The sequence below is a fragment of the Lissotriton helveticus genome, chromosome 5_1 (assembly GCF_964261635.1).
Source record: "Lissotriton helveticus chromosome 5_1, aLisHel1.1, whole genome shotgun sequence".
NCBI lineage: Eukaryota > Metazoa > Chordata > Amphibia > Caudata > Salamandridae > Lissotriton > Lissotriton helveticus.
This window is the reverse complement of record NC_136065.1, coordinates 1,080,341,125-1,080,485,303: the sequence shown is the minus strand read 5'-3', so window position 1 is coordinate 1,080,485,303 and position 144,179 is coordinate 1,080,341,125. Positions and strand designations below refer to the sequence as shown.

The window sequence follows — 144,179 nt, the reverse complement described above, 5'->3', positions numbered from 1 at the left end:
CTTGGGCTTCTTCAGAAGGGCGTTGATCTCGGCGTGCTTCCAGCTTTCCGGGAAAGTTGCTGTCTCGAAGGAACTGTTGATTGTTTTTCGTAGGTTGGGCGCGATGGTTGTGCTGGCTTTGTTGAAGACGTGGTGAGGGCAGGGGTAAGATGGGGATCCGGAGTGGATGGAGTTCATGATTTTGATGGTGTCTTCGTCGCTGACGTTGGACCAGGCGGTCAGGCGGCTGGTCCAATCGGGAGAGGTGTGGCGCCGCGGCCAGGGCGACTGACGCTGGAATCTGGGGACCACGGTTCGATCCCCGGCTCCGGCGGCAGGTTAGCCCAGCACCATGTGACTCTGGGCAATAGCTCGCTTAATCTTCCCGACGGCCCCCCAGCGCCTAGAGACCCTTATGGGTGATTGTGCGCTTTACAAATGTGGACTTTACTTTACTTTACTTTGGTGCGGGTGGTGGTCACAGGGGTGGTGGACTCGGTGGTGGGTGCGGGGGTGTGGGAGTTGAAGCTGTCGTGGATGTCGGTGATCTTGCGGTAAAAGAAGGCGGCCAGGGAGTCGCACAGGTCTTGTGATGGTGGGATGTCGTTGGTGTTGGAGCTGGGGTTGGAGAGTTCTTTCACGATGCTGAAGAGCTCTTTGGTGTTGTGTGCGTTGTTGTCTAAGCGGTCCTTGAAGGCGGTCCTCTTGGCGGTCCTGATGAGTTGGTGGTGTCTGCGGGTGGCGCTCTTGTGGGCTGTGTGGCTGTTTGGTGTTCGGTCGTGGAGCCATTTCTTCTCCAGCAACATCATTAATTCATAGGTTACTATACTCTACATTACAAAAAAAACTAATTATGAGAAATAATTTTCACACAAAATCTGCTTTTCCCCTTTGTGCTCTATTTGGAATGTTTGCACATGAATATGAGGTCAGTTAATGCTCGTAGAAGGTGCTGGGTGTGCACTGGTGTATGTAGTTCCTTTTATCTTTAACTAAACACGGAACTTTGGAACACAAAGACCTGCTTGCCTTTCCTTAGAGCTGTTACCACAGGGGCTTTAAGTTTGCCTTTGACTACAGATAAAGTTCAAACAATAATTTGTTCCAGTTACTTTCCTGTCTGCAAACTGGTGTTAATATCCCCGTATCCCAGCCCACCTGTGTGCAAAACCCCTCCAACACCTTGTTGGACAGTGACGTTTCAGATTACACGTAGCCATCTTCATTCAACAAAGACCCTCTTTGTTTGTGTAGGAAGTAATTATTTATATTTCTTCTGCTAAAAGACAATCCACATATTTTTACTAGAAATAAATATAAATAAATCGTAAATCATACGTTCTTATATAGCGCCTTTTCACCGTAAGGTCTCAAGGCGCTTGCTTTGGGAACCCGTCCTGGCCTTTCCCTGCGAGATTACCCCTACTGGGCATCCCCAAGGTGAAGACCAGTCATCCAACCGATTTAAATTGTACATTATATAACCTATTTCACTAAACTTGTACCTGCGTTGAGTTGATTGTGTATATTGAAGTAAAAGATCCAGCTTTCAAGTTTTCCATTTTTCTAATATACTTAGCCTACATGGTCTTCTGTTTTAACTTTGCTTTCTCACGTGTTGCACACTGGCCTGGACAGTTGTTATATTGTGCTATATCGATTTGTAGAGCACAGGTAAGCTAAGCTTCATGACACTAAAGCGGTAACAAAACTAGCCTGGAAAGAGAGAAATAGAAGGTGTTCGTTAAAAATCAGGCTTTGATGGATTTTTCAAATTTAATAAAGATATTGTCTAAGTGAACAGCAGTTGAAAGATTGGCAGGAAGAGCGGAGAAAGGTCTATGTCTGTACACAACTATTCTTGTGGCACAGATAGTTAGAACTGATTGGTACAACATAAGGATTTTTTTGCTGAAAAAGTGCACATTTGGAGGTTAGAAAGGTATATTAGTAGTAATGCAAGATTTTCTGTGCAATCATAAAGGCTTTGAAGACAACTGTAGATTGAATGGTAGTCTGAGCAGGGTTCTTAGGATGATGATATCCTGCCATATCTGGAGATGTTGAATATGTGGCAGGCACGCGCATTTTGCATGAGTTAAAGTTGACGGAGGAGTTTTTTCAGGGATGATAAATAAATGGTTTTAGTATAATCCAATCTACTTTGAATCAAGACTTGGCTACTGTTATGTACCAGTTGCGGTGGATGTAAGGTATAGTTTCTTCAGGGTCTTCATTTGGCCAAAGCACATACCAGACACTTTTGTCACTTGTGTTTCGAATGATAGATTGGTGTTGAGCTGGATTCTCAGATTAATTAGATTACAATGTGGAGTGGAGGAGATTGCATAAGTATTGGCCTGCAGGCTATGAGCTAGGAAGGAGATGCTTTGGTCATTAGCAGCACCCCCGTTTGGTAGGGCTTATCTTCGGGTCATTAGATGACATCGACTAGCATGTTAGAGTAAGAGACTTCGTTAAAGTTTTCATTTTGAGCAAGGTTCATATTTGCACTCAGGTTTGAGTGTCATTCACATACATATAGAAACTGACCCCTAGGTGTAGTATGAGGGTGAATGACCAAGCACTAGTGACAGGATTGACCCCTGTGGGACACCACAGTTTAATTCCTTAGGTGTGGAATAATATAATTGTAACTTAATGATCTGCTGATGGTCAAATAGAATCCGTTTGATGACTTGGCAGCCTAGTCCAAACCGCATTTCAACCATTTTTTTAAGGATACAATGACTGCTGTAAAAGTACCAGTATCCCAACACCCTCATTGTCAACTAGGCATGAAAATCATCCAAAAATAAAAGGATCATCATTTTGGTTCTGTGTCCTGTCCTGAATTTGGCTTGGCTGGTATCCAAAAGATTATGGTCTTAACAGCTCCGGCTATTTGTCAAAACGTTTGCAAAGGAATGGTAGAAGGGAACTTGGACGATAGTTATTGAGATCAGGGAACTGCAAAATAAGTTTATCTGAACTTAGCTGTCCATGAGACGATCGCATAACAACATGTAACAGCGGCACCAAGATTGATTCCATTGACTGGTTTGAAAGAGTTTAAATGAATAGCAGTTTGGATGTAGTGAGTGTTCATAGAAAGGCATAGATTTATTTTGCCTGGATGTTGTCACGTATTTGCTTCATCTTTTTGAACAAGAATTGAGCAAGATTATCGCATAGATGTTTGGATTGTTGTAAGTTCGATGAGGAAGCTGAAGGAGCTTGTAGCTCTTTGGACATGGGCAAAGCTTGAGAGATAGGCTCATAGAAGAGGCTTTTCTTGACTTCCCTATTTAACATTTATAGCCACACTAATATATTCTGCTCTTTTTATAGCATAGTCTCTACATCATTGTCTTTGTACTCTGTGCGTTTCCAATTTGAGACCTTTTATTTTTTTCAGAAAACTTAGAATTGTTGTTCTTTTAAGTTATATCTCAAAGGGACTGTTGAGATGTTGGCTCATTTGGTCTGCTGAGAAAAGCAAAAAGTGATTGCAGGAATGCTCTAATTAATTTTGACACTGGTCGTCACTTGGGCGTAAATGCAGTTCATGTTTTTTATTCACTGTGTTACTACTGTCGGGGTCAATATTATGCAAATCAGTCTTGGTTCGGTTCAGATAGGAAAAGTCTAGCCATTTCATGCCATATTTCCTCTCAACGGAAACACACACCACTCACGACTGGTGTCAGCCTTTTAGGCCTACTCAGTGTGCTGCAGATTACGTTTTAGGGCCCGGTGAGCTATGCTGCCCACATCTGGGCTTACCCATTGCACTTAAGGAGTTTCACTGAGAAGAGGTTAAAGGTGAAGGGTACACTGCTTTAATTAAATAAGGTCTATGGTAATTATTGTAGTAAGCATTGCAGGCTATCATTTTTTGCCTAGCGTTCTACGGACAAGGACCAACCACATCATATCAGCCTTGGTCCACCTATATAATAATAATAATCTTTATTCGGCAGTAGATACAGCCATAAAAGAAACAGTTTAAAAAAAGACACAGCACATCAAATCCATGTACTGACTGCCTACAACCATATATACAGGTTTACAAAGTATCCAACAAACAGCTAAAAACATTAAACAGATGCTCGGGGCCATAAGCAGAAATTGATAAACAAAGGTAGCGCATAAATAGTCCACATTAATCAACAGGCATTCGTTACATTTATAGCAGCATAACATTGTGCAAATACGCACAGGAATAACGGTCCTCCAATAGAAAACATTAAAAAAATGAGGAATAAGGCAATCGCGGATGAATATGGACTGGTGTATGCAGACGAAAAAGTCAATCTATAAAGCTACTGGCTGCCCGCGTAAATTCAACAAAATATGGGACACGTGGAAAGAGTCAGAGGCTATGGACTACTAAACCGAGATGTGGAGGGGAGTTGGACAAAAGCCACCTGACATGGCTCTAAATTATATGAAACAATCTGTCCCTGATAAAATGAACTTATCGGGGTGGCTGGGATGGTTGGAAGTTTGGTTTTGTACTACAGTATTATTTATGTTGACCTGATATAAACTTTTTTTAAATTCTTTAAAAAATAAAAAAAGGAAACATAGAAAAACACCGTCTTTTGCTCTTTTACACACGTTTTCTTCTAGGCTGAACTTTAAACCACTGACCATGCCTGTAAAATGCTGACCAGGTACAGCCTAGAAGCCTGGACTCGTTCACCTGGCCTAGCCAAACCTTTCCTCTCAGTGTGACTAATAGCGTATTTTCACTTTATAGAAATTTAAAATAGATGTACTTATTTTATCAGGGTTATTTTAAATGTTTGTATTGTTTTACTGATACCTGCACCAGTAAAGCTGCTTATTACAAAGTCGATTCAACAATGACATAGAACTTGTCAAGTCAATTGATAGCACTTCTTGTAATATAATGTCCTGTGGTGTGACCTATACAAAATAAAGGGGCCATGCACAATTATTTTCTGCTTGTGGTACCAAAAGTTAGAGAACCATCTATCAAAAAACAAGACTTTGGACTAGGAACTAGAAAGAGGTCCAGTGCCCGTGCTCCTTGGGTTAAAATAAATGCAAAACATGGGGTCGCTGTTCCTAGATAGGAGAGAAAAGAAGAGCAAAGGATGGTTGAACCAAGGTTAGACACATGTAGAGAGACAGTCAATAAGACTGTCACACATCCCGAGGTCATGCTTCATCATAGGGTGGTTGCTCCTCATCGGGCCGGCGCTGCAATGCCCTAAGGGTCCCCCGAAGGATCAGTTTTGGGGAAATCTTTTGTTTTGATTGCCTTATGATGACGTTCCATCAAGCTATTAGGGTACTTTATTACCCCTTTTAGTAGTATTAACCTTACAACATCTTTTATTCTGACAGTGGAGTCAATTTATTAAAAGTTTTGATGATATCCCTAATCAGTTTTAACTCACATCACACCACATTCGACACCAGCCCGCGTAGATTTTACTTGCACTCATCATAAGGCAATCAAAACAAAAGATCTCTGCAAAAGTGACCCTTCGGGGCACCTGTAGGGCATTGCAGCGCTGGCCCAACGAGGAGCAACCGCCCTATGATAAAGCATGACATCTCTCGGGATGTGTGAGGGCAACATGAAACAGTCTTGTTGACTGCCCCTCTACATGTGTCTAACCTTGGTTCAACCATCTTTTGCTCTCCTATCTAGGACCTGTGACCCAATTTGTTGCTTGTACCTGGCTGTAGCCTCCGATCTGAATTACACTTCAATTATAGAGTACATACTACTTTGTCGGCTTAGGTTTATGGTATGCAACATTTGACATACACTAATTTCAAGAACATTACAACATGCTAAATGTAAAAATGTTTCAGCACCTTCAATTTTAAACTCTGTTAGTTCATATTTTTAAGCTTGCTTGAAAATTTAAGGAAAACATGTACTTTGCTGCACTGGCGATGTGACTTATGGTTAAGCAGCAGTCTCATAACTTCCGTGCTTGGGTTCTAATCCTAGGAGTGACATTTCCTTCACCGTTGTTTGGCTGCATGCACCAAAACTTTTAATGCATACTTTCAAATGTGGTATGCATATTTACAACCTTCTCTAACTTTGTCTCATCCGGCCCTTCTCAACATTTTTGTGGTTTTAACAATGATAGACTACACTGTGCCAATTACATTCATTTGTGTAACTTTGCCTTTCGGTTTTTAGTACACAATTCAGATACTGCCTTTGTGTTTTCCATACAGTTTCCCTGCACTTTTTCTTCATTGGTTAGTGGCAAGGCTGATTTGCTGTTGTTTTTGGTGAAGTTGCTGTTGTGGGATGCTGACGTGTATTTTTCTTTGTTTGATGAACTTTGTTATTCAAATTGTTATTTTCCGTTCTCTGTTACCATTTCATATATTGGTGTCTTCCATTAGCATTTAAGGGGTGCTGCCTGCTCTTTTAATATATTTTTTCTAAGAACTGAATGTCTGTTTATCTATTTATCTATCGATTGATCGATCAATCGATCTTTCAAGCTATCTATCTAGCTGTCTATATGCTATCTCTATCACTCTATGTTCGTCTGTGTGCCTATTCATCCATCTACAACTAGCTACACCGTTTCATATGTAACAAGAATCTTAGAAATCATAACACTCTATAAATTTAAAATAGATTACATCTCATAACTTTTCGTATTAACTACAATCCACGTGTTTTCTAATTTTAACTGAATACAAAAAAAGACTAATCCAATTACACTCACTAACAAAACAATGCTAAGTTTGCGCAGTGCATTACATAACAAGTTACACTTTCTACTTGTTTGCACTATGTACAATGTCAGTTTTAATGTTTGCACGTTAAAAAATATAAACTACTTTTAATAAAAAAACAAATACTAATTCCTTCTTGTCGTTAAACCTTACACCACCATTCAATGTAATTTAAAAGGAAATGCACTTCCAAGGCCAGTCCTACTGGCCAATTCCTTCTGTGTCATTAAAACATTACATTACACTTCAGTTCAGTATATTAAAAAACACACACACACAACTGTTCAAGGTCGGACCTATTGGCCTTGCCAATGCACGACATTTTGATTTATATAATTAAATCTGTGGTTTTTAACCCAGGGTTCCGCGACACCTACTTAGTGGGTCCCCAACTGTTTAGAAATTAAATAATATTAGCAGATAAAGTACATATACATAGAAACCCCACATTTAAAGTTTTTAAACGCTCTGTAAATTAATTTGGACATGGGTATGAATATGTTTCTGAGCAAGGAGGAGAAACTTTAAACTTGCAACTGGAATCTGTCATTAGGGCCTCTTTTATTCCAGTGTTCTCCTGGGAGCCTTTGGCAGACATTGCAGCAGTTTCCTACATGGTTAGCTTCCCTTGTAGAATAGTATGTGAGGCAATCAAGACCCTATTTATGCCTGCAGTAAACAGAGAAAAATGATCCTCCTTCAACCTCTACAAGAAGGGAGAGTAAGGGCTGACCAAATACACCAAAAAACAAGCATTGATAAAGTCAATAGGTCTCGTCTATGTGAGATCTATTGCATTTGTTGGAGTGGACTGGAGCGGCATTGTGTGGTGTAAAGTGGAGTGACACTGTGTATCGTAGAGTGAGTGGCTTTGTGTGACATAGAGTGGAGTGGCTTTGTGTGACTCATGGAGTGGCATGTGAAGTGGCACTGTGTGGTACAAGAAGTGTCATTAAGTGGAGTGGCGAGGCATTGTATGCTGTGGTTTGAAGTGGCATTGTGTGGCACAGATTAAAGCGACATTGTGAGGGCGTGGAACTGTATGGCAGGGAGGGGAGCGGTGAGGAGTGGAGCGGTGAATGGAGTAGCATTGTATGGAATAAAGTGGTGTGGCATTGTGTTGCATGGAGTGGCATTGTGTCGCTTGGATTAGAGTGGAGTGGCATTGTGTGGCACAGATTAAAGTGGCATTATATGGCATGGAATGGCACTGTGTGGAGTGGAGTGCCATTGTGTGGTGTGCAGAGGTATTGTGTGGTGTGCAGCGATATTGTATTATGTGGTGTGGAGTGGCATTGTGAGTGAGGCATAGAGTGGAGTACCATTGTGTGGTGTTGAGTGGGATTATGTGGTGTGGAGTGGGATTGTGTGGTATTGAATGTTGCCTGAGTTGCGACTGAATTGTTCTATAGCACTTCAAATCCTCTTGTAATATAAATGCAATATTAATACAATATGTTACCAATTCTTTCGACCTATGATCTATTTAAACAATTGATGCCTTTTATCCGATACAGGAGCTTGTTAATATGTAAAGTGCTTCTGTCAAAACTTGATTATTTATAGATCAATGTGTTTTAGATTGGGAGGGGCTAGTGGGCGATGGAGCAACATATATCGTACCGGTTGGCGATAAGGGAGAGGGAGTCAAGTGGTGGCAGTGTTGTGGAGCTACAAATATTAAAAGCCTTTTCCAAACAGAAGTAGCAGACGTGCTCAGTACTCAATCCTGTTCGAGAATGGTGGTGAACATCAAGCATCTTGAGAAGAGGCGAACAGAGCAGACTGTCAGAAGAAAGATATTCTATAGTTGAACACTGGGGAGCTCTATGGTGACTCAGACACGTGGGGGGGCATGGAGAAGTGGTTGATGGGAAAGGTAAGAAGCACCACAGATAAAGGGGGGTGGAAGGGGAGAAGAAATATTACCTCAATCGCAGCATGAGCAGCGGACGGACATTAATTAAGATGAATCAATCGGTGCATGGTCTATGATCCACATGAAAAAAGGAAGTGACTCCCAGAATGTGCTGGCCAATTGGGAGGCAGCAAAAACGTGACATTGATGCTACAACTGGTAAACGATGGAAGGTTCAAGCCCTTTTTAGGTTTTGCCTGGCGAAAAGATGCGCTCTGCGCATCTTTTTCGCGCAGGCGAAATCCTGATGAGATCTGTAGTGTGGCTTTGGGTCGGCCCTCGTCATTCATTGGCTGGCTCCATAAATGGAGCCTAGCCATTGGACGAGGGGCCTGTCCGTCAATGCCGGACCAGATTCGGGGGCGTTCCCGAGATTCTTTGGCTTTTGCCGACGTCATGCTACGTCAGCCGAAAGCCGATTCTCGGGAACGCCCCCGAATCTGGTAAGGCACTAGTGGCACCCCGAGCGCTCTGCCGCCTCCTACTACGGTGCAAACGCTGCCTCCCTGATTGCCGCCGCTGCCCGGGGCCGAGAATAACAGGAGGACCTCGCCGGGGCCGCGGAGAGCAAGAACGAAGGAGCTGCCCTCCCATTGGCTGAGGCGGTCGAGCCCCCTCAGTGCCGCCGCGCTAGGAGTGGTTCTCGAGCCGCCGCGTCATCGCTGGAGCCGTGCTGCGATTGGCCGCAGCTTCGTTTCATTTCCGGCATTGACGGCTCCCGGAAGAAGCCTTGGAAACAGCAGCCCCGACACAGCCACAGGAGCGCTGGCCCCCGCCCTGCAGCAGCCGCCGAGCAACACGCATCACAGAAACTCTGCACTTGTGCAAAACCATGGAGCATCTGCACCACGGTTGACGTATGTGTGTGAAGAATGGATCAGACCTGGAAATAAAGGAACGCGCTTTGTTTACTTCACCTTTCAGATGTGCTGGCAGCGACTGAGTGGCAGCCTGCTTTGTTCTGCTTTATTATATTGGTAGCTAAAGCTGTGTAAATGTCATTTGCTCTTATTTGAGAGTTCTTAATGAACTAAGATCTTAAAATCGGACAGTGGTGGGACTTTATAGGAGTATAAAAAGTGTTATGAATGTTTAGAAATGGTCTCTCAATCCGCGATCTTATTTTTGGTGTAGTTGCAAACGTTTTATGTAATGTTGACCTGGGCAACACATGCCTGTTCCATATCAAGTTGCATAAGCAGCAAGTTAGTGCAAACGTGTTTGGCTTTTTATTTACATTGGAGCAAAGTTGAGCGCCGGAAGAAGCAGGATGGAGAGTTGGTGGGAGTATATATGCTCACCACGTCAGTATGACGTCTGCATCTGTGGTCTGCTGCTGTAGGAATGGGACAACTGGGGGAGGGGAGCCCTCTGCTATAGTATATACGGGGCCTTGGCACGTGTCATACGCAGGTCAGGACCTGGAAGAATTGATAGTGACTCCGCAGCACCACATGGGAGTGATATGACTTTCCGCTGCCGAGCGGGGCATCTGGAAGACATGTGCTGCGCACTAGATGACTATGCTCTATTTGTTGGGGGGGGGGGGGTCACGCAGGGTTAAGCGGGCACTAGAGCGTTGACATCATATGCACATTAGGAGGTAGTTCGGTTTTGGGGAATGCGGCGTCACACTGACTTTATAGCATGCTTTCGATCCAAGGCGTGTGTCGGGGTGGGGGGGGGGGGCGGGGGAGGGTTCTGGCTCTGTTTATGGCGGCGAGGAGCCCCGGGCCCCTCCCTGCAGCGCTCCGGATCTCACGGGGCAGCAGTGCAGTGGGTGTGCGCAGCTAAACCTGTTGCACCTGCGGCTGGGCGGGGCTGCTTCGGATCCTCACGAGCCTGACGTGTTTGCATTTCACGCTGCACTACCGCAGTGCGAGGCCTCCTGCGCGCCTGTCACTGACGCCCTCTAGGCCCCGGGACACGCGCTCTAACTTGTCACCTTTTCACAACTAGAATGAGTGTGACACTTCTGTTTGTGAGGCGTTGCAGACCCCCCTAGGCGCGTCTTGGAGCGGAGGGTTCCCGTGCTGAAAATGTTTCTAAAATTATGCATTTTAAACTGCACTTAAGCCTGAGGGAGCGCGCGCGCGTGTTTCTTTTTTTATTTTAATAACCCTCCAGACACTTGGGCTCCGCCTCCCTTGCTCTGTCACGCCACAGACATCTGCTGAAGCTAGGAGGATCCTTCTCCTATCTCGCCCCCAAGTCCTGGAACAACCTCCACTCCCCCCCGCCCCCCCCCCCCCCCCCCACGGCATCCTACTTGCAGGAAGAAAACCTTTTCTAACTATTCTATTCAGGACTCCCAGGAAAAATGATGCTTCCCTTTCTTTACTTGGAATATACAGCAGAATCATACTTTAAACTACCTAACCCACGAGCCCTCGCAGCTCCCGCTCGCCACCAGTCACTGGGAGTATAAAATGTCGATAGAACCGTAGTCCTTCCTCTTTCTTTGAGGAAAAAGCAACTTCAGTCCATAAAACCTTTATCCAGCAGAAATGTTAAATGAAACGACCACAGGACAGCTCCACAGGCCAGCCGGCAAAGAGGGACATCCTTCGCAGTGAGCAGGTTTAGTGGCAGCGGCACCTCAGACCACTTAAAGTCGCCTTGGCATCCGTACCTGAAAAGAAAACAGAAGCCATAATATCCCACCTCCGTGATCTTCACAAATACTGGGGGCAAAGCAAACCATAGCCACAGTAGAGCGTACCATTATCCAATCATAAAGACATATGTATCTACGTGTACCCTCAGATGACTGTATGACAACATACAACATCCCAGGGAGGGATAATCCTTGCCTCCGTGTCCTTAATAGAATTGAAAATTCTTCAAGCGCCAGCTAGACATTAATTCTAAGTCAGGAAATGGAGGCCTCAGGTTATGCTAGTTTAACACCACATAAGGTGCAACATCTAGAATTGGCTTATGATAGAAAACTTAAAAAATGGAATCAGAAGACCTATCCGCAGCGGCCATATTGTCCTCCAAATGAGAACCGTGGGAAAAAGCTTTAAGGCCATAGCCCCTCTAACTGAATGAGCTCCAAAAAGGCATACATCAATTACAGCCTCAGACAACAACCATTTACCCCAACGGATCACAGTACCTGTAGAGACTGGGCAGAAAGTTTTCTGCAAAGAAATCAACAATTGTCCTGTATCATCACTTCGTAATTGTTTGAGCAAAAGACCTTTGTTCCCAGGCTATTCTCTGATAAAACGTAACACAACGGCCACAACCCACGCATGGAATATTTAAGTTGTAGTTGACGATCCAACTGGATACCTCCGAATAGTTTACAAACCAGTAGATGCTCACCTATCGGTTTGTCAATCAGATGGGGATGGCCTGCCGAGATAGTTGAACGGAAATTGTTCACCATCCTATAAGCTAGACCGTGACTGGTAATATCTGATGGGAAATTTACAATCATATGGATTCCTGATCTCCGGGGATCCACACTTTGCTCACTACACCAACAAACCCATCTGCGCCAGGCTGCTACATATCGTCCGTGCATAGAGGGAGTCCAAGATTATGATAGGTAGCACAACACGTCCAGCAAAATTCCTGGCATTTGCCATTGTGGCCTGAATTTCTCCAACACATGAGGGATAACAGTACCCGTGTCACCAATGGTTGTGGAAGATCCGTCAGATCTGAGAAGATCCAGAAAGGAAGGATGGTGCACGGAAGGTGCACCGGAGCTGTACAAGACAGATACATGGCCACTGTAAACCATGACTGTGCAAAAGTACCCTCTGAATCCTGACTAATGCGGGAAATGCATGAAACTGACCCGTCTACCAAGACTGTAGAAAGGCATCCGAGCTGACTGCTTGCGGATCTGGTTTTCAACTGTCAAAGAGAGGCAGTTGCATGTTAAGATGTGAAGCAAAGTGGTCTACCGTGTAAGGGCTCCAGCGCAAATTCAGAAGTCAAAAGATCCTGGGGTGTAGCGCATCTTTTTCGCGCAGGCGAAAACCTGATGAGAACAGTAGTGTGGCTTTGGGTCGGCCCTCGTCATTCATTGGCTGGCTCCATAAATGGAGCCTAGCCATTGGACGAGGGGCCTGTCCGTCAATGCCGGACCAGATTCGGGGGCGTTCCCGAGATTCTTTGGCTTTTGCCGACGTCACGCGACGTCAGCCGAAAGCCGGGAACGCCCCCGAATCTGGTAAGGCACTAGTGGCACCCCGAGCGCTCTGCCGCCTCCTACTACGGTGCAAACGCTGCCTCCCTGATTGCCGCCGCTGCCCGGGGCCGAGAATAACATGAGGACCTCGCCGGGGCCGCGGAGAGCAAGAACGAAGGAGCTGCCCTCCCATTGGCTGAGGCGGTCGAGCCCCCTCAGTGCCGCCGCGCTAGGAGTGGTTCTCGAGTGGTTCTCGAGCCGCCGCGTCATCGCTGGAGCCGTGCTGCGATTGGCCGCAGCTTCGTTTCATTTCCGGCATTGACGGCTCCCGGAAGAAGCCTTGGAAACAGCAGCCCCGACACAGCCACAGGAGCGCTGGCCCCCCGCCCTGCAGCAGCCGCCGAGCAACACCGGCACCCGCAGGTAGGCGCCAGGCACTTTGCGGTAAATGTTAATTTCTTCCCAATTTGTAAAATGTTTTCGGCCCATAACTATACACCTGCATTCCATTACTTCAATGAAATAACTAAAATAAGTATCATCTCATTGCGTAGTGAGTCTACATTTTCCCATCCGTTTGTTGCTTTGCTTGCCTTCCTTAATTGACTCCGATTTTTCCAGCTGTGGAGCTTTGGGATCTCTAATGCTGCAATTCCTTGTACCTCGTTGGTGAGGATGACTAGAAAAGAATAGTCACTAAATCTTTCTAGTACCAATAAAGTTAATCTTTGCTTTCGTATTAAAGAAAAATTGCCTCAAGTGCTTTATGGAGATTGGCTGAGTGCTGTATAGAATTAATACGGCCTGTGTTGTGTTTCCAACATGGTACCACAAAATGGTACAACGTGACATTTTTTATTGTGTCAAATTGATAATAAAAGTAAATGTATATCATGGGGCGAGATATAACCTCTGGCCATTGGCACGGCTCGTATATAATGACGTATGAATAGTTCAGTATTATGCTCAACATCATTCCAATCTAGCTGAATCTCAGATTTTGTTTCCTTAGTTGAAGGCTCTGTTGTAGTGAGTAAACCAAGACTTGTCAAATTGAAGTCACCTTATTAGTAGTTGCATTTAATAAAAATAGTCTTAACACAGATCTTTATGCAATAGCCCTATTATGATTTACTTTATATTACACCAGAGTAATTAATGTACCATTTATCGCTCACCATCATGTCCATGATATCTTCTTCTCCTCACACATTTCTTGTAATTGTTTGATTTTTCACACCATACTTACCCCACCCCCCGTTCCTAGTAATATTTCTCTTTAATAAGGCATATGCTGGTGTTTAACTCTGTCATTCACCCCTGTGCCATGTTTCCGATTGGGTAGATGGCTCTGGAGTGGGTGACGGGTGACCCTGGTGAAAGATAACTGCACAGTGCAGCGGAGGAGCATGCCACATGTAACCTGCCCCTTTGTTTTCTCACCTTTTGGTACTTGCAGTTCATAAATCACAATCCGAACACAGCACCGTGCGCTATGAGCTGCACGCAAACAGCAAGGCATAGGTTTAGACAAGGGGAGGGCTCTCTGTGTGAGGGCGGGGGGCTCTGTGTGTGGGCGGGGGGCTCTGTGTGTGGGTGGGGGGCTCTGTGTGAGGGCGGGGGGCTCTGTGTGTGGGTGGGGGGCTCTGTGTGGGGGGGGGCTTTCAGTGTGTGGGGGAGGCTCTCGGTGTGTGCGGGCTCTGTGGGGGGAGGCTCGCAGTGTGTGTGGGAGGGCTCTCTGTAGGTGTTTGTGGGTGTCATTGGCGAAAGATAAAGCTAGTGGCATTGCAAATAACAATGCCATTTATTTATGTTAAAAAAAAAAAATAGCTTTGCCAATAGCTCAAACTTTAACAAAGGCAAAACCATTGCATTGAAAATGCTTGTTAGGTTTTGCCTGGCGAAAAGATGCGCTCTGCGCATCTTTTTCGCGCAGGCGAAATCCTGATGAGAACTGTAGTGTGGCTTTGGTTCGGCCCTCGTCATTCATTGGCTGGCTCCATAAATGGAGCCTAGCCATTGGACGAGGGGCCTGTCCGTCAATGCCGGACCAGATTCGGGGGCGTTCCCGACATTCTTTGGCTTTTGCCGACGTCACGCGACGTCAGCCGAAAGCCGGGAACGCCCCCGAATCTGGTCCGGCATTGCCGGGACCTGCCTTGCCATTGCCTGCCTTGCCGGTCTCCCGTGTTGTGAGGGAGACCGGAGATGCTGCCCGCAGCGAGAAGCCGGCCTGAAGGAAGCAGTCGTGTGCCTCCAGTTAGGGCCGCGCTGGGATTGGCCCAGCCGGCCGAGCCTCCGCCACGTCCTCCGGAGGAGGAAGCAGCCTGCGTCTCCTCCGTCGCTCGGCAAATAAGCCTTTTCTTGGAAGAGCAGTCTGAGTCTGCGCACGCAAGAGGAGAAAATGAGAGAGAGGTGTTGGATGGAAAGTAGGGTTTTAAACTGCTCCTTTGGTGTTTTTCTGTGCTCCCCCTCGGCTTCTCACTTCGCCACATAGGTGCACGTGGTGAGAAGGAATACCCGGACGGCCGTAATTAGACCCGTGGGCAAAGTACAGTGCTGCTTTCAAGTCCTTGCGCTGTAACTCCGCAGAGCTACAAAGCTTTGTCTTAACATTGTCAGTGATTTGTGTCCGAAGGTTGCTAGCTGACCTGCAGGTCCGCAGCGGGGGAGGCAAGATGGAAGACCAGGACGGCTGTAATCAGTGCTTTGTATTTGTGTGATAGCGCTTTTACCTACAGCCCCCACCCCCGGCGACATACCTCCGTCCTCCCCGCATCCAGAGCCCTCGCCCCGCTGCCTGGGTCCTCCGCGCTCTGAGCCTGCCGGTCACTCGTGGAGCAGGCTGCAGATGCGGCAGAGAGGTTAACTCTTGCCGTTCCGCGGCGCAGACAATGCTCCAGCCTGAAACAGCTGAGCTCTGGCCAAGGAGGGGCACCCCTCACTTACATGAACCCCAGCCCTGGCCGGCGCAGCATGTCTGAAACAAAGCGGAGAATACAAGCGCTTACTTTAGTACTCTCTGCAACTGCAGAAAAATGTAAATGTATTGTTTTCTGGTTCCCGTGAGTGAACAAAGGGAAACCCTGAGACTGTATGTCGTGCGCACGTAAAGAGAAACCAGGGTACGAGGGTCTGAGTGAGTGAAGCTGGGAGAGACACGGGGCGGTAAACGCGGAGTCGGCAGGGATAAAGTCGGAGGCCCTGTGGAGTTTGTACAACACAGTGGGCTAGTGCCTGTTTTACTGTGCCTGTACGGTACCTTTGTGGGAAGAGATTTCAACACTCAACAGATTTAAACGAGGTTTTGCTTTTAGATGTCCTGTTAGTGTCACTCTGTAAAAACTTTACTTTCTTTCAATGTCCGCCCCCCCCTCCCTCCACCCTCCCCCCCCCCCTCCCTCCATCCTCCCCCCCTCCCTCCACCCTCCCCCCATCCCCCACCCCCCACTGAATTAGGGCCCGAGTGGGCTTGTGGTGCCTTATTTGCTTCTATAGGTACGTGTCTGTCCTACAGGAGCGGGATGCAACAGAGCCACCATTAAAGTCAAGTAAACTGTGGGGGTTACTTGTTCGATATTAAACGTGTTCCTCCCGTGTTGTCCGAAATTCTGTGTTTGTCCTGTATTGTTCTATGTTATGTTTTGCAGAGCATTCTAAGCAGCGCATAACATTCAAGAACGCTTCTAAGTCAAGAGAACACCAAACCATTACTTACAGCATAATATGGGGTAATCTTTTTTAGCTGTCTTTTACGTCACCCCATGTTTGATAAAGTTAAAACAAAGCGGAGAATACAAGCGCTTACTTTAGTACTCTCTGCAACTGCAGGAAAATGTAAATGTATTGTTTTCTGGTTCCCGTGAGTGAACAAAGGGAAACCCTGAGACTTCGGTAAAATGCCCTAATCCGTGCCCTATGGAGCTGTTTGGCGACGGAGGAGCAGGGAAGGGGAAGAACTCGCCGCTGCAGCTAGTTACGTCTGAAGGAGGCTTGGCTTCTGCAAGGAAAGTTTGCCTCGCTGAGTTGGGTCTGACTTATGCAACAGGTGAAACATTTTTGTGTTCGAGTGTAAAGTGTTTTTACTGATGTGCCCACTCTGATGTTGTTAGCTTTTTTTTTAAAAATAAATATTTTTTCACAGATCTCAGAACGTAGACCGACAATAGCGTTCGTATCCCCCTGGGGAAGCCTTGGAGTGCTGAATGAGCCCAGAGCCTGCCGCTTCTCACAGATGCGCAGGGCAGTGGCGTAACGAAAATGTAGCCTCCCGTTCCTACAAAGTACATCCCCCCCCCGGCTCCTGACCCAGTCCTGAGCTCTAATGCTAGGGACGTGGTGGTGGTGGGGGGCAGGGGGCTCCGGAGCTCCGAGCTGCCCGTCCTGCGTTTCAGCTTTTGTTATGCCCCTGGCGCGTGAGCCCCCCCTCCCCCTCCTCTTTCAGGGCCCACAGCTGCCGCTTATGCGCAGGGCAGTGGCTGGTGGTGGGGGTCTGGTGGTGAGGAAGGGTCCAGACACGTGTGTTATGTGCTTTAACTCCCCATCCCTCAGCAGCAGGGGCACCCCTCACTTACATGAACCCCAGCCCTGGCCGGGCGCAACATGTCTGTGATTGTTGAACCTCGTTGAGAGACCTGTGACTGCTACAGCGCCACTGCTCCGATGAGGTCACTCACGGCGTCTTCTCCTAGAAGACCCCTCTGCGAGGGTGTGGGCGCTGAATTTTCTTTTTTCACGTGGGTTGTAAGATCATTTGAAAATACAGTCTGCAACAGGGGGGCTCTGCGGGCCCAGAGTACACACTACGAGGCCTTCCACCCGCCGAGCGGCTCTTCCTGCGTTTTTTGTGAACGTTGCTTGGTTTCTTTTCGGGGTCTGATGGCACATTTTAGGGGCTATCAGGTAAATATGTCATTTTAGGGACGGGTGAGGCCGGTCTTAGTTTATCTTCAGTCAGAACTGTGGGCAGGACAGTCAATGTGGTGAAGTTTCATTGATGTGGTTTGAAGGTCGCACGTGTAGGTCACTCATAGCTGCGTGGGCCGGTGCGCCTGCTGCAGAGACCTGGGACACCAACTTGCACGTGTGTTTGGAGCCGGCGAGCTGGTTGGAAAGGTGTGCGGACCAACATTTGATCCACAGATCAGTGATCTGCCTCGCCATGTGCTTCTCTGCCTCTCTTGTATTCTTTCCTTCACCTGTGTTGCTTCCTCCCTGTCTCCATGTTGCTTTGTCTCGTCGTTTTGTGTTCACTTGTGCTGCTTTGACTTGCCGTGTCCTTCTCTGCCCCTCCATTGCTCGTCTTTCCTTCACCCATGTTGCTACCCCCTGTCCGCATCCTTCATTTTCCTTCTCCGCCCGTATCCCCCGTTCTCTGTTTTGCTTCTGCTCTCAACCCTTGCATTTTTTTTGTAGTTACTGAGCCAACTCGGTGTGTAACAAAAAAAAAGCCTATGTAATTTGTAAGGGTGCGCTTGCAATTGTTATGGCACACATGTCTACCAAATGACACAGCTGTAGGCGTCAAAAGTTTTTTATTTTCAACTCTTTAACATAAGACTTGGGCATTTACATTTGCCCATTCATCCTGCAGGCCATATTGTAGGAATATGACAAGGCCCTAACATTTACATAGAACTCAAGAACTCATGATCATTTCTCTTATGTTAGTGATTTTATAAAGTGCAACATATACACCAGATGCCCGGACAATAGAAGAACTAACAAAATGTGCTGCTGCTTGAGAGAGAGAGCCCAAACCTCCTGATGACCAGGTGCCATGGGATTAAACGCATAGTTTTCATCATTGCTGGCCCCAAGGCAGACTTTGAGCATGAAGGGTATGCTTGTGTCTTGCTCTTGCTGAGACCTGTATACAGTAAGCAATTGCAAAGACACTTCTCCATAGGATGCAGACCCATTAATAGTTTGAGGAGGGCAATCACATGGAGCCTAAATTATAAAGCCCTGGTGGAGGCTAGTCATCCTTGGACTTGACTATCCAAACATCATATTGTTGTTAGCATCTCTTCTTAACGATACACACGAGGTAGACGTCATGTAAAGGGTGAGCTCCGGGTTCTTTTTAAGAAAGCATTTGATTCCTCTTTGTATTGCATTGGTCGTGGATAATACCTGCTGCATGTGCTTTCCTGTGGTTTCTCTTATTGCTGCTCTCCTGTTCAATATGTTCCAGCCTAACATCAAGTACCAAAGCCACTTTTTCCCAGGACAGTGGCACTCCCTGCAGCTTAAAAGTCCCAAATTCAACAGGCCAGATCAATGAAGAGGGAGCTTGGATGATTTATTAGGGCTGATGCTAATATATGCGAGATTAAGATATTTCTTTCTTATTTTCTACACAGTTTCTTCTTTCTTCTTTATTTCTATATCGCTTTAACTGCTGCTCTTCTCTTTGTCGTTATTCCAAAATACTTGACTGTGCCTCTTAAAAGTGTTCAAATCTTATGGATGCATCTCGTTACATATGGTACCCACAATCACTTCAAGTACGTATGTTGTGATCGGTAGTCTCTGTCACCTGCTATACATTCCACCATACAGTTTAAGATTCTTTTTTGTATTTGTATTCATCCATTTACACCCTTTTACGTTAAAATAGCTATAGCTTTACTGTATAGTTGCTATAAAAGCTTATAATATGGTATAGTGTGCACTTAAAAAAAATCACTCCACTGCAAACAAAAAAGCATGAATAAAAAACATTGCCATTTACAATGCCAGTAGCTCCAACTCCAACAAATGTGAGACCTATTGCAATGTAAATAACAATGCCATTTATTTATAAGTAAAAAAAAAAAAAGAAATGTCATGAGCAATGCCAATAGCTCTAACTTTTCCAAAGGCGAAACCATTGCATTGTAAATGCCATTTATTTATGTTAAAAAAAACATAAATAAAAATAATGTCAAGAGCAATGCCAATAGCTCTAACTTTAACAAAGGCAAAACCATTGCATTGTAAATGCTTGTTGTAAACCATGACTCTCGCAGCAGCAGTGCATGCTCTGTCGGCAGGTGAGACCGAACAACTGAAAAAGTCCTCGCCAGTGCATGTGGGTGGCGTTTAGGAGGATTTGTTTTTTATTATAGAGTGAGTGTTACCCATTAAGAAAGTTATTTTATCTGTAAAGTTTCCAATGTTATAAATAACCTTTTGTAGCAACCTCACTGCTACCCCCATCCCCTGAACAGAATATTGCTTAACGATTATGACTTGTAGATTGCATATCTTGGGCCAGTACAGCTATATCTTTCTGTGCCAGCATTTCCTGCCCCAGCTCACTTCATTCATTAAACTGCCCTGTATGTCAATCATTGCTGCATCTGCCTACCCACCCATCCTCACTCTAGCATCACCACCCACCAATCCGACAATCAGTAAATAATTCCAGTCACCATACAACACTCAGACGTGATATCTTTGTCATTGCTGCAACGACGTTCTATTTCGAACCAATGTTTGTTTTTCTCCTTGTCGTGCTAGTGACCGTTTATTTTCTACTCAATATTGTAACACTGCTTTTAAAAATAAAAAGTGTATTCATCTGTCCAGGAAAGTAGGGTTATGAAGGCCTGAGATTTAACACTTGGAGACCGGATCGACATTGGTACTCCGCGGACAAACGCACTCTTTTCTGTTTCTTTTATGGCTTTATCCTGGTGTTTGCATTTTTCTTGTTAATGAACTTCCATAATATAATAAATACATCTGCCCATTAGAAGTCGTCTGGTCCTGCTGCGCGTGCTCAAGCGATCCTCGTAAACTATGCTAATTACCTCCTGGTCATTACTGCAACAGATTGTCCTGTCAGCAGCGGAAAATTACCGTTTTACATTACAAGAAGCAGCGTGGGCCGAAGACATATAACAAGGGACTGTTTCCGGCGTCCTCTGTTCATGCGTCTTCACGTGGGGGATAAACGCGAGATAAAGTTATGCAAGGGTTTTACCCAGACACTCAGCGCTGAGAGGAGCAATGTGTTCACACTAAGTCAGAAGTACTTGTAGCAGTACACACACTACATCCGTAGAGGTAGAGACATAGAGTACAGATGGGATGGGTGGCAGCAGTAAAAGGCACATAACAGAAAAGAGCAGGAGTAAACAGGGTAATGGATAAGAAAGGAACAGAGAAGGCAAGGAAACCATAATGTGTACAACCAGGGAATGGGAATAATAACTGAACAATACATTGGTATACTACTAGGTTTGTACCAAGACACTCAGAATCTGCCCAAATGTAAAGAATCTATATGCATGTTATGCATACAAAGAAGCACTCTGCTACCCCCCTAGAAATGTGCAAGCAACGGTGTAACAAGCCCTATAAGTCCCTCTGGAAACCCAGTGGAAAGTTCAAAGACAATGTCAATATCGCACTTTACAATTAACTCACTTAAGACTACATACAACATAAGACAGTGTATGAGACAAAGAATGCCTTCTGGAAACCATGTATTTATACATATGAGAACAAGATGGATTCATAACATATAGGGCTCAGTAGCAACCACAAAACCTGAGGTTAATTGCTCATTGCCCACACTACTATCATGGGCAATTGCTGGAAAACATTTACCCTACTCTACAGGGCCCTCCATGATGATGTAGAGGGGACTTTCATATCCTCAGAGACAGATGGGCCCAGAGCAAGACACTAGTGATGAGGAAAGGGCTTCATTACTAAAGCTCCCCACTCGTGTCTCCAGAAATACTTGATTCCGAACCAACAATTTATTTTTCTACACAAATTTTACCTTAAACCCAGGAGGCTGGGCCTAATCCACCACCCTGCCAACACAGCATGCCCCAGATGCAATGCAGATGATTCAGGCTTCCATCACAGGCGCCTGGCCTGCTACAAGGTGATAGCTAGTTGGGTAACTGTACTATCCCACCCAGTGAGAGAACCACAGGTCATTCAAACCTATAAGGTCCCAGGATCTGCCTGCTTGGACACTTCCCCCACCCAGAGAAGGGCAAAATGGGAAATAGATTTACCAAACTAGCCCTCACTTTCGCAAAAAGATACATTGTCACAAGCTGGAAGTTCCCAAGAGACCCCTACAGACAGAAGTGGATGAGACTAGCAAAAAATTGGGCTCAAATCGAGCACTCCACCGAAATAACCACAAGAGGGTGGGCAAGCACAAACACACCCAGAGCTGGGAAAATACTTGACGTCTCTCCGGGAATTAGGGTGATCAACCGTCCGTAATTTAGATGTCACGTCCGTTGTCCGTGAGGATCCCTTTTACGGGCACCTTTGTCCGTAATTATGGCCATTACAGGGAGCAGCACTGCTCCCCGGTGAGAAGCCGTAGCCCCCTAATGGTCCTGCCTCGCACTACTCTGAGCACAAGAGCAGCCCCACAAATGCAAAAACAACAAATTATAGGTCGGGTATGCTCAGACATGACTCCCGTGCTCTCCATGCCACTGGAATCAAGCTATCCTGGCTGATGAAGGCTGATAGCCAGAAACCGGTCCTAGGATGCTTGATTCCGGTCCAGGGAAGACATGGCTTGGCAGTTCGGGCTGGACTGTTCCCATGAGGCACAGGATCAAGACTGATTTGCATATGGCCATGTCTGAACTGGGGTGGTGTGGTGAGCAAAATAACGATGGATCAAACCCAGATCTGTGACTCGGGCTGAATATTTTGACATTGTGCAACATTCCGTCCATCAATTCTTGTTTTTGCATTTGTCACCCCGAGTGGGACGGGTATGCTCAGACGTGAGTCCCGTGCTCTCCATGCCACTAGAATCAAGCTATCCTGGCTGATGAAGGCTGATAGCCAGAACCCGGTCCTAGGATGCTTGATTCCGGTCCAGGGAAGACATGGCTTGGCAGTTTGGTCTAGACAGTTCCCATGAGGCACAGGGTCAAGACTGATTTGCATATGGCTATGTCTGAACTGGGGTGGTGTGGTGAGCAAAATAACGATGGATTAAACCCAGATCTATGACTGGGGGTGAATGTTTTGCCACTGTGCAACATTCCCTCCATCAATTGTTGTTTTTGCATCAGTGTACAGCAGGGCATTCTGCTAGATGGTGTAGTGTCTTGCTGAACATATATACACACAGACACAGGGGGATAGGTCGCAGCGTCTTTATTCATGTCCTTCCTCGTCGTGGTCTAACGGCTAACTGCCGTCCCTAGCCCCAGCTCGTCCCTTTTCGCCCGCCCTCATCCACCCTCGGGCTGGTCCTAGTGCCCTACAGCTGTGGTCACTTGTGGACATCATTACATCTCCCCCCTCTGTAACAAATGAAAGAATAAAACAAAAACAAAATAACACAGCCAACAGTTTGCACCCCTTCTTTCCAGTCGTTACTGTCTCTACTTGTAGTTCTTCAATCAGGCGGGACAGTTTTGTGATGACCCGTCTAGGGCGCGATTGGAGATCAGCGCTGTCACGCTCGCCGGTGGTTTCTATCAGTGTCTGACTGTGGAATGGTAGCGTCTCTTGTTCTCTTTTCTCTACTCTTGGTTCGGTCAGTAGTTCCTTGACATTGGGGCGGCACTTCTTAAAGTACGTCCCGTTACCGGTAATTCGTCTCCCGTCAGCCTCCGCAGTGATCATAGTTCCGTTCTGTTGTATCACTCGGTATGGTGCTGGATGCTTTTGTGGATGTGCAAAGTTGTGCGAAGGGGAATTGGAAGTATTCGTCCATGATGACTAGGACATATTGGCCCGACTTGACTGGCCCAAAGAAGTCAATGACAATGTGTTGCCAGACACCCTCCGGTAGTGGAGACATTTTGTAGTGGTGCAGGGGGATCTGGACTGCTCACTAGTTGACATTGCAGGCAATCTTACTCATCTTCAGTTTCTGAGGTGACTGTAAAAAGCTCAGCTTGATGTCGGCAGTCTGTCTTCCTTTTGTGGCTCTTGTTCGATTGACGCTCGATCTCCTTCATGAAGGGGATGTTGTTCTGGTTCTCTTCCGAGCACCCGCATGTGATTTTACTTCTTGTTGTCTTGTCCGGTTGAGGGCAACACTGCGCTCCTGTGCAAAGCCATGTATGCCAGACAGTAAGGCGCTATCTAGGGAGACCATCTTAGCTTGGTTCGGGGACTCATTCGCTGCCTCTTGTTGTCTCACCCACTCGCGTTTGGGACTGGTGAACCCTTTGACCATCTGGGCATGTGCATGTTTCTCTCTCATCTGATGATGATCTGTCTCTGTCAACGCGTCTGGCTTTCCTTGCAGAGTGACTGGATAGTCCTTTCCCATCCGGTGGGTAATGTCCACTATAGCTCTTGTTCTTCTGTAGGCTATCTTGGTCAGCCTCGCTGACCCCATCAGTGGTGAAGGTATATTATTTATGTCTTGAAGTACCTGTGACTGACAGGACAGGTTGTCTTGTGGAGTGATTGGGTATTTAGAGACATTAGTGTGAGATACGTTGCTCTTGATGGGAAGAATGTCCTTTTGTTCTGTGGTGTGTTTAGGTTGTTGACGCCATGGCCGTCGTCGGGACCATGACTCGGTCGACTCGAGAGATCGAACAGACGTGCTTTCTAAATCGGAAGAGTCTTTTGCCGATTTCCTTTGATAACGTTCCTTTGAGTGTGTCTTGAATGGAGGATTTCTGAAACAAGTATGTCGTGACAAGCTGCTCCTAGAGTCGGAGTTCTCTTTGGGATATTTCTCAGGGTATCTTTCTCGAAGTGACTTAGGTGTCATCCTACTGGAGAGGTTGTTTGATAACCACATGTTTATTTCTTGTGTTTGATCCCTAGGTATTTTGTCTCTGCCTCTCTTGTGTGATGATAATGGCCTCCTTTCCGTTTCTTCATTGTCTCGGATGTCGTGGATGCATTTGTAATCCTCTTTCCGGTGTCGGAGTGGATCAGTCCGGCTTACGCAGTTTGCTTCTTCTTCCCGCTTGTTCTGTGCACTGACATCTGTGTTACGGGTGTGATCGTGTACCGATTTCCAGTGTTGACGTGACTGGTCCAGTCTGCTACAGTTTGCCTTTCTTGCACATCTGTTGGGCAGGCTGTCATCTGGTCCATTGGTGCGATCTGTCCCACTTGACACGTCATCTGCTTCACAGTCAGTTGCACCATGTGTTGAATGACTCCTTGAGGTTGAATAGCTCCTTGAGGTTGAATAATTCCTTGAGGTTGTCTCAGTGGAGCTGTCGCAATCCTGGATCATCTCAGTCTTTTGTGTTGTTGACTCAGAGTATTCTATGTCACTTTGTCTCTCCCATTGTCTTGACTCTGATCTGCCTTCACCCTCTCTGTTTCTGGTTTTGTTTGTTTCTGGGGCTTTATTCGCAGACATGAGAGATGTCTCTTTCCTGGTATCTTTGTGTCTTGCACTTAGGTGCACTTCTTTTGATATTTCTCTTGCTTTGACCCGCTCTCCAGCTTCGGCCTTCCTGATGATTTCCTTTAACGACCAATGTCCTCGAAGGATCTTGTGCTTTGTAGTAGAACTTGAGCAGCCTTCGATTACCCGGAGTCGAACTGCGTCCTCATTTGTAAATGTGTTGTAGTGGCAGCATTGTACCAGACTTTGCAACCGGGTGATGAAGTTTGGCAATGATTCTCTTGGTTCCTGCCGGGCTGTGTTGAAGGCGATGCGTTCATGATCCACATCTTCCTTTGCGTTGAAATGGGCGCGTAGCGTCTCTTGGAGTCTTTCATAGGTCTCTGTGTCCTTTTCAGAAAATGTTCTGATTAAGCGTCGGCCCTCATGATCCACCAGCTGGAGCAGTAGTATCAGACATTTTCCATCTCTTCGCTCACCGGTGGCGTCAAGAAAATCGTCCAGTGATTCCAGCCACCAGTTCCATTTAGGACCCAAACTCTGAATGTCAGTCTGTGTCACTAGGGGTGGCACTTCAATGTAGGGATTGGATCGTTGTGTTGCTTTTCCCACCGCCATGAGGGAGGAAGATTTTGATCTGCTACGGTCACAGGACTGTTTCCTTTGCTTCCCGTCTTCTTTGCTGACCCTCTTCGGCCGCGATCCTTGGTCTAGTCGTTTCCTTCCAGGTTGATAAGATCCGCAGCTATCTCGGTATGATTCTGGATCATTTATTTCCTCACCTTCTTTATTTTAATTATTTCTCTTCGCGTGGCGTTAAAGGTTTACTTGGGTACTTGCCTTTGCTTGTGCTTGTTGTGTTCCAGACCTGCATTTGCTTGTGTTTGTCGCATTCGAGATTTGCACTGTCTTGTGCTTGTTATGTTTCTTTATTGCTTGCTCGTCGTTATTTACCTTTGTCTTCATTTATGTCTTGTATTTGCTTGTGCTTGTTTTCTTGTACCCCTTGCATTTGCTCGTGCTCGTTTGTGTTGACTCTTGTATTCGCTTGTGCTTGTTTGCTATCTCCTTTGCACTCGCCAGTGCTTGTTTGTTGCTTTCGTTGCGCTTTCCAGTGTTCGTTTACACTATTTGTTGCACTCGCCAGTGCTTGTTTGTTACTTCTGTTGCATTTGTCAATGCTTGTTTGTTACTTCTGTTGCATTTACCAATGCTTGTTTGTTACTTCCGTTGCATTTACCAATGCTTGTTTGTTACATCTGTTGCATTTACCAATGCTTATTTGCTGTTTGCCTCCTCTGCCTGACTTAAAGATGGCCGCCGATGGTCCCTTGCAGGGGATTGGACACTGCTGCCTGACTTCAAGATGGCCGCGCGGGAATCTCGTTTCTGGCGAGATTTCGGACGTTTTTCTTTCTTTCTTCACCGGAGTCACATTTACTCAGCGTTTCCACTCACCGCTTGCAGTCAGGATCCACCGCTGGAGTAAACTGTCAGGTGGGGCAGCTTTCTTTTACTTTTGCCGCCGGGGTGGGCTCCCGGTGGGCACTTTGGATGGGACGCTCCAGCCTCTCCACGTGGGGCAAACTCCTCCGTTTCTTCCGCCGCCGGAGTGGGCTCCCGGTGGGCACTTTGGATGGGACGCTCCAGCCTCTCCACGTGGGGCGAGCTCCTCCGTTTCTTCCGCCGCCGGAGTGGGCTCCCGGTGGGCACTTTGGATGGGACGCTCCAGCCTCTCCACGTGGGGCGAGCTCCTCCGTTTCTTCCTCCGCCGGGGTGGGCTCCCGGTGGGCACTTTTGGTGACGCTCTCGAGCCCTCCACACGTCGGGCGAGCTTCGCTCCTTCCGCCGCCGGGGCGGGCTCCCGGTGGGCGCTTGTGCAGCACGCTCGAGCCCTCTACACGTGGGGCGAGCCCCGGGCGGGTCGATTACCGCCGGGTTGCTGGGGTGGACGCCTCTTCTATGGGGACGTGCACCGAGTTAGCCGCATCCCATACGTTCGTCGCCAGATGTAGTGTCTTGCTGAACATATATACACACAGACACAAGGGGATAGGTTGCAGCGTCTTTATTCATGTCCTTCCTCGTCGTGGTCTAACGGCTAACTGCCGTCCCTAGCCCCAGCTCTTCCCTTTTCGCCCGCCCTCGTCGACCCTCGGGCTGGTCCTAGTGCCCTACAGCTGTGGTCACTTGTGGACATCATTACAGATGGATAAAACGTAAAACGCCCATGCTGCAACGTGAGAATACAGTTTATATAAAGAAGCCTGTGAAACAAGTTAAAAAGAACGAGTTATAGTTCTTTCACTGTCGCATCATTTTAGAACGGACGCACTTTCAATATTATATTGAAAAAAACATGGTTGCTGCTTTTTTTTTTTTAAAGCAACTAAAAACCATTGACAAAGCCACAATTCCTGGCTTGTTGTTGGTGTAATGATACTTGCTGTATTATATATCTGGATGCAATGATAGAAACAACATAATACCAGTCTGGCTGAACACTATGCTCAGCACAGAATTTTAGCTTAGGTGTTTACAGCCACGCCCTTAATTACATTGAACACCCCCTTTGAAAATACCCCCCAGTTTTTTTTACCCCACTTAAAGCCCTGGAAACAACACCATGTCACAGTCAACTCACGTCCTGGCACTGTGCATCATGCATGACACATGGCTTCTAAGATTTCAGATTGCCTATGTGCAGGGGCCTTGTGAACCATCCCCCACCCCACCCGACCCCTTGCTTTAGGAACTACAGCAAGGTGAAGTTCTTGACGGGCCTCTTCTGTCTGCAACTCTGCAGACAGAGCTCAGCTCATAATGTGAAAAGGCGGGTGAGTAAATAAGTGAAGGAATGTGTGAATGGCAGGATGGATTAGTGAAAGGATGAATGGATGATTGAAAGGGTGAATGGATAGACAATGAAACGAGGGCTGGATAGATGAGTGAGTGAGTGGAAGGATGGATGAGAGAAAAGGTAAATAGATAGATGTATGGGTGGAATGGTAGATGGATGGGTAACAGGGTAGACGATGGGTGAGTGAATGGGTGGATGGATGAATGAGTGAAAGGATGGATGGATTGATGAATTGATAAGTGAAAAGGGTGAATGGATGGATGGATGAGTGAAAGGGTGGATGTAAGGATTGATAAGGGTGTAAAATGGGGTAGATGGACAAAAGGATGGATAGATGAGTGAAGATGTGAAAGGGTGGATGGATGAGAGAACGGATGGATGGATGAGTGTAAGGATGGATAAGTAATAGGGTCAATGGATGGATTCATGAATAGATGAGTATATGGGTGTGTGGAAGGATGGATGGATAAGTGAAAAGGGGATGGGCGATAAAGAGAGGATGAATGGCTGAAAGGGTGAATGAGTGGAAGGATAAGTGACTGGGTGGATGGATGAGTAAGTGAAAGGATGGCTGGATGGGTGAAAGGGTAAATAGCTGGATGGATGAATGAATAGATGGATGGGTAGAAAAGTGGATGGATGAGTGTACGGATGGATGGGGTGAAAGGGTGGATGATGAATAATGGATGGATGAGTGAAAGGGTGGGTGGAGGGATGGATGAGTGAAATGATGGATGGAAGGATACATGGTGGATATGTTTGCAAATTGTTGAATATGTTTTGATATAGATGGTCACACAGATGGAAGGACAGAAGGGTTACTCCTTGTAGCACCCATTATCTTAAGTAACATCTCCTATACATTGACTTTCACGTTTATATGAGTCATTGTCTCTATATAATGTGTGTGTGATGTAACACACTCCGTCACCCTGCCCTACATACTTGGGATGGGTAACACTATAAAAGAAATTAAATACACATGAGAGACGGTCTAGGTGAAGATGAGGGGTGCCATTGGAGAGTGGTAGCAAGGTTGGACTGGCCGGACCGGGCATCAGGTGTTTCCCTGGGAGGCTGAAAAGGGGGGGGGATTGTTACTGCAAAGTTCCTTGTATAGCCAGTAGTTTTCAATCAACAATAAAAGTGGCCTCACTTATATTCAGGTGTGGTTCACCATTGTCTGGTGACTAATACCTGCTGGAGCGAGATGCAAGTTTTGAATCGTCTAAGGTAGCAAGCTACGGGCATACTGAAAAACCGTGAAGTGCACGATTGTCTCAACCTAATATAAACTTATTTTAAGTGGTTGTTTATTTACTTACTTTTATACTATTGTGCGACCTCCTCTGACGTGTCTGTAAAACGTACCTTTTGTCCCGAAGTTTTGACCTCCTATCCTTAATTTTTGGCCTGAATTTTGACCCTTTGTCCTGAATTTTTACACTCACCGTCCTGAATTTGCACCCATGCCAGTTGGTCACCCTACCGGGAATCCACAGTTGCAAACACAAAATCCTACATTAATGTTACGCCGATTGCAGTAGTGTAGCGTCCCCATCAGGGGAAGCCCCATCTTGACAGGAGCACATCACATCACCACTCACCACACTTGGAACCTGACTCTTCCACCAGAACCCTCAGGGGCTTATTTACAAGCGCCTTACGTCGCCGGTGCGTCACGTTTTGTTTAGTACAATGGGGAGAATCTGAACAGTATCACTTTGCGTTGCTTGCGGGGGACCACTACTGCCACAACTGTTGGCGTGGCCCGCCCACTTTTTCCTTGAGGAAGAAAGAGAGTCTCTACATTTATGCTCTGACTCCAGATCATCCTCTCCCACCCCATGGACTCCACACGGAACCAATTACTCATGGGAGTGATCCCAACTGTTTTTGTTTCTCCTTAGATAATTGTGTCATGGAATATTTTAGTTAAAACGCAATAAAAAATATTAACAACGTATGAGAACAAAAGAGTACATAAAACACTATGGGCTAAGAGGAATACAAAGAGACCAAAGGTAACAGATTGCTCCGAAGAAATACATGCAGGTAAGGCAGAAGAAAAGGTATGCAAGCGTGAGACATGCAAGACAAAAGGGGCACAGCTGGAGACCAAAAGAGCAGGGCAAACACAAAGGAACTAACAAACTACAGCAAGCATGCAAAAGATTGGTATAAAGGGGAACCAGGCCTGACAAGCACACTGCTGATAACTGTAGCAAGCAGGAGACACTGACCGTAAGTTAAACTGGAGGCCGCCAGAGGGGCAGCTAAGGATAAGTATAGGATAGGATACGAATGAGAAACAAAGAATAAGCAAAGGGAACCATGGGCTCAGAAACAGAAAGAATCAGAACAGGAAGCAAATGGGCATGGCAGCAGGGACAGAAAGAACTAGGAAGCACAAAGGAGAGCAAGTGCCTCAAAGGCTGCTAAAGACAGAAAGGAAATCATAATACATTACCTGGCTAGGGGTATTCTGCAGCAAACTGCAGAACAGCAGGAAACATGCTCTGGTTACTGGTAGAAGCAGAGAAGGAATGGGCCAGTAAACAGGCAACGAGTTCTAGTAAACGCTTTCAAACACTACATGAACAGAGACCTTTGCGCATCACCAGATTATGCTCAGTTTGATGCAAGGTGCCATCACATAATTGTTCAGTGCAAGACTATTTACAGGCATGTGTAATATTTTCTCACAAGGACTGAGAGATAGAATATAGTGTTGAGCAGGTCCAGTACTTCTAAAGCATGCAGAAGGTTGCCAGGTTTTCAGGAATACTTGGCAGTGCATTCTGGGGTCTGTAGTGCCTGAAGAGAAGTGTCGATTTTACAGTTTGTCCAAAGCAAAGATTGAAGTCATGCAGCTAGAAGCCAGAGGGATTTGGATGAGTTCCGGCGATGGTTTCCAAGCTGTAGCCGCTCAATGTACAGCGCCACCTAGCGGCAGCTAGGCAGAATCTTAACAGCCCAGCGTGTTGCATCAAAGGGGTGTCACTTTAGCTCTCTGGGCCCTATATAGGGTCTCTGGTCTGTTCGTGATAAAAAGCCTAGATAATACTATTATGTGCTACAGAAAACTAAATATTTAACTAAAACCTCCACTTGTTTTGGCATGTCCTCAAACTGCATAGATCCTGAAGAAAGTTATAAAGAAATACGTCGGGTGGGTTAGCGAAGACAAAGGAGAATTGCAGTTGATGACATATAATTTCGCTGATCAGCTTTCTCTGTGCTTTTTCAAGTCAGCGCTGCAATATTTCCATCTGTTCTGCTGCAACTGAGAAATCACCCACCGTCTGCGTGACAAACGGCAGCCGCAGCCAAAACACAGGGCTGCACAGAGCGAGCTCAGCAGTACACTCCACAGTGAGTCCGGCTCATAATCCAATCAATCAGCGATACTGATGTTTAGTATTAATCTCTGCAGGCCCAGCATTAGACATTCATTATCTTTTTGGAAAGAGCAATCACAGTGGAGCCTTGCTTTTTTGTTACTCACCCCAGGGAATTATAGATTGCAGTAGAATTAGTGCCACCATTTATATTTACTGCTTCTTCAAAGCAGTAAGCCACAGAGCATACTGGTGTATGCATGGCACAGTGGTTCTGCTTTATGCAAATAAACGCTACCTATTGTAAACAGTCTTTAAGGAAAAAGGACCAACCGCAAACTCAAGACCTGATAATTCGGTGCCTGGAGACACTGGCCCTTTATCCAGTCTCTGTGCCGGCTCCTCCACTAAGGAGGAGGAGCGTCGCCTCACTGCTTTGCAGCAGTGAAATAAAGGAAACATACAATGATAATAACTCGAGGTTATTATCATTCTATGTTTTCCTGATTATGCAGCAGGTTTGCGGGCGGGGCTGCTCTGATGACAGGAGCAGGGGGAGGAGTGGTTTTGCCCACTCGAAGTGCGCATGACTGTTTGGCCGTCCGTCTCGGGCCAGCCAAACCGTCATGCGCACTTTGCATGTTCTGCACACAGGCTGTATTAAAGCCTGCGTGGCGAACATGCCCAGGCTCCCATTCCCTGGCTGAGCCCCGAATCATGGCACTCAGACCATCACAACGCTGCATTGCAACATTATGATTGGCTATTCAAAGACGCTTACTACCTGGAACAGGTCCTTGATGGAATTCGCCCCGCCCTGACCAGGAAGCTATTCTTGCAGAGGAGGTATGGTACCCTCCCTCTAAGAGCACTTACAAGTGTCTGGTCTCAGCCCCCCTGCAACAAGCAATGCCCTGCTTGTTCATGCCAGCTGGAAAACGACATACATGTCCTGTTCTTCTGGAATGCGTACCATGAATCCAGAAAGTATTGACTTATTCCCCTTCTTAAAAACTTAGGCTGCAGGCAATGTATCTCAGCCCTCAGAATACTCAAGACGGACTTATCTCCTCCAATTGTATTTGTGGTAGCTAAATTCCTGACTGCGATATGGCATAAGCGCACCCGCTACATTGCGAACTCTGATAACGAGCTGGCACAGGCACTTTAAAAGTCTATTGCACTGATAATCATATATTTGAATGGATTGCAACTAATTTTATTAAGTACGCTAATTGTGTCTTTCTTGCTCTTTAGCAGTCTAATTCTTATTTTGCACTAGCACTTTTATGTATATTGCCGATTGGAATGTTTTTAAGATTTTGTATTTTAATCATGTAGTATTGCGATGTTTTAAATATTCTGATGTACATCTTTAAGGGTCCGAGCGTCCGAAATAAAGATTGAAAATGAAATGATTGGCTATGGGGAGCTTGGGTGCTTCCTGTTCAGGCCCCAGGGAAGAGACGGTGGTTGAGAGATGCAGTGATCAGGTACGTTTTTTTCTTTTTTAAACCCCTTTACTTCTCCTGCCCCTTACCCCCGAACCGTGCCGGCTGCCACTGGCCAGCCTGCAGTGGCACAGTTTGCCCGCCTGATCCTTGCTGTAGTATGGGAGAAGTAGGCAAAGCTCTCTCTGTTTGGGCTGAAGCTTTCCACTCCTTCTAACTCGCTCCCCCCTTTGATGCTTTCCATCTACTGTGACCAGGTAAAAAACATCAGCAATATTCTCCCCAGAATTGGCGCAAACAACCCAGTATTGTGCAAGGAATGAGGAGTATCCCAAGGACCCTATATAAACATACTATGTCCTTAGGGTATTCCCCATGTCATGGAAATAAGTCATACCTTCCTGAATTTTGTGCAGCGATACTGTCTGGATTCATAGATTTTGGTCCTCCTGTATCCCCACACCACATTTGGACATACTCGTAATGAGGACCTTTGAACTGAAGGGTTGAAAGTTAGTCAATCAATGATCCTGACTGTAATAATGCATGAGTCCAAACTTTGGCATAACTTTTGCAAAAAATACCATCTTTCACTATACAAACGCCTAAGCTGTTAGTTTTAATTATGTTGATTATGTTTCATTCTAATTGGCTTTCAGGTGAAAACTGTGGCAAGCATATAAAAGAGGCCTCACGCAGGAAGATAACACCCCTCCTCTTAAAGACAAACGGCCACATGCATCAACCTATTTAGGAAGTGCAAACGGTGCGAATCGGTAAATTCGGCCGTTTGCTCTTCCTAAATACGTTTTTGGGATGCATGAAACAATCCCCCACATGCATCAAGCATTTTTGTAGTCGCAAACGGTGCGATTCCTTACAATCGGCCGTTTGCGAATGCAAAAGTGCTTTTTGGGATGCATGAAGCAATTTTAGAATTCGTAACATGTTTGCGAGTTCTAAAATCGCGGGTGCTTTTAAGAAGTCGCAGATGTGCGATTTCTTAAAAGCAATGCATCATTAAATTTAAAACTGTAAATTCGCAATTAGGGTGCCAAATTTACCGAGTGGTTGAACCACTCGGTAAATTTGGAAAAAGTGTTTAAAAAGCTGAAAATGTTTTTTTTTTCAACATTCATGTTTCACACACACATGTCCTTAGGACATGTGTGTGTGAAACATGATGCGAAAAATACATTTCAGGGGTGCATGGGGGGGTCCTTTGGACCCCCCCCTGCACCCATGAAATTTTCTAAGTGCCACTCGCAATTTGCATTGACTCCTATGGGCCTTTTGGCCCATAGGAATCAATGGGAATTGCGAAAATTAATTTAAGAATTCGGTATTTATTTGGGATTCGGTAAAAATTGCGATTTTTACCGAATCACAAATGAATACCGAAAATAATGATGCATAGCATTTTGCACTTCTTAATTTGCGATTCCTTATTTTTCGCAAATTAAGAAGTGCAAAATGTCACAATGATGCATGTGGGGGTTAGTTTCAAAATTCGCATTTTTTTGCATTTCCTAAAAATGCGAATGCATTTAAGGAATCGCAGTTGTGCGATTCCTTAAATGCAATGCATCAATTTTTTTAAAAATGCGAATTTTGAAATAGGAAGTGCAAATTAACACGAGGTTGACCCTCGTGTTAATTTGCGAAAATCTTTAAAAAAGCACAAAAATGCATTTTGGAAAGTGTCATGTTACAGACACACATGTCCTTAGGACATGTGTGTGTGAAACATGCACTTTAAAATACATTTCAGGGGTGCAGGGGGGGGTCCTTTGGACCCCCTCTGCACCCTTGCAATGCATCAACAAATTGCGATTTCCAAAAAAAAGAAATGCAAAACTGCATTGATTCCTATGGGCCTCTAGGCCCATAGGAATCAATGTAATGCCATTCCTTAATTGCGATTCGCAATTAAGGAATCGCAAATTCCGAAAATTAAGAAATCCTAAAAAAAATTAGGATTTCTTGATGCATAGGATTTTGCAATTCCTAAATTGCGATTCCTTAATTTTCGCAATTTAGGAAATGCAAAATCCTACAATGATGCATGTGGTCGTTTGTCTTTCTATTGCCAAAGGAAACCACAACATTGTTGGGATGTGCTTAATGGTTCCAATATGTTCCTGGAGCAGCAACAAGGAACACATTTGTTGTTTTGTTGTAGGCACTCTCTAGTGCTCTTCGTTTTTTCACTTCCCCTCTCCTGGGATTTAGAGGATGTATGGAGGATTTTCCAAGCTCCTGACCGAGGTCACAGAAAGCACTCAAACCTGAGAAGTAGTGATATCTTGTCCTTATTTCTATCCCATGGGTGATAACAGCTGGAGGCTCAGTATTGTAAAATTTGTGGATTGCTTGCTACCCTTGACATGGTCCCAAAATACATTCTGTAAGGTTGTGCAAACAACTACTTTGTCATACATGTTTGGAGTATCGTTGGTTAATGTATTGCCTATGTTTGATGTCATGTATGAGGGTTGGAGGTGGGCTGAAATCATGTTGTGGCAGTCATGTAGCAGCGTCTTCTGCATTAAAGTGAGATGCAAAACAATGTGAGACAGAATTACAGTTTGCACAAACACAACAGTGACTTTTATAACAAAGATGATGAAAAGGCCCTGTGATCATATACGCTCCAATTTTACACAGAAAGTAACAGTGTGGCCACAATACAAAAGGCTGCAAAAATATATTTTTATTTACCATGCAAACTGCAGCAGCTGTTACTAGTGTTCCATAACGCGCTAACATTTGGTCAAAGACAGCCGCACTCCAGCCAAAGTTTCAATTAGTTCCATTAACTTTTTTTTCAAGATCAGGTGACCAAGACTGGGACGCAGTTAAATACCTACATAGTTCAAACAGATTCAGGTGCCTTCACACAACAATTTCAATGCTATTTACAATTGTACACAAATTAATTATGTAGTCACATAGCTGACATGTTGATTAATACTGTATTACATAAGAAACCAAGCTTTATTTTGCAGACAATAAGGACTCTGTCCCCTCCAGTGTTACACTGTGGGAGGTATATAAGGTACAGGTCTCAGAACCTGATGTCGCAGAAGAAGAGGCGAGAGATCAGATCATTGGTGAACCTAGAGCCATGGATCCTTCATTTAGAAAGACAGTCCCTTTCCTCAACCGACCCTGAGATGCTTAGACAGCTCAAAACGCTACAAGCAGAATATCCGGATCTGGCCAGGAAAAACACCAGAAAGCACATGATGGCGACACTACATCGACTATATAAAGTTGTTGATAAAGCCGGGAAACCCCTTATATGGCTTAGTAAAAAAGAAATGGAAGTACGTTGGGTACAGACCATACTAGATGAGGAGGGAGTCCCCTACGGCTCTGCTTTATAGATCACCCAGGTATTATGAATCATTCTATGCAGCACATCTCTTTAACTCCTCCCATGCTCATGACGAGCTGAGCTCGTCATGAGCCACGGCGCTCCGGTGCTCATGACGAGCTCTGCTCGTCATGGCCCGTGGAACGCTCAGGTGCGGGGAGAATTCCCCTGCTGTGCTAAGCGTTCCACGGGAGCCAGTGCACCTGTGACAAGCTCAGCTCGTCATGAGCACAGAAGCGCCGTGGCTCATGACGAGCTGAGCTCGTCATGAGCATGGGGCGCTGTGTGCACCCCCTCCCCCCCAGCACAGCGGGGGAATTATCCCCGCAGCAAAGGGGTCAAAAAGCCTTCTGATATCGCCCATTGTCTGGCAGACATACCGACTCCAGTACTAGGGACAGAGGCTCAGGAGGCACTGGAAGCGGACCTCACCCTTAACGAGGTGCATGCTGCCACCTCTAAATTGCGGACTGGGAAAACACCGGCACAATTGGAATACCAGCCGAGTTCTATAAACGATATTCAGATCTCCTGGGGCCTCATTTAGTAAACCTCTAAGATAGATTAGGAACGTAAGCCCAAAGAGAGATGCGGGTGATCTTCCTCCTAATCCATAATGACCAGTCTGGCGTTATGCCAGGTGTAGCTTCTCGGTTGAACTTACGTCGCACACACAATTGGACGGCAGTGGTAAAAGACCAAGGGTCCCCCCACGTTTCCCTATTCCTAGACACAGAGAAAGCATTTGACATAGTCCACTGGCCATTTCTGGAACACACACTGATTGTTTGGATTTGGGTCCAAATTCAGGAACTGGGTGGCAGTCTTGTACTGTGACCCGGTTGCTGCTGTGAAGGAAAACAGGATACTTTCCTCAGAATTTGCGATTAGCAGAGGAAAGCTCCAGGGGTGCCCCCTGTCCCTCCTTCCTCTTTACCCTTACCGTGGAATATCTGGCCTGTAAGATACGTACTCACTCTGGTATCAAAAGCTTTCAAATCTCCCCCAATGACGCCGTAGAGGAATTGATTTCCTTCTACTCGGCTGACATTCTTCTATGCATGATGGAACCCGCAATCACATTCTCACTCACATTAGACACTAGAAGAATATGGGAGGCATTCAGGATATAAAATTAGCTCAGACAAATCCTTATTTTTCTCCCCGGGGTCCCACCAGGGACCTGCCACTGTTGCCAGGAAACTTAACAGTGGCACCTGACGGATTTAAGTTTCTAGGAATATTCATGACACCAATTAAAGAAATATACCACACTTGTAATATAGGGAAGGTCATATCTAATTTCCAGAAAAATTCTGAATGATGGAGGGCTCTCCCCCTCTCGCTGTTGGGTTGGGCTGCCCTATTTAACATGATTACCTTACCACAGTTGTTATATGCCATTCAAACACGTATCACTCACTCCCTAGGAACACATTCACCGGCCTTAACAGCGACATAAGAGCTTTACTATGGAAGGGCGGGCACCCAAGAATAGCCCTTTGGACCCTACAGTGTAATCAGTATGATGGTGGGATTGCCCTCCCCAATATTGATGCCTTTTATCGGGCAGCACATCTAATCCATAGACCCATGCATCACAAGATCACCCTACCTATAGGTTGGTAAGGGCTATCCTGGAGCCCCGTTCGCACCTACATTACTTGTATGGCGGGAAGGGTGCCAGGAGATTGCTTCCTGCAATGCAGTGACCCTCGAGGTCTGGGACAGATCATCGAGAACAATAAGCTGGGTCCATAAAATTACTAGAGAATCACCGCTGTAGAGGGATTTATGGTTTGAAGAAATAGGCAAATTGCGAGGGTTCGAGTCGTGGGCCTTGATTGGGATCTCGACTGTTGGAGATGTCTTGGAACAGGTAGAGTTCAAAACCCTAGCAACTTTTCACACAGAGTACAATCTACACCAGTCCCAATTTCTTAAATATGCCCAACTGAGACATGCATGGTTAGCGGAAGGACTAGTGGGCTCTGAGATTGTAGTCAGGTAGTATGCCCCTTGGGAAGGGAGGCTATTACAAGAGGAGCTGTGTCCCTCACATACAGAACATTGAACAATAACATGCCTGACAACTTGGTTCAAAAGCGAGGGAAATGGGACCGAGACATAAGAGAACTTGAGGACATTGATTGGGAGGCTGCCTTGATGCACTCCCGGGAGGTGACCATTAAATCCTGACTGCTCCTAATCCAGTATAACATTTTACACAGGGTTTATTATGACAGATGCTGGTTACAGACCATGGGAAGGACGACAGCCCCAACATGATTGCACTGCCATGAGGCTGGGGGTGATTTCTTTACACTATGGGGGTGCTCCTTTGTTCAGGTCTACTGGTTTGAGATCCTCACAGAACTTAGCATCCTCCTCGCGGAAGTATCCACTATCCAACAATGAAAGAGAGGAATGACCTTCTACATGGCTGCAGAAAGGGTTACTTTCAACAGATGGGGTTGTCCATGGAAATCCCGTTAGGTGTGAGGTCACTGGATAGATTACTATGGATTGGGCCTAATAGATAGGATAGAAGGACTCCCAGCAAGCACATATCCCCGCACGACTCACAAGGGATAGGGTCTATAGACATATGAATGAGCCATTATAGGTGTTATTTTTCTCCAACAGGTTTACCATTGCTTGAGGGACCATGTACAATGTGAAAGTCATCGATGTATTTGTTGTTACTGTTTGCAACACCTGATGGGCGTTATAATATATATATATATATATATTAAAAAAAATACTGTATTACATATGTAGAGCAGTGCATCATTATCTCAGCAGTAATAAGGTGGCCAATATTGGCAGACATAAAAATCACAAAAAAGCAATTAAAGGTATTTTGGATGCATGAAATGAAAGAACCTTTTAATAAAACAAGGGGACCCGAAAGTTGGCTGAGGACCACGGGTATCAAGCATATATTACAGACAACAAAGGTCCTTAGCACTTGAGAAATATAGGAAAATAATAAAATATAGGCCGTAATAGGTAGCTATATTACTCCTCTGTCCAACCGGACAAGGATTTTATTTTGTAGTAAATCACAGAATTTTTAGAGAATAGTCTAACATCCGTTAGTGGTAGGGCACAATCCTGTACCGTACTTAGGAGGGAATTACAGGGGGAAAGAAACATACAACATGTAATGATTACAGGCAAAGGCAGAGCAAAAATTGGCTACTTCCAAGTTAGTATTTCAATTTAGAAGTATCGCCAAAGTGCTAATCACAACAGCATTTATACACAGTGTTAAGTTGCGTAGACACTAGAAGAAGTCGACGTTTCGATCCCTTTGCTCTAGATAATCTGGGATCATCATCAGGACTGACAATATTTACATTTGCCTGGTATTTAACAATTTAAAACCGCCTGTTAGTGACAGAATTGAAAGGGAAAAAAAGGGGAAAAACAGGGAGAGAAAAGAACAACCAATGGCTGAGTTAGATTACTATAAACTTACTGACAATAATGCACGCAGTTATAGACAGTTTTTCGGAATCGGCATACATACTGTACATTCGGTGATTTTAATCAAGTTCATCGTGGGAGGGCCGTTTCGTGACATGCTGTTCAGATCGTGCCTAATTTTATAAACGTTCCACGTGCAGCGTAGGACACACATGCAAGAAGTGAGAGGCGTATTTCATAATCAGGGCAATTCCTCATCTAGATGGACTCGCTTCGGCAATCGGGGGTAGAGTGAATTTGACCGCGTGTGAGCCTACACAGTGAGAGGCATACGGATATCAGGTTTTTCAGTGAAGGATAGCGTATGGGTGCTGGCTTACCCGTGGAAACAGCGGATTGATCCTGGTTTATCACAGATATGACAATCTCCGGGCGGGTGCTGTGGGGGATAAGGGTCAAGAGTGAGCAGGGATGGTGGGCTATAGAGCACGTTTAGTGAGTGGGACTGGGCAGCGCGATCTACCTTTTTAAGGGGTGAAAGAGGTCTCACTTGGAGTTCAATGGAGGCACGTCCATGGTGTGCTGGGCAATTCCAGATCAACCGGTTCGTGTTTTCAGATTAATGCACTGCGCTCAATGGTCCCTGTTGAAAATTATATACAGTTAGGGAGGGGTTCAGAGTAAATTAGACTAGGTTGACCATAATTCTCGCAATGGCGATGTCGTCACTTACCGAGTTATGTTGGTAGAGACTGCAAGGGTCTGAAATTATCTCTACGTGGGAAATGTAATCCCTCGTGGTCTCTGCCGGATCGCAGCTACACGGTACTGGTCTGTTGTGCATTACTTAAGCGTAGATCTGGTCGGTCACGTGGAATAGGTTAATCAAGTGAGTAAGGAAATAGAGAAAGGGTCGATTAGAAGCTGACTCTGGCCGCCATCTTGGAGTGTGTGATGGTCTTTTTTGCCATGTAGAGTACATACCTTCAGGATATTAAGGTGTGCTATGCCCCGTAGCAACCGTTAGATTTGGGTAAGGGCTGAGCTAGGCGTGGGGGAGAGAATACTCGAGGTGAAAGGATTTGGTGACTGAGTGAGTACGCCATCTTGGAGTGGTGAAGAGGTGCCTCAAGGTGAACAGTGCAAGGGGTTACCAAGGTAACGAGATGCGGTGAAAATGATTAAAGTGCAAAAACGCGCAGTGTAAAGAAACGATATTAGAATTAAAAACATGTGAACAGTACATTTCCATATTACTTTTTGTTCCACAGTATTCAGTGTTTGGCAATTATAAAAAAAGACCGAATGATTGTTGAGCCCAATAATCTTTTGTTTTATATCAATGCAGTCCAATCCTCTGCTCTGTTGAGACCATTTCTTATGGTATAAAACTGGATTATTGTCTTTAATTCCTCCCGATTAAGGAGCTGGGCCATGTTTCCACCTCTCTGCGGCAACTTTAGAACTTTCAAGACCGTCCATTGTATGTCGTTCTCGTTGTGTCCAGCTTCAGAGTAGTGGTCCACCAGTGGGGCATTAGGCGTTTTACATCTGATGCGGCTCCTATGCTGGCAGATTCGTGTCTTCGCTCTTTGGGTTGTTTGTCCTACATGCAGTTTTGAACATGGACATTGAATGACGTAAATGACATTACTGGTATTACAGTTTGAGAAAGATCGCCTTTCAACCGTGGTGTTATTGTGGGTGAATTTCTTTCCCTCAACCGTGTACTCACATACATTACAACCCCCGCATTTGGCATGTCCTGTAATGGGCGGTAAGCCCCATGCAGATTCAATGGTCAGTGGTGTGTTGGGAGAGGGGAGGGCAGCACGTAGTAAGTGGTCTTTCAGGTTCTTACTTTTGCGAAACGCAAATATAGGTCTGCCATTATTTATATTGCCAGCATTTATTGTGGGCTAATGTTTGATGATGGATTTCCTTATTTTGTTAGAGTCCGGGGAAAACGTTGTTACACAGGCTATTCTTTCTTGGTGACTTTTACTTTTGGGTGATAGCAGAGTCTCACGGGGACAGTACCAAGCTCTTTTGGAGGCCACTTTGACTATCCTCCGAGGGTAGCCACGGTTTTTCAGTTTGTTAGAAAGGATTGATGCCTCTCTAAAATAGTCATCTTTTGAGGAACAATTGCGTCTAATTCTAAGAAATTGTGAATAGGGTAACGAGTCCCTAAGGGCCCTAGGATGATTGCTGGTGTAACTTAGGAGCGTGTTGCGCTCAGTGGGCTTCCTATAGAGTCGTGTTAGCAACTCCCCTTCCGAGTGATAGATTGTTAAGTCAAGAAACGCAATTGAGGATTTGTCATGCGATATTGTGAAAGAGAGGCCCAAGCAGTTGTTGTTCAGCCAGTGAAGGAGTTGATGTAATATCTCACTATCTTGATTCCAAATGAGGAAAATATCGTCAATGTACCTTCGCCAAAGTTTGATGCCCGCAAAGAAAGGGTGTAATGATTTCCAGGCAGGTTCCGCAGGAGCGTCAGGAATCCGAAGATTAATCCTCAGCCTTCCCCTACGGCCTTCCGACTCTATCAAACACTAGAGCAGTGGTTCCCAAACTTTTGACTCCTGAGGACCCCCACTGAATCACTACTGGAAGTCGGGGACCCCCAAGCAATTTTCAATAAAAAATTTTTTTAAAAGTAATTCGCAAAAAATACACAAACAAGTACGCACCAAACAAATACTTGCATTACTAAAGCTTTTATTATTTTATATTGAAAAATATGCAAAAATCAAAACATTTTAATGGGAAGGAGGGTGCTGCATCTCGGCTACTAACTTTTTAAAGTCCCAAACCTTCCGAAGATCCATGCATCCCCTGCCCCCCTGCTCAATGCCAGGAACAGCAGCCAAGCATCACGCATCAGACGTATCTCGCAAGTGAGAGATGCAGCCAGCCAAGTGTGTACAGTGTGTGTTAATTTGGTAATGCGAAGATCTGACCATCGCCACATTGGTTTTGCACTCTCTTCAGTGCTCTTTGGGCAAGATAATCCCCAACTTCATGCATATAAACTGACTGCCAATGTATTTGTCTTTAAAAAATGGGTGGCAGTGATTTCATATTGGGCACCCGAATGCGAGTGTAAATGCCAGTAGTTCTGAAGCGCCTTTGCGTCTTTTAAATGATTGTTATGCTGTGTTTGTCAGACTGGCCTGTAGGGAAACCCGCAGATAGAGAGACAGAACTGTGCTCATAGTTGTTGAATGTCACTCCTAATTACAGCGAAATTATGAAAATGTCACACATAAGCAATTTGAAACCTTGGCAGCTATGGCCAGTTCATATCTGGGCATCACAAGGGAGACTCCTCTGCTCCTATCACATTCCGCTCAGTGCAGTACAGGGGCATTGTTTTGCATTACGACGCTGCTGTGCTGTTTACCATTTTCTGAACAGCACCAACGTTTTGCAGATTGTTGATATGGGGTGCTCTGCTGTTATGAATTGGATTCATCTGGCCAGTTTGAGTTCGGTGAGTAAGAGGTATTACTCCTCCCGCCATCATGGGTCACATACACGCTCCCGGGTAAGTGGGGTGTGAGGGCTGTGAATATACCGTGAAGGGGCCACGGAACAGCGGCTGGAGAAACGCCTCATGAGTGCGGTATCGGACAGCGAGCAGCGTGGAAAGGGGTTTTGGTTTGCGGGTGGGGGGGTGTGGGACTGAGGCAGCTGGCAGAGCAGAAAATAAAAAAGTAATAAAGCCACTTTATTAACATTTTATATTTCACTTTTGCTGTGCCCGCACCAGGGAGGTGGCGACGCTCCTCTGCCCAGATGGAGTAGCCACCTTTGCTTCCTGCACAACACAATCCTTAGAAGCATTTGAGAAATAACGAGGAGAAATATAGATATCCCTCCTTGTTGCAGCATTTTGGCCCATCCCCAGGTTTACAAACCTTTGTAAATCTGGAAACACTCAAATCTCTTGGTGGATGCACAGAAAATGCCATGTATGGAAATGTAACATAACGCAGAGCAAGCAACTGTCTTGCATCACATTTCTTTACAAAGCCACGCATTTTCACCCAAATCAGACCTTGTGTGGCTTTGCAAATTTTAATGAAACCTTTGCATTGCCCTTGCGTGACCCAAGGACCACTCAGATACTTCATAAATATGGGCCTTATTGTGCAGGCTAAGCATTAAGGGGCAGATTTACAATAAGTGTCTGCTGGCTTTAGAGCGCTTGCTATAATGAGCTCTCAATGTAGACTTGATGCTTCTCACCGCGCTCGTGTATTTTCCTCATGATAAACCCACGTGTAAATGTTCAATAATGTTCATTAACACCGGGGACACTTGGGAGATGTCACGTTTTCCCACGTGTGGTGTGAGCATCTTGTTCCACAGGCTTGCTCTCAGTCCTATTACTGACTGTTGCACTTTTTAAAGGGAGAGAAAAGGTATGTAAAGCGCTCTGATACCTAGGGGTAAAGCTAGCGCTATATAACACTTTTAAAATTAAAATAAAATTAGGGCACAGGGAAGTCCCCACCACAACGTTTACAAAAGTGCTATTCTTAACCTCTGACTCTCAGCTGGATCAAACTGAGGAAGGCCTGAATGTGAAGAAAGTGGTTGTCAGTGGAAACTGCTACAGTGCATCAATCCTCAAGCCATGAAATCCTAGGCCTTCCTTATATTAATTTATAGTCAAGTGTGCAGCAGATGAAGAGACAAGAAGTAAAGGGGAAGGGTCATCAGTAAATAAGATTGTACCTGGAAATATCCCGTCACTACTGGGTATGGTTTAAGAAGCTTTTGCAGTCAGCGAAAGAAAAAGATTAAAATCAGTGAATCATTTTAACTTCAGTGCAGTTGTGACAAGCGCACTTATTTACACTTATAATTACTCATCTGGTATGCTGTAGTCCTGAGTGGATGCCTCACAGATTTTGGACTGCTTTCAAATATACACATGCAAACACGCACACACAAATCAAACACTTACATGCAGTTCCAGCCTTCAATGCTCTTCAATCTCGCCATGCAGCAGTTAGCAAAATGCCCTGGGCCTGATAACAAACAGAACAGGAAATGCACGCACTGCTGTGCGAGCTCGACGTTGGGTGATGGGCAGAGGTAAAGAACACAATTTAAGGGCAATCACCCTTCAGCTTGCACCTATAGCTGAAGGGTGATTGTCCAGATTTCACTGCAGTCTTGCCGCCCAGGCCCCAGGCGCCAGCAACATTAACACCTCTCCTGTACTGTGCGCCTGGGGGCCAGATTGTATTGCAGTCTTGCCGCCCAGGCGCCAAGTACATTCACACCTCATGAGCGTTTCGTTTTTATATGACCTTAGGCACTCAAGTCCTGCGGACCCCCTGGGAATGTGTCACGGACCCCTGGGGGTCCGCGGACCACACTTTGGGAAACGCTGCACTAGAGTATCGAGAGGCTCGCCAGGGGAAAACAGGGAGACAAAACAAGGAAAGGTTGGGGAAGATAAAAACGCTTGGCTGTAATCTTCTGCGTGAAGTTGTAACAACACTGTAAGGATCTGGTAGACGTGGGGCTGAAAGAAATATACAAGCTTTCTAACAACAGTTATCATACATATATAAATGTAACTTATTTTCTGCACATAATCTTAACATACCATGAATGTTTTAGGCTAAGCCACAGAACAGATGTGTAGTAGTTGTAGGGCTTGAGCTAGTACTGGAGTGACAACAAAACAATAGTGACTACTCTTCTATTGCCATGAGTATATGTAATAATGTCCTAAGATGCAAAGCTCTCACTTAGTATACTGTAGAAGGCTCCTAGATGCATGTCTTAATCACATGGACTGGACAATAATCCGACGCTAACACCACTGTCTTGCCTGGAAGCCTATGATACAAAACATATGTGTTGTGAAGAAAGACTCTTGAGGCAAGTAACGGTAGTAACTGTATTTATTCGCTGTCACCCAACTCTCCGGACTGACAAGTGAATCCAACATTCCAGGGATGTCTAGGGGGATAATACCATCCGGAGGGAAAGGTTAGGGGTGGGCGGAATGTACCACTGGGGATATAAAACCTGCTTAGATTAATACACATTTGAAGTTCATTATACTTACTTAGCTTACAACACATCTCCCTCCTATAAGAAGAGCAAATAAAGGTGGGGGGGGGGGGGGAAGAGAAGGCAGGGGGGAGGGGTGGAAGCACATTAAGTCCTGGTAACACCGGGGAAACCAGGCTACATAATGAAGAATGCAACTTATACAAAGAGGTTACACTAGTTCACTGCAAGCCTACTTTTAACAACATAGTTTCCTAATACAACATGAACCATCACATGGAATATACTTTCTACACGGAATATGACATTTAAGGAGTATTGATGTACATCCCGAAGAATTAGACCCTATGTATAGAATGTACACATTGCCCCCCTGTGGGTCTGCCTTAAATTTAATACATACCCTTATCATCCCCACCAAAGGGATGTTCTCACCGGCCTACCCTATAGCTGAGATATCCGGTTCCAGCATTTTGAGGCAGGAGATGTAAAATATGTCATTAGTGACACCCATGTTAAATAAGGATGCCGCGGCGCACGAAACAGCAAACACATCTATGGGAACCTTAATCACCATGATCGTACATTTAGGATCTTCAATAGGTCCAGGGTCTTTGGAATGCCCAAAAGGAGTTTGAGACGATTGGCAGACCCTAGCTCTCTTTTCACCCTGCACAACTTTAACTTGACTGATATCACTGTTTTTGCAAACACTGCCCAGGTGCCCCTTCTTAATACACTTGACACATGTGAAACTGTGGGCAGTGCAACGCACCTCATTCGTAAGATGGTTCTCTTGGCTCATAGCTTGACCAGCCATCTTAGAGAATCAGCTCCTAGCAGACTGCAACAATAATAACAATGTCCGGTAAGTGGCTACACAATACTTAATTGTAAAAGGGAGAAAAGGGCAAGATGGGTCCACAAAAGGGACACAGGTTGGAGCCCCAAAGGGAGCCTCAATGTGTGACAACTACAAATAAGCTAAGACATCTGAGATGCTAGGGAGGATGGGAGTCGCAACTCGGGCGGTGTTAACTAAATGTAGACATACAACATTACTCTGAGGACAAAAAGTACACATCTTGCTTTCTATAGATCACTGGATGAAGTGCCCCTGTAGTACGGATGTCACCAGTTGTGCCTTATAACTGAAAATTTGAACTGAGAAGTACTGAAGATCACTACCCCACACATACCAAAAGTGTCACCATATCTCTGAAAATGTACAAGGAAAAACTGAACAGCAAAATGAGTACTAGGTACTTACACTCCTAAAATAGTAGAACTAGAACCTCTACAGACACTGCAAGAATACCTAGTGTACCAAATTGTCACCCTCTTCACGTTCAACTGAAGTTTGGGACTGTTGTATGGTGTGTGTCGAACTAAACATTCACTGTTAACCACAAATGGAACTAGAAGTGCTGGGGTACTAGTCAACCCTGTATATGGGATGTCACACACTGCACCGTAAAACTGAAGGTAGGTACTTTGGAATGTGTACCCTGGAATACAACACTACTAATGGTAAAGGAGCACAGCTATAAGACCTAGGACGTAGAGCAGAGTACCTCTGACACCTGACGCTGATGGGGAGGTATCCCCAACGCCTGCGCAGCTTTGTTGAAAGTCACAAACGTCACTTGAAACGCACACAATGTCACGCTCAGCACGGTTCACGAAGAAATGTACCTGGATTACCTGACTATCACAACTCATAAAAAATAAAAGTGCACTTGTCACAATTGCACAGTAAAACGTAAGGCTGATTCACTCATTCCCCAGAATGACAAGAAAAACACCCCTCCAAGGTAGTAAAATGTAGGTAGGAACAACCACTCTTAGAAATACTGACTAAAATGTACTTTAGAGTGCTCACTGATACCATCTAGTTGTGAACAGACACCACTAACTTGAGAAACGTCCGATTTTCACCAGCTTACACTAGACCAGGGAGGAAAGAATAAAACCCCCCAAGAAATGGATGACGAAATGGATGAAGAACACAAATTAGAAATCGCCTAAGATAGTTACACACATTTCAAATAGCACAATTGCCAAGTTGGGACCATTTCGCACTTTAAATGGGCAGACGTAGATATGAAGATGAGGTAAGTTCCCAGTTTTTCTGAAGGTCTGCCCTTGGCAAGGTACTGGAAAGTTCAGTTGACTGTATGGTCTACTTGTTATTATAGATTGGCCGTTACCATAGTTGTCACTGTTGAAAATGCCACCTTGCAAAAAGATCTTGCCTGAAGGTGTGGAGGCTTTTGAAGTCTGTCCTCTTGGGATGAACGCACACAGTGTGGCTGAACTGCCCAGGGTGTGATTCTTCACAGTCTCACAGGTTACGAGGATCAATTATGTATGGAAGACAAGTGAGTCTAGAGGCAGTCTCGCTGGAATAAACAGTCCTTAATATCACTAAACACTGTATACGCGCTACAACTACGACATAGGCCCCAGGAAAATGTCGCAGGTCAAAAATTAATTAATTAACTACCAGGCAGTCTTGATTAGAATGGGCCGATACCATATTACCCAGAACAGTCTAAACGCAGACACCCCAGGCAGGACGCGTCACGCCGCAGTCTTACTTTGAATCTGCAGTCTTCAATGCCTCTTTCCTCACCGGGAAGATGTCGCAGGTCACCATTAACCGCTCTCCCTAATTCCGACTGGAGCTGGTCGATGCCTCAACCAAGGAATCACTGAAGATTACTGAGGAGGGTTGTAGAGCGGCAAATAGTGCGGCGGCCCTGAGGTGGCTGGCTCGTAGTAGGACTATACCCTTCCGTCACATGAAGAGCTTCCTGACAGGAATTTTCCTCACCGCGGCTGCGCAGCTCTAGCACCGCCGGAGATCAGAAGATAGTGTCTCAGGAGCGCACCCGCTCACCGCTGACAGGAATTCTCCTTCAGAACTCTGACGCGCTGCAGTGCAGACAAGGAAACTGACGAGGACCCTCTGAGGCGGTTGAAGGATGCCTCTCATCGGATAAAATAAACGCCAGGCTGCCCCTTCCCCTCCAGGTTGATTCCCTCGCTGCTGAGCAGATTTGAGGGCACTTTCAAGTAGCAGGTCTCGGAGCTTTGCAGGCCTTAGGCGGCACAAACCGAGGAAACTTCGGTGGACCAGTCGTACCTCAGCACAAATTTACGTTGGCAGAGTCCAGAAAGTAGGACGGCACCTCATAAAGGGTAGTGAATGTCCGTTCCCTTTCACTGCCACTTCCTCCCAACAATAAGTAGCAGCACTGGCTGTGCCTGTGCAGGAAGAAGCCGGATACAGGACTCACCAGCCAACTCCCACGATGTGTCAATGGGGCTGAAAAGTGTGAACCTCCACCAGTCCGTCGAACAGTAAACACCAACTGAACTCTTCACTTCAATTTCACCACGCACGTACTTCACTGCATCACTCCTGCACAGGTTGGAGAGAGCACTGAAAGGGGAGGTGACAGCTGGGCCCCCTGCGCCAGGTTCTTCCCGTCGTCGCCAGTGTTGTGAAGAAAGACTCTTGAGGCAAGTAACGGTAGTAACTGTATTTATTCGCTGTCACCCAACTCTCCGAACTGACAAGTGAATCCAACATTCCAGGGATGTCTAGGGGGATAATACCATCCGGAGGGAAAGGTTAGGGGTGGGCGGAATGTACCACTGGGGATATAAAACCTGCTTAGATTAATACACATTTGAAGTTCATTATACTTACTTAGCTTACAACAATATGTTTTTAGGATTCAATATATGTATATCACAATTAAAAAAACATGTATGCAGCGCACAGCGCTGTTACCGTGATTCTTGGTTGTGAAGTTGAAGGTCTGGACCCCACTCGAGTCCACGCAAGTATCCCCAAACACACCTTTGTGGCTGGCCAGGAATAAATGAAGTGAGGGGCTAGCCGAATACAGCCAAGTAAGAAAATACGGGAAATATAGTTGGGACACCACCGGATGGCGGGTGGGATGCACAGGAAACAAAAACCTAAATACCTAAAAAGGAACACACTTTGCCCGGCTGGACGGCGGAGACCAAGCCCGGCCTACCAGCGGAGCAAGGACGTGGAAGGGATAGCTGCCGGGAAATGCTGCCCGGCCGGACGGCGGAGAACAAGCCCGGCCGTCGGGCGGAGCAAGTAAGTAAAGGAAAGATTGCCGGGAAATGCTGCCCGGCCGTACGGCGGAGAACAAGCCCGGCCGTCGGGCGGAGCAAGTAAGTAAAGGAAAGATTGCCAGGAAATGCTGACCGGCCGGACGGCGGAGAACCGGCCCGGCCGTCGGGCGGAGCAAGGACTTGAAAAGGATCCAGGAACAGTGCACAAGTAATGGGACAAAAGGGGAGCAGAGAACGAAGGACGGAGGTCTTCCGACTTCTAACGAAAACCGGAAAGGCAAACAGGAAGTCAGGCACACCGGAACAAGACGGAACTGCAACACAACGGAGCTAGACGCAAGAACGTAAAGCGTCGCTCCAAGGGCTCTGGAAACATTTATAGTGGTTTCCCTTAAAGGGACAGTACGTCCGGAATCTCGGGGCATGACAAAGGGTTGGAGGGTGTGAGGATGGATCCTGTCTCTAGTTGGTCCATAAACAGAATTGCCAGATTGGGGGCAAAAATAGCCCCCATGGACGTCCCCTTAATTTGCTGGTAATACACATTGTCAAAGACAAAGAAGTTCCTAGTCAAGCATATTTCAAGTAACTGAAGTATGAATAGGGATGGAACCCTGTGGGGGCGAGGTCTTGAGTCTAGGACTTTTTGGCTGACAAGTAAAGCTGTTGTTTGTGGAATGTTCGTGTATAACGATTCCACGTCTATAGTGCATAGGGTATCATGTGAAGGGTCAAAAGGAAAATGTTCCACCAGGTTAATCATAGCCATGCTATCTCTTACATAGCAGGCAGTCTGGGGGATGAAATCTTTGATAAAGAAATCTACATACGCCCCCAGTGGTTCCAAGATTGATCCGCAGGCTGAAACAATTGGGCGGCCAGGTGGGTTGGTTAGGTTTTTATGTATTTTCGGCAGGGTATAAATTACTGGCATACGGGGGTTTTTTACATTGAGAAAGTTATATTCTTTTTTGCTTAGATACCCGACCACACATAATTTTGGCAATGGTTTCTTGAATTTGTTTGGTAGGATTACCTGGAAGTTTTTTGGTAGTGATCCGTGTTACTCAGTTGGCGTAACACCTCGGTTTTATAAGCCTCAATTTCCTGGATCCCAATCCCGCCACCCTTATCTGCGCTTTTTATTACCAAAGAATTGTTGGCTTTGAGGCTATCAATAGCATCTTTTTCTTGGCGCGAAATGTTATAAGGAATGAACATCTTAGTATGTTCTAGATTAGCGAGATCCTTGAGGACCAGTTTCTCGAATGTTAGGATCTCAGAGGGTATCATTCCTGCAGAAGGTGAGAATGTTGAGGGAGGTCGAAATGGTGTGTTGGAGTTGGGCGTGGGTGAAGGATGTAGTTGAAAAAAAGCTTTGAGACGGATAGACCTAAAGAATCTTAGGAGTTCCGTTTGCAATTCCATGTAATTTGGACGTATGGTGGGCACGAAAGACAGGCCTTTTTTAAGGAGTTCTACTTCCTGATCTAGAAGAGTATGCCTGGATAAGTTGAAGATAGGGATAACCTCCAACGGTGTCGTAGTGTTGACTACCATTGATAGAAATTGTTCCTTGTTTTCCGTTCTCCCGGTGGGTTCTGCCATCTTTGTGGTTTCTTTACTCACCCACGCTGAGGGGTACCGGGCTGGCCTCTGGCTAAAAAATTAGGATGAATCCCACCCTGTCTATTGGTAGTGCTGGCACCTTCTCCTGGATCTGAACTATCTGAGGAGTCAGAAGAGGTATCAGAGAATCCCACAAGGTTCTGACGACGGTTATAACGCCCCCAGGGTCTGCTGGTTTGTGGGTTCGCGTAAGTTCTATTAATATAGAAATCTTTTTGGAGATAGGGATAGGTGTTCTCGATGTTGTATAGCCTGATGTCTTTCTTTATTTTATTTGCTTTCCTATTTTGTTCTATTCTATAGAAGTCTGCTACTGTCTTTTCAGCTTGTTCCAGCAGTTTCTTACTATCACTGGAGGGATCAGAGTCCTGCAGCTGTTTCCTATGTCGGCAATTTTTACCTCTAGTGATTTTAGTGTTTCTGTGGCTATGTCAATCCCTAAGGCCAGCCAATGCCTGGAACAGGTGGTTCCTATGTAACTGAAATTGGCGATATACTTCGGATTGTCTGTGAAGATACCAGCGATATTTCTCACTTGGAGGCCTACCAGTATTACCTCAGCTTTCAGGTAATCAGTTGCATCAATATCATTAATTGGAGACGCACTTGTTTTTTTCTGAGTTTCTCAAGCTGATCGGGTAAGGAACTGCTTGCTGCGCTAGGTGCATCTGGGGTGTCAGAAAGAAGGGAAGGTCTTGAGCAGATTTGCTGGAAATAATCATCTGTGTACAGAGGTGCGTGCTTGGACATGTCAGAGAGTTAGAAAATGGGAATAGAGGGAAAATGGTAAGGGTACTAGGAAGGCCCACCCTCTAGAAGAGGGTTTGAAAAGGTTTGTGAAAAACCCTTGCAATCCAGAGATTGCGCTAAAGTCCTTTTAATAAAACAAGGGGACCCAAAAGTTGTCTGAGGACCACGGGTATCAAGCATATATTACAGACAACAAAGGTCCTTAGCACTTGAGAAATATAGGAAAATAATAAAATATAGGCCGTAATAGGTAGCTATATTACTCCTCTGTCCAGCCGGACAAGGATTTTATTTTGTAGTAAATCACAGAATTTTTAGAGAATAGTCTAACATCCGTTAGTGGTAGGGCAAAATCCTGTACCGTGCTTAGGAGGGAATTACAGGGGGAAAGAAACATACAATATGTAATGATTACAGGCAAAGGCAGAGCAAAAATTGGCTACTTCCAAGTTAGTATTTCAATTTAGAAGTATCGCCAAAGTGGTAATCACAACAGCATTTATACACAGTGTTAAGTTGCGTAGACACTAGAAGACGTCGACGTTTCGATCCCTTTGCTCTAGATAATCTGGGATCATCATCAGGACTGACAATATTTACATTTGCCTGGTATTTAACAATTTAAAACCGCCTGTTAGTGACAGAATTGAAAGGGGAAAAAAAGGGAAAAAACAGGGAGAGAAAAGAACAACCAATGGCTGAGTTAGATTACTATAAACTTACTGATAATAATGCACGCAGTTATAGACAGTTTTTCGGAATCGGCATACCATACTGTTCATTCTGTGATTTTAATCAAGTTCATCGTGGGAGGGCCTTTTCGTGACATGCTGTTCAGATCGTGCCTAATTTTATAAACGTTCCACATGTAGCGTAGGACACTCATGCAAGAAGTGAGAGGCGTATTTCATAATTAGGGCAATTCCTCATCTAGATGGACTCGCTTCGGCAATCGGGGGTAGAGTGAATTTGACCGCGTGTGAGCCTACACAGTGAGAGGCATAGGGATATCAGGTTTTTCAATGAAGGATAGCGTATGGGTGCTGGCTTACCCGTGGAAACAGCGGATTGATCCTGGTTTATCACGGATATGACAATCTCCGGGCGGGTGCTGTGGGGGATAAGGGTCAAGACAGAGCAGGGATGGTGGGCTATAGAGCACGTTTAGTGAGTAGGACTGACCGGCGCGATCTACCTTTTTAAGGGGTGAGAGAGGTCTCACTTGGAGTTCAATGGAGGCACGTCCATGTTGTGCTGGGCAATTCCAGATCAACCGGTTCGTGTTTTCATATTAATGCACTGCGCTCAATGGTCGCTGTTGAAAATTATATACAGTTAGTGTACAGTTACAGTAAGTGACCCTAGCAGTCTCTACCACCACAACTTGAAAAGTGACGACATCGCCATTGCGAGAATTATGGTCAACCTAGTCTAATTTACTCGGAACCCCTCCCTAACTATATATAACTTTCAACAACGACCATTGAGCGCAGTGCATTAATCTGAAAACACGAACCAGTTGATCTGGAATTGCCCAGCACACCATGGACGTGCCTCCATTGAACTCCAAGTGAGACCTCTCTCACCCCTTAAAAAGGTAGATCGCGCCGCCCAGTCTAACTCACTAAACGTGCTCTATAGCCCACCATCCGTGCTCACTCTTGACCCTTATCCCCCACAGCACCCGCCCGGAGATGGTCATATTCGTGATAAACCAGGATCAATCCGCTGTTTCCATGAGTAAGCCAGCACCCATACGCTATCCTTCACTGAAAAACCTGATATCCGTATGCCTCTCACTGTGTAGGCTCACACGCAGTCAAATTCAATCTACCCCCGATTGCCGAAGCGAGTCCATCTAGATGAGGAATTGCCCTGATTATGAAATACGCCTCTCACTTCTTGCATGAGTGTCCTACGCTGCACGTGGAACATTTATAAAATTAGGCACGATCTGAACAGCATGTAACGAAAAGGCGCTCCCACGATGAACTTGATTAAAATCACCGAATGTACAGTATAGTATGCCGATTCCGAAAAACTGTCTATAACTGCGTGCATTATTGTCAGTAAGTTTATAGTAATCTAACTCAGCCATTGGTTGTTCTTTTCTCTCCCTGTTTTTTCCCTTTTTTTCCCTTTCAATTCTGTCACTAACAGGCGGTTTTAAATTGTTAAATACCAGGCAAATGTAAATATTGTCAGTCCTGATGATGATGCCAGATTATCTAGAGCAAAGGGATCGAAACGTCGACTTCTTCTAGTGTCTACGCAACTTAACACTGTGTATAAATGCTGTTGTGATTAGCACTTTGGCGATACTTCTAAATTGAAATACTAACTTGGAAGTAGCCAATTTTTGCTCTGCCTTTGCCTGTAATCATTACATGTTCCATGTTTCTTTCCCCCTGTAATTCCCTCCTAAGTACGGTACAGGATTGTGCCCTACCACTAACGGATGTTAGACTATTCTCTAAAAATTCTGTGATTTACTACAAAATAAAATCCTTGTCCAGCTGGAAAGAGGAGTAATATAGCTACCTATTACGGCCTATATTTTATTATTTTCCTATATTTCTCAAGTGCTAAGGACCTTTGTTGTCTGTAATATATGCTTGATACCCGTGGTCCTCAGCCAACTTTCGGGTCCCCTTGTTTTATTAAAAGGACTTTAGAGCAATCGCTGGATTGCAAGGGTTTTTCACAAACCTTTTCAAACCCTCTTCTAGAGGGTGGGCCTTCCTAGTACCCTTACCATTTTCCCTCTATTCCCTTTTTCTAACTCTCTGACATGTCCAAGCACACACCTCTGTTCACAGATGATTATATCCAGCAAATCTGCTCAAGACCTTCCCTTCTTTCTGACACCCCTGATGCACCTAGCGCAGCAAGCAGTTCCTTACCTGATCAGCTTGAGAAACTCAGAAAAAAACAAGTGCGTCTCCAATTAATGATATTGATGCTAACTGATTACCTGAAAGCTGAGGTAATACCGGTAGGCCTCCAAGTGAGAAATATCCCTGGTGTCTTCACAGACAATCCGAAGTATATCGCCAATTTCAGTTACATAGGAACCACCTGTTCCAGGCATTGGCTGGTCTTAGGGATTGACATAGCCACAGAAACACTAAAATCACTAGAGGTAGAAATTGCCGACATAGAGAAACAGCTGCAGGACTCTGATCCCTCCAGTGATAGTAAGAAACTGCTGGAACAAGTTGAAAAGACAGTAGCAGACTTCTATAGAATAGAACAAAATAAGAAAGCAAATAAAATAAAGAAAGACATCAGGCTATACAACATCGAGAACACCTATCCCTATCTCCAAAAAGATTTCTATATTAATAGAACTTATGCGAACCCACAATCCAGCAGACCCTGGGGGCGTTATAACCGTCGTCAGAACCTTGCGGGATTCTCTGATACCTCTGCTGACTCCTCAAATAGTTCAGATCCAGGAGAAGGTGCCAGTACTACCAATAGAAGGGGTGGGATTCATCCTAATTTTTTAGCCAGAGGCCAGCCCGGTACCCCTCAGCGTGGGCGAGTAAAGAAACCACAAAGATGGCAGAGCCCACCGGGAGAACGGAAAACAAGGAACAATTTGTATCAATGGTAGTCAACACTATGACACCGTTGGAGATTATCCCTATCTTTAACTTATCCAGCCATACTCTTCTAGATCAGGAACTAGAACTCCTTAAAAAAGGCCTGTCTTTCGTGCCCACCATACGTCCAAATTACATGGAATTGCAAACGGAACTCCTAAGATTCTTTAGGTCTATGCGCCTCAAAGCTTTTTTTCAACTACATCCTTCACCCAAGCCCAACTCCAACACACCATTTCGACCTCCCTCTACATTCTCACCTTCTGCAGGAATGATACCCTCTGAGATCCTAACATTCGAGAAACTGGTCCTCATGGGTCTCGCTAATCTAGAACGTACTAAGATGTTCATTCCTTACAACATTTCGCGCCAAGAAAAAGATTCTATTGATAGCCTCAAAGCCAACAATTCTTTGGTAATAAAAAGCGCAGATAAGGGTGGCGAGATTGTGATCCAGGAAATTGAGGCTTATAAAACCGAGGTGTTACACCAACTGAGTAACACGGATCACTACCAAAAACTTCCAGGTAATCCTACCAAACAAATTCAAGAAACCATTGCCAAAATTACATCTGAAGCATGTATGGTCGGGTATCTAAGCAAAAAAGAATATAACTTTCTCAATGTAAAAACCCCCCGTATGCCAGTAATTTATACCCTGCCGAAAATACATAAAAACCTAACCAACCCACCTGGTCGCCCAATTGTTTCAGCCTGCGGATCAATCTTGGAACCACTGGGGGCGTATGTAGAGTTCTTTATCAAAGATTTCATCCCCCAGACTGCCTGCTATGTAAGAGATAGCATGGCTATGATTAACCTGGTGGAACATTTTCCTTTTGACCCTTCACATGATACCCTATGCACTATGGACGTGGAATCGTTATACACGAACATTCCACAAACAACAGCTTTACTTGTCATCCAAAAAGTCCTAGACTCAAGACCTCGCCCCCACAGGGTTCCATCCCCATTCATACGTCAGTTACTTGAAATATGCCTGACTAGGAACTTCTTTGTCTTTGACAATGTGTATTACCAGCAAATTAAGGGGACGTCCATGGGGGCTATTTTTGCCCCCAATCTGGCAATTCTGTTTATGGACCAACTAGAGACAGGATCCATCCTCACACCCTCCAACCCTTTATTTGCGGGCATCAAACTTTGGCGAAGGTACATTGACGATATTTTCCTCATTTGGAATCAAGATAGTGAGATATTACATCAACTCCTTCACTGGCTGAACAACTGCTTGGGCCTCTCTTTCACAATATCGCATGACAAATCCTCAATTGCGTTTCTTGACTTAACAATCTATCACTCGGAAGGGGAGTTGCTAACACGACTCTATAGGAAGCCCACTGAGCGCAACACGCTCCTAAGTTACACCAGCAATCATCCTAGGGCCCTTGGGGACTCGTTACCCTATTCACAATTTCTTAGAATTAGACGCAATTGTTCCTCAAAAGATGACTATTTTAGAGAGGCATCAATCCTTTCTAACAAACTGAAAAACCGTGGCTACCCTCGGAGAATAGTCAAAGTGGCCTCCAAAAGAGCTTGGTACTGTCCCTGTGAGACTCTGCTATCACCCAAAAGTAAAAGTCACCAAGAAAGAATAGCCTGTGTAACCGTTTTCCCCGGACTCTAACAAAATAAGGAAATCCATCATCAATCATTGGCCCACAATAAATGCTGGCAATATAAATATTGACAGACCTATATTTGCGTTTCCCAAAAGTAAGAACCTGAAAGACCACTTAGTACGTGCTGCCCTCCCCTCTCCCAACACACCACCGACCATTGAATCTGCATGCGGCTTACCGCTCATTACAGGACATGCCAAATGCGGGGGTTGTAATGTATGTGAGTACACGGTTGAGGGAAAGAAAATCACCCACAATAACACCACGGTTGAAATGCGATCTTTCTCAAACTGTAATACCAGTAATGTCATTTACGTCATTCAATGTCCATGTTCAAAATTGTATGTAGGACAAACAACCCAAAGAGCGAAGACAAGGATCTGCCAGCATAGGAGCTGCATCAGATGTAAAACGCCTAATGCCCCACTGGTGGACCACTACTCTGAAGCTGGACACAACGAGAACGACATACAATGGACGGTCTTGAAAGTTCTAAAGTTGCCGCAGAGAGGTGGAAACATGGCCCAGCTCCTTAATCGGGAGGAATTAAAGACAATAATCCAGTTTGATACCATAAGAAATGGTCTCAACAGAGCAGAGGATTGGACTGCATTGATATAAAACAAAAGTTTGTTGGGCTCAACAATCATTCGGCCTTTTTTTATAATTGCTAAACACCGAATACTGTGGAACAAAAAGTAATATGGAAATGTACTGTTCACATGTTTTTAATTCTAATATCGTTTTTTTACACTGCGCGTTTTTGCACTTTAATCATTTTCACCGCATCTCGTTACCTTGGTAACCCCTTGCACTGTTCACCTTGAGGTCCCACTTCACCACTCCAAGATGGCGTACTCACTCAGTCACCAAATCCTTTCACCTCGAGTATTCTCTCCCCCACGCCTAGCTCAGCCCTTACCCAAATCTAACGGTTGCTACGGGGCATAGCACACCTTAATATCCTGAAGGTATGTACTCTACATGGTAAAAAAGACCATCACACACTCCAAGATGGCGGCCAGAGTCAGCTTCTAATCAACCCGTTCTCTATTTCCTTACTCACGTGATTAACCTTTCCCACGTGACCGACCAGATCTACGCTTAAGTAATCCACAACAGACCAGTACGTGTAGCTGCGATCCGGCAGAGACCACGAGGGATTAAATTTCCCACGTAGAGATATTTGCAGACCCTTGCAGTCTCTACCACCATAACTCGGTAAGTGACGACATCGCCATTGCGAGAATTATGGTCAACCTAGTCTAATTTACTCTGAACCTCTCCCTAACTATATATATAATTTTCAACAGCGACCATTGAGCGCAGTGCATTAATCTGAAAACACGAACCGGTTGATCTGGAATTGCCCAGCACACCATGGACGTGCCTCCATTGAACTCCAAGTGAGACCTCTCTCACCCCTTAAAAAGGTAGATCGCGCCGCCCAGTCCCACTCACTAAACGTGCTCTATAGCCCACCATCCCTGCTCACTCTTGACCCTTATCCCCCACAGCACCCGCCCGGAGATTGTCATATCCGTGATAAACCAGGATCAATCCGCTGTTTCCACGGGTAAGCCAGCACCCATACGCTATCCTTCACTGAAAAACCTGATATCCATATGCCTCTCACTGTGTAGGCTCACACGCGGTCAAATTCACTCTACCCCCGATTGCCGAAGCAAGTCCATCTAGATGAGAAATTGCCCTGATTATGAAATACGCCTCTCACTTCTTGCATGAGTGTCCTACGCTGCACGTGGAACGTTTATAAAATTAGGCACAATCTGAACAGCATGTCACGAAAAGGCCCTCCCACGATGAACTTGATTAAAATCACCGAATGTACAGTATGGTACGCCGATTCCGAAAAACTGTCTGTAACTGCGTGCATTATTGTCAGTAAGTTTATAGTAATCTAAATCAGCCATTGGTTGTTCTTTTCTCTCCCTGTTTTTTCCCTTTCAATTCTGTCACTAACAGGCGGTTTTAAATTGTTAAATACCAGGCAAATGTAAATATTGTCACTCCTGATGATGATCCCAGATTATCTAGAGCAGTGGTTCCCAAACTTTGGACTCCTGAGGACCCCCATAGAGTCACCACTGGAAGCCGGGGACCCCCAAGTAATTTGTAGGATTTAAATTTGAAACATTAAAAAAGTAATTCGGAAAAAATTAACACACATATGCACACAAAACAAATTACTAATGATTTTAGTGGCATATTTACAAGGTCCTATCACCATGGGAACATCACTTTCTGGGGCGTTCCCGTGGCGATAAGTGCTTTGCCTTATTTACAAGGCAACGTTAAGCCACTTAACGTGGCTTAACGGTCCCTTGTAAATAAGACCCCCTTTGGGGAGAGGTGTGGCGCCGCGGCCAGGGCGACTGACGCTGGAATCTGGGGACCACGGTTCGATCCCCGGCTCCGGCGGCAGGTTTGCCCAGCACCATGTGACTCTGGGCAATAGCTCGCTTAATCTTCCCGACGGCCCCCAGCGCCTAGAGACCCTTACGGGTGATTGTGCGCTTTACAAATGTGGACTTTTTGACACAGTGCTTAGCGCGAAAGGGGTGGGCAGTGCGTGTTGTGGTGGGCGTTTCCCCTGCGACACCCATTGATTTTGACGCTGCCCCCTATTTACAAGAGCAGCGTAAATGGGAAGCAGCGCCAAAATTAAGGCCAGGTCTTAACTTGGCGAAACAATGAGAAATGCTTCATTTCTCCTCGTTTTTGTAAAACGTCTTGGATTGTTTATGTTCAGGAAGGCGACCCTTCCTGCACATAAAAAATCTTTTTTTTAAAAAAAGACATTTTGTAACTTCCATTTGTGATGCATTAAGCAGTACACATAGAAGTGACAAAATGACATTTCAAGATTGTCTATGTGCAGGAAGGGGGACCTTCCTGCACATAAACAATCTTCCCCTGTTAAATGTAGCGCCAGCGCAGGGGAAACGCAGGGCTGCACCATATTCTTGTAAATATGGTGCAGCCTTGCGTTTCTGAAGTAGTAGAGTGTGTTGTTAAGCCAACGAGGCTGGTCTGGAGAAGCACAAACTCAAGGAGTGCTGGTCTGGAGAAGCACAAACTCAGGATTCAGAACATAACACAGTGGTTAGTATTAACAATAAAAATGTATTTCCACCCAAAGGAACCTTTTTAGAAGCATCAGGATACTGAAAGACTGAACAAAAAAAAAACATGTCACTAATTTGTAACTTGCAGTTTGCAAGCAGCTGTTTGATGACAGTTTTTTGGTCACTGTGCTAGATTACGATTGTCACTTATGAATTGCACTGTAACAAAAGAATCTCTCTGACAAAAGCAGTAACCCACTGACCCATATATATCAAATACAGTTTTTTAAAATGCATGCTACACTTCTTTACAGTAGGCATATTAACCCTCTGTGTTACATTAGTTCAGTCACAGCTGCCACTGGACAAAACTCTCATGTCTTTCCAGCAGGGAAATTAATCACTGTTTTTATCTTGACACTTTTATTATTCTTTGAAAACTGCTAATTAAACAAGATACTTTCCAGATACTTTCCAGTGCTTTTAAAACTGCTGCCTGCGGACCCCCTGGGAATGTGTCAGGGACCCCTGGGGGTCCGCGGACCACAGTTTGGGAAACTCTGATCTAGAGCAAAGGGATCGAAACGTCAACTTCTTCTAGTGTCTACGCAACTTAACACTGTGTATAAATGCTGTTGTGATTAGCACTTTGGCGATACTTCTAAATTGAAATACTAACTTGGAAGTAGCCAATTTTTGCTCTGCCTTTGCCTGTAATCATTACATGTTGTATGTTTCTTTCCCCCTGTAATTCCCTCCAAAGTACGGTACAGGATTGTGCCCTACCACTAACGGATGTTAGACTATTCTCTAAAAATTCGGTGATTTACTACAAAATAAAATCCTTGTCCGGCTGGACAGAGGAGTAATATAGCTACCTATTACGGCCTATATTTTATTATTTTCCTATATTTCTCAAGTGCTAAGGACCTTTGTTGTCTGTAATATATGAAATGAAAGAACCAGCAATAAATACCAGTGACTCTTAAAAATAAAATTAGACGATTCATATTTTAATGGCTAGCCATGTGGTTATTGCTTTTCTGAATTCTAGGTGATTGATTGATGTCCTCATTATGGCTGATAAGGTGCACCGAGATCTTCCAGAGAATACAGTTTGATAAGTTAGTAAAAATACGTCCAATTGGGATTTAATGAGGACCATGTCAAAGTACACCCCATTCAGCAAGCTAGAAAATTGTATGTTTGTATCGTAAAAATGCTCTCACCAGTATAGGTTTTTGAGTGAAAAGAGTTTTGTAAATGAAAAGATGCTTAAAGGTGAGGCCATTTTGGGTGAGAAATTCCTCTTTTGTAGATTCTGAGTTTGGATTGTAGGAAGATCGGTCTTGTCTCGCTGATCACTGGGTGAGAAATTTGAAAGAGATTTTTCATTACGACTGGTAGCCAGTGCAAGGTACAGAGGGCAGGAGTAAAGTGGTGGTGTCAGCTCTGATTTAGAACTAGTCTGGCTGGAATATTCTTGGTTTGTTATAGTCTTGAATGTGGTGTTATGACCAAATGTAATCTCTGCCCCTTTTATGGCTGCATCCACGGTTAGCCTCACCCTGAAGATCATCACTGGCCTCAAGGTCATTTTTGGTCCTGTTAGCATTGCCCCCAAGTCCAGACTAGTTAGCTACATCCCCATTGGTGTCATGGTGGCCTGCTTCATTGCCCACCTTCATGATTTCAGCCATGTATTTACAGAGAGACAAACCTGATTCAAAATTACGCTTTAATTCCTGCAAAAACCTATAATCCCATGGGAACAGTGCCCAGCTTGGTTGTGGCTTTTATGGATAGCTATGCTTGCCTTTGAGATCTTTTCAAGTAGATGTGGGTTTTCTTGACTCCGTGTTTCTGACCCTCCATTGCAATAGTGAATCAACAGAATTTCAGCATCGCTTCTCCACTGAAGAGGCTTCTTAGGGTTTTTATCTACAAAAGCAGAACAATGAAGTTTAGCAAGAATGATCAGGTGGAGCACAAGTGTTTAAACCTTGACACTCAACAATGATTTAGCCAAGCATGGAAGCAATCTCCCTCCACTGACTACCAGACTGTGAAAATAATAGAATTGAGTTACTTACTTGTTATATTTTAGAAAAAGAACAATGGGGTTGACCAAGGTTCAGCACCTCTATTTCAAAGTGTATAGATTAGTACATTGTCCGTGCAAACACATCCGGAGTTCGCCGCACTTTCACTCCACTGAGAGCCAGATACAACAGTTCATAGGGAGAAGGATGCTGCACAAGAATGAAGTCAATGAGCTTCCAATATATTCCAAAAGTATATCCTTTATTATTTTTTCATTTTAAAATAGAGACGTCAGCCAACGCAAATATAAATATTTCAAAATCCGATAGCCAAAGTCACGACCAACAATCCTCCGTAAACACCTCCGTAATTACCAGGAGGCTAGATCCCAACAGCACAAATCAAACGGGATAGTAAGCAATCCAGAGGCCAAAGTAGCGGCCAATAATCCTTGATAAGTATCGACGGTCTCTTTTGCGGTCCCGCATCCGGACTCTCAAAGCAAGAGACCGTGACTTTGGCTATCGGATTTTGAAATAATGATATTTGGTAATCCAACCTCCTGATGAATACGGAGGACCAGGGCGGATTTCAATACGTATTCATATTTGCTTGAAAGCCTGTGGCACTTTCACTTTCACATCTTGCTTACGAATTAAGCCCTGATGAAGTTCCAATCGGAACGAAACGTGTTGGCTGCTGTCTCCATTTTAAAATGAAAAAATAATAAAGGATATACTTTTGGAATATATTGGAAGCTCATTGACTTCATTCTGGTGCACCATCCTTCTCCCTACTTACTTGTTACATGCTGTGTTGCATGACTACCAATGCCGTCAAGACTCTCAGTCCTCATACTGCAGGACTAATAATGAGTTCTTGATGCTATTCATTATTCAGTTCTACATAGTTACATAGGTGCAACGCTTAAACTGGTAATCATATGAAGTAATGTAAATTTTAGCTCAACAGGGAGGCTTGCAATGGCAATTTACAGTAGCGACTTGTGCTCACATACGGAACTGCCCAAGAAATTTACACTATTGCTATCAGAATGGTGACCTTACCCAGAAGTGATAGTCACACCCATGTCAACATGAAAATCAGGGAGAGGGTCAGAAATGGGCGTAGGCACAGTGTTTTCATGTGAATCAACTTTCGACATTACATCTGATAGCTGCATAGCTGGAACATGGATCAATAAAAGCCTTTTTAACTTCCTGTGCAGGGAAGGAAGAGTGTTTCAAATTAATCTTAAACTGGTTGGTATATTCTTCCTCAAGCTCTTCTTTCTGCTTTAAAGATTCATTGCACCACTTAAGCTATTGAATTAACGCTTTGATTTCATTGATGTTTAGAGAGAGAATGTCTGGTTCATTAAAATTGGACTAAGTCTTGGAAGACACATATCCAACATTTAGGCAGTGGAGACAAACCTAATCATCAACAAATCCATGATCTCTTTTTTAAGACATACAGTTCTTCTTCACCGACCTAAATTCACATTCTTTGTCGAAACAGCTGACATTTTGAAGACTGGATTATCTTGGTCTGTACATCAGACATGACTGAATAAGCCATAGGGGTCACTGAAAGTGCCCTTTAGATTGAGGATTGCTTGGCCGGAAATCACAAAATCTCTGAGATTTGTTAAACTGGTTACTGATAAACCGAACTGTTTCTGATAAACAAAAAGGAAAAGCTCTGTTGGGTAATGGATTCTTGAGGTCACTAATAGGAAGGGTTGGTTAAACCAGCACTAACTGAAGACATTGAATTGCTAGCCTGATAAGATGCCCCAACATATAATGTTTTGGAATTGTCTTGGCACTGATTATTTGAGTTACTAATTCAAGAAAAAAAATCCTTAATGGCAGCACTTTGAGCATGACTATTCTGTCTTTCTGTGGCTAATAGGGTTTAAAAAATGTATTTTCATCCTGTAGTTCTATAGCTGACATCAAGTGAGGATCAGGATTACAAATGGAATGAAAACCTAACATAGAAGAGTCAGACAATCACAGACAATAATATTGAGCACGTAAATGTCTATTTTCTTCCATAAATTGGACTCTTAAGTCAAAGGATATTCTAGCAGGCCGTAAGGAACTGCACGGCTTTGGCAATGCCTACATAAATAGTCTTTCTGAATCTGATGCTAAACATCTTGACAAGACCGAGTAGGGTTGGGCTTGCAATGTCAAGGATCCATCAAGTTTGGTATAATCTGCAAGGGACACTGGCAGAGTTCAAAGCAGCCATTTTTCCTGTTAGTTTAAAGCTGAAAATTCTGGATATCTGCCATGAACGATGTTTGGGCGTAGGCAAACCAAAAAGTAGAGTGAAGAATTCTTACTGGTTGCCAGATTTAGATTTGGAAATCGAAATAAAAGTGAGAAATTGCATAGCTTGTGAAAATGCGGATAAAACTCACACCATTTTTAAGCCACTTTTACATCCCATAAGCAGTTCCAGTATGCCACGGGAGAGAATAGGCATTGATTTTTTTTTTTTTAACAGTTTTTATTGCAGACTTATGAAATACAGGGTTCAAGCAGTTAGTTATCGTTTCCCAGTTGTCAGCTTCCCGCAACCATCGCGACCCTTTGAACACAGCCTCTAGGCCCACAACCCGGAGGTCGGGCGGCGTTGCGCATCGTGTCCCAAATCACATTAATTCAGTGACAGTTGCAGCCGTTTCGCGTGGGATTTCCTCGTCCGCTTTTATTTTTCTCCCCTCTCGATCCCCACCCCCCCACATCTATATAACTTCCCAACTCCCCCCCTCTCCTGCCTCCCCATAGGTCACGCCCCCTACGCCTGAGCCCGCTGTTAGCCTGCCTTCATGAGTGTAGTCAGGAATCGAGCAGTGTCTAAGTGGTATTTGTATCCTGCGTGTGATCAGGGGCCGCGGCATCTTCGTTGGGAGTACCCTCTCTGTCTGGGGTTGCGCTGTCGCGGAGGGCCTGCACAAGCGCTTCCCATGCGGCTGCCGCCTCTAGCGCTTTGTCAGCCCCTGTTCGGCGAGCCTGCTGGTACCTGAGCGTGCTCTCACATGTCGCCCACTTCAGGAATTCAGTCACCCATCGCCTGTATGTGGGGCCTGTCTTCACTTTCCAGTTTCTCGTTATTTCTTGTTCAGCCAAGAGAAGCCCCATATCTATAAATTTACTGGTGATCTTATTATTTGGCGTGTGAGGGAACCAGTGCAGTATGCTAACGGCCTTATCATACTCTAAGCCTCTGTCTGTTATGTCGTTGAGTGACTCGCCAATCTCCTGCCAGTATGCTCGTATGTGTGAGCAGTCCCACAGCATGTGGCCCAATTCCACTCGCTCCGCAGTGCATCTGGGACATGCCGCGTCAGCCACTCCGAAATATTTCCCAATTTTACCAGGTGTTAAATAAGCTCTATGGAGGACATAAAAGTGTATTAGCTGGAAGCGTGCATTCCTAGTGCTTTTTCGCGCTCGCCGCACTATCTGTGTCCAAGTTGTGTCGGGGATTTCCCTATCAAGGTCCAATTCCCATTTGGCTTTCAATACTGACAGCGGCTGTAGGGTCTCTCGGAGCATCCTAGAGTAGAGGCATGTCACAGCTTTATAGGTGCCGGCCGCCATCATGGCATATTGGCAAGCCATAGATGTCATGGGTTTCGATAGCCCTTCCTTCCAATGTGCTTGCAGGGCTCTGGTTACCGCAGCATGCAACAAGTATCCCCCCCTCGGCAGGTCGAAACGATCTCGTAGCGCCTGATACGGAAGCAACACACCACCTTCATACAGGTCGCCAATCATTTGTATCCCTGCATCTTCCAAGATCTGTAGCCTCGACCAGTCTCCGCCGTGGGGGAGCGCCGTCACCATTCCCAGTGGTATCTCCGGCGCATATGGATGACTCACTCCCGCTCGGCGCTGTGACCGGTTCCAGCAAAGCCTGAACGTTTGTTCCTCCAGGGATAAGTCCCTGAGGGCGAGCCTTTGCTGCAGTGTGATGTAAGCCAGGACATGGCGTGGAGTACCCGCTTCTCTCTCTTGGTCCGGTCCCCGGAACACCCTCGCTACCTCTTGCATGAAGCTCTGTATTTGTGCTGCCAAATAGTAAAGCTCGAAATCAGGGACCGCTAGTCCCCCCTCATCCTTGGGGCGCGTGAGTGTAGCCAGCGCAATTCTACGTCTGCCCGCACCCCAGATAAACGATGTCACTTGCGATTTTAATTGCTTAAAAAGGGATCCGGGTACCCACACTGGGAGCGTCCGGAAGTAGCAGAGAAGGCGTGGCAGCACAATCATTTTTAACAGTGAAATGCGGCCCGTAACCGACAGCGGTAGGGTGGCCAGAAGGACATACTCCCCTTCAATGCTCGGATACAGCGGCCCACGTTGCTCTCCAGTATATCCGCCGCCGTGTGATACACGTGCACTCCAAGATATTTTAGGCAGGTGGGCTCCCACTTGAGCAATGGACAGTTGTCGGGCCGCGCCACTCCCTGCTTCAGAGGAAACAGGCAAGTCTTGGACCAATTGACTTTCAGCCCTGAGAGCCTGCCAAAGAGTGATAGAAGTCTCTCCGCACCTTCCAACGCCTCCTCTGCGTTTTCGAGAAAGAGGAGGAGGTCATCTGCGTAAAGCGAGATGAATTGGGTCCCCCTCCTGCTTGCTATGCCTCTATAGTGGATTCCGGTCCTGATTTCAGCTGCTTGGGGTTCTATTGCCAGGGCAAACAGCAGTGGGGATAGGGAGCACCCTTGTCGGGTGCCTCGTCTCACTGGGTATTGGTGCGATATGAGGGAGCCCACCCGCACTCTCGCCACCGCCGCTGCATATAGCACTCTCGTCCAGCAGATATAGCCGTCACCAATGCCAAATCGCTTCATGACCTTATACAGGTACTCCCACTCCAAACTATCGAATGCCTTCTCTATATCTACTGACAATACCAAAGGCATCCGGGTTTCTGGGAGTGGGTCATCCAGTAGGCGTATAAGTCTCAGAAAATTCATGGTAGTATTGCGCGTGGGGATAAATCCAGACTGGTCGCTATGGACCAGCCCAGTCATATACTGCAGCAGTCTGGTCGCCAGTATGGTGCTTAGGATTTTGTAATCGGTGGTCAACATAGATAATGGCCGATAAGAAGCCGGACTGCGGCTCACCCTCCCCGGTTTCAGCAATGGGATTACCAGAGCTTCACACATGGATCGGGGCAATCAGCCATTGATCTTGGCCTCATTGTACACTGTTTGGAGGCACGGTGCGATCAGGTCTAGATATTTACTGTAAAATTCTATGGGCAGGCCGTCTAGACCCGGGGTTTTATTACGGGCCATTTTTTTCACCGCACTCCTGATCTCCCCTACATCGACATCCTTACCCAAGGCATCGGCCTGCTCTTCGTCCAGTTGTGGTAGTTGGAGCCCCCCAAGAAAAATGTCAATATCACAGTCCCGGCCCTCCAAAGTGCTTCTATAAAGAGTTTCATAGTAGCTGTGGAAGCTGTTTAATATCTCCTTCTGGGTGTAGAGTGTATTACCTCCCTCCCCTTCCAGCGTTAGGATCGGGGGACTGCGCTTGTCAGGAGTAGCTAACCATGCTAGTAGGGTCCCAGCCTTGTCCCCTTCCACGTGCGCCCGGAGCAGGTAGGCCTTGTGGTCGAAGCTGCGGAGGCGCTCCACCTCGCCTGCAACTGCCTCCCTGGCTGCACCAACAGCCTCCTGGAGCTCCGGGTGACCCGGCCGCGCTAACTCCGCTTCGCGCAGCTGTTTCCCCGCCTTAGCAAGGTCGTCCAACAGGGTCCTGCATACCCCTGCAAATTTTCCTATGCATTGTCCTCGAATTACTACCTTGAAGGCATTCCACTCCATCGCTCTGGATGCGGTGGTACCCTCATTCTCAGCAAAATAATGCGTGATCCCTTCCTCGAGCGCCGCTCTGAATAGTGCATTGTCTAGCGCGTCCGGGCGTAGTTGCCAGGTAGGGACCTGCGATATCTCAGTCATCCAGTCCAACGTCATTAACAAGGGGTTATGGTCAGAGATCGTGCGGGTAAGGTACTCAGTACGCGCAATGGCCGGCATCACTAGTGAGGAGCACAAGATCGCGTCGAGTCGGACATGGAGGTCATGTAAACTAGAAAAATACGAGTAGTCCCGCGCAGTCGGATGTTGTGCTCGCCAAGCGTCCAGCAATTCCCACCTCCCCTGCCAGTCAAGCCTGCCCTTTACCAGTCGGTGCACCGGGGAATCTCTGAGCGGTGGGTGGGATCTATCCAAGTCAACATCCATCACCGAGTTCAAGTCCCCTCCCAGCATAATAGGGCCCGCTAAGTATGTCGCAAGCGCTCCAGAAAGTCTCGTTAAATAAGATAGTTGATCAGTGTTGGGTGCATATATGCTACATAAGACTATATCTCGGACTCTAAGTTTGCCCTCCACAGCCACGTACCGACCTTCAGGGTCTGTGATGTGCCTGACTACTTGAAATGGAGTGCCTGCCCTGATCCTGACTAGGGCGCCCGTGCATATGCGGAGTACGTGGTATGAAACAGCTGCAGCGCCACCCCCTCCTGCTTTGTCAGGTGTGTTTCCTGCAGGAACGCAATGTGGACACCTCTCCGAACTAGATAAGCATGAACCCTATGCCTTCGCGCCATAGTGTGCAGCCCCCTCACATTCCAGGTTATGCATTTCAATGTTCCTGAGCTAGCCATATCCCCACTTTGGCCAGCACAGTGCAGTTTCGGGCCCCAGCGCAGGCGGCAGATTTCACCCAGCAAAACTTCAGGAGGGCTCGCTCCCTCTTTTCATAGTCCCTACCCCGAACAAACCCAATCAAACCCCCTCGGAAAAGCATCCCCAACCGCCCTCATCTCCCTCCCCCCCGGAACAGGTCCCAATTTCGAAGTATCAGTTCCCATCCAAACTCCAAAAACAAACAATTCAACTGCTCCCTAAACCGCAGTCGACACCGCGGTAACCTTAAGGGCAGATACGGTGTGACTTGGGCCCGAAGGCGGTTACTACAGTCCCATCCCCCGCCCCGCAATCCCCTTAGAATTGCATGCAGTAATCCCCTTCTGGTTTGCTATACTTTATACGACATTAGGAAAAGGCCCCCCCAGTTACCACCAGAGGTCCCCTCGGCCAGCGTCCGTATCAGGGAGCCACAATTTCCTCCGATGTCTGCGGTGTTACTATCGGTCCCTTAGCGCTGTTAACATCGGAGAGGTCTGTTTCGGATCCCGTGGCGATGGCTTCCCGGTGGGAGCGGGCTGCATCATTTCCCGCCAGATCCACCACTGCCTGCAGCGCCGCCCTTCTCTCATCGTCTGTCTGAGACCCCGTGGGTTTTCGAGATCCTCGTCTGCGCCCGCGGAGCCTCTTGGACCTGCGCTCCGGCGGCCGGCGGCGCTCTTCTTCTTCCCTGACTTTCGCTCCATCCGTTCCTGCTTTATACGTTTCCCACCACGTCCAGGCGTCGGCTGACGTGGAGAAAAAGTGTGTTTTATCATCTACTACCACTCTGAGCTTGGCCGGAAAAAGTAGGGAGTATCGGATACCTTCGGCTCTTAGTTCTCGTTTGATGGACAAGAAAGAAGCACGCAGCTTCTGGGTCTCCATAGTGTAATCTGGTAACAGTGTCACGTTACAATTGTCCACTTGAAATGGGCCCGCATCCCTGGCCCTCTGGAGCAGCAGGTCTCTGTCCCTATAGTGCAGCAGCTTGATCACCACCGGTCGGGGGGGTAGGCCCGGCTTGGGAGGCCTGGCCGGTACCCGGTGCGCCCGCTCCAGAGTGAAGAAGGGAGAAAGCCCCTCAGGAGCCACCACCGATCGTAACCAATCGTCCAAGTAGCCAACCATATCTCCACCCTCCTTCTTTTCCGGCAGGCCCACCAGGCGGACGTTGTTGTGCCTGCTGCGATTTTCAGCATCCTCCGCCCGTCTTTCAAGCGCTTGTATCCTGTCCAGTGCGTCCGCCAACTTCACCTCCGCCGATTTATGAGCCGGGATCAGCTCTTGTAAAGCAGCTTCCGTGTCTTTGACTCTGTCCTTCAGTTTAGCATGGTCCGCACGCAGGATCCCCAGCCCTGTTGCCACCTGCGCAATGTTGTGCTGCAATGCTTCCTTCGTTGATGCTATTGCCTCCAGAATACGGTCTTGGAGTTGCTGCAGGTCTGTAGGGCCCGGCTCGATACTCTCCGGAGGTTCGGAGCTGGTAGCTCCCTCCTGTTTCCCCCTGATTTTCCCCATCATGCTTCTGCTCCAGCCGCTCGTGTCGTCTTTCAGCCCCAATTGGTCCGGGAAACCCCTCAAAGGGGGGAGTGCTCAGCGGGGATCCCCCCCGAGCCGGCGTCCCGCCAATCCGGAGCTGCAGCTCGGCAGCGGCTCACTCAGCGAATCCGCACATCAGGGTCAGGTAGCCGCGATGGTTTGATAGCTCCTCAGTGCTTAGCCTCCCCCGCACCTACTTCACAGACCGCACCATTCCCAGGGGCCAAGGACCCAGGGCTCCCTCCAGTAGTACACTGAGTCTCCCAGCTCGGTCTCCAGCGCCTCAATAGTCCACCAGACAGCGGCCGCGGTGCAGCACAGCAGGGCTCTCCATTCCTCCTTCTGCGCCCCTCCGCTCCCCTCGGTCAGCCATTTCCACCAGGGGCGTGCCTCAGCCTTCCAGTCGTCGCCGACCGCAGGTCCAGGGCCCGCCGTGGCGTGCAACCGCGTTTCAGCGTGGGACCCAGCCCTCACCAGTATAAGGTCGAAGTTGTGTTGCGTCCCCACCTCCGGCCTGCCTGCAGCGCAAATGCCCTTCTGTCGCGGCCCGCGTAGCCCGTGGTACCTGTTAGGGCCTGTCCGCTGTTTCCGCTGCTCCCATCGGGCGCGAAGCCACTGCAGATTTCCCCAGGGCAATGATCGTCAGGCAATCCCTATGTGCAGGCGCTCGTAGCCCTCCGTCCAAGTAGCCTGCTCTCGGGAACCGAGGCGCTTCCCACAGCTCAGTGCGGTCCGCACGTCTTCTCGTGCTCCGGGCGCTGGCGCTCCTTGTTCGGCCCTCAGCCTCTCGCTGCTACAGGCGCTGTGCGCTCCGCACCGCCGGCCCGGAGCTCCCCTCCACTTAGCCAGCCTTCGCTCCTCTTACGGACGCCTCCACTTCTGCGGGCGCACAGCGCTCTAGCCCTCGGACTCGAGGGTGCACCCAGCGGACAGGAAAGACGGGTCAGCCCTCGCACAGCCAGGCAAGCCGCAGTTATGAGGGGTCTCCACTAATCCACACGGCAGCGGCGGGCTCTGGTTTTTCCTTCAGTAGCTGGTCAGCGCTGCGGCCGCCATTTTGTAGGACTCCGTGTCTGCTAGCCTGCAGCCAGTGTGAGCCTCACCTTTGGGGCAAACGTCCACAATGCGTAGCGCTGACCCTGGGACGCCTCATATACACTCGTTGCACTCCCCAGCTCTGGTCTCTCGACGGGCCTCCACTGGTCGGCTCGTCAGCGCTCGCAATCTCCGGTCGCGGCCTACGCCGCCATTTTGGGTCGCTCAGGCTCCCGGCCAGCCAGCTCCTCTCTCGATCCCGTCCGCTGGCACAGAGGCTCCCAGATGGTTCTCGGGGTGCCGCCGCCCCTCCGACGAGGCTTAGCGCGGCGGCAGTGTCGTTAGCGTGGGAGAACGCCCCCGATTATAGGATGTTTGCGGGGATCGGGCGTGGAGCTCCGGGCTCACGCTGCCAGTCCCTCCGGCATCCAAGCCACGCCCCAGAATAGGCATTGATGTATTGGTTCCAGTGTGAGAAAATGGTGAACATAAATACTTGATTGTCATTGTTGACCATTTCTGTAAGTGGCCAGAGGAGGATATTGTAAACAAAGTGGATGTTGGAACCATAATAAAGTTTTTAGAAAAGGTATTTTTGAAAGAAGGATTACCTAAACATAACTATGTGACAACAATCCTCAATTTACATCATCGGCCTTCAAGAAATTCTTAGAAAAGAAGGGTATTGCATATAAAACCACTTCACTGTACCATCCTGCTAGTAATGGTGTTCTAGAACGGTTTAATTGCATAATTAAGAGTATGATACAAGTGGCCGATAACAATGAGCTCGATTAGAGGAGGGAGTTACTTGATAGTATTTGGGATTACAGAGTAACTTCATGTGAATCAACAGGATTTAGTCCTTTCGTGCTAATAAGGGATGGGGGGGGCACTCATTACCAAAGATATTGTAGGATGGATAGTTACGGCTAAGAAAGACTATTGGTTATCCGGTAAAGTGAAACAAAAATTTAGGAAAACACAGGATGTGTGCAAAAAATATTATGATGCCAAACATGGAAGTAGACCTGTGCACATTGAGGTCAGAGGCAGGGTTAGGGTTAAAAGAAAGGGTGTATTGAAGAAAGGTCAAAGCCGTTTTTCACATCCATTAATTGTAGAGAAAATATACTGTAACTTTGTTAAGCTAAATGATGGAAGAATTTGGTATCTCTCAGCTATTTCTTTGTGTAAAGAGGAGAAGAGGTCGCAACAACTATCTTTACAACATACACACAGACAGATTAAGCATTAGTTTAATTGGTTGATGGAGTATGCTGAGAGTGATAGTTTGTACTACAGGGATGTTGAACAGAGAGAAGATTCAGTGACACCTCAGCAAACACTTATACAACACCCTACTGGGTAGGAAAGGAATATTTTCTATGAGTTGACAGAGAGTGGTGAAAGTGAACAAAAGTTTGAGAATTTGTCCAACAAAGGTGGGGTAGAAGTAGAAGAATTCTTGATGGAGGGTTTAAATACGGAGGACAGTTTCCATAGAGGCGATAATCCACAAGCTGAGAATAGAGTGTGTAAATGTGGGTGTGTATTGAAAAAAACAAATAAATTGCGAGGTTTTATTTGTGATTAAAGAACATGCCATTTTAATCTATCTACTATTAGAAATAGGATTAAGATTGTTGTTTCTACAAACATGTGCAACTTTTACATTGGCATAGTATATAGTTTGAAGAAAAATGTGCAAGGTTGCATATTATGTCCTTGTATAGCCTAACTGTTTTAACATTCTGTATTGGAGGGTAAACTGAATTTTATTGAATTGTTTATTTATTTATGTAGCCATGCAAACAATTATTTATTGTGTTGTAGTAATTGTTCTTGTTTAAGAAAGTGGATGTGTAGCATGTTAAGGTGTTGTGCTCTGGCGAGCCTGTGAGGCACAATACAGCAATGCTCAGACCGATATCCCTACTTCCATTCATGGGAAAGCTCACTGAAAGACATGTAAACAAGCACCTTTCGAGCTATATCGAACGGGCCGGCAGTCTAGATCATTCACAATTTGGCTTTAGGCCGAAGCATAGTACTGAGTCGGCACTACTGTCAGTAACGGATGATCTACATATGCACCAGGACAGGGGTCATTCAGTAGTCCTGGTGCTATTAGATCTGTCAGCAGCGTTCAACACTATATCCCATAATATTCTGCTCGAACGACTTGCTAAAATCGGTCTTGTGAGTACAGCACTGGCCTGGCTGAGAAGTTTCCTATCTAACCGGATCCAATCAGTTAGCATGGGCACATTTCGTTCGGTGGAAACTGAGATTACCAAGGGGGTGCCACAGGGCTCTTGTTTGAGCCCAACTCTTTTTTAATATCTATGTGTCCCCCTTGGCTAAAATCCTGAGAGAGTTCGGTTTCATCCCAGTATCATACGCGGATGATACCCAGCTCCTGTTTCCTTTCAAAACCCTTACCGACGAAGTGAAAACTTCTTTCCGCAGTGGTATGAAGGTGGTGGCAAATTGGATGACCTCTAACTGCCTACAGTGCAACTTAGGTAAAACGGAGGTTATGCTCTTTGGGGAAGCAAAGATCCTGTGGACCCCGGACTGGTGGCCGCAAGACCTTGGCCCGGTCCCTGACCCTAAATTGGTTGTGAAGAATCTAGGAGTGCGCTTGGATTGTGAACTCTCTTTTAAGCAGCACTGTAACATCACTGTGGGTTCCTGCTTCCATGTCATCGGATTGTTGAGAAAGGTCTTTCCCCTGCTACCGGATTTCACCAGGAAAACCTTGGTGCAAGCTCTAATACTTAGTCGTTTTGACTATTGTAATGGCCTTTTGCTATCAGCCAATGAGGGAGTACTGGCCAAACTCCAGATGATTCAAAACACCGCTGCCAGGTTGGTACTAAATGCCCCCCCTAGAACACCGTTTAAACCTCTCTTGGATAAATTGCACTGGCTCTCAGTCCGTAACAGGGTAAAATTTAAGACCTGTTGTTTAATACATAAAAGCCTAAACGGACTAGGGCCTTTGCACTGGAGAGATGAATTTATTCCATACAACCCGGTTCGGTCCCTTAGGTCCAGCAACCAGCTTCTCCTGAGAGTGCCTGCTGTAAGAAATGCCAGACAAGGTGGTAAAGCTTTATCTGTAGTTGGTCCTACTTTATGGAATAAGCTCCCCCTTGAGCTGAGGCAATGTTCGGAACATCTGAGCATCAGAAAGAAGCTCAAAACTTTCCTTTTTCACAACTAATCTGCTACCTACTGACCGCTTGATCATGCTTCTGGTGTTATGGGCGCAGAGATACTCCGGCAGGAGTTGATTCAAGCGTGTTATAAACCCGCAAATAAATAAATAAATGCCATGAGCAATATGAGGTCACATGGTTCAAAAGTAGGACCTGGGCTGTGGTACACAGAATGACAGTTGCCAACTGGCAGTTTACAGCGGGTGTCTGAAAGTAAGTCTGTTCATGCCCAGATGCCGTGTCAGCATTTTAATTCTAATAAAGAACACTTCTACAAAACTACATTTGCGAAGCGGCTTCTTTTCAACAACCATCTCCAATTCGGAAAAGCAATAAAATGGCCGACACTGGTAAATAAACAGGAGAGTACCTGAAGAGTGCGAGAAAAGGCAAACAGAAGCTGATGTCTGAAGTAGGTTAAAAAAGGCAGACAATACGGAACTGGGAAGTCTGCAAGTGAAACCTATGAAGATAACATGAATACAAATAGCAGGTAGGTGAAAGAGTGCAACTATAGCTAAACTATAATAAGTGATAGTTTGTCTGCTCCTTGGATTGATCTCTCTGTGAGGTGAAAAAGATCTTATAAGAAGGGACGGAGCAGATTTATCTCACAGAGGGCATATTACCAACAAGTAGCGATAATTATCGCTAAATAGGCTTAGCGACGATTTTTTTATCGCTGGATATGTTAGCGGAGAAAACATGCTATTAGCAAAGTTTTTCTCCATTGTGCTAAAATATCCAGCGATAGCGGCGAAATGCATGAATATCGCTGAGAATACAGCGATATTCAAGCATTAGCGGCGAAGTGCTCTTAGCCATGTTATCCACCTCCCATTGGATAACATGGCTAAGAACTGGTCTGAGCAGGCGTTAGTTTTTAGCGATAGCGGGAATATTTCCATCGCTACGCATGCCTTGCTAATAGGCGATAGCGACGTTAGCGACTGCTTTCAGTCGCTAACAGGTTGGGTACGCCCACTTTGCATGTCATTAGCGATAAATATCGCTGACATGCAAAGCGGGCCCCAAACCGCTCGCTATCGCCTAAAAGCTGTCGCTAACATCAGTTAGCGACAGCTTGCTAATAGAGCGATAGAATTATCGCCGCTTAGCGGCGAAAACGGACGCTAAACCGGCGATAATTGCCTATCGCCACCCTTGGTAATATGCCCCAGAGTTCTTGAAGACACCCACCAGCTCCTATAGAGACATGCTGGGTGATTCTCTGTGCTAAAGGCACAAGCCTAACTGGCACTCTTGGAAACAATGAAATTATAACACTATTATAACACACACAAAGACAAGGAGAACAGTGGAAGGTACACAGAAACAGGAACTGGGCTCAGTGAAAAGCAGGATTGGATCAAGGGTCAGGTTCGGGACTGGAATATACAGAACTGTGAATACTGGGAAGCTACATACATTCTACGACAGGACAGGAATAAGTAGTCAGGACAAGACATTGGAATTCAAGACTAGGAATCTGCACTTGCAAGACAGGTCTAGATATTTGCAGTCAGAACTAGGAATCAGGCAAACACTGGAACCAAGTGGCAGGATAAACAGGAGACACGCAATATACACAAATAACTAATGATAACAGGAACATGGAATCAAACACTAATGAAACCAGAAATTAAAAGACAAGCTGGGATATTGTATCAGGATCAAAGGAAGTGCAAGGAGTCTCAGCAGTGAGGTCAGATGCAAGCTGATGCTCTCTAAGCTCCCCGGCAGAAATAACAGGAGGCTCAGGGAAGGAGTACAGGTACAAGGAGAAAGCCTGGTACAATGAATCAACCAGGAGCAAGGAATTAGTGAACCACCAATGAAGGGAAGGCTGAACTGGGACTTGGAAAGAGAAATACCAAGGAAACCAGCAGACACAATACAGGACACTGGAACACCAGGAACGGGTCACGGGTCATAGCCAAGAGTGTTTAAAGTCCAGAAGGCAAGTATGAAGAGATCAGAAAGGCCATAGGATCCAGGACTCAAGAGAGAGAATAGAGCACCATCACCAGGATGTGTCTCAGACAGGGTTTGAAGAAAGAAAGGATTACAGGGGACATGATGCATCAGGAAAGTGGTGCAAAAGCCTGGGCTGAAATGGCCTGTGGAGGTGAAAATGCAAAGTGATGGAAAGTGGTCTTTCCAATTTTAGTGTAACAGCTGAACCCCACAGGGCCCTTGTGAGCGCTACCTGATGGCAGGATGGTGTGACACAGGTTCGAAACTGACACTTGAAGATAAGGTTAACGATATGATGAAAGCACCTTCAACATCTGTAAGTCTATCAAGAACGTTTCCCTACCTAGGATATTTCCAGCAGGTACTAGCCTCTACTGCTTTAGTGCTGCCCAAACTAGAATATGCCAAAAGAATCTACTATGGACTTACTAAACACCTGATCAACAAATTCCAAGTCCAGAATGAAGCTGTAGGAAAAATACATTCCTACGCCTGAATTACTCGATAGCATTATGCTTTGCCCACAAGGCAATCCACAGCTCTGGACTTGTTTACTATAAATCAGATTAATACTCTATATCTACAAGTCAAGCATTAAAACATGAGCTGCACCATTACTGCTAACTAGAGTACGTTCAAAAGAACTGGTTTAGGCGGTAGCTCATTCTCTGTACAAACATGCAAACTGTGGAACACATTACCTAAGAAAATTAGAACAATCAACAATCATCTCAAATCCAGAAAAAACAATAAAAACAACCCTCCACCTCTCAAACAATTGGCATTACTTAAACCAATCTAGTAACACTCTGTATGAAGTACCAGCACTATAAAGGAAGGGGGTGCCACCTTGGATTGCATTGATCAAAAGTCTACTAATTTGTAGCTTTTTGAAAAGAACATATCTGGATGGGCCAAACTATTGGTGGATTTGCCATTTTCACCCACAATCATTAAATTGTTCATTCCGTGAACCATATAGACACCTTCAACAGCATAATTAAAACTCCAATTAGAAAAAAAAGCAAAAAACAGTATGACGCAGCCATCATTTCACTAATGTGCAACACTTATGCACATGTGCCATTAAGCTCACCCTCGCTTTCCAAGCACCTGCCAACCACATACACTACACCCAGCTTTTCAATTATAGATCCATGTGGCTCTAACTGCACACCCCTTTTAAACATGTAGCCAAAGGATCACAGGAACTCAATGAAAGTCAGAGCACTTTAATGACCTCCTGGAAAACAAGAAGTTTATACTTACTCAATACAATCTGAAAGTGCTCTAGGCCTTGCCAAGGGAGATGGAAAGTGGTGTTGTCTAAATAACTCTACAATCTGATATAGTACAACAATCACGTTGGGAATCACTACGAGCAAGTGGCTCTCCGGTTACTATTCCAGCATATTTAGAGTGTAGGCCTGTAATTTAGGAAGTAACTACCCCCTGACAGTCATTACTGCAAGTCTACAACCTACAACTTCTAAATGTGAATTAATTTGTTTAATGGTGTATAAGTATATTTCCACGGCTGTTCGGCCTCGGAATATTGTTGGAAAATGATTACCTTGTATATTGAACATATTATCATGCCTAGGACTTAAGACTCTTCTATGTGGAAATTTGATATGATCCTGTTTAATTCTAGAAATTGAAGTTGATACTTATATGGACATTGTATATAGATGTCTTCTCTATGTTTGATATTAATTTGACTAAAATGTTATGATTTGGTATCATAGCTCCCAGTGATCAAATTGCTTCAAGAGATTGACTTTGAGCCACTTGTAACCGTTATTGCTATGGACTTATCATTAATTGTTTGTATTTTGTTTGATGAAACGTTTTTATGATGCTTTCTTTTATGGCTGGCATGTCTCCACTGGCATGTCTCCACTGGCAGCAAAAGGTTTCCAGAAACGTCTTCGAGAAGCGGTAGGACCATTTCACATTCTGAGATTTGTCTCTCCCACCCCTCGCCTTCAAGTTCTCAGCGTCCTCTTGACATACTAACAGGCACACATTCGGCACCTTGCACCTTTGATCAGCTTGTTCTTTTTTGTTTGCGCTGACAGTTTCTTTGATATACCCCTTATGAGTCGGAATGCTATCGTTTCTTCCAGTTCCTTCATTTTTGCTGGTGGTTTGAAGTGCACTTGGAGTGGCCGACGTCTGAGCCTGTGCCTGTTGAGTGGCACTTTCATCTGTTCACGTTGGATATGTAACTGCTGCGTCATACAGCTGTGCAGTGCTTCAGGTCTGAACTGTCTCCTGATAGTTTCCCATGTGGACTTAAGCTCTCTCTAAACCTCATCAGAATGGCGGAGTAAATTCAGGTGTGAGCATCCCTCATCAGCAAGAATGAGCAGATCACAGGTGATTTAGGGGCCAGATGTAGGTCGGCAAATACCGGTCGGTAACGGATTTGCAAATAGAGATGTAGGGGGCATTTTATTTACAGAATCGGTATATTTACCGATTCGGTAAATTTACAGAATCGGTAAAATACCAAATCGGTAAATTTACCGATTCTGTAAATCAATATGTAGGTGGCACTGTAATCAGTGCCACAGGCCCTTACCGAATCGTTATTTACCATGGAATACTATTCCATGGTAAATAACGAATTCCAGTGTACATGCACATCTGTGCATGTACACCTGTGCCATGTGGCACACAGACATGCCCTAAGGGCATGTATGTGTGTCACATGGCACACAAGCCAGAAACAGGGGTGCAACAGGGTGTCAAAGTGACACCCTGTCCCCCTTGTAAAATCGGTAATTTTACAGATTCGGTGATTACCGAATCGGTATTTGCTATTGAATCCTATGGGCTTCAAGGCCCATAGGAATCAATGGCAAATACTGATTCGGTAATTACCGAATCAGTAATTACCGAATCTTACCGATTCGGTATTTTTACCGAATTTTTTACCTACATAGCAATAATCCGAATAGTAAATACCGAATCGGTAAAATTTGGTATTTACCATTCAGTAATTTGCTATTACCTACATCTAGGATCTTGTATCTTGCAACCTCACACCTGCTAATTTCTGTTTTTTTCTTCTTTGAGAGGGTAAGTTGGAGATTGATGGACATGGAATGGGAGCTGCTGTCTTTGCCAGGCATGTCAGAAATTATTGCAGGGCCAGTAAGCCACGGTCAAAGATTTCATGCGGAGATCCATATAGAATGAGCACCTGGTTCTAAATTAAAAGAATAACAATGTGCTCCAAGGGAATGAGAAACAGCAATGCTAGCTACCTCATCATCAATAAACCAGTAGGCTTGCTTCATGCTCTATAAATACATTTTGCATTATAAAAGAGGGGCTCTGAAAAAATATGGGGCTGGGAAATAATGCCCTCTCTGAACCTCTTCTTATAGGCCCTGGTCACTGCTTGGGCCTTCCAAGTATGTGCCAATGGAGGCACTTTGTGATATCAGTATGTGCTGTGGTGCATCCATTCCAACCAGGGCTGGCTGTAGAGGATCATAGCATGAATGCATCTGTAGTGGTCTAGTGGTATTGCTTGTGCTGATTGATTCTGTCCTTTGTCGGTTCTTGTGTTTGCCTATCTGTTTCAATCAATTTTCCATTGCTTGTATGATATCATTATGTGCTGTGGTGCACCCTCTCAGGGCAGGCTGTAGAGGATCGTACCATGAATTCATCTGTAGTGGGTTAGTGGCATTGCTTGTGGTTCTGTCCTTTGTCGGCTCTTGTGTTTGCCTATCTGTTTCAATCAATTTTCCATTGCTTGTATGATATCATTATGTGCTGTGGTGCACCCTCTCAATGCAGGCTGTAGAGGATCATAGCATGAATGCATCTGTAGTGGGCTAGTGGTATCGTTGCTTGTGCTGATTACTTCTGTCCTTTGTCGGCTCTTGTGTTTGCCTATCCCTATCAATCAATTTTCTATTGCGTGTATGATATCATTATGTGCTGTGGTGCCACCTCCCATCTAGGGCTGGCTGTAGCGGATCATAGCATGAATGCATCTATAGTGGGCTAGTGGTACAATTGCTCGTACTGGCAACTTCTGTCCTTTGTCGGCTCTTGTGTTTGCCTATCCCTTTCAATCAATTTTCCATGACATGTATGTTTTGGAGATGGATTGCGCATTCAGTATTTGGCATGCTTTATTATGCAGTGGAGTGTCATAGATGTACGGTATGAACTGCTAATGCATGGATGTGTGATGAGCTGCAGATGCACACTGCATAGCACTTTGTATTGCAGTTGGTGGTGTGCTGTTCTTGGCTGGTGCTCTCTTCTGTTGGCTGTGTGTTTTATTATCAATCCTATTTTGTCTGGAGGACTTGTCTCTGGGTTAAACACTGAGTAGTGGTCTCGTGCGTAGCTCCCTCCTTGTTGGATAGATCCTCAGCTGGCCTCATTCTGTTGAGTTTCAGTCCCCCGTATCATGATGTGCACGTTGTGTGCTGAGAGATCTTTGTGTTGGTGGTGCTGAGTGTTTGAGGGTTCCATTGGCATGTCAGGTCCTCCCACCCATCTTGTCTGAGTCATCAATTGCCATGGTGGAGAGTTCTGGGTGTGGGTACGAATCATTGCATGCTTGTCACAAGCGACGATGATTGTTTGCGACAGGTGGGACTTATATACGCTGTGTGGTAATCTATAGGATGAGAGATTTGGTAGTGCTGAAGTTTACCCTGCTCGTATAAAGAAGGCTCTAGATTCATTGTCCAAATTTCCAGTTCCTGCTACTTGTGACTGTACTAAATGGACATGTCACTGGAGTAGAGGTAATATAAAGGATGCCACTGACATGGTTGTCATACTGCTACTAACATTGGCCTATATAATTGCGCTGCCGCTGAAGTTAGATGCCACATGTACCCTGGGGGTGGTTGTTCTGAACAAAAAAAACATTTCTGTGTATCTTTGGTGCATAAGTTGGCTCTGATAGATCCCCCACATCTTCTTCCACAGTGGTCCAGTGCTATCTCCGCTTCCCTGAAGTATGTTGAAGAACATGGGTATGACTTTCCCCTTTCTAGGATGCCTAGAGCTGCGCCCCGACTTCCATTTCTCCTTGTCATCTAGAGGACTCTAAAGATAGTTAAATATGCAGGCTAGTCTCCAACGAAACCAGAATCAGCATACACTGATCCAGCAAAAGAATGATCAATTTATAAATATAGATAACGTTAATATTCTATGCAGTTATTTTCACACAAATTGGAAAACTTAAAAAGGGTTTTGTAAGGAATTTATTTGCTTAATGCACTTTTGTAAATGTTTTTAATTTCTTTACCTTTCGTGTGTCGCTTCTTGCCCCTCTTCTTCAGCGTGCTGACAAGACATAGGGAAGAGCAGCATTTATGCATCGCTAGGACAGCTATACATAGCATGTCTTCTTTTGGGGCTGCAGTTCTGGAGGGGAGGACTAAGCTAAGATGGCCTGTGTTAGGGGTTGTTTCAGTTTTATTTCTAACCAGCAGGTGGCTTTGTTTGAGGCAAAATTATAAACAACCTGGAAAATATTCCATGATAGTGTAAAAAATCGTTGGGACCGCCCGCTTATAGGGTCAAGAAAATTAATTACGCACAAAATCCAAATGCTGATGTTTTATGCACAGTAGCTCTTTAAAAGTGTTAACAAGACGGTCACATGAAGACTGGCTGATTTTTTTTTAAAAAAAGAGAGGAGTAATTATGTGTTTATTTGCTAAGCACCCATAACAAAACACTACAAGCAATCTAAAAAAAGAACACATGTAATGCAGAAACCTGAAAGTGCACAGGCAAAATGGCTAAACAGAGAGGAGAACAGGCATTGGTAAAGGCATTAGGTTTCGCCTATGTGATTAATGATAAGCAGTTTTTTGTTGTAAGTGTTGGTAAATAGTAAAAAAAAAAAAAAAAAAGCAGCCACCATATGTGTGAATTCGCTGCATTAAAAATGGAGGGCTGAACAAACAGGAAGTGCAGCGCAGCTGAGGTGCACATTGGAAAACTAGAACGCTGACCTTTGTCGGCATCATGGATATGGTGTTGAGACCAGTCGAGGTAGTACAAATTACAGTGGAATAAATAAGTGGGAGGGGGAAGTAGAATTGAGCAAGACAACGAGTGCCGTGTTTACAGTGGTAGAATCACTAAGCAGGAGCATAGCTTCCATTGGTGCACCAGGTGTACATTGGTTATATGATGTTACAACGCATTCCGTTGCAACGCATGCCTTTTCCACGCATGCGTTACAACGGAATGCCATTACCACGCATATGGTTTACCACGAAAATGCCTTTACCATGCATAGTTTAACAACGTTTTTTGTTGTTTAACTATGCATGATATCGGCATTTTCATGTTAAACTGACTGCATGATTGATTATGTAGTTCAAATCTATATATATTTAGCCTAACCAAATAAATTATTATAATTAAAAAATATACTTATGTTGAACGTCTTTTCCTTTCCCCTTTTTCTTTTGCTGAATATATTTCTTTCTCTCGCAAACCCCTTTCAATTCCCACTCCCATTCATAAATTCACTGTCAAACTCCTCCTATCTGCGAATATTACCGATTTCCTCTCGTCCACTATCTGGCATAATAAATATCTTTTAATTCGAGGTAAACCCATTTATTGGATTTCTTGGAGGTCCAAGGGATTAATTTGGATTTCTCAGCTTTTTTCACAATCAACCTGCTTGCCTTTTCACGCTTTGCGTTCCACCTTTAAGTTACCGTCCACCTTTGCTCCCAAGTATCTACTCCTTAAAGCAGCGGTCATGGAGGCTTATACAAAACTCTTGTTGATACCCCCCTCTTCTACCTCACCGGACCTCACTCCTCAACCTCCCTCCATCCAACTTCACTCTATTTTGCAAACCCTTCCTAAAGCTTCTACTATTTACAAATACCTTCATGCTCATACACTCCCCAGACCCAAATCCACGGTAGAGGAGCACTGGGAAAATGACTTTTCTACATTATGGCCAATTTCCATGTGGGACAAGATTTGGACAAAAGTTCGTAAAACTTCTAGGTCGGCCTCCCTATCTCAGTCTCTGTTTTTCGTATATAACAGATTACTCCTTACTCCATTTACCCTTCACAAACAATTCCCTACCACACCTGATTTATGCTGGTCTTGTTCCTCCTCCAACGCCACTCTTTTTCATATGTTGTTCCTTTGCAAAGATGTCCATACCTTTTGGTTGCAGGTTTGGGCACAAATCAATGTTATTTTCCACACTTGTATCCCTTTCTCCCCCTCACATGTCTTTTTGGGCAGTCTTTCTCCTTGCTGGGAGGAGACTAACCTCTATGTTCGTGTTGTTGATTTACTATTGGCTGTTGCATTCCAACAAATAACTATTCATTGGAAATCTTCTTCTACTATTACCTTCAAAGCATGGTGGTACAACGTTTGTCATAATCATAGACTTGATACTGCTTTTGTTTTTCCTGCCCAGTTGGCAGCTAAGCGTGCAGATTTATGGCTTCCTGTTACGATGTATTTAGATAATTGTACAACTCGTTCCTATCGCCCACGACCTGCCCAGCAGGATGTTTCCAAACCCCCCTGATACCCTTTTGTTTCATTCCTCTTTCTATATTAACATGATTACTTGCATAATTTCATTTGCATTCATTTTTATTCTATATTTGCTGTACCCTCTTTGTCGATTCTATTGCCCATGATACGTTTACTGTTGTTATTTCCATTTTTACAATGCATTTTGCTTTTTCCTCCCTGATACTTCTTCCCCTCCTCCCTTTCCGTTTTTCCCCATAATTTCTTTGCTGTATTATGTATTCATGCCTTTTATTATAACCAATAAACTTTTATTGAACTTAAAAAAAAAATATATACTTACATTTTCTTTCGACGGTATTCTCCTTCTAACTCTTTAGGTGGTCCTTTCTCTATTTTTGATGCAGTACGTAGACGCACGTACGTAATCACGTCTGTTAGGGAGGCTCTTTCCATGGCAGAGGCACAGAAGAGCGTGTTGTAGGTAAGTTTTCTTTTTTAAACCCACTCGTTTGGTTTTTTTTTTGGGGGGGGAGACCCCCCAGCCCCTCCTTTTGTTTTTGGACCTTTAACTCACATTCCTTTACTACGTATTTCATAGTAAAGGAATGCGTGGTAAGGGTTATAGTGGTAACCACGCATGCGTTGTAAAGCATGCGTGGTTAGTGCATTCGTGGAAACGGCTTCGTTGTAGAGGCTGTTTCCCGTGTACATTAAACCAGAGATGAATTTTGCCATTGTTCCTGTGCCTCTCTAACAGTTTACAGAACCCACATTTTCTCAAAAAAATCAGGAAATTATTCATTTCAGTATTTGCGAAAATAAGATTTGTCCTTGAAATTTATTTTGTGCCCACATCCTTTACATTTAGGCAGAGCGCGAGGCACTTGTGTATATGGTGTGTGCCTCATACCCTAGCCGATTGGAATATTGGCTTTGCATCCATGTGATTTACCTCTGTCTGAGCTGTAGAGTGTGTAGTTGAAATGTGCATGTCTTCTGGAGCCCATGCATGTGTTCTTTGTGCGCTACAATATTTGTTGAACACTGAGGCGCCTCTCAACTGACTGCCTCTCCTTCACATCTGCTCTCGGAAGGAAGGAGATTATTTCCTCAACGTTGCATCACTTCATGGCGTCACTGCGTGTGCAGAGATGGCATAACAACTAGAATGCTGACCTAGGCTTCAACTCGCATTGACACGCACATTGAGGTAACCCTTTGCAGTGAAGCGCACATTAACATCAGAGAAACGTGTTTCTGCTTTTGATAAAGATTTCTTTTTTAGGTCTCGCCTAAGCTATCGCGTAAGTGATGCTTTGGCGAGATATTAAGTATGGGACTTTCAAAAGTGCTCCCAAAAGCTGCAGACGGATCGGGTACAGTGCATGTGCGCCAGGCGCGCGCACCATTTGTCAGCCTGCAGCCTTTGGGAGCACTTTTGCGGCCGCTTTGATGTTCTCAGTGAGCCGCGCGGCCACTGAGAACATCAAAGCGGCCGCGAAAGTGATCACCATTTGCCTCTCATCATAATTTCATACTCAGACAATTGCCATAAATTCAGGGTTTGTGCGTGTCAATCTGTCATTGAAAGATGACGAACATTATGTTGCCTTCTACCAATTCTGGGGGTGCCCCAGTGGTAAGTCAATCTCGTACTCATCCTATCGTACTCATCCTATCACTCAAGAGGTTAGTAGGCACAATGACAACTTCTTTAGTGGTTCGATATCTTTAATTGCTCGTTTCGTCCGATTTGTAAAACTGAGCGGGAGGGGGCTACCTTCCCTGTCCTCTTGTTTACTTGTTCCAGACTGTCGTTTTTGACTGTCATTTTTTCCAAGTTCGCCTGACTTCACATTCCTGGATTACAGTCGCCGAAACAAAGTGGCCAGCGCACTTTCCTGAAGCAAATCCTTCTCAACACTGTGCCGCTGATGTTGTTTCAAAGGAGCGTTTAAGAATGAACCAACTGGGAGCTGGCTTGGATTCGTCTTTTTGTTCCCCAATACGGAAGATGGGCTGCAGCACATATCTTCGGATCGATGGTTTTTGACTTGCGACCTAGATTCTTATTCAATAATTTAGATAACTATATTTTTCTTTCGTTTAAGAAACTTTTAAAACCTTTGTGGTTCCTCTGTAAATAAATAACGCAAATGGACGTGCTTTCTTATTATTAGCTTTGGCTATCTCCCTGTCTACTTAAACATTTTGAAAGGTGTGCGCTAATCAAGGTTGTTGGCATTAATAATAATATTGCGCTCTGCATGGTCGCCTGAACGTTGCGAGATGCTACATTGAGCTTTATGCTCTGGAACCACTGCTCATGTCAGATGCACCGCAGGCTCACACAGCGCCTGTGGCGTTTAGATGCACTGCAGGGTCACTCAGCGCCTGCGCTGCTTAGATGCACCGCAGAGATGCACTGTGGGCTGTTCATAGAGTATGTTGTTCAAGCAGTTAGCTTTCATACCCCCTAAGCAAAGTGCGGTGCCCTGCTCTCTCTTAATTCTAGTTATAATGATTTGCACCTTTGCTCTATACTTTTTACGTGAAAAAATGTCTTGAATTTACAAAATGCAGTAAGAGCACGCCATCCTCCAACCCTGTCAGATAAATAGTTAGTAAAAGCCCCTGTCCCGCATGTTTCACAAGTGTGCCAACTTCCTCATAGTGAATGTTTTCAGTTTGCACATTCACACGCTCTCGGGTGTGCTACAATGTACCACGACAGGGCCCATAAACTCCGGCAGCCACTTAGAACAGAAGTGAGTCCTTCTTTTGCAGAAGTTGTATGAGATGTTTTTTTAAAAATACGTTTTACTACGTGCTTCGGCAGACCAGCCGTCGTCTTCAGCAACGCCCGGGGTCGCGTTTTTGAAACAACTTCCTCTGGGCCTGCTTTGGCCGGATGTTTTGCAAGAACTGGTCCTCAAGAGGTTTAAAAGGCAACCGGGTTTGTTTAGAACCTAAGGCATTGGTAGGAGCACAGGGACATTAAAAATAATGCGGGTGTGACTCCGAGTGTGCAGGTACAACATAACACTGCACTTCGCGGAAAGCCCAAATCAATTCTTTTCAGAGCTGTCACTCACGTTCGAAAAGCTGCTAAAAATATATACATCTTGGACACACAGACCTTTACGTGTGAGGTTTGGTTAACAGGTACACAGATTGCAGACTACATTTTCAAAATCACTTGTGGAACTTTATTTATTATTATTATTTGTTTCTAAGCAGTCGACATTGTTTAAAAGTATCAATGAGATGGGGCTGGATTGTTTTCAACAGTCCACCAAAACCATATATAGCAACTAAAACCTGAAAAGGGTGCAGAGAGTTCTTCATCCGGTTATAACCAAGGGCATCATGGGAGGAGTGAAGAATGTAGGATTAATATTATTTAGAGTTTTATATAGCGCTAGCTAGACCCGAAGGTATAGGTGTGCTTTACATGTTACAGCACTGTCACAAATAGGTGATCATAGGTTTCCCTAGGTCATGGGCTGGTGAGAGTGTATTGATCAGACAATGGGTTTCTGCTCATCGTGTTATCAGTACGCACTGCAGCATCAGGACCCACACACATAAACACACACAACCACACACACACATCCACCCACAACTACACACAACCACACACAACCACACACAACCACACACATAACCACACACACAACCACACACACACTAACGCACACAACACACAACCACACACATAAAACCACACACACAACCACACACACAACCACACACACAACCACACACACACAACCACACACACACAACCACACACACAACCACACATACACACAATCACACCCAACCACACAAACAAACACACACAACCACAACCACACTCACAACCACACACACAACCACACACACATAAACGCACACAACCACACACACAACCACAAGCACACACACAACCACACACACAACTACACACACACAACCACACACACACAGCCACACAAAACCACACACACAACCACAAACACAACACACACAACCACATACACACAAACAACCACAACCACACACAACCACACACACAACCACAACCACACACACAACCACACACACACACAACCACACACACACCACACACACACACAACCACACACAACCACACACACACAACCACACACACAACGAACACACACATAAACACACACAACCACACCCAAGCACACAAACAAACACACAACCACACACACACAACCACAACCACACTCACAACCACACACACAACCACACACACATAAACGCACACAACCACACATACAACCACACACGCAACCACAAGCACACACACAACCACACACACACAGCCACACACAACCACAACCACAACACACACAACCACACACACAATGTGTTGGACCTGGCCCTTTTTGGCAGGTTCACCCCGAAACTTTTTGCTTTTTCCCAGCCTGTTTCTGTAACCTGGTGTTGGTGATTTTAGGCCTCTGCGCACTTTTTCACTGTGGTACAGTGTAAGGTGCGTGAGCTCTCTGTGTATGTGTGGTGAGTGACCTGCCCTCCCATAGGATTGCATGGGGAATATGTGTGACCATGGTAGTTCCTGATGTGTGGGGAGTGCAGGGTCGAGTTTGGTATGTGCGAACTCGTGAGATTGAATGCTGCGTAATGATGTATGTGGCATGAATGTGTCTAGTGTGGAAGTGCCACTTCTAGACATGGGTGTGCATGTGTAGTGAGTCTGCTGGCACGTGATTGGCTGGAGCCTGGCTCCAGGAGTGTGCCTGGTCCTGCTTGTGGATTGACTGTCTGGTTTGAGGGTGACAGGGGCTGGGGAGCCCCCAGGAGGTTGTCTGAGTCAGCCCTTGGTTGAATGACCGCATCTGCAACTAGAGTGGTGGGAGGAGATAGCACCTGGGAGTGAATGGGGCTGGGGTTTCCCCACACAATGCTGGCTCCACCCCCTGTGGTGCGTCTGATGTACCTAGCCTGGCCAGTGAAAGGAGGTCCCTATAACCAGTTGTAGCTCATTCTCACACTGCCTGCACCCTTTAGACAAAGGATTTTGGGTATAAAAAGGGTGCTGTGACACTCTAAAAATGTTCTTGTTTTGCCAACTTGAATCCTGCCAGGGGCGTGCTGCTGCTTGGGCCCAGGGGAAGGTTTGCCTCCCTGGGCCCTGCCCAGCCCCTGGATACCTGATGGACTGATGGTGTCCTGGACTTTTTGGGTTCCTGCTAGCGCTTAGGAGCGCTTGATTTATCTTTATAGCGCTTGGGAGCGCTTTTTGCTTTATTTCGAGCGTTTCTCCGCCCCGCATTTTGCGTGAGGAATAGCAGGTGCCCACCCTGCGTGTTGTGCGGCTTTATTCTTTCATTTACTGCACCGGTGCCCACCCGGCATTGCCCCGATAATTGCTGCTTCGAGGGTGCCCACCCCTCGTTATTGTCCCCGTGGGATCACCGCCGCTGCCCGGGGCCGCAGAGAGCGGAACCGGAAGTCAGGCAGGCCCGGCCGTGACGTGGGCGGGCCTGCCAGCGGGCGGAAGTGCGGCCCTAGCCAGCCGCGAAGGGGAAACTGCCCGGTTAAGGAAGTGCCGGTGAGCTGACTGCGGGGCTCCCATGCGGAGGGGAGAGCCCCACGATGGCGTGAGAGGAAGTCTGCCGCAGAGTCCTACGCGCTGCTGAGACCGGGAGGAATGAGGCCGGTCCCGCAGCCGAGAGAGGAGATGCGCCGTGCCCCACAGAGAGATGCCGCTGTCCGGAGGAGCCCCCACCAGAGGAAGAAGCCCTGTGAGTAAGAACGGGCTGGAGGGGGTCTCCGGGCGACTAGGTAGTGGTTCTGCTACAGTGGGGTCAGTTGGTTTCCCAGCCCCTGAGGCTCCAACGTGGCTTAGGGGCCATTGTCCTATCGAGTCCCCCGAGCGGGACTCCTACATTCCTGGGGGCATCTAGGGCGGCCCCGGATGGCAGTGGGCCACCCCAACGGTTCTTGTTGCAATGCGCAGAGCCTGAGAGCTCCCATGAGGGGCATGTTTATTTTCAGAGCCCCGTGGCTCCAACGTGGGCTATATTTCTTTGAAGCGCCCAGGTTCTTGTCCCCATGTTTTGCCTCCTTATGATTCAGAGCCTGAGGGCTCCAGTGCTCTGTCTATGATGGGCGCACAACTCATTTAGGAGCTGGAGTGCTCCTGGTGGCGTATTTTAATGTAGAGCCTGTGTGGCTCCAATGATGGGCATGTTTGGTGTCAGAGCCTGTGTGGCTCCAGCAGTGGGCGCAGTTTGCTCCTAAGGGCCAGTGAGGGCCCCTGTCGCAGTTATGTTGTCTCCCAGCTGCCCAGCAATTAGTGGGCATCTGCACCGTTTAGGCGCCAAGGGAAAGAGAGTCCCTGTGTGGGACAGAGATGGCACAGAGGTGCCAGGCCTTTCACAGCTGTGCAGCACTTAGTGACAGCTGCAACGTTTAGGCCCTTGTGATTGTTCTACAGCTGCCCAGCAATTAGTGGGCAGCTGCAACGTGTAGGTTTGCGCCGGTGGCGCACCCCTGACTGGCGCTGCATTGGCAGCGCGCCCTGACATTCTGGACACAGGGCTTTTTGAGTCCCCTTGTTGGATGGCCAGGGGGGCTGGAATGTGGGTAGGGCGCAAGGCTCTAATGTGATTGTTGCGCAATGGGATTTTGCTATGTTTATGATAGTAATTGCCTAAGGTGATGTTTGCGCAATGTGATTATGAGGTTATTTTACCTATGTAGGTTTATGCTAGTGAGATGTTTTCACTATGTGAGTTACGCCCCTAAATATGATTTATTCTTAGGAGGCGGAGTCTAATGTGTTTAGACTAGTGAGGAGATTGCCTACTGTATTTTTACCGGTTAGGGCCAAATGTGAGTTATGCGTAATGTGCTATGCCATTATGCCTGTGACACCTCTGAATGTGTTCTATGCATTATGTGTCTTACCTACACCTCTGAATGTTTTTATGCATCATGTGTTTTCCTGTGCTGCACCTCTGAATGTGTTTTTGATGCATCATGTGTAATGTATTCTTACCTATAATTGTTCTTTTGTGCTACAGTATTCTAAGTTCTAAAAGTGCTATTTCTGCTAAAAGTGCTGATTCCTGACAGTGGCCCATGTGGCCCTGTCTTATAAATAATCCCTTGTGAATATTGCCCGTGCCAGTTGGCACAATGTACATGTGTACATCTATCTGATGTGTTTTGACAATACAAAAGTTATTTTTACATAACCTTGTGTGGAGTTCCTTTTGTGGTGTGCCTTGGATGTTGTTGCTGTTGTGTGCGTGCGCAAATGCTTTACACATTGCCTCCGGGATAAGCCTGTCTGCTCGTGCCAAGCTACCAAGGGGGTGAGCAGGGGTTATCTTGGCGTGTGACTCCCTTGCCCTGACTAGAATGGTGGTTTCTGCCTGGCTTTGGCATCAGCCTTAGCCAACCAGAAATCCCAGTTCTAACACAACCACACACACACAGCCTCACACAACCACACACACAACCACAAACACAACACACACAATCACACACACACAAACAACCACAACCACACACAACCACACCCACAACCACAACCACACACACAACCACACACACAAACAACCACAACCACACACAACCACACCCACAACCACACACACAACCACAACCACACGCACAACCTCACAACCACACAAAACCACACACACACAACCACACATACACACAACCACAACCACATACACAATCACAACCACACACACAAAACCACAACCACACACAACCACACACACAACCACACACAACCACACACACAAACACACACAACCACATACACACAACCACAACCACACACACAACCACACCCACAACCACACACACACAACCACACACAACCACACAACCATACACACAACCACACCCACAACCACACACACACAACCAAACCTAACCACACACACAACCACACACACATAAACACACACAACCACACACACACAACCACACACACACAACCACACACACACACAACCACACACACAAACACACACAACCACACACATGCAACCACACACAACCACACACATACAACCACACACACAACCTCACACATACACCCACACAGGCACACAACCACGCACACAACCACACCACACCCACACCCACACATACACACAACTACAACCACACCCAACCACACAAACAAACACACAACCACACACACAACCTCACACAACCACATACATAACCACACACACAACCACACACACACACACACAACCACACACAAAACCACAAACACAACACACACAACCACAAGCACACACACACAACCACACCGTCAGTGCACACTTTCACCAGACACAGACACCATCAGTCGTCAGTGCACGCTTTCACAGGGCACAAACACCCCCATCCGTCAGTGCACGCTTTCACCGGGCACAAACACCACCAGCCGTCAGTGCACGCTTCCACCAGGCACACACCACCAGACGTCAGTGCACGCTTTCACCAGGCACACACACACCACCAGCCGTCAGTGCACGCTTTCACCAGGCACACATACATGACCAGCCGTCAGTGCACGCTTTAACCAGGCACACACCACCAGCCGTCAGTGCACGCTTTCACCAGGCACACACACCACCAGCCGTCAGTGCACGCTTCCACCAGGCACACACACCACCAGCGGACAGTGCACACTTCCACCAGGCACACACAGCACCAGCCATCAGTGCACAATTTCTACAGGCACACACCACCAGCCTTCAGTGCACACATCAATTGTTAACGCATCCACAATTAACTATTATAGCAATCACAGTATGACGCACTTTACTTTTAAACATATTCATCTAAAGCGCAGCATGCCACCATTGCTACAAAAATAAATACACTTTTTTTGGCCTACAATTTATAGACTTTTGTTGCAATTGGTGTTGCAATATTTAGCAATGCCAATAGCTCAAACTTAATTAATGTGAGACCTATTGCATTGCAAATGCTTGTTATATGATATCACTGCATGTGCAGAGGTGGTATTACAAAAGAAGTTCAGTGGATAAAAAGGAGTACTTAGGCCTTTGGACACTGATAAGAGCAAACACACATAGGAACAACAGGAAATAGCCTGCAACAGCCAACAGAAGCAAAGGAAAAGTAAGTCACAAGCACATGGTAAGTCTCTTTAAGTTTTATATTAAACACAGTAGATTTCACAAACACAGAGCAAGCGCAGTGCAGGTAAATACCTAATAAAAAGGCTAAAACTTAGTGTAGTGAGGCTGACTTTGAAAATGCTGTTAAGGTCCAGTGACATATAATGTGACATTATATGCAGCAACGCCCAAACAGTTTGGAGAATTGCCATGTATTGTGCTAGAAATACAACACCTAAAGTACAGAAGAACCTGGTTAAAAGCCGGAAAGAACCTGGTCTAAGCCCATGAAGACCAAAATCGAAAATCAAGACGGGTCATGGGTGCCCCAGCTCCTGAGCCAACAATGACTCTGATGAAAGCAAGGGTCCTCAAAGGGAATGGTCCATAGGGGCTCATCCAAGTTCACATAAGGAAGACGGTATTAGAATCTGTTTATGCAACACCCATGGTTTTAGAGAAATGGGCCAAGACCAGGAGGCTTTATCCTTCTTACAAAGATTCAATATAATTTTACCACAAGAAAGATGAAACCTGACATCAAAATCCATTATAGGCTACGAAGAAATCATGTCTTGGCAGAAAAAAATCCAACTATGGGCATCCAATGGGGGGCTGTCAATATATGCTACAGTAAAATTGGACTGGAAATTGGAAGACCTAGACAAGGGGAAAATTGGCTGCAAGTTTGAAATTGAAGTGCAAACATCCCACATATACAAAGATCTGGCAGTTACTGATTATAAATGTATACATCCACCCCGATAAAAAGCGGAAGAAGGAAAGACTGTCTTGTCTGACAAATTTGATAAAGGTACTGCAAATCCCTCATCAAAATTGCAAGATGATAATCTCAGGGGACTTTAATACCAATTTAATAAGGAGTAATCGGAATAAGAGAAAGCATCAAAATGAGCCCTAGGCCAATGAACTAATACAAGAATTGGGAACCCTGGGTTTAACTATCCTGAACGATAACACTTAGGGGGATCGATCTCCTGGCATTACGTTTTTGAGCTGTAAAAAACAAATCGACCATAGATTACACATTTGTCAGTAAGGAACTTCTCCACTTAGTCGACTAATTCCATATCAACCCCCGCCTGGAAAGTGACCATCTCCGCAAGATCTGGCACTACATGTCAATTTGTTTCAGAACAGAAACGCAACAGTCTTACCCGAAATGCAAGTAACAATCTAAAGAAATTAAAGTGTCGCAAAACAAATACCAAACAAATCATGGATGCTGTTCATGAATAAGTACAAAACACTGGGTTGCAGAGCGATCAATCATTAGAACAAGACTGGGAGAATTTAAGAAAGATCTTATTAAATACATTTCCAGCAAACCCAGTACGCCAAAGAAATCAAGTAACAAGGAACGAACCATAGTATAATGTGCAGCTGCTCGACCAGAAAAGAATAATTGCAAGAGAGGTGAGAATCAAGGCCGTAGCAGCAAGAAAGGGAACAACCACGGATAACAGTAAAATTATACAAATGAGGAAGAAATAAATGTAGGGAGGCAAAAAAGGAGCACATGGAAAACCTCATGGGGAAATTACTCTGGGCCAGCAACTGCCAAATAGCTGTGAATTTTGGGGAATAATAAACAACTTAACAAAGGGAATAAGACTGCATCAAAATGCAGAAATAAGCTAAATAATTTTGGGCACAACATATCCACAATTTGTATAACAATACTCAAAATTATTTAAAAAAATGAAGGTGATAATTGATTTGGAAGCACTACAAGAAGAAAGGTCTAGTGCAAAAACCTTCAGTTCCCCCCATCAGGGAAGTGTGCAATTGGAAGGAGATTTACAAGAACTTTACTCCTATGGCTCAAATACATTAACCAATACTAAACAACTAAAAGGAGTAATAAAAAAACTAAAAACGGAAGAAGCTGCAGGGCAAAATGGCCTCCCAAATGCCCTATTTAAGCAAGCACCCGACTTCTGGGCCGGCTACCTCACGCCTCTTTTTAACCACCTACATTGCCAAAACAAGACACCAAATTCCTGGAGAGGGAACATATTTCAACCAATCTATAAAAATGAAAGTCGTACTCAGCCAGAAAATTACAGGCTCATTGCCTTGATCGACGTAGAGGTAAAACGTTTTCCATCTTGCATCTTTTTACAACTTCAAGCATGGATGGAGGAAAAGAGCATTATCGTGAAATTTCAAACAGTTTTTAGTCACGGGATGGGTACAATCGCGAACTTGGCAGCTTTAACAATTTTAACAGCAAAAGCCATAAGCAAAAATTCCTGTACTATTTGCATGCTTCATTGCTTTAAAAACCGCCTTCGACAGAGTCCCACGAGATCGACTCTGGAAAAAACTGAAAGCATGGGGATTACTACGAAAAGTAATCGATGCTATTGTAGCCTTACACAGCGAAACGTGGGCCAGGGTGAAGCTTGGGGATGGCAGTAGATTGTCATCCAAGATAAACACAAATAACGGACTGAAACAGGGCTGCGTTTTGTCACCAAGTCTATTTAATTTGTACCTCACTGACCTAAACACCTATTTGTCAAAAGTAAACGGTCATCCACCTAAATTTGCAAATGAGCCAATACAGTATCTGCAATATGCAGATGATATAGTGGTTCTGAGCCAAACTCCAATCGGTTTGCAAAGAGTCATCAATAACCTGATAAACTATTTTGACGAGCAAGGGTTGGAGTAAAATAAGAAGAAAACAAAGGTGGGGCATTTAGTGGACACCAGGCCAGGTAAATTTAAATGGCATGCAAAGGGTGAACAAATAGAGGAGATCGGCTCATATAAATATCTGGCCATTAGGCTGTGACTATGTATGTCTTGTACGGATCAGAAAAGAGTAATAAGCGCAAAAGCCCAATCATTAATTTTTGCATACAAACTGCTGCAAAAGAAACTGAGCTGCCCCTGCTATAGCCACCTGCTGAAAGTAATGGCAGCACAAGTATTGCCTACTCTGGCCTATGGCTTAGAAATATGGCATGGCCAGGAAATTGAAATTTTAAATGAGCTTCAGACTAAGGTGTATAAAGCAGTTTTTAGCCTTCCTAAAGCGCGTCTCCTGCACAGATCCGTTTGGAATTCGGACTCCAGAACCAGAAATACCAGAGAAAGAACACCTTTGTGAAACTGTGTTGGAAATTCCGTTCCTTGGAAACTGGATCCTTGAACAGTTGATACTGGGCAAACTTAAAGGCCCAGTTTGATCAGAAATCATCGAACAAATGGGGTGAATACTTGAGAACAGCTTTGTCAGAACTAGGAATTCAAGAGGTATGTGACAGCAAGGTGGATAGGGTAGTTTACAACAGAGTGTGTAATGATATTGTGAAGAAACTGTCCATGCTAGAAGACAAACAAAATTGGTCAAACGACGACACACCTGGACGGTAATAAATTCTTACGCACAACTTAAACCTCAAGCTTATGTAGCAGCACATTTCTGATTAGAGTTAAAAAAAAAAGAGGTTTATTCTGTATCACTTAGGAGCACATGATTCGAATGACCGGTTACCAACTTGGAAAGGCAAAACGCAAATTGTTGCTTATGTGAATACCACAACGAATCCATAAGCCACTTAATGTGCATGTGCCCAACAGTTAAAGACTGAAGAAGGATGCTCTTAATACCAACGTTAAATTAACTAAATATTCGTACCTGCAGGCGCTGTAACCTGCTGGATGGAGGGCTCATCAAACATTCTAACTTGTCGAGGGGTAAAGCTCCTCACATTAATTGATAACCTCCTTCGAAAAGTGGACACATAAAAGCCAAAATGATTATAAATGGGACAGTAAACCTCATAAACATTGTAAATATAACATGAATCATTTTAAATAGGAATAACACCACTTTAACTTTTGTATTCTGCAGATTTTATATATTTTATCGTGAGCTTTATGGTTATGAAAAACCAAATAAAGGACTTTTTGACTGACTATTGTCAAACCATCACAGAAGTGATTGTAGTGAGGGCAGGAATACAGCAATAGGAACGGCTTCTTGTCAATTTATTAATGATTAATGACGTTGTGCAGCAACGCATTCCTGAAACCTCATACCAGGAAATATTTTCCAAAAATGATTTACTGCAGATAACTCTGGGATTTGTGTCTTATAAACGATTAATTGTTTGGCTAAGACTTCATCTGTAAAGCTGTGTATGCTTAATGGGCAGGTCACAGGCATAAATGCTGTCAGGGCTCGTTCTGCTGTTCACCTTTATGAAGTTCATGAAATGCGTTTGGGTGCGCTGGGTAATAATAATGGACATTACATCTCTAAACAAGGCCAAAACTGTGGGATGAAGCTTTATAGCTTGTGTTCTGGAATGTCCTTGTCTGAGTGCCAGCACTGCTTCTGTCTTACATGATGGCAAGCTGACTGTACATTTGGCTCTTACATTCTTGTGGGAGGTAGGAGAGACTAGAGCGTCTTAGAGGACAGTAAATATTTATTCCAAAGGTTACGCTGGATCTACTTGCGTGCCTCCAACTATAGCGTTCTCCCAGGCATGAAAGGTGAAGATGAAATATTGCCCATAGCCCCCTCTGCCAATAGAACCTGTTCTTCTTTTAGGTCTCGCCTACGCAGCGTCCATGCGCTGCGTAGGAGACCTTTAGCCGTTGTTCAGCTCTTTTTCGAAGCACATACTTGTGCTTGTGGCGGCATACACCTTGCGGGAGGGCGCAGGGGCACGCCCCAAGCACGAGTGTGTGCTTCGAAAAAGAGCAGACTGCTCCCCCAAGCGTGCGCGCCTCACTCCGCCTCTCCGTCTTGCTCCCGCTTCTTGTTTTTTTTTCTTCTCCCGCATCAACGCGTGCACCCTCTAGTTAAACTTCTTTGCATTTTGCATTTCTATTCGTTTGAAGCGCGGCCCTTTCACAAACAACTGCTAGCAATCTAGACGTTTAAGTTTCTTTAGCTGGAATCCTCATCAGCCTCCAGTGAACCGATTGCCTTTTCTGAACGAAAACTGTCACAGTTGGCACGGGGATAGGCTGACTCATCTTCCAGATGGCTTTTAAATTTGCAAGATGATCCCCGTCACCATCCCAGACACTAAGGATCAAGCGCCTTAAGCACAGCAAGGTAATTCTTCCCGCTAAACGGTATCCTTCCATGCAAGCTGAGCGCTGTGGTTTGCAGAGGTTCGCTCACCCCCTCAGCTCCCAGACAATGCGCCAGGGGTTACTGGGTCAACAGGCATGTGAACTCATTCTTCCAGAGCGAAGACTCATGCCTGCGCCCCGGGAGTACTCATTCTAAACACACATTAGACGCTCGCTCCCCCCCCCCACTGAACTTTGTTTTCCAGTATCACAAGTGGATGATGTCATGTTCTGCCTCCACATTGACTCACCTTTTGGGGCTGGAGGCAGCGCCCTGCCTCCCCCTCAGATACCACTGTGTGGTATCTGAGGGGGAGGGGGAAACTAGCAACGGGCTCCCTGTAATCACTATTATCTAAGAACGATAATGAAGGAAGTTGTGACAAAATTGAGGGTTGTGAGCTATCCGATTAGATGGTCTATGGGACATGTAGGATAGAGAGGTCAGTATAAAACCACAGGGTAGGAGTAATAGGTCAACTACTTGAGGCGGGGTAACGTCATGATGGTTTAAAACTGATACAGGAAGTCCGTTGTTAGTTTTTTCAACTCTTGAATTTGAGAAAATGGATTTCACCGCGAATAGATGTAACGGAGATGTGAAAGGTACGGGATATTGTCTCAGGCTTTTATGACATGACTAAAAAACCTTGCTGGGTGGTCTCACGGGAGGGGATTGAAAGGTGGTTTATACACAAGTAACACCAGTGATAATGTGGGATAATGTTTTAGATATAATAGCGTGAGAAGTACAGTTCTACTTGTGTAGAGGGAAAAGCGCGGGGAAACCATAGAGTATCGACCTGTTAGCATGGTAAATGTATATGTGATGGAATGATGTTCAAACGATCGTAATCTGATTAATGTTTTTTTCATTTGTAGTAAACCCCTGAAGAAGGGCTTAATGATAGCCCGAAATGCATTGGGTGATTTGTGAACTTTGACTACAACTTTAAATGCTTTATGTTTTTGTCACGTGCCCGGGCAAAGGCTTGGATGAGCATACCCGCGGCACCAGAAGCTGTATAAAAACACATTCATCTTACGTGTTTATTCACAACAAAGAATCAAGAAATAAAATAATAGACCTACAATTTTTGGCAGCACATGGATTATTGATGTTAACAATGGATCAGCCTATAAGTGATTGAAACTTTCCTACTAGCTGTGCCCTGGGTCAGGAGTGAGAACCTGCTTCTGTTTGTTTGGATGATCTACATAATACGCATGAGGATTCTTTCCCTAAAATCATAGTTTTGATGTCCAATCAAACACATTTCTGTACTACAGCTTTAAATGACCCAACCTGTTAGATAAAATGACCCTTTTATTACACTATATTATAGTTTTTATCTCAAAATGGATGTGAAGACATCTATGCCAATAGTATGGCAGAGTAGTGCTTATATGCTTGCCTACAATAAAGCTTCACAATCAATCATCCAAAGGTATGACATTTGTTATTAATACTGTGAATCATTCTCTAACACAAGTTTATGATTGTATCATCTCGACATTGCCAATGCCTCACCATTTGCCAGTGCCTTCTCAGAAACTCTCAAGACAAACAAGATCCTCCCACTCTGGTAGAAACCCACAGTAGAACATGATGACCTGCCAATTACAGATCCATGACTCACTGCCCTTAATCTGTAAAACTGTCTGCACACAACTCCAAGATAACATCAACGCCAACCATCTCCTGCATGACTCCAAATATGGCTTCAGATAACACCGCAGCACAGAAACAGCTACATTGCAGATCATAGACAATGCCCTCCTTATCACTAATATAAGAGATCTCTGATTTGTGATATTGATGGACCTCTGAACCACCTTTAACACTGTTGTTAATCCCACCATCATCCACACCGAATCCATCTAACTGACACCAGTTGATTCACAGCCTCACTTCCAGATCCAGAAGATCCCTGTGAGCGACTCAGTTCCTCACAGTTCCATCTTGTCTCCCATCAACTTTTACCTTGTCATAGATCACCTTGGGACTCTATTAGTTGATAATAGCATCGACATTTACTGATACACCGATGATGCACAGCTCCACTTGAATGTCTGCTACACTCTAGAAATTTAGTGCCTCAAACACTGCCTGCACATCTTCCAGACCTGGATGCCAAGCACCTGCCTGAAACTCAAGCCAATACAGAAGTTGTACTGTTCACCAAGGGCAACAAGAAACAACCAGTCCAACCCTGGCTCAACGACATGCACATGGATGGACTCAAACCCCAATGTTCACCCTATGCCAAGTCCTGGACATCTGAACTAATCCTCAAGGATCACACTGCGAAGAAAATCAAAATGGCTGGTACTGGCTCTCTACTAAAGAAACTGAAACCAATGCTTCAAGAAAGCAACTCAGAATTGCAGTCCAAACCCTCATAGTCTCACTTTGGGTGTTGGCAACACCCTGCTTCACGTCCTCCCAGACTCCACACTGGCCCCTCTTAATCATATCCTAGACGCCACAGCCCCCTCATCAAGGGATTAAGAAAAAAAGATCACATCACTCCCATGCTGATGGAATTCCATTGGATTCCCTTGCCAGCCTGCAACATCTATTTAGCTGACAAGCTCACCACCTCTGGCAGCTTTCCGCACACCCCCATCCAGGACAACATAAGAGTGTAGACAAAGAAGAGCAAGATTGGAAAAAAAAACCAACAACAGGTTTTCTCTGTTAATGCATCCACGAGCTGGAATACCTGGAAGCATCAGGACTGCAGTGTCCCTGCTCTAATGTAATAAAGAGCTGAAGACACTTTAAAGAACACTACATCATGACAAAGTAAGAGGCCACCTTTACTTTCAGAACCCTGTCTCCCCTTTCTTCATTGTTTTATTGTATCTTTGCCTTTGACCATGTACACTACTCCACAGCCTTTTGACTAGGTTCACACTATGCATAAACCACATACATACATAGATATTACATTTTAACTTTGAGACTTGTCTCCGGGGATCCATCCTGGAAACACTCAGCACCAAATGAAGGATCATAAAACGCAAACCTAAAGAACTTGTCCTTATAAGACCACTACGGATGTAGAAAAGGAAAATAAGTATTGTCGTATATTCAATCATCAGTAGTACAGTCACTCCTTCCTCCTCCCTTATGTCTTCTGTATATGTCTGTTCTAGAGACTGCTTTTACTGTCTTGATAGACGTATGGTTTATGTACATATATGGAGGCACTCTGGGGCAGCCTAATCATCCACTAGTCTATTCAACTGTAATTCAAAGCTTGCTTCCACCAACACAGTACTGAGCATATGCCATCCCACTTGAGCAATTGCCTCTTTGACTGTAATTGATGGCATTTTGCCTGATGACAGATGCACATCTGCCTCAAAAGAAGTGCAGTTCAGTGCCAGTGGGTCAATGCCTTACCAATGCTCTTTTCTTTCTTTTCTTTATGCATATTATTCTTTAGGCATCCTTGTGCGTTAAACTGTTTTCAGGTTACTGTAATTCAAAACCAATTCTACCTTTTCTTTGCACTAATAACAATCACTTCAAAGGGGTTTTATACTTGCTCTAAGTACACCTGCCTCTTTGGAAACACCCATACTGTTCCAGTAAATTGATGTGCAATAGTTATCTTAACATTTTTATTAATAGAATGTGACCACCAAGTTTAGGCAGTGGCATTTTTTCTTATTCTTGTGGTATATGCTTGCAATGAAAAATAAAAAATAAAAAAAATGACCATCACACCAGTTTGGCAATGCCTTACTTCTTTGCCAATGTTTGTTTCTTTCTGCTACCTCTCTTTATGGCTTTGGTTGCTTCCTCTTAGCCCCTGGCACATAATGCAGTTCCAAGATAATAATAATAATAAGTATAATAATATATCTATATATCTGTATCAATATACATATTACTGGTGGTTGTTATAGTTAGGACCTAGTTTCCATAGGAAAAGTGTTTTGTTGCGCCAATAAATGTTGTGCCGTTTGACGAATCTGGATGACATTTTCAAAACTAGACAGTCAGTTCAGCTGCTGTGTTGAAAGTTTCTGGGTGATTCATTTGCCTTATTACCACCTCTTCCTCCACTTCTACATATTCTCGCAAAGCATCCTATTTTTTGACATTTATAACACTTTACTCTTATGGCAGGACAACTACTAGATGTAGCAATGTGTTTCATACCTCCACATCTATAACATGTTTGCCTATTACCTTCATAATAATTCTGTTTCTTTCCTTCCTCTTTGGGCCTACTCTTACACCCTGGTTCTTTTAAATTACATACACTCTCTCGGGATTTTAACTCTTCAACCAACTTAGATGTTTTTTCTACACGCTTAGCGTCTTTCATCCGAAATAGTTTCTTTTGTATTTTTGTTATTTGCCGATTGATCAACTGATCCCGTATGATTTCATCCAGCATTTCTTTTAACTTGCATGTAATAGCTAGATTCCGTAACTCTGCCACATACAGTTCCACTGACTTATTCGCACCCTGTGCATGAAACAAAGAATTTATGTCGTTCCACTGCTACATTCACGTTGCAACTAAAATTCTCTTCCAATGCTTTCATTGTACACACATCCTCAGAATCTTCTTTCATGTCAGAATTAATCTCTCTAACATCCTCAAAGTTTCTCACTCCTGGCAAAGTTTTTAATACTTTCTCCCCTCAACTCCAAGAGTATGCTTTAGCATAGTTACCTTCTTCTTTGCCGTAAATACCTCACCACCTATTGCTTCCAAATACATTTCAAAGCTCTCACACCAGTCCTCCCATGCATTGCATGATCGCCTGGCTTAGCTAAAGATGTAGGTGGTGGAGAAACCGATTGCATCATGACTATAAGATGCACACACACACACACACACAATTGAATAAAACAATTAACTAAAATAACTAACCAACAAAAAAAAAGTTGCCACAGTTGTCTTTGTTCTAGTAGTAAAGGCCATTCAACTAATGTTGAAGAATTTTCATATACATATTTCTATGCAGTTCATTCCATATCCTAAACTGTAATGGCAACCATTTGTTTATCCTTCCTTCCTGTATGCAACCTGATAAAAATTCTCTTTCGATTTCTACTATAGTGCACTTTACGCGCTCCTCCCAAAACATCAGGAACAGATTGCACTGGTACCAAGTTTCAGACAGTGAGACCTCAACTTTATTATATTTATGGCTCTCCTTCACAACACAGTCTCGCTAGTAATATGCAGATCAAGCGCGCTAAAACACTCCTCACGCTGGTAATCACCATGCAGCTTTCTCAACACATGCAACAAAAGGTTTTTGACTTGCGGTCATGATGTACAGCTCCGGGCTCCCACTCAGCCACACCTGCAAATGATCACGGAGCCCGCTACTCACCACACGCTTGCGATGGTACACAATCTATACACCCATTGGATACCGCAGGCACTTTCTTCTCCTTGAAATTGTTGCTGTGTGGTCGAATTTGAACTCCCCACAGCGGCTTACAGTGAAGTCGCAATTACGCTACCAACTACGCAGTAATGATGATTGCGTACTCAATCGAACCTCATATAAAGTTGGCACTTGGCTCCTTGCCCTGCAGCCGATCTGTAAACGTACTTCTTTCAAACACCCGAACCAGGGATTTTTACTTCACAGTATAGCAAACACCTGCCAAATCCACTTTTTCAACATGGCTGCGCTCTCACCAGGCAAGTTGACACACCGTAACTGGCTTCACCATAAACAACCAAATATGAAATATTACCAAAATGATAAGGCTGTGTTCCTCTCTACCAATTTGCTCTGGAACTTTTGGTCAATGGACCGCTATTACCTGCTGAGAAGTGTAGAGTGGAAAAATAACTCATCAAAGCAAACTAACAACTTCAAAAGAACATGACTCCGAAGAATCACAAACTGCGAATTCCAAGTTAGTGGGTTTATTACAAAGCCAAAAATAACTGAACATACAGACACCTTAAGAGAAGATTGTAGAAATACATGGGAACTAATACAAATCCAAACCTACGGGCGAGATTAAAACGCTGGAGCATGAAAAGAATGTCAAATTCCAGAACCAGAACACAGGCAATGACTGTCCCACGTCAAGATCTGTCTTCATTTGGGGTTGATAAGTGGAAAGCTTTAGTCTGTCACTACACTACTACTACTACAGCGGGATGTACGTCATGACAACGTGGGCTTTTACACTGCGCTGCCATTACGACGCATCCATTACAACGCAAGTCGTTACAATGACTTGCGCTGTAGGCGCAGGATTTTGGAATAGTATGATTTACTATTCCAACTCCAGCCTACGCAACAGTAGGGAAGGTGCTGGAATAGTAAATCTACTATTCCTTAGTATCTAGCGCCATCCAGCGCAAGTCGTTGTAACGACGTGCGCTGTGATGGCAACGTCTTAATGGCAGCGCGGTGTAAAGCCCGCGTTGTCATGGCTGTCTCCCACTACAGTGACATGCCTACTTAGCTTTCCCCAGGCAAGATCAGGAAAAGGTGTCAGTCCGTGAAGACTTGCTAAGAAGTGCACTCACATTGAATGGGTCAAGTAGCCAAAGCTACAGAGCTCGTTCTAAAATGCTCCTTCCCTCTCCATCAATCTCCTCACCTCTTGTCCTGACTCAACCCCCAGGGCACTGTCCCTAATGCAAAACACAAATACACAGGACATACCCTCTGCTTGCATCTGGATCACCTCATCCTGCTGGGCGCTACTCATAGGTGATTTTCCATTTAGTTTCGATACTCCCAGCTCCTGGTTCAATGACCTTGATTCCCAGGCCTCCTTCAGTGAGAAAAAACACTGTCTCCCAATTATCAGCATTCTTTGCATAAAAGTATCTTCTCCTCTCCAAGCCTAACTCCTAAAACAAAGGGCGTTATTCTAACTAACAAAGATGACTGTCTCCACCTGCAACAGAAGCGTGAGAACAGAACAAATCCAACATGCACATGAACTTTAGCTTTCCCCTCATTACGATAGCTGGCATGGAGAATACATTTCAGGCCTACAGAAATCAGCCAACATAAGAGTAAAGCACACAGGCCCTACGAATCACACATAAATGAACATATTATAGAAGCATTTCTAAGCCATCATGTTACATGAACACATCAATGCACAAATCCCCATGAGCAGCCTACGAAATCTTATATTTCAAAGCTCAATTAACACATTCATGGGCAACTTTAATATGAGGCACGTTTATCTATGCATTACATTATACATGAGCAACTTTGAAAATCGATTGCAAACAATTGCTAAAGGTTACATTATTCAAAACACAACTGCCACATTAGTTTCTTTACATGTCACATAAAAATTCTATCATTGCACTTTCACATGTTATTACCAAGTACATTCTAATATCCAAATGTTAACACAACAAAGGAATAAATGTAGGTGCAGACTACTCGTGATTATAATTAAGGCTCCCTGTTTTCCATTTTTACTGATTTTTACAGATAAATTCAGACAGAAAACAATTAATTTTCCTACCTGTATTTATTTTTAAATGTGGATAAAAACGGAAAATGGGTTGTTTTTGGGTGATTCTAAATTATGCCAATCATGACTGCCAGCTCTATAGCTGTGCGGATTGACAGAAAAGGGGTTTAAAAAATAAAGGTATTTTAGTAAAGAGCCTTCAATAGCAGTAGATTTGCACAACCTTGATACTAAAATTTATATATGTTCTTACAAGTGCATATTTTACCACCTAAGTGTGTATATATCATTGAACTCTGTCGGGTGTCAGGCACGAGTGCACATTAACTGGTTAAATAAATGCAGAAATATACGCATTTCAGCTACATTTTGTCACCAACCTAATTATAATGCACCCCTACAAACGACTGAGCACCATCACGCTCCATCAATATCACTAGGATCACGTTTCTCCACAGTTGACCAAATTTCATTTTCTTCACAGTTTCTGCAGTATTTTATTCAAAGTATCATAAAAAGGCAGCATGACACTTGCTGAAAAGTCTCTTAAATATTAGTATCGGCTGGTCCTGTCTTCAAACACATCCCACCCTCGTCGCCGCTAAAGCTTCCTCTTTCTTTAAGAAATTAAGCGATTAAGACAGTGACCACCCCGTGCTCTAGGCAGGCAGCAAATGTCAGTTTACACACAAACCAAATCCCATATTCCAATCCTCTCTTTAGTATATCACTGCCTTGACGAACTCTCATCATGGCAACCAATCCCCATATACAACATATATCTCCCCGAAGAGCCTTGGACTGCTCAACCTGCGCTGAAGGGGTCCTACTTTGTCCAGTTGCTCAAGAGCTATATTAGGTCAGGCCCCAGGACATCAGAAGTGAATGGCTGTAACCATCATGGTTGGGCCCAATGACCCCTGCTTGCCCCTTGGCCCTCTGAAAGAGGTTCTGGCAGGGAGTCTCCTCAATCTACTTAGAGTGCCACCTGTCCGCATTGTGGCCTTCTCCCTGTGAAGGCCTGAGACCACCATAGCACCTTGAAGCACACCACACCAGAACACTGCCAGATACTGTTTTGCTGGTTCTTGGCCTGGAACACAATTGCGGCCAGGGGGCTACTTCTGGAACTGTGTCCCAGGGAGCTGTGACCGACTCCGGCAGTGAATCTGACTGCACAGACTCCCGCTGTTCTAGCACTCCCTCGGGTACCCCTGAAGCTGATGGGGGCGTGGCTTTGAGGTCACAAGGTGCCCTGGCAGGGAGACAGTGGTGTGCGGTCCCTGGAAGCATATAAAGCTGCGGTGTGTTACCACACGTTTCCATGAGTTTCTCTATTGTACCTTGTCGGTTGGGAAATATGCTTAAAACACGATTCTGATATTCTGGTTTCGTAATAAAAGGAACAGAATTCCTTGGCTTTCCGTGCAGCGTTGGCGTGCAGGCATCTCTGCTGAACGCAGCCCTGCTGGCAGGGTCTTCCTTGCTCTGTGCCGGACGTGCTGGGGGCCAGAGAACGACGCACCACAGACAGAGACCGCGGGGGGATGTCGAACTGTAGAACATTAAGCACCATCGCGCTGCCAACACTCGTCCGTGCACTCGGGCAGTTTATTAGCATGTTTCCACTCGGCCCTGCCAGCACTTCGATTACTGTGCGCAACGAAGTTCAGCGGAGAGTAAAAACAAAGGCCAACGTCCTACCCCCGTTCCTGCTCAATTTCGAAATGCTAGCTAGGCATTTTCAAAACACAGTGCTTAGCCAGTCGTTTCAGCTCTTTTATACTGACAAGCTTGCCTCAAGCTTCAGTAGACCAAAGAACCATGTCCTTCCGGTTTGTTGTGTTTTTACTCCTTTACTGACTATTAACACAGAAAATGTGACCCGTTGAGACGTTCCAATCACCACCACTCGTAAGACCCCCGTTTTGCCTAACTTATCTAACGAGGGACCACCTCCCTTGTTATAAACTCTACCAATTCTCTGGAGTCTACATGTGCCAGACAATGTTTCAAATACCACACCCTGGCTTTCATTCAGAAACCCTTATTGCTGACCACTATTACTATGCTTGTCTTGATGTTTTTTTTAAAGTGGTTTTATTACATTTATGTTTTACCTCAGTGTATCATACACAAGTTGGATTCTATATGACGCAATTCCACTATCTTTGTTACAAAGGCTATAGGATAAGCAATTTGTTAACAAGGCAAGGGTTTTAAAGACGGTTTGATGTATGCTAAATACATTAAACCGCATACATTAAACCGTCTTTAAAACGTTTGCCTTGGTAACAAATTTCATATTTACTATCTCTGACCCAGGCCAATGGTTCAAGGCCTTCCTGATCAGGCCCTCCCAAGGTATCCCAAGCAGCCAACCCCTAACACTGTATAGTGGAAATGAGCCCGGTTCTAACTACAAATCTTTATTAAAAAAATTTAGAATGTAAGATCATTGTAGGAAGGTGGAATCCGACTGCATGGTTACCCCCACTTTTTGCCTGGTGTTTTGATGGTTTTTGACTTAGTTTGGCTGGGATCCTGCTATCCAGGGTCCCAGCCTATCTATTTCCTTCTCTAAACTGATTGCATGTACATTAGGCAGGGGCGTAACACAGGCCCCCGCAGCCCCCGCAGTGCGGGGGGCCTCTAGCTCCAAGGGGCCCCCTCGGCACTGCACTGTGGCCGGAGAGCTCCTGAATGAGCCCGGAGGGGGCCCCTCTAAGTACCGTGCAGGGAGGCCCCCTCACTTTTTGTTACGCCAGTGACATTAGGTACACTCCAAATTGGTTACTGGGTTACCTTTGTGAGTCCCTAGTATATGGTACCTTAAGTACCAAGGGCATAGGCACCCCAGAGGCCTACCAGGGGCTGAAGCATGTATTATGCCACCCCTGGGAAGCCTTTCAAAATGACACCACAGGTCTGCTACTGCAGCCTGGGTAAGGTGGTGCTTGCACCCCTTACTTAGATATATTATACCTATGTCTACCTTTTAAAACAAACACGTATACACCTATAAGTCACTCCTTTGGCAGGCCTTGACAATCCTGGAGGCAGAGTGCTTGGTTTTGTGTGAGAGGGTCCCCTAGCATGAGCTGAGCCCCTCTGCAGCTTTCGGAATCCCTTTCCCTATAGCTGTTCTGTGATACAGTCACACTGTTGTAAACTATGTACTTGCTTTTCTCTATGGTTTCTATTGTACTCTATGCTCTCAATAATATGTTCTAGAATGGTTATATGTTGTGGACTCTAGGTTCTGCAGAGTCAGTTGGTTGACTGGTCAGCAGGCGCTGGGTCCTTTCTGCTGTGCTCGAGAATAAACCCATTTACTCCAAACAAACACTTTGGAATACTACCCCCCCCCGGGTAGCATTCCACCCTTCTAGAGGGAGAAGACATGTACACACTGGTCTAACCGGTAAAAGTTAAACAGAGCCCCAGAATCACAAAATGGATGCTGCTGCCACAGACACGAGTCTGACCTCCTGCTGCTGGACGAAACTCCAGCTGGGGAGGCCTGGACAATAGGTTTCCTGCCCAGGGAGGTGTAACCACCTCCCCAGACAGGCTTTAGTGTATTGGGGCAGGGTGGGTACATTCAGTGAATGCTTTCCAGACAGTGCCTGGGGCACACAAGGTGTCCCAGTGAATTTCCCAGTTTAAACCGGTTGCTGGGGTACTCTGCCCCAGCTCTGGTGTGAAACTGGACAAAGGGAAAGGGGTGTAACCACCCCTACCCAGGTCCTCCCATAGGTGGGACCTTAGAGTTAGTCCATCCCCGAACGTTCGTATAAGTATAGGAACCCAGTCCCTAGGACTTTAGATTACCCTGGACGAAAATCTGCAACATATATCTTGGACCTTCAACATTCCATTTAGACTGGAAGATGGAAGAAATCTCCCTTGGGGTCAAGGAGTGACCCCCATGTTCAAACAGGCACCAAAGAAGCATCTTGCTGGTCTGCATTTTTGAGGCTCCTACCAGATCCAGAAAAATCTGCAATACAGGACATAGACTTCCAGATATATCTGAGGCCGACACGAGTCCCCAGCAAAGCTGAGACCTGTAGCCATCACGAGAGACGTGGGACTGGAACTGCTGGACATCCAGCACATTTGGTAGTGCATCAACTTCCCGAGCTTTCCCGAAGTTGTGCATTGGGCTACTTGTAGTCCAAGCCCTGAACACCTTTTGTACCAAAGTTTATGGGCCTACACTCCACAAGTGCTCCGTGGGCCCGCTTCCTACATTTCTGCTCAAGTCCCCTTTGCGATCCGTGGTCCGTCAACTGGTGGGTCCCCACAAGGGTATCTTCTTTGTGTCTTGGCCTTCCCGGGTTGCTCCAGATGTGCCCTGACTCACCTCCAAAGGGTGAGTCCCTCAGACCTTGCTGGTCTGCTCCGAAGCCAATCTTTCCATCTTGCGTGGGTTGCTGTTGCCAAGGCTTGTTGGGTCCAACCCGGATACCGATGCTGCAGCACTTGACATCCAATGTGGGACAGCTCGAATCCAGCTACTGGTTGTCGTCGACACCTCCTGGTCCTCGTGGCTGAAGAGTCAAGCTTCACCTACATTACCTGAAATCACCCGACATCGGCTGGCATCTTTTTGTCGCCTTCCTGGTCCCTGGCTAGTGACCCAGACTCTGTCCCCTCTGCTTTCAGGTTCTTCAGATCTCCTATACACCCTTGGATCCATCCGGACACTCTTCCTCTGGTCACCTGCAACACTTCTTTGCAGCTCTCCATAGGAAACGACGACGAAACCCGACACAAAAAGATACCTATGCACCCGGCTTCCCTGGGTGAGGTAACATGAGTATTCCATGCTCCCGTGGGTCTTGACTCTCGAAGTGTCCAGTACTAAAGGGGTTTTACCGTAGTCCACTCCTAAGTGTCCTTATTCTTTAAAATTCTAACATTAACTTTCTCCAAAGAAGTTAATGGTGATTCGCGGCTGTGTTTAGACACTGCACGCATCACCCCGTGGGTCTCCTGCGTCCCTACCTTGGGTGGTTCCTGGTTGCCCCAGCGGTTCTACAGGCCCTAGGCCTTGTTTCTATGTTCACAGCGGTACTTATATAACTTTCTTAGTATATGGTTTGTGAGGTCCCTAGGGCAAAACGTATACTGTGCTAATTTACTGTGTGTTATTTAAGTAATTGTATTGTACTTTTGCCTCTAGCCTCATAAAGAGACTAGTGAGGTGTGTTTAGAATAAATACATATATTTTATATATATACCTGGTGTGGTTCTCCTTTCATTTGGTCATTCATGAGGTTATAGACTGGTAAAACAAGCTGCTTTACATTCCTTCAAGACTTAGCCTGGAGGCTGCTCTCCACAGCTACCACTAGGATAGCTTTCTATAAAGGTTGTCTTAAACCTACCATCAATAAGGGTTGTTTGGACTGGTGCAAGGTGCCCACTAGAATAGTGGACATCGTATGCCAGGCCAACTTCTCACAATCATAAGCCAGACAATTCATCATATTCGTAGCCTCACTTCCTTCGATTGTTCCTTTGACCACCTGAACCCTCTAGTCGCTTCATAAAACATCAGCCAAGGCCTAGGATGTTTTCTTCTACTCACCTGTAACCCATGAATCCATGACTTTCGAGATTTTAAGTCAAGCATGGGCACCAAACAATAAAGTGACATGCCTTTGGCAGTTTCACCTTGAAAATTAATCAACGTCCACAGTACATGCATAAGTCCTATTCAACATCAGACAGTGAGCAAGCCAAACTCCAGCCAGCACTCTGGACTGAGCCAGCCAGCACAGCAGCCGTGCCACACATTTTCCCAATTCAGCAGCATATTTCCCTGCTTTCTGCATTTGGTCTTAGGATGTTGAGTTGCCAATAATAATATGCCCCTGACAAGTTTTTCAATCAACTAACTTCTTGGCTCACCTCTCCTCAACCATCCGCACCAACCCCTGTATAGTTCTCCTTATATTGCTTCCACCTTAACAAAGGAAGTGCCTTGTGGCAGGTTTGCCACCGAATTTGCAAGCTCTGATATCATTATGTTTATTTGGTATTAAACTCACGTTGGTTCAGCAAATCCTTGGTCCATCAGACAAACAGCAAGTGGATATAGAAATATGAAATAATATGTAAAAACATTCCCATAGGCCAAGAAAAACTGGACAAAAAGGGATAATGAGAACAAATAGTATTAGCAAGCAATGTAAAGACAATGGGGCAGATTTACAAGCCCCTAGCGCCACTTTTGCGTCACTTTTCCATGTTAAAAATGACGTAAAAGTGGCGCGTGGGGCTTGTAAATCTGCCCCAAAATACCTTTTCAATTTCAGGTTAAAAGCAATAAACCTTGACCTTAGTTTGGAAGCAGGTAACTGAGCCATGAACAAAACCGTATTTCTCAGTCACTTCAAATGGAGTGTTTTACAGGGATAGGTGGGATCAATATGTAGCTAAAGAAATTTCAGGAGGTTGCTCTCCATTTGGGCACGGGCAGCGTCTTCAGTTTTCCTAAATCAAATGTCTACTTGGTCCCTGGTCCCACCCTGAACCTAAACCGGCTAAGCATTTTATTTCCTATAGCGTCTAAAGGCACTGGGGGCATTTGTGGTAATCATTTTCCTTTTGTCTTCTACTAGCTCCACCCTCATCCCGTCTTTTATTTTAGTCATTAATCTTTTTACTCTTGCTAGCCATGTAGAATGCATGCCTTATCAACAGGGTGGAACTCCAAGGCCTTGGCAGCTTACCGGAAGTGGTTGTGAGCTTGGGATTGGCACTAGACCATTGTTTGTTGTCATCTGTGGGGGTATAACAACTCTCCAGGCCCGTGTGTGAAGTTGAGATTGCGGAAAACTTAGGTATACTTTCTTTGTTTGAAGTCAGACTGTGTAAGAATACTCTGGGTTCCATGAGATGTTCATTGCCGGCCCTTTGTGATAGAGCAAAATGGAGGTTCGTCCTTGAGGGTGAAAATGTCATCTTTTTACTTTGTATCTATACGCAGTAGCGCCTGGTGGATAGGGTTAGGGCATGCTTCACAGGTCTGAGCATGTGATGTCACTGGATAGGATTTGAACATGCTGACAGTGGGACTTTAGGCAGCTGTGTGGCCGCAAGAGGTCCCAGTAGGCCGCTGTAGGTGGGAGGTAGGAGGACTGTGTACTTTCGACTCGAGCAACACTCTTGTTTGCAGGACTCAGGGTGTGAGAGAATGAGTGCTAAAGGCGTTGGAATGGTTGGATTGGACTGGAAATACATGTCTGACTGAGAGCAGAGGAGGAAAGCATTGGGGTAGCAGACCAACTCCTAGGGACCCCCATTTCCACTTTCTGTCTGTTTTTATCCAGAAAGCTTGCTTTTCAAAGAAGGATAAGAAACACTCGGCTAAGAGGACTCTTTCTGCAAATGCCCAGTCTTCCAAATAAATGTATCCCAGATGCTTAATCTACAGATGGTGAAATTGAGGCTGCCATATTTTACATACGTCTGTTACTTTCATCACTATCACATCTTTCACCCTGTCTCATACTCTCACAGAAACTTCCAGGAGACAGGGAGTGCATTTAAAATGCACGTGACTCATCTATTTATTTTGCATCTGCCTGTGTTGTGATGTTGTATTGTACTGTATCGCAGCATTTATATAGCACTTACTGCCCCTTTGTGGGGTGCTTCCACGAATGACTACAATAACACTCTACATGGCGTAGGATGCGTGGTTGAAAGGATGTTGTCTTTGTTTTGATCCTATGTGGGAAGTGAGCCTATAGTGATTACCACAGAGGTGTAGCTATCTTGTTATGGGACACAGTGCATAGCAGTGCAAGATAATGAAGCGTGGGAGGTCGATGCACAGTTTTATGGTTTTAGTGTGGTGGTAACTTTGAACAGCTCTGCAGGTCCCTTCCTGATATTTCATATGATATAATCTGCCTAGCTGGTTAACTCAACTGAGTTGTCCAATGTGAGATTTTGTGTATAGTTGGAGGGAGAGAGAAGTGGAGTGATATATGGGATGGGCATTGTAATTATCTTACCATATCTGAGTGTCTATGTGAGATGAAAAGAAGTGGTCAGATTGGAAAGATATTTGGGACCTGCAGTGGTGGACAATATTAAAGTCCTCCAAATTGTCCAGCAGAGTGTGTCAAATCTCTTCAGTTATTTCATACCTGTTCATTTGGAGATGGCTGTTTTTGTTGGCTGTACAGTGCTGGAAAACCCTCATAGCAGACATGTCTTATATACATTTAAGAGGTATTCTTTAAAATGTGTTGCTGACCGCTACATATTATAGTTTTAGTGTTACTCAGGTTGGGGGGGCTAACTGCTTTATATGGAAATAAATAATTATATAATGCCATGGCAAACCATAGGTCAGCCATTCCTATCTTATTTGTATGTCAAAAGCAGTTTTTGGGTTGATTTGTTTGCAATTTGTTGGTTGTATGCTGAGGATTGCACTTGAGGGTGCAACTGTTTTCTGGGCTGGATCTGGTGTCTCAGTGGACTAATGCATCCACTGCAGGGGCATGTGTCCAACTTCATGTCACAGGTTCAAATCCCAGCAGGTCCACTCAGCCTTTTATCGATCTGAGGTTGATAAAATGAGTACCATTGAGTTGAGTGACAATAAACATCTGTTATTCAGCACCAAGATTCCCCGTCAGGGGTGAAATTGCGCTTTACAAATACACATGTTATTTTATGTCATGTTATGGGCTCTGGTTCCAGGATGTGTGTAGTGCAGTTATCTAGGAAATAGCCATGTTTTCAATTGTCATCTAACGTGCATATGCTCCTGGGTGCTTCTAATGCTGGCTGGTAGGGAGTTACAGTTCTCGTCGGCATGTACTGAGAAAGTAGGGTCTCCTATGGATTTATTATATTACGGTGGTATCATGATAAGTGGTGCAATCTTGGAGTGCAGTGTTCTGTTTGATTTGTATTGCTTGAAGGTAACTTGTAGGTATGGGGGTCCTTTTCCTTGGAAGGCTCTGTTGCAAAGCAGAGTGCCTTGAACTTTGCACTTCTAGCTATAAGTACCCATTGGAAGGATTTGAGGACTAGAGTCATTCCTTCTCTTGGATGAAGGCGGAGACGGAGCCTTGCAACAGCATTTTTTATGAGTTGTATTTGGAATATAGTGAATATGGGTGCTCCAAGGTATAGGCAATTGGCATAGTTAAGTTTGGAGATTGCGAGTGTGAGGATGGATTACAGTTTTTATTGGTGTGCAAGATATGGGAATATGCGACATAGTGTTTTCATTGTGTAGAAGGTGCTCTTTGTGACGTTGTTAGCATTGGGTGTCCAGGATAAACCTGAATCCATGGTTACTCCTACATTTCTTACTTCTATTGACGTTGGAGGGTATGGAAGTCTCATAGGCCTTATGGCAATAGGCTGGTTGTTTTGCCATTGTCCATACCTCATTATATATGTCTTTGTGGTTTTGAGCTTTTGATGGTTATTCATCACCCATGTGTTTATGGCACAAAGTCAATCATCGAGTTTTGAACTGTAGAGGTCTTCGGACCTATCCATTTTTTAAATGCTTTGTGGGGCTTCAGTATAGTTGTAACAAGTGAGGTTGTATGATTTTATTACTTATGGTAAGTGGGTTAGGAAGTTATTGAATAATAGAGGGCATATGATGGACCCCTCCCTGAGGAATGCCACAGTATTGTGTGTGAGGAGATCATGTGAAAGGTGAGGTAGGCAGACTACACATTGCCTGTCTGTTAGATAAGAAGCAATCCATTTGAAGGCATTTTCACAGATTCCAATATTGTGAAGTCTTTGCATTGTGGTGGAAAGTTTCAAATGCAGATGATAAATCCAGAAGTAATAAGGCAGCTACGTTTTGTTCGCTGTGAGTTTTGGATCATCCCAGATGGATATGATGACGGACTCTGTGCCTCTGCCAGGTCTGAAACCGGACCGTTGGTCTGTAGTTCCCTGAATGTAAGCAGAGGAAGAATGGTAAAGAATTTGTACTCCACAGGACGGACAAACTAGAAGAGGAAGGAAAGCCATTAACTAAGAAGCAAGCAAATAAGATAAACTAGAAAGTCAACCAAATGTCAGCAATAAGCTGATCCAAAGCCCACTCTAAGTATTGGTTATTGTACACAACAGGTTTTTCAACCGCAGAGAGCTAAAAGTTGCCTGTAGGCGATTTGAAAAAGAGTGCTTTTATCACGCTTTTTGCCTTGTGGTAAAGTTTAAGTTCTAAACTATAGACCTGAATTGATAATGGTGATATGCCAATGAGAAGGCTGATTTTCTAATAAGGAAAACTTGTAAGGCACTAAGCTGACATTTACTGTGGAAAGCATATGCTTAAAGCATTATGGCATTATGGTTGAGTTGTTAGTTCACTGGGCTAAAGTCTGTAGACTAGTATTTCATTACATGCAATGTCAGATATTACCATATTAGGCAAGGATTTTGATGAAGACCCCCACCTCTGATAGGCCCTGGGATTAGAGGAATTACAATGTTATAATCCTTGTTAGGTTCTCTCAGTAGTTCAGGCAGTGGAACCTGAACTCTTGCTGTGTGGAAGCCGCACCCCAATAATCTATTAAACCCCAATATTTATGCACCCCAATCTTTACCTCAGGCAATCCATTTCCGTTGTTCAGGTTGATCCAGCAGCAAGAGACACCACTCTCCCCAACAGAGTTGTTAATATAACGATACATAGAAATGCAAACATTGCCAAAAAGGCTCAGATATAGACACATAATCAGATAATCATAGTACAAATTCCTATTTAAGCAATTCAATCTTTCTAGATTATGAGTATCAAACTCATAAAGAGTACTGACATCATTCTAGGGGAGGAGAGGAAAGTCTCAAAAGGATTGGACAGAGTCTAGATACGAAATTAGATGTTATCCCTTAACCTTCAAAACTAGGCATTTCTGTTCACATTATATGCATACACAATTAGCACAGCTGCAGATTCAGCACGACATTATCATGGTTAGGTCGCATTGGCAAATCAAAAGCGACTTCGTAATAATTAAAACTCTTAGCACTATCCCATTCATTAAGATAAAAGAAACATCTTCAGTGTGTAACATGGTCAAAATTCAGGCTACAAGACGTTTTCTCATTCATAATGGTTGGGAGGCATGATATGAGTCATGCCGGTATATTGTGATAGTCAAAAGAGATGAGCTGTGGCAGGAATCCTTACACAAGCTGTGGTCCCATTGAGTATGCTACACTTTTGGAGGATGTTTGGAAAGAGCAGGCCTTCTCAGACTCCAGGGAGGCCTCTGGCACACACCTCCTTTCTGGGAAGCCACAAGTGGTCTACCTTCCCAGCCAACCTGCATGACCACGCCTTCTGGTTTAGGGAAAACCTGCATGCAAATTTATGAAAGTGTAAACAGTTAATCAGTCCCACTCCAATTTTGGTAACTACGTAGACCAGGAAGAGTCAGGAGTTGAACACTTTGTCAGTTTGATTTGTACACTTTGCCAGTTTAATTTGTTTACATGGACTGTTTACTTCATGTGAAGTAATCACTATTTGTGCCTGGGTCACTGTGTAATAGTAAAGAACAGTTAGCTATTGCTATGGTGTTTAGCCCCTACTACATACTTTCAGATCACTCTATTGCTGTAGAAACCGTGTTCATTTCCTGCACCTTTGCTCATGGCACTTTGCCATTCCTGAACTCTCCTTCATACTTACTCTTGGGGCTGGTGTCATTCCTCAAACTGCTGCTCTGTCACCTCTGGTTTTTTCCATCAATGGAGACAACTGCTTGGTCAGCTTTATTTTTATTTGGTGAAGTCCATCCTACAGCAGGGTCCTTTGTGGTGCAGAAAAGCTTACCCTTACTCTGTCCTTGCTGCACTGAACATGCATCTCATCCTTTTTTCTACAGCCACATTCCTCCAGTACTACAGTAACACACATCAACATCGCAGGCACTAACACACTCCACATTTTAGTTCTTTTCAGATTGTATTTTAGTAGGGTTCACTGATACTGATGTTCTTCCAACTGATTGTAGGAACACGGTCCTCACTGCATCAAGGACAAGACCAGTGTCTAACTGTGTATGCACGTTGCCTATCCTTATGAAGCAATAAATTGAGTTTTTATACCATATTTTTATAGTACGTGTATCTTGCCCCACATTCTTTCGCTGCAATGATCAAGAACAGAGTCTAAAACCAGTTTGAGGTTTACACGGCAGAGCCTTTTTATACATCTCAACATTTAAAATTGCTCGTAAGCGAAGTGCGTCAAAGGGCAGGTACTCATCAAGAAAACATTAATTTCGTAGTTATCAAAAGCAAGATGGAAGATGAATACACAAGTCAAATATCATATTTCACATTCCAAGACCATCCAGCACATATTGTCGTAAGATCCACTGTGTGCAGTGTGCTGGCAGGCCCCACATTACAACAGTCCCCCAGGTTCCAGCTAGGGCATCCATGCCCCCTTCCTAAAGGTAATTTACAGGAAAATCACTGGGACAACTTCACCACAGCTTCAACTCCTCCAACCCCTTAGAAGAACCACGAACCTTAAAAAACAGAGAGCAGTTCCTGGTTGTGGATACATGAGGTGAGGAACGCAAGGGTGCGCCAGATTCGGTAAATACTGAAATAAATGCTATGGAGTATTCTGAGCACAATCAATCAATCAATCAATCAAAGCATTTATAAAGCGCACTACATACCCGGGAGGGTCTCAAGGTGCTGGGGGGGGCGCTGCTACTGTTCGAAGAGCCAGGTCTTGAGGAGTCTTCTGAAGGTCAGATGGTCTTCAGTCTGTCTTAGGCTGCGGGGGAGGGTGTTCCATGTCTTGGCGGCGAGGTAGGAGAATGATCTGCCGCTGGCGGTCACCCTTCGGATGCGGGGGACGGTGGCTAGGGCGCGGTCTGCGGAGCGGAGCTGGCGGGTGGGGGTGTAGAGGCTGAGCCGGCTGTTGAGGTACGCTGGTCCGGTGTTGTGGAGTGCCTTGTGTGCGTGGGTGAGGAGTTTGAAGGTTATCCTCTTGTTGACAGGGAGCCAGTGTAGATCACTTAAGTGGGGTGTGATGTGGCTGCGGCGAGGGATGTTGAGGATCAGGCGTGCGGAGGCGTTCTGGATGCGTTGGAGCCGTCTCAGGAGTTGGGTCGATGCTCCATCGTAGAGGGCGTTCCCGTAGTCTAGTCTGCTGCTGACGAGGGCCTGGGTGACCGTCCTTCTTGTTTCAGTGGGAATCCACTTGAAGATCCTGCGGAGCATGCGGAAGGAGGAGACGGCGTTGACCTGCTTCGTCATGGAGAGGGTAGAGTTGAGGATGACCCCTAGGTTGCTTGAGTGGTTGGTTGGTGTTGGGGGTGTTCCTAGTGCAGTCGGCCACCAGGAATCGTCCCAGGCCGAGGGGGTGGAGCCGATGATGACGACCTCCATCTTGTCTGAGTTCAGCTTCAGTCGGCTGTTCCTCATCCAGTCGGCGACGGCCTTCATTCCTTCGTGGAGGGTGGTTTTGGTGGTGTGGGTGTCCTTGGTGAGAGAGGGGATCAGCTAGGTGCCGTCGGCATAGAGATGATGTTGAGGTCATGCCGTTGTGCGACGTGGATGAGCGGTGCCATGTAGATGTTAAACAGCGTTGGGCTGAGGGATGAGCCTTGGGTTACGCCGCAGATGATCCCGGTGGCTTTGGAGGAGAAGGGGGGGAGGAGGACGCTCTGTGTCCTGCCGGAGAGGAAGGAGGATGTCCAGTCTAGGGCCTTCTCCGGGATTCCAGCATTGTAGAGGCGTGTACTTAGCGTGCGGTGGCAGACCGTGTCGAAGGCGGCTGACAGATCCAGGACGATGAAGGCCGCGGTTTCTCCGTTGTCTAGCAGGGTCCTGATGTCATCAGAGGCGGCGATGAGGACAGTTTCGGTCCTGTGGTTGCTGCGGAACCCGGACTGGGATAGGTCCATGATGCTGTTCTCCTCGAGGAAGCTGGTCAGTTGCTTGTTGACAGCCTTTTCGATTACCTTCGCCAGGAAAGGGAGCAGTGAGATGGGCTGGAAGTTCTTGAGGTCCTTGGGGTCAGCCTTGGGGTTTTTGAGTAAGGCGTTGATCTCCGCGTGCTTCCAGCTCTCCGGGAAGGTTGCTGTCTCGAAGGAGATGTTGATGGTTTTCCGGAGATGGGGTGCAATGGTGTTGCTGGCTTTGTTGAAGATGTGGTGTGGGCAAGGGTCTGTCGGGGATCCAGAGTGGATGGTGTTCATGATCTTGATGGTGTCTTCGTTGTTGATGTTGGCCCAGGAGAGTAGGCGGTTGGTGTGGGCGGTGGTCATGGGAGTGGGGGTCTTGGTGGTTGCCGGGGTGGTCACGGCGTTGAAGCTGTCGTGGATGTCTGTGATCTTGCGATGGAAGAAGGTGGCCTACGAGTCGCACAGGTCTTGTGAAGGTGGGATGTCGTTGGTGTTGGAGCTGGGGTTGGAGAGTTCCTTCACGATGCTGAAGAGCTCTTTGCTGTTGTGTGCTTTGTTGTCTAGGCGGTTTGAAGGAGGTTCTTTTGGCGGAACGGATGAGGTGGTGGTGTCTGCGGGTGGCGTTCTTGTGGGCTGTGTAGTTTTCCGATGTTCGTTCAAGGATCCAGTTTTTTTTCGAGTTTTCGGCAGGTTCGGTTGGAGGCCTGGAGGTCTTCAGTGAACCAGCTGGCTGTCGTGCTGATGTGGGTGTTGGAGGGTTTCTTGAGTGGGCGAGGGTGTTAGCGCTATCGTTGATCCACTGTCTGAGCTGGAGAGCCACGGCATCGGGGTCGGTAGGGTCTGTGGGGGGGTTCCAGGCGAGCGTGATGGAAAGCTGGTCTTCGGTGACTTTGCTCCAGCAGCGATGCGGCATCAGTTGGGGGCGGTGGTGCGTGGTGGGTTTCCGGAAGGTGAAGTGGATGCAGTGGTGATCGGTCAAGTGGAGTTCGGTGGCGTGGTTGAAGGAGACATGGGAACTTGTTGAGAAGATGGGGTCAAGCATGTGGCCAGCCGGGTGGGTGGGTGTTGTGAAGAGTTGTCTGAGTCCGAGGTTGGTGAGGTTGCCGATCAGGGTAGAAGAGTTGGGGTCGTTGTTGTTCTCGAGTTGGAAGTTCCTCTGGGGGTTGTGTTGGGGTCGGTGTGGATCTGGAAGTGCAGGTGTTCGGCGGTGCTGAGGGTGTCGTCAGTGTTTGTTGAGATTCTGAGAGTGTTCCTGTGGACGATGGCAATTCCTCCTCCTTCTACTCCATTGGTGCAGTCCTTGCGGGTGATCTTGTAGCCTTCCGGGATGGCTATGGCGATGTCAGGTGCCGAAGAGGGGTTCAGCCAGGTCTCCATCAGGAAGGCGATGTCAGGGGCGTTGGTGTCGCGTAGGTTCCAGAGCACAAGACAAAGTGGAGCATATTTACAAGGGGATTTCGCCACCAGCACGTAACTTTTAGCAACGTTCTGGTGACCATATCCCCTTCTTATTTACAAAGCGGTGTTAAGCCACTTAACGTGGCTTTACGCCGCCTTGTAAATAAAGCCACTTTTAACGCTTCACTTAGCATGAAAGGGGCATGCAATGGGTGTTGCAGTGGCCATTCCGCTGCAACACCCATTGCTTTTTGATGCTTCCCCATATTTACAAGGCTGTGGCAGAGCCAAAAACTAAGGCCAGATAATACCTTGTCTTAGAATGGCGATACAAGGAGAATTTAATAATGTCTCTTCGTTTTTTGCTCTTTTCATGTTGTTGTGTCCTGCATTCCGTCCATCATCTTGTGAGATTTGCATAAGGCTATGTCTGAACTGGGGTGTCATGGTGACCAAAAAAACGATGGATTAAACCTAGATCTGTGACTGGGGGTGAATGTTTTGCCAATGTGCCACATTCCATCCATCATCTTCTGTGTTTTGCTGTTCGCCCCATGTGGGAGGGGTATGCCCAGACGTGGCTCCCGAGCTCACTATGCCACTGGAGTCAAGCTATCCTGGCTGATGACGGCTGATAGCCAGAAACCAGTCCTAGGATGCTTGATTCCGGTCCAGGGAAGACATGGCTTGGCAGTTCGGGCTGGACTGTTCCCATGAGGCACAGGGTCAAGACTGATTTGCATATGGCCATGTCTGAACTGGGGTGGCGTGGTGAGCAAAATAACGATGGATTAAACCCATATCTGTGACTGGGGGTGAATGTTTTGCCAATGTGCAACATTCCGTCCATCATCTTGTGTGTTTTGCTGCACATACTGGCATACCTTTTCATACTGGGTATGCTTCCTGCACATAAGCAATCTCTCCTGCAGCGCAGGCAACATGGTGCAAGGGTGCCTTCAGTGGTGCTAGGCAGCTTTATTATTGCCTTGGGGGAGACGCAGCGCAGAGTGTTTGGGGCGTGTGGGGGCCAGAAGGACTGCGAGCCCCAGGAGCCATTGGGGGCAACCAGCGACGGACCCAGCCATCCCTTTCCCCTTGCACCAGCTGCTAAAAGACCGCGCACTTCCCGCTTCGCGGGAGACGCAGCGCAGAGTGTTTGGGGCGTGGGGGTCAGAAGGACTACGAGCCCCAGGAGCCATTGGGGGCAACCAGCGACGGACCCAGCCCTCCCTTTCCGCCAGCACCAGCTGCTAAAAGACCTTGCACCTCCCGCTTATCAGGAGACACAGCGCAGAGTGTTTGGGGCGTGTGGGGGCCAGAAGGACTATGAGCCCTAGGAGCCATTGGGGGCAACCAAGGGGCCAGAAGATGCCGGGCCAGGGCCACCCCTCTTCAACGCGAACTTTATCATGGGTAAGCGGAAATTACATACTTCACAAGACCAGAGGGGGGTTAAGGCCAACGTTCCTAGGAAGTCTGCGTCTATCATTTCCTTTTTTAGCTCGGCGGTGGGTGTGTTGACAACAGAAATTGAAAGCGCTGAGAGGGAACTTGGGTTGGATACGACAACCGCTCAAGTAGCACAAAGCCACCTCTTGGAGGTCACCATGGAAAACTTTGTTCCCCTGGAACCCTGTGTAATTATTAACCCTCCAACCCGTGCACAGGAAGTACACCATGTTGTCGCTGAAGAGAGGACTCAACGACCCATAAGTAATGCCCCTAGTAAATCCCCCAGTCAGACGCCAATGTCTAAAGGTCAGTCTAAAAAGCAGAGTACCGTGTCAAAGAAAGTCCCGAAGAGAACAAATAAGCGGGACAAAGAGCCAAAAAGTACTACACAGAATTACGGACCTGCCACATCTAAGACAATAGAGACAACTCTCCGGCACACGGTGGAGGAAATTTTTACCTCTCGGTTGGAGTTGGCTCTAACCAGTATTGCAAAGGATATTATTGATACTTTTAACATTTGTGTTGCTGGTTTATTAGACAAATGCGATCGAATCAATGCGTTTTTAAATTTGCATGATTGTATATCTGGCACGGCTCAGATATCTGGGCGCTCTATATGTCACTCTAAAGTGGGCATTGAGAAAAATGTCGAACAAGGTGAAGGGCATAGGTCAGTAAGCCCCCTATTGGTTGAAAATCCTATGCCTGGACCCTCGGTACCCAGGGGTCGTACTGATTGTAATGGGGTTGGGGAACTACAGAGACATATAGTAAGGAAACCAGAGATGCGAAGCAATTTAGTCCCATTTAGGTCAAGGGGGAAAGATTTGGATCAACAGCCTAGGGATAAAATTGTTATTCAACCTAATATTAATCTACCCCCTGAAGCAGCCCCGGTGGTGGTAGTCCTTGTAAGGGTTCCCCCATTGGTGGAGGGAGAGGATGAATCTACAGATGCTCTGTTAGCAGTTACTAAAAAATGGTGTGACCATAATTGCTCTGGCGATATTGAAATTTCCTCATACATTATAATGGCAAGGCGGGTTGGTTGGCTAGGGAGTTTCCAAAAGGTAATCAAAGGGGACTGCATCATCTTTAATTTTAATAATCCACATGTTGTACACCGTCTGTTGTGGGACGGCTCTGATTTGAAGAGAGAGGAAGGAAGTATTAGGGCATTATCATTGTTTTTTTTTTTATCCCCCCCTAAGTCAGGTAAAAGGTGATATAAGATCCTATCTACAACATACCCATGGAAGTCTAAGTCGGCTCCCCTATAATTCCATAAATAGGGAATATCTTGCTGTTGGGGTTAGTTCTGGAGCTGTTTTCTCACCAAAAACACAATGTACTCAGGTAACCACGAGTAGGGACACTTTAGTTCTATCCAATAGGTTTTCACCTTTGTCTCGGTTAAATGAGGACGATTGACTAAGGCCAATACCTGTGACTCCTCGACTCTCTCCCCCTGAGTATGACTCCACTGCAGACACAAATGCCAAATTTAGGCTAATGAGCTGGAACATTGCAGGGCTTCAATCTAAAAGGGGTGACCAGAATTGGTTAAAGCGTATCAGAGCCTGTGATGTTGTAGCCTTGCAAGAGACCTGGGATAAGGACAATAACTTTTGGGTGGATGGCTTTAAATCTTATTTCCAGCCAGCCCGCCCAACTCCCGCGGGTAGAGCTAAAGGAGGTTTGATGCTCCTCCTCTCGGTGAGACCAAAGGGCGCAGTAACAATCTTAGATTCTGCTTCTCCTAATTGTTTAATAGCGGAGCTCCCTACCTCGAATAATGTTAAAGCTCTGATAATTAACTTTTATAATTCTGGGGATAGTGAGTATTGTAATGAGCATCTCTACTATTTGACACAGTTTTTAGAAATATATAAAGCGCAGCAAACCACTTATGTCTATATTATTCTTATGGGTGATTTTAATATTCATTTGTGTAATTTTAATTGTCGAATTAATGAAATTCATGGCCCCTCCTTTGTGTCGCCTCCTCACTTTGAACATACTTATAAGGGGAGGCTCTCGAAGAACTTCTGTCAAATGCTGACCTCTATAAGCTTAGTTTCTTCGATATCAATGAGAGGGTTGTAACGTTTAAAGCTAGGGAAAGCGAGACGATCATTGATTATATATTTATATCCCCTGCTCTGTTAGGGCATGTATTCTTTTATAATGCCACTAGCTCTCTCTTTAGTGATCACAATCCGGTTAACTTAGTACTGGATAAAGGCTTCTGCTTCATAGATGCCACAGCTAACGCCAAGGGACCTAGTAGTGTGGTAACCCAAGACCAAGGGAGGAGGTTAAAATGGGCAAAAATAGTTCCTGAGCACTTTTTTGATAGCTTGACTACGAAGGTTAAAGAAGATATCATTAAAAAGTGCTGACTGTTCTACTTCGGGGGGGGGAAACTATTATTGCTTTTGAAGCAATTTGTAAACAGGTTGCCTTAGATCTAACCGTTACTACTAGGCCTACACAAAAACAAGAAAAAAGATGGTTTGACTCTAAATGATCTAGGGCGCACCAAAACCTAACAAAATCATTGAAAGATATACCCAGGGATAAAGGCCTTATAGCTAGCCTCAGAAAAGAATATAAATTAAACATACAGATTCGTAAAAATGAAATAAAATCAGAGGCTTGGGATAGTTTGATGTCTAAAGAAGTCTTAAAGGATAGATCAAAGTTTTGGTCTATCGTTAATAGTCCACTGCTCTCAGGTGAGGAGAATAGCGTATAGGAAATTAATATCCCAGAAGATGAGTGGTTGACTCACTTTGAAGATATCCATGCAAGTAACGAGGTATTCGATTATTTTGTTGCTCCCACCAGTAGCTCCCCATTGCCCACACTAGTGTTTGATGTGGAGGATGTGGAGAGAGCAATAAATGATTCGGTAAGTAATAAGGCTCCAGGCCCAGACGGCGTGCCCGCTGACCTCTATAAGGGAAATGTCAAACTATGGGCTAAAATTTTAACTAATGTTTTTAATTCTACTGTTTCCCATGGGTTTTCCGCCTCATGGTTCCACTATTATTATTCCTGTATTTAAAAAAGGGCAGAGAGGGGACCCTAGGTGTTATAGGCTCATTTCTTTAATAGATTCCTCCGTTAAAATCCTGGGAAAAGTTATCTTGACTAAGGTGTCAGAGTGGGTAACAGATAATGGGATTCTGTCCGATCTCCAATATGGATTTAGATCCGGCAGAAGTACTGTTGACCAGTGCCTTAATTTGTATTTATTAACGAATAAATACACTGTTGCTTCCAAGGGGTCTATTTATTTAGGCTTTATGGACCTATCCACAGCCTTTGATCTGGTAAACAGATCGAAGCTGTGGACCCTTTTATTAGATTTAGGGATTGACCCCTGTTTAGTATTTTTTTGGGCAGATCTCCATCGGGATCTATTTGCATCTGTTAGGATGACACAGGAGGGCACTTGCACAAGACACTTTGAATCTGGTAGAGGGGTCAGACAAGATTGCATTCTGGCCCCTCTACTTTTTACATTGTATATTAACGCCATAGATAAATCCCTGGATACTGCTACTTTGGACGTCCCGCGTATAGGGAACAGTACCATCCCGGTTCTCCTATACGCGGACGATGCCGTCCTATTAGCTCGCACCCCGATAAGTCTACAGAGACTACTGAACTCCTTTGGGGAGTTCATGAACTCTCTGGATCTGGTAATAAACATTGCCAAATCACATGTTATATCTTTGGGGTTACGTAAGATCAAAGTCAGGACCTTTTATTGTGAGGGGGCCGAGGTTAAAAGAGTGAAGGTCTTTACTTACCTGGGGGTTATGTTTGATGACAGATGTTCCTGGGTCCCCCAGCGGTTAGCAAAAAAGAATGCCTTAGGAAGATCGTCATCAGCACTACTAGGTTTTGCCCAATGACTGGGGGGTAAACCTTATGAGGGGATTCTCTCTATTTACAAGGCAAAATGCCTGGCAATAGCGTTATATGGGGCTGCAATATGGGGGTATAAGAAAGTGGAAGAGGTTCAGAAGGTCGAAAATAAATGTTTTCGCTCTCTCTTTATCCCCCAATCTACTTCAAGATTTGCTACCCATCAGGAGCTGGGGATGGGGTATGTTTGTGACCTGATTAACATGGCTCCTGCTGGTTACTAACTAGATTCCGTTTCAATCAGATTCACTTTGTGATTGTGACAGTAGCTCGATCCAAGATACCATGCACTTTATATATTTTTGCGATCATTATTCTGATATCAGAAATAAGTTCATAATTCCACTCTTAAGAGGTAAGGGGTTTTTACAGGTTAAACCTGCCCTATTATATTTGCAATTACTGGATAACCCCTGGAATATTTTTAATATCGCAAACTATTTTGTAGCAGCTGTACGGTCAAGAAAATTAAGATGCCCAGTTATGATCGAATCATGAATTTCTCTGATTTTATTTTGTATTTTTAATGGATATGAAATTGTATAACACCAGGATTTTCTATGTATTTTTAATATTTTTAAATATTTTTCTATCACCCCAAATGTACTTTATGATGTGTGATTTGTATGTGTAATTTTATGATTTTAAAAAAAAGTTTTTTTTTTTTACTTTGGCCTTGGGGAAAGACAGGGGTGCACCCCAGTTTTTGAAAATATGGCGCATCACTGTGTTTTAAAAATGTTGGAGCACCGCATTACCGATTTTGGCGTAACACCACGCTCTGACATTTTTATGTAAATATATCCCAGTATTCTACATTTAATTCTGGAATAAGCCACTCCACAACAAGAATTACGTTTTCTCTTTGCTGGCAAGATGGCTCCACGAATTTAGTGCATCTGGTGCAACCTACAGGTCACAGGTGCAAGTGGAAAAACTCAGCGTTTCCATTTGTGAGGCCGATAAATTGTGTCCCATTGCATTTGGATGCACAAAGATTATTCTTAAGTAAAAGCACATGAATTGCAGTATTTTTGCTTTTTATATAATAACCGACTTTCATAATTAAGGGACTTAGGGCTAGATGTAGGTAATCTCAATTTTACCTATTCTTAAATACCGAATTTTATCTGTTCGGTATTTAAGAATAGTTAAATTGGATGTAGATGATTTTTCGGTAAAAATGACCGAATCTGTAAGATTTGGTAATTTAGAATCAGTATTTACCGATTCGGTATTTACCGAATCGGTAAATACCGATTCAGTAATTCCCATTCATTCCTATGGGCCTGTAGGCCCATAGGAATGAATGGGAATTACCGATTCAGTAAATACCGAATCGGTAATAGGGGGAACCCTTTCAAGGGTGGCAGGGTGTCGCATTGACACCCTGTTGCACCCCTGAATAGTGCATGGGTGCACATGTGGCACACATATGTCTGCCACATGGCACTGAATAAAAAACAAAAAATTGCTTTTTAAAAAGGATTCGTTATTTACCACCAACTAATAGTAGGTGGTAAATAACGAATCCTTAAATGTAAGAAGCACTCACTTGAGTGCTCCCTACATTACGGATTTGGTAATTTACCGAATCTGTATTTTAAGAATTCGGTAATTTACCAATTTCTTAAATTACCGATTCGGTAAATTACCGAATCCTGAAATGTGGCCTCCTACATCTGAAAAGCCTAATACGGGTCAGTAACGGCCGAAATTTGGTAATTTCGTCCGTTACCGACCGATATTAGGCTTCCTACATCTGGCCCATAGTAACAAAAGCATTTAGGGGTATTATACCTAGGGTAACAGAAATGTCACTTTAAGTACTCTTACATGCATTTGTGAATCGGCCGCAAAGTGTAGAATTGGCTGTAACTCTGACGACTTTGTGGCAAATCTCCAGAGTTGTGAATGGGAGAATGAGTCTGAATGTTTAATGGCTGCAAGACATAGGAGCAGTGAGACCAGGCTATATGACAGAGGAAATAGACCTCCTGAGCCTAAGGGAATACTTATGTACCCCAGCCTCTCTTGGATGCCCCATGAATCAATGCCCCAGACACGCACAAAGAGTCTCTAAAAAGCAGAAAACCCTGCAATGGCAGCACAATGAGATGCTTTCTAGGCTTTGTAGGGCTCAGCCTCACTTCTAATGTACATCACAATCACTCACACACTCAGTGTGCTGCCATTCTGACACATCCAGACAATGTTTTTAATCTAGGGCGACTAGATTTTAAAAAACAAAAATCGGGGACCTTCCACAAAAATAAAAGTAGGAATGCAACTTTGCATTGTCAAGAGGCACAGACTGACTTCATTGACAGCGCCCTCCAACAGGTTTATCTACCCAAAAGGATAGCTCTGATAAAACCTTAGATTATGAGATCCCTGTCATTTATTTTTTTAATTCCCACCCCTCCCCTTCCAAGTAGATTCTGAGTGATATTATAATATAGCTCAATAGGGGGTGTCAAATGGCATTACTAGGTTAGTTAGCCTGTGTACGAGATGTCTTATTAGCTAAGATCTTTTTTTAAACTGTACTGGAAGTTGGCATTGTTTATTTGCTGGAGACAACTGCAGGCAAACCATGTTCGCCTCTCGGTAGCTGTTTTGTGTGTATTTTAAAATATACCTCTTTTTCCTCATTCTCTGTCGCTAAAATGAAATAAAAATCATTAAATGTCTCTCTTGGGTTTCCTTAAAAATGATTAACTTTCCTCAGTATATTTTCTTACATCTGGTAGTATCTTATCATGAAAAAACAAAGGCATACAAATGAAGACGTATACAGATGTAAATATTACACTTACAGCACAAGGACTTTTCTCTATAGTGTTTTCCTGTGGGATAACCAATGAGTGATGCTTTAGCTGGTTTGAAAGAGTCTTAGGCCACCGGAGACATGAAATGCAAGATAAACAGGGCAGATGCCAAATATCTCTGCAGTTTCATCAAAGCGGGGGATGTCGGGAGAGCTGCAAATACAACAAAGAATTTTCCCAGAGAAAACTGGCAGTGGCAGGAAAGCCTCCTCGTCCCAGGGGAGGCGGGGGCGGTGGGAAGGGGAGTGCAGAGTGCAGACTGGAGCTTATAAATACACTGGACAGCTGAATTAAGCCTGTGCTGAGGGTTGCTGGCGGAGTTGATGCTAAGAGAGTTGGGATATTTTTTCCTATATGTGCGATGAAGATATACATTACAATTAATTTTTTTTGTAAATCTTTTCTTTTCTTTATGTACACGGATGTATATTGAATGGTTTTCACTATCAATAAAGTTTATCTTAGCACTTCATAGTTAATGTATTGTTACCACATTGCTCTCGTATAACCATCACTACGTCAGTAAGTCTTCTGGTCAGGGTTGGACTGGGCCACAAAAGAAGCCCCTGCACCAAAATGAAGATACACCCCATCAGCAAATCTGACAGCTAAAAAAGAGGCGCACATTTGTAAAGCGAGGAAGTTTTCAGGTTGTGAAGACACGCTGTATAGGTGTTTTGTAATGTATGGTAGATGGAAAGAATGTGTGCTTTGTGCAGGTAATATCTGTGGTTTTAACAGGGAAATTAATAGTAAATCAGTACAACCAGACCATAAAACATTCCCCAAAACAGCCAAAATGACCAAACTCTAACCTGTCATACCTGCCCTACTGGCACTGCCATATTGCCTTGTAGGTAGGTTGACGTGACATCCTGGCTATGACCAGACAGGACTGTCCGGACGTCCCAACACTTTCTCCTACAAGCAATACATGTTTCAGTTTTTAAGAGAGGGTCGGGTGAACGTCCGCATTAATCACTGTGTTGTTTGTACAGGCTCATGTTTCAACCAGCCCTCTCACCACACCAGGGACACAATTTATTTACAGTTGCCTGCTGTGATGCCTTACCTCATTCAAGCAGTAAAGTAGTATTTAATGAGTGGTGAATTCGGGCCACATACATACACACACACATAAAAATAGAAGCAATTGTGGGGAGGTGTTTGTGTGTATGGGAACTGAGATTGTGTTTGTATGTATGTGATCCAGTGTTAATGGGTCTGTGCTCAAATTTATGGAAGGCGAGTGCTACGTTGGTAGGTTTGGTGTCTGTTGATTTATGGGAATGAGTGCATAGTAACAGTTGCTTAGATTCTAACTTGTTAGCCCTAAAGTAGGTTTGACTTCTTCATTGTGTTAACTAAATACCACATTTAATGTCCTTTCAAATATTGAACAGTCGGTTAAATATTCAGGCAACTCTGAATAAGGCACTACATAATTTTTCTTCACTAAAAACAAAAATGTCCACCAAGGAGTCTGTGTGTGAGATATGTTTTTACACATTCACTTAAGTTAAAAAAAGGTGAATGCCTACATTGTGATAAGTGATCTTTATCACCAAGTTGGGTGAGTGGATATGCAAGTATGTATTCTTTCTACTCATCCAGAATGTAGAATCATTTCACTTAAAGCATGATAATGAGTACTCGCAAGAACAAATCAAATGGCACATGAATAAAAAAAACACTAGCTGCCATGAATCTGTGGCCAAGTAAACCAAAAACAATGACATCTACAAACTATAACAACACCTACATCCCAAAGGCTTCAAAACAATTTTTGACATAGCCAACACGTGTTTTGTGAATTACACACTTTTTTAGGGCTGTCAACATACATCAAACATCTATAATTACAATAGTGATAGTCATGTCTTTTAATTCAAAGTCCATCAACATACATTACAATTTACAACAAAGAGAAAATATGACACCAAAGGAAAATATATATATAACACCAAAGAGAGACATATTATCTGTAATATTATCTTACTTTTCAAAACAAACCTTAGAAAATCACTGAAAAAAACAAAGATTAAAGGCTTGTTATGATAGGTGAAAATGTTCTTTAAAATGTACAATTTTAAACGAAGAGAAGCACTGAAATCTACCTGTTATATTTATCTCAAGTAACTATAATTTATGCCTTTAAGTAACTATAACGTGCACTCTCGCCAAGGCTTTTGTTGTGCGTGATGGTGGTGGCCGGCCGTCGCAGGCAGCCAACTCCCTGTGCTTGGCGTAGGGTTGGCCGCAGGGCCTGGCCTGTGACCAGCAATCCCTATGCATGCATGGCCTTCTGCAACACCAAAAAATAAAAAGTGAGTATATTGGCTTTATCAAGGAGTAAGCATATCAATATAGATATATAAAGCAAATTTATTAACTTTCTCCAAAAATCACCAATATTTTGAATCAAATGTATATTTCAATAATTCACACAATGCAATGTTTATTAATACTGATTGTTATCACATGTTTAATAAAGTTTTAATTTTAAAAATGCCCAAGACTCTTGCTTTTTAAATACTTTTTATTGTTACATTTTGTGCATGAAAAATGTAAAAAAAATAGTCAGAGACATATTGTTTCTTTTTAAAATATTAAACAAATATGTCTCTGAGTCTTTCTTTTAAAAAATGTCAGCCAAGCAAATGCAATCATTAAAATAACCACAAGAGGGCCTTGCACTCCAGCTGAAGATCGTAGTGCTTCAGCAATGAGTGCTTAAAAAAATATGGCAAGTTCTCCTGGGGTCATGGATTTAATGAGCCAGGAGAATTACAGTTTTTTTAATATTGCTGGGGGGCTGCTGGACTCCCTGTAGCCTATAACAGCATTCAAAATGCTTGGTTGTACTCTCCCTATTCTAAGGGCACCAACAAGCTCAACAAAGTATAACAAATATGTGCTGTGCAGGGCATTATGTTATGCTCCTTCAAATGAGCAGTGAATAATAAATAAGCGGCTCGTGACGCTCATTTATTATTCATTTTTTTTAAAAAAAAGAAAATTACCGTGGGTGTTCCGGTGTTCACTCAGGACACCCAAATAATATTTTTATATGAGGAGGGGAAGCGCAGCTCCCATTCCCCAAGCCTTTCCAGGACCCAGGGACCCCATCCTGAGTTAACTATAACTTTTAACTATTAAAATGTTACATTTTTACTGACATTTTCATTTTTTACCTAACTATAACATTCTCTATCTTGCTTAGGGATGACGAAGAAAGGTATCCATTTGAACAAATGCTTGAAATGTCAAGGAAAATGAAACAAAAAAAGTTGCACGTGCCAAAGCACATTTTCTTTCTATATAGTCCAGCAAGATGCTTGTTTATGTTTAATTCGGTTGATCGTTGCTGTTTACTATGTTTCCTTTGCCTTCATTTCATTCTTCCTGTTCTCTTCTTCTTCACATGAATCCTTGGTTAGGGATTTGGAATCAGCACAGCAAGCCCAAGAGCCAGACAAGTGTGCCCGTGCCCAGCTGGTAGTCAAGCTTGAGCACACTTCACCATGGCTCCTCCAATAATTTGTCTGCACTCATGGGTGCCGTCTCCAAAGGCTCTCATCTTAGCAAACTGTCTGGCCATTGGCCCCCTAGGGTAGGACAACATGCATCCTCTATGCTTCAGAGGGGTGTGCATGAGTTGTTGGTGCTGCTTGATGTGATGAGCAAGAGCAAGCAAACGTTTTAGTGAAAGTCCAAGAGCCCCGTAAATTCCTGCAGGCAGGGCAGAAGTGTGGATTAGAAATGGAGACATGACCAGCATACACTTTCTTGAACTTAAAATGGCTGATCATAGCTGTGATCTAATCAGTAGCCATAGTCACATCCTTCAATTTCCATGGTGTACGGAGTGCACATATATCACAGCATCCCACACACTGCCCATGGTTTATAATGATGTTTTCCAACTCCTAGGGTACTTTAGGTGTGAGAGTGATGGGACTTTAACATTGCCTTACTCTGCCGTTCTCTGACCCTCCACCTTATCTTTAAACCTCTTTCCCTCTCACTCTGTTACCTTCACAGCCACCTGCAGAGGCACATGCAGTCCCCCAGCACAACAGAAATTCATCAGAACTCTTAATTTCCTTGCCAAAGGGATGAATTCATTCTTTGTGTTAGTAATTGTATCACTTGAGGGATACATTTATAATTTGCATAAAGAAAAGCACGAGCTTTTCAGATTTTGTGATTCAACACAAATCTTCTTACACAAATCAATGTAAACTAGTAATATAATCTAAATGAAATGAGCACCATGAAATCCAAATTCAAAAGGTTAAGAAGCTGCAATGTCATTGCAAGAGTCAAAGTTGCTATGTCAGAACATCCATCACATCTTAAGCATAAACTAAACTCACTCAAAAGGCTTAGCATACCAACCGTCCCTGAAAGCTAGCGCTCTACTTCTAACCACAATATTATAGTAAACCTAGAAACCTGTGACCTCAAACACTTTTCATAGGTTCAAGATTTTTTGGATAACCTACAAGAATTAGATACCAACTTGTGAGCTCAACCACTTTTCGTAGGTTCAAGATTTTTTGGATAGTTTACAAGAATTAGATACCAACCTGTGAGCTCAACCACATTTCATAGGTTCAAAATTTTTTGGGATCGACTGCAAGAATTTGATACCAACAATCAAGACCTTGCAAACAAGCGAGCAGCCTGCAGACATTCCGTTGTTCGACTCAAGTGTATGTTGAAGCACATACACTTAGGGCTTCACTGCTTGATAGGACAGCCATTGAATGATAAATTGGAATGTGCTATGTGGTGTCCTCCACTTCAGTGTTTTTACCTGCATATCATCTTGGTTCTATGTGAGGATGGCAGATGATGCTGGATGCAAGTAGAATCTCTTGGAGTATTTCTCTTTCCTTCATGTCAGTGATGATTCTTCGCTGAGATCACCTTGTTAAACTGATGATGAGCGGATGGGGTTATGATGTAAGAGCGAACATCTCAACATTGAGATGTCAGGAAGCTTTGGTTGCAGTCATCAATGGACTGTTTGTTAACCAAGTATGGCACTGTGGACTGAAATGGTGGCTGGAGCAGACTTCGGTGGTGAAGGTTTGCTGCTCCATTTCATTTGGCTTTGTCAGAGAAGGAGCATGAAGATTTCTGGAGGGCTATGGTCAGATCTCATTCCAGTGAAATATTGTGCCCAATCGCCATAAAAAAAGAAGGCAGAGCAACATTTGGAGGAAGTGAGTAGCGTATTTACATTTATTTTACGTGACCTATCATTGTTGAAAATGGCAATGTATATGTACATAAGCGGCGTTCATTTGTGTTCACTGTACCCCTTGTTGTAAGCAGAACGGATATCGCTAAACACTGACTGTGTTATCCCGCCAGCATAGACCCATGCACACACGTACACGACAGCCATTTTAGACACCATGGCCTCTCTGCCCATCTGTCCCCGGCACTCCTCCCCGCGCGCACTGCTCATGCATCAGCCACGAGACCCTCTCCCTCTGCGTGACCCTGCTCTAGAAGTAGCACTCCTGCTTGACCCACACCCCCCCATTTCCTCCCAAGAACACCCTTCCCCTCAGCAGACAACCCCCCCCCGGTTGCACTTGGCCTCTCGACCCGGTCCCAAGTCCTAAGACCAAGCCTCGTGGATGTACATCCCCCTTTTCCCTGCCCAGCATAACAAAACCGTGATACACCAACCGAAGTGTCCGACCTTATCACCTGACCAACCTCTGACCTGATCATCCCCTCCTGCCCTCGTGTCCTGTAGGAATACCCGGCTGAGAGATCACAATCTCTCTTGTTACATTCAGGAGGGGAGGATGACATCTGAGCGACTGGTATGGGAATAGGCCTGAAGCTGGGATTCCAAGCATGCCTCTTTCTACTTCAAAGCGTCTTTATTGTAATAAGGAATGTTTGTGCATCATAAACATGTGTATAAAAGACGAAGCCTCAGAGAACTTGTTAGAGCACCTCCTGAAGACACTATGCGAGTGTCCGAAATGACAGGCTCTCCTCATGAGAAATAAAACTCTATTCTTGTCTTCCTGCTTCCAGCGCCCGTCTCTTTATTTGGTAATTGTTCAAGACGGAAACTAAGAGGCGTCCTGCACCAGCAGCCTGGGCATCAGGTGCGTTTATGGACTGACTTTTCCACAATTGGCGCCCCAACGCGGGGTCCATCAGCGACATAAGGTCCGGTAAGAGAGGTCCAGACGATGGGGTGAACATCTAAACGATTGGAGTATACCTGCCTTGAGAGGGCCCTCGTCCGGCTGCCGATTGAATGAACTTCACCAATTCTGAACGGACCTCTCTCAAGTGACCTAATGTCCTGACTGGAATCCCACAGGAATGCTGCGGTAAAAACATGGAGAAAGAGAACGATGGGGCGCTGGAAAAAGGAAGGCGAAGAATTGCCCACATGGTCCGGTCCGGGTAAGGTTAAGTAGGACGTCTTTACGTCCGATTGGTAGGATGGCTGTATCCATCTGATTGATTGATTGATTGATTGTTTTGGAATCAGTATTTAAAATACTGGTATTGTTCATTGATTGGTTCATTTAGCCTCGGTTGCTACTTGAAGTATTGGTTCTCTTTGAGACATTCTCTGTTTGCAAACAGCGACGAATAGGAACGTTCCTCTCTCTTTGCAAATAGTGAAGGATAGGTAATGCGGACTTTTGTCCCCCGTTGTAATCCGTCATGCCTATTTTTCTCCCCACTGATTGATTGGTTGCTCTGTTGCTCTTTGAGACATTCGCTGTCTACAAACGGGGAAGAATAGGAATATTCTGTCTCCCTTTGCAGATAGTGAAGGGTAGGTAATGCAGACTTTTGTCCCCGTTGTAATCCGTCATGCCTATCTTTCTCCCCATTGATTGTTTGTTATCGATTTTTATCGATTATTGCTCTTTGAGATATTCCCTGTCTACAAACAGGGAGGAATAGAAATATTCTGCCACCCCCTTTGCAGATAGTGAAGGATAGGTAATGCAGACTTTTGTCCCCGTTGTAATCCGTCATGCCTGTTTTTCTCCCCACTGATTGATTAATTGTCTGGACATTTATTGTTCAAGGAATAGTTTTTTTGAGGCATTCTCTGTTTGCAAATAACGTGGAATAGAAATGTTCTGTCTAGTCTTTGCAAGTAATGAAGGGTAGGTAATGCGGACCTTTGTCCCCCGTTGTAATCTGTCATGCCTATCTACTCCCCACTGATTGGTAAACCAGTTCCAGCTGGACCATTTATTAGAGGTAGGTCATCTGGCTCGGCCAGGAGGGCACCCCTAATACAAAAGGACAAATATAAAAAAAAAAAATGCGGATTAGCCGCTGTATCGTGCTAGCAAATAAGAGAAAATAAAAATATATATATATATAAAAATCGTTAGGGAAAAGAAAAGGAATCGAGTGAAATCAGTAGGCCGCTGACGAGATCTCTTTTTCAACCTCGCTGAAATAGAAACATAGGGAACAACCCCTCAGGAGATATGAAACTGGTGAGGAAAGCCGAACTCAACGCTATGACTTCGACACAGCTTGGCTCCACCACCCACCCCGCCCAATTAACGACAAACCTTAGGCGAATAATAGAAAATATACAACACTATAGCGAAGTAACAGGTGAACACGTTTTATTTTTTTTTAAGAAACAAAAAACATTCAAAGCAACTATTTACATGACAAACGGCTGCAACAACAAACGAAACCCACAATGCATTTCGCCGTCTGCCTGACGCCGTTCCAGTCCTTCCTTCCCCAAAGTAGCAATGTTGGGCTACTTTGGGCTACTTTCTAGTAGTTTTTGGGCGTTTTAAAGTCTACAAAAACCGTCAGGGGCGGCCTGGGGTGGAAGGACCACTACGCGAATAGCCCGAAGGCGGCACCACGTGCCAAGGCCTGTCCCCCGGATGAACCAAGGGACCCGTTCCTGGGGCCGGGGCGAAGAAGCGTCCGGCCGCCATCGGCTGTAGGCCCGGCCCGAAAAGTGCCAGGCGTCCCCACTTCTTCAATAATGGCTGCGACAACACTGGGGGGGGGAATGTCTTGCACATGCCTCCGACCCCCCCCCTCGTCCTCATCGCCTGGTCCGGCCATGACAAATGTCAAGCGAGACGCCGTGGGGTGCACCGGGAGGGAGAGGCGGCGCGAACGAGCCTCTCCCACCTCCCCAGGTGAAGGCTCCCCAGCTGCACCCCCAACGCTCCTCGCACCCGGCAAAGGGTTCGTCCACTCTTGCAGTGCAGCGACGCACCACTCACCCAGCAGGGTCTCGTCCACTGTGGCGGTGCTGCGATGCCTCGCCCGACAGGTTGAAGCCCATCTGCTCATTTGACCCCGCGATTGCCGGTAGCTGCCGAACTCTCAAAATGGCAGTCGACCCTGCAAGAGCGGGCCCAGCATGAAGGAATGGCCTGGTTGCTTATTGATTAAGAAACGAGTCCAACCATCATAAAAGTTCTCCTCGACCTTGAAGATTCTATAGGAGCCGCGGGGGTCCCCGACTCCCGCAGATACCCCCGATGGGGAATGACTGCCATGATTGCCCGCGGAACGATGAAAATGTAGCCGCGGGACGTCGGCGCTCCCATGCTGACGCCAGCCTCAATTTGAATGACTAAAATCCTGCAGACTACAGTTCGGATCAGTTCCGGTGAAAAACCCAGTATGACCCGGTAGGGAAAAATGTTGCCTCCCTCCCCCCTCTTTTGACTGATGGTTCATACTGCCGATCCTTTCTGTTGCCCTTTAACGGAACCTTTTTGACTGCCGAAAGAGGCTCTGGGCCAACCACGAGTTGGTAGAGGTTTTGACTATGCCTGGATCTGACTGGCTGCACCCAAAATGGCGCTGGTACAAATGAAACTTTCAACTCTTTGTTGTACCCCGATTGCTCAGCCTTGATGTCATGAAATATGTATACAGTTTTTAAACACAATGAATTGATATGGGATGGGTACTGATTATGTGTTTGGACAATGAATTGAAGTGAGATGGGTGCTGATTGAACCTTCGGACAATGAATTGTTGTTAAGTTTGGCGCATCATGATTATTGAAAGTTCAAATTTCAACACTTATGATACTTGCTCACACTGAAGTTTCGATATGATTTTTTTGCACTTGTCGCACTTTTAGTATGAAATCAACGACCACCGACACCATTAGGTTTTCCACTAATAAGTATTCCCACATGTACAGTTCTGGCCGGCCCACGGGGTTGTAGGCCCGTATTTATGCACCGACATTTTTTTATTAAAGATTTTTGGAGAAAAACGTACGTAGTTGTCACGTGTAAATTGGTAAGCTTCGAATAAATGACCACTGTTTTCCGATATAACTGAATTACAGGTGAAATGGCTCAGCTCGATGAGTTAAGGCTTAAAAAGTATAGTACGCAGAAATATTGCAAATATGAATGGTCCAGGTTTTTGTTGTATGTACTTTGCACATTTTTGTACAGCCTAAAGCAACCGCTAAAAGACCCTGGAATTCAGCCTATACTTTATATGCTACCTGTATCAGGAAAATTGTGCTAAAAATACCCCTAAGTCGCCCCGAAGGAGTGCCACCTGGCCTCCCTACATACGATCCGTAATACCACACTTGGGTGACCTATGCTATCCATCGGCTTCCGATAATCATCTCTCCTACACTAAAAGGTCCATCTGGGCTTAAATGCCGAGTTGGCAAGGACTGCGTTCCGTGGAGATAGGCCGAGTATGTAGTAAGTAAAAGCCTTTTCGGGTTTATGCGCGCTGATGTGTTTTTTTTTAAATGCTGCCCCCGCTCCCTTCTTTTCCCTCTTTCTGCAGGTCACATTGAAACGTCGATTAAAATACGAAAAAGAAAATGGTGATCTAGCGGACGAAGAGACGGGAAAAAGGCGTTCGATTATGGTACCTACACACGATGAGCGAACATTACCCTGAACTTAGCGCTTGAGAGGACAGCCTGAAGCGGAAAATACAAAATGTGATTTCGCTTGGCACCCCGAATAATACAACGAAAAATGACGTGCACTTATGATTAAGCATTCTACACTTAACTAAATAGGGAAAGTTTAAAAGAATATCCTGAGGTGAGGTTTACTCTAGTACCCTCCGTTTGGAGGACTAGGAATGATGTAAAAAGAGCTTAGGATGCTAAGGATGCGCAGCATACAGGAAGAGATCATTATGGCCAATAACGGTTATATGTCTTGTCTTGGATTTTTGTATATAATACATGTACTGTCTCCCTCACCTGAGTATGTGTGTACGTAATGTATGGATCTACGTCATCCCTCTGCCTGTGTTTCCGTATTACTTAACCCCTGTTGTTCTGTGTTGTGCGCGCACTGAATGACCCATTATTGTACACGTCTCTCTCTCTCTCTCTCTCTCTCTCTCTCTCTTTCTCTCTCCATGTCATACGTGTACCAAATGGACCATTTAGAGTGCGGTCTCTCTCTCTCTCTCTCTCTCTCTCTCTCTCTCTCTCTCTCTCTCTCTCTCTCTCTCTCTCTATCTCTCACTCTCTCTCACTCTCTCTCACTCTCTCTCTCACTCTCTCTCTCTCTCTCTAAAAAGCCCCCCTGGTCCCTCCTCCCTTGTATGGTAGCGTTGTGCCCTCCCGGCACCAACGTAATTGGGTCTCCTCGAACACAAAGGTGTTCGGCAAAATCGATAGGAACTAAAACGATTGTAACTTGCCATATTACTACCTCTCCTTTCTGCCAAACGATAGAACCCGAGTTGGTAATGAAGAAAGGGACAGGTAAGACGACTGATGTCCCCTAATCCGGCCTTTTATAGGGGGACTATAACGTCAATGGCCTTCTGTTTTTCAGTTCGCTAGAAATACAATTCCCAATGCACAGATTACCTCGCCCCTCTGCACTTAAGTGCGGATGTCCAAAGTGCCCCCCCGATTCTCCCGATTGACCCCAGCTCCCTGTCCAAAGCGTCCCCGCTTCCCCCGATTAACCCCAGCTTCATGTCAGCTACCCTGCTTGCAAGAGTTAGCCGACCCCGAGGGGAAATATAAGATTGTCAATACTTGGGTTAAAAGGAAAAAGGGCAAGTCTCTACATAAGGACTCGATTTTGAGTTTGATATAATGCACTGTGTATAAAGGTCCAATTTCTCTCCACATACGTCACGAATGAACGCCAAACAGGTTTATGAATTCAATGGTAATGCCCTCTTACATACTCCATAAGTGATGACTTCTGACTATGACCGATGAACTTATCACCCACCCACATAGGATTGGGGACGGAATTGAGATGTATGAATGTCTTCTCCTGCCAGTTTTTCTAAAACTTGTTTTGTACCCATTCAAAGATACAATCACCGGAGGAGAGGAGCTGGACGTGACGCACAGCCTGGCCACAGATCATGGAGCACGTGTGACCTCAGCCAAAGGTGGAGCCACAGAGCAACGAGACGCGGGACGAGGCACCATTCTCAAACTCGGCAGATGAAGGAATGAAGGGCCGCCTTGAAGCCCTCGATTTGCTGACCCACTCGTGCCTGAAGTCCCCGTCCCTCTTCGCCCGACTGATGTGCCTGCCTGCTCGCCATCCTTTGCTCCTTGTGGTCCCTTGGTGTGCTCAAAGATCTGATCACACTCCGCCCTCTCTTCCCTTGATTATTCAACAACATCACCCTTTTCGCATAACTTTTGACTATAGAATAAGGTTTTTGCCACGAAGGAAGAAAGACTCGCAGGTGCCCAGCATGAGGCACCCCTAAGAAGATCAGTTAGGAAACAGGACTGTGATCTAACAGCAGAGGACTGATCGCACCCTGCAACGCGTAAGGATGAATACGAGCTGGACCTATAGCTCCACCGCCGGTGCTCAACAGCGCCAACAAAAGAAGACGGACTCTGTTAAAAAGACATTGTGACGAAAACCCCCTTCCTGAACTTTCTACCCACCCCTTGACTAAGTGCTTGTATCGAATTGAATCCCTCCTTCAACAATTTTGTATTGCTTTCAAAAATGTTTCATCGGTCACTCATGTATTTAGTTTTCCAAAAGTCTCTTATTGCACTGATAAGACCCGAAGGAATCAGAGTACTTTTACTGTATGTTAATGTCACCGGAGAGAAAGTCTGGACTTGATTCTATAATGTTTCGGAACATTTTTTCTGATGGACTCCAACTAAGTATTATGCCGATCTCTAGACTTGTATGAATAACCCAACAAATGAAAAATCATATGTACCGCATTCCGCCAATCGTATCGACTGTTTAGAACTGAACTAGCTTATGTAAAAAAACCGGCGACTGTTGAAAATGGCAATGTATATGTACATAAGCGGCGTTCATTTGTGTTCACTGTACCCCTTGTTGTAAGCAGAACGGATATCGCTAAACACTGACTGTGTTATCCCGCCAGCATAGACCCATGCACACACGTACACGACAGCCATTTTAGACACCATGGCCTCTCTGCCCATCTGGCCCCGGCACCCCTCCCCGCGCGCACTGCTCATGCATCAGCCACGAGACCCTCTCCCTCTGCGTGACCCTGCTCTAGAAGTAGCACTCCTGCTTGACCCACACCCCCCATTTCCTCCCAAGAACACCCTTCCCCTCAGCTGACAACCCCCCCCGGCTGCACTTGGCCTCTCGACCCGGTCCCAAGTCCTAAGACCAAGCCTCGTGGATGTACATCCCCCTTTTCCCTGCCCAGCATAACAAAACCGTGATACACCAACCGAAGTGTCCGACCTTATCACCTGACCAACCTCTGACCTGATCATCCCCTCCTGCCCTCGTGTCCTGTAGGAATGCCCGGCTGAGAGATCACAATCTCTCTTGTTACATTCAGGAGGGGAGGATGACATCTGAGCGACTGGTATGGGAATAGGCCTGAAGCTGGGATTCCAAGCATGCCTCTTTCTACTTCAAAGCGTCTTTATTGTAATAAGGAATGTTTGTGCATCATAAACATGTGTATAAAAGACGAAGCCTCAGAGAACTTGTTAGAGCACCTCCTGAAGACACTATGCGAGTGTCCGAAATGACAGGCTCTCCTCATGAGAAATAAAACTCTATTCTTGTCTTCCTGCTTCCAGCGCCCGTCTCTTTATTTGGTAATTGTTCAAGATGGAAACTAAGAGGCGTCCTGCACCAGCAGCCTGGGCATCAGGTGCGTTTATGGACTGACTTTTCCACAATATTTTATCAAAAAAACAACCCTATGCGTCATGGAAGCAGCTATTTTGCAAGGTTAAGAAAGCCTCACTGATGCACCTTTGGTCGAAATAAGCCCCATTGCCTTCAAGAGAATGCAAAACAACGTCCAGGCTGCCATTTTGTGAGGTTGGGGAATAACATATTTGACATTATAGAACTTAAGTGTATGTTTTTCTCTCACCCATTGGCAGGAGTATGGTCTCCTTCATGCAAATTTGGATGACAATTGTTACATGTGGGGAGCTGTCAGACAACTGGCCAGAGGTTGTTGTGTCGGGAAGGCATTTTCATTCTGTCCAGCACGGCGACAGGCACACTAGAATTACAAGGAAGTTACAGGTTGTGGTTGCCAACAGCTACAAGCACACCTGTGTGGAGGTAGTATTGCCTGTTTACTCCAGTGACAGGCATAAGTCAATTGGGTAATGTTCGTTCTATTTTATAACCTGTACAAGGTGCATTATTCTTCATGCTCATTGGCTAGTTGGTGTATATTGATGTGCTGGTGTATTTTGATTGGTCTGCTACAATGACAGCCACACTCTATTTTGGAGACATAAATATTTTAGACTTATTTTAGGATTATAGACTGTGTCATAATATACATATAGATAATTTGTATTGTTAAGATTTTCCTATGGTCTGCATCCTGTTTGGAGCTATCTACATAGTGCTCATGGATTTTTGAGTTGTGGTTTGTTTTTTCCACAGCGCTTTAATGTAGAGGATTAACAGTTGTTCCACAGTGTTCTACATTGGTGGACAGCTTTTGTTTCAGTCAGTAAGTATGCAGAATGTAACACTTGCGATCCCCACATAAGATAGAGCAAGTGGAGGAAAATGTTTGGACATTATGCTAGGGTCTGTGGAACAAATTACAGCATGAAACAAAAGAACTTGTTCTTTATGCTTTGCCAAAGAAGTGAGGGTAGGGAAGTTCTGGAGACCCTGTCGTAGTTAAGTGCAGAAGAGCAAAGGAATCTAAATGAGTGTTAGATTTGCTTGCTTCAACTTAAACAACATTATCTTCCGCATATGAGTACCATCATGGAATATGATTTTGGCTTGAGGGAGGGAGAAATAGAAGAAACCGTGGAGGAAGAGTTTAGTAGTCTTGAGAAAATGGCATCAGCAT

The 144,179-nt window shown here is 45.1% G+C and overlaps 1 long non-coding RNA gene across 1 annotated transcript; it reads left to right on the top strand.

Moving 5' to 3' along the window:
* Nucleotides 1–26,543: 26,543 nt before the first annotated feature.
* Nucleotides 26,544–85,027, top strand: LOC144753502 (uncharacterized). Its single transcript, XR_013594391.1, has 3 exons — nt 26,544–26,610; nt 32,695–32,807; nt 84,924–85,027. It is a non-coding gene; the product is annotated as an uncharacterized LOC144753502 (long non-coding RNA).
* The last annotated feature ends 59,152 nt before the right edge of the window (nt 85,028–144,179 follow it).